The sequence below is a fragment of the Pleurodeles waltl genome, chromosome 5, assembly GCF_031143425.1.
Source record: "Pleurodeles waltl isolate 20211129_DDA chromosome 5, aPleWal1.hap1.20221129, whole genome shotgun sequence".
NCBI classification, from domain to species: domain Eukaryota; kingdom Metazoa; phylum Chordata; class Amphibia; order Caudata; family Salamandridae; genus Pleurodeles; species Pleurodeles waltl.
In genome coordinates this window covers 1,376,817,883-1,376,962,061 of record NC_090444.1, presented here as the reverse complement: position 1 = coordinate 1,376,962,061, position 144,179 = coordinate 1,376,817,883, and the positions used below count along the sequence as shown (strand labels likewise).

Below are 144,179 nucleotides of genomic sequence, written 5' to 3'. Positions count from 1 at the left end.
TGGTTTGCCCATTGATTGTAGTTGTAACGGTGTTGCTGCTAATGATTGTAATTTAGTACGGCCTGTAGAGGTTTAACCTTTTGAAGTGGAAAGCTTGCTGCGTGTTGGTTGTGGAAGTTTCTCAGCATTTAGATTTTAGCGCATGGTAACTAGCGGGCGGCGCGGCGTGGCGGGGACGCAGGACACACAGATTCAGGACTGTTAGTGCTATTTGTGGTAGAGAGGTCTGGGTAGGGGTACACTGTTTGCATGGCGTACACCCCACTTAGAGTGCTCGGTATGTGCCCCAAGACTCGGTCCGTTACAGTGGAATTAACAGATTAAATTAAGCAAAACTGTTGTTAAATAGCTTTTTGTCTATTGTTTTTTGTGTACTGTCTGTGATGCAGAGCCTCCAGTCTTTTGAGTGCACTGCGACTCGGTAAGTGTCGCCGATAAAGCGTCAAAGGAGGGTGCAGAGTTGCTCTTTTTTGTATAGTTTGTTACTTGAGGGGCATGTTCCACTATCGTTATTCTGCCTGGGAACTGCGATTAGTGTATTCTCCGTTCCTGTATCCTGTGCGTTCTGCGTAGTTGCTGTTTACCACTTTATGTTTATTTCACCTTAATCCCCTTTTCTTTCCTTTTTATTTCCTGCTTTCAATCTTCCTTTTTTCTTTTTTTTTCACTTTCTTTTCCTTTACCACTCACTTGCCCCTGTATCCCTCGTTCTACTTGCGTTTTTTTTTTTTTAGGCTGCTCTTTTATCCAGTGCCCGGATTGGGCACTATCTGCGTTGTAAGGGGCTGCCGCCCCGATGTATACACAGCCTCAGCCCAAAAGCGGGCCGAGGCTCAATGGGGCAGGGAATCCCGCCCGAGTGCACCACCAGGCCGGCCAAGCCCCCAGCGGGAGCCGCCCCTGTGTCAGCGGATTCCCGGAGCAGGGGGTTATTACTGCCTTATCTGCTCCGGGGTCGACGTCTTCTTCACGGCGGCCGGGTCGTCCGATGGGCCCCCGGGGAGCGTGACTCCGTCTAGGCCCCAGCGGCAGATGGAACCGCCGCGATCCAGCGGTAAGGGCAGCAGGCCACACCCTTCCTCGTGGGGCTTGCCCTCGCCCGGCGTTGCAGCCCCTCCAGGAGTGTCGTCCTCCGAGCCGATGCGGGCTATATGCGTGCCCCACACAGAGCGTTCGGCGCCCCGCACCTGGAGTGGTGTGGGCGCCCGGAAAAGGATAAATTGCTGGAGGTTATGCGGCCAACTCCAATGCCATGTTGGCCACCAACTCCCCCGTCACCTTACCTTCTACCACCCATAGTTGTGAAGGGAAGAGGAGGGTGGACTTGAGGTTCCCGAGGCAGAGGTGTTGTTGGGTTGAAGAATTCTCCCACCGTTATTCACTGTCTGGTCAAGTAAGTCTTGTTAACTGCCATTTTCAGCACATGACAATCTATGCGTTGTTTGGCCCTGAAGATTTCTGTGTAGGCTACCCTGACTATATTGTTTTCTTCTGCACCTCAAGCAGGACCACAGGAGCACTTAGAGCAGCTGAAGATACAGGGAGATAAAGGGACCATCAATGCAAGTACGTTCCAAGTTTGCAAGTCCTATATATACAATACCTTGGATATCAGTCTAAGCCTCAACATAGGAGCAAAAGTATAGGAGGTGCTTGAATGGAGGTTCCTAGCACTCTGATCCATGTAAGAACTGTCTTTGGCCTCACCAGGTACTATTGAAACTTTGTTATAGTTGCCCATTTCACAACACTGACCGCTAAGAAACTGTCCTGAAAAATGAACTGGACTATGGAGTGTCACAAAGCATTTGATGATCTGAAGGCTGCAATGCGCAATGGATCTTGCTGAAGCCTGCTGACTAATGTCATTCAACCTTTAAGAGTAGCAGGCTATTCCATCAAGAATAGAACTGTTGTCTTATTGAAACAAAATGCTCTGCCATAGTGAATATTCTCCAAAGATTTAGGCCCGAGCTTTTTGAGGGACACTTTTGTGATGAAGATGAAACATAAATCCCTCAATTGGCTGATGGCTATTGTAGGAAGGTAGATTAATATTTGGGGTGGACAGTCGTCTACCTCAAAGAATAATAACCCTAACTTGTACGAGTAAAGCCCAAAGTCACTAAATTAACCTGAGCTCAACCTCCTGGTAGCTATGGCACAGAGAAGACAGGCTTAACTTAGGACAATGTGTAAAGTATTTATGAGGTACCAGGACAGTTATAAAGTCAAGACACAAAACAATAACAATCCCAAACCAGATTAGTAACATACAGTACAATGTATTAAAAACAATGGCACCAAAGTGACAAAATAATAAAACAAAAGGAACCCAGAGATATGTTTTTATTAATTTGTAAGAAAAATAGCTCCAAAAAGCACTAAGTGCCAATGATAGTCTATGGAAACAGTAAACTGGGTCATAGGAGCAACTTTGCGCTAACCAGGAACAAGGGTAGGATACTCTAAGTGGGCTATTCTCAGTCAAAGAGTTTACTTTCTGATTTAAGGCCTAATTTAGAGTTTGGCAGAGGGGTTACTCTTTCATAAATGTGGCAGACATCCTGTCTGCAGTATTACAAGTTCCATAGGCTATAATGGAATTGTAACACTGCAAACTGATTTTTTTTTATGGAGCACCAAATCCTCCACCAGGGAAAGCCTGAACCTGTAACCAAGGAAGGTGCATCGAAATCAGATATCTTTGCTGCAAGGTTCCCTTGACTGCTCCAAAGGTTTTTAAAGTCTAAAACGTTTCTATCAGAGTTTCTGGAGCAGCTCCTCTAGGCCACTTCTAAGGCTCCTGCGACCTCAGAGAAAGCACTTACATCAGCCGATGCCACCAGTAAGGGCTAGCCTAGGTGCAGCTGGTAATGATCAATGGGACACTTCATAAAACAAGCATTTGCAATACAGTTGTGATAGAAGATTATTGAAGAACCAGAAGAGACTGCAAGACACCAACGATGGATTCCTGGGCCTGAAGACCTGTGGAAGAAGGGGACTAAGTCCAAGAAGCACTGAAGAGTCCAGGGAGAACAGGAGCCCCTGCTAACCCAGATGAAGGTGCAATAGAATAACCACCGGTGAGAAGACAAAGTCAGCAAAGTTCACAGTTAGCAGAAAATGGTGCTGCCCGGGACCAGGAGGGACCTGGTGGCATCTACCTAGGAGGGGTAGACAGAGGGGGCTCTCAGCAACTCAGAGAGCCCTCAGAAGACCAGGCAGCGTGCACAGGACTCCCACAGCACGGAGACAAAGAAGGTGCAAATGGAGGTCCATGCAGCATGACACAAAGGGATCCCACACTCCCGGAGAACCAGTAAGGAAGCTGTACGTTGCAGGATGGAGTGCTGGGGGCCTAAGATGTGCTGTGTACAATGAACTTCATGGAAGGTCGCACAAAAGCTTTGGCAATTCCAAGTCACACGGTGCACAGGGGTACTGTCTTGTGTGGGAAGGCAAGCTCTTACATCCACCAAAGTTGGACAGCTGGACCTTGGGTCTGTCGGGGTCACTTTAGTACACCACCCGTGTTGCTGGATCCATGCTCGTCATCTGGAGAGGGGACCCACGGTTGTCACTGTAGAGAGGTGCCTGCTGGAGCAAGGAAGTGACTCCATCACTCCACAGGAGATTCCTTCGATTCCTTCAGTTCTTCTGGTGCAGGCTGAAGACAGGCAGCCCTTGGAGGATGCACAAGAAGCCCCCTGTGTCCTGCCTGCCCCGCCAGAGTGACCCCCGGTCCCTCTATTGTTTTCAATGACAAACCCGAAACTCACTTTGCACACTGCACCCGGCCACCCCTGTGCTGCTGAGGGTGTGTTTTGTGTGCCTGTGTGTATCCCCCCCAGTGCTCTACAAAACGCCCCTGGTCTACTCTCAGAGGACGCAGGTACTTACCTGCTAACAGACTGGAACCGGAGCACCCTTGTTCTCCAAGTTTTTAAAAGTTAAGGTTTAAGTTCTAGAAGTAGTTTTTACTTTCTTAAAAAGTAATCCCAACTTTTAGAGTCATAATCAGTCAAACAGCTGAGATGGTGTTGGAACTCAACCTCACCCCTTACTTGCATCTAGGGATGTCAGAGTTAAGGTATCACTGTAAGATAAAAAAGATAAAAACTGGGTCCAACCTTACCAAGGCAAAGCTCCAGGAGCTCTTGGCAGAGTTCACAAGGGACCACCCCTCTGATATGGAGGATCCTCCTTCAGATGGGGAAATTAGTGAACAGGAGGATGAACTCCCCCCTCCTGTCCTAATTAGGGAGAACAGGGCTCCTATAACCCTATCTCCACAAATCATAGTCAGAGAGCCTGGCTCTTCCACAGGGGAGTCCAGTGCCTCTGTAAGCATTGGGGGCAGCCTCAATGAAGGACATCCTTTTTGCAAGGATGGCCAAGTGATTGGCTTTGGAGAAGCAGCTCCTAGCCATAGAAAGGGAAAGAAAATAAATGGGTTTAACTCTCATAAATGGTGGCAGCAACTAAAATAGGGTCAGAGAGAATACTGACATCCTGTAAATCCCCAAAGGGATTGTAACCAAACATGAAGAAGGTGATGACATCACCAAGTGCTTCACAGCTTTTGAGAGGGCTTGTGCAACCAGAAAAGTAAGCAGATCTCACTGGGGAGCTCTCCTTTGGGAAATGTTCACTAGAAAGTGTAGGGATAGACTCCTCACACTCTCTGGTAAAGATGCAGAATCTTATGACCTCATGAAGGCTACCCTGATTGAGGGCTTTGGATTCTCAAATGAGGAGTATAGAATTAGGTTCAGGGGGGCTCACAAAACCTCGAGCCAGACCTAGGTAGATTTTGTAGACTACTCAGTGAAAACACTGGATAGTTGGGTAACTGGAAATGAAGTGCATGCCTATACCGGGCTTTATAATTTGTTTATGAAGGACCACATTTTAAGTAACTGCTTCAATAAAAAGTTGCATCAATATCTGGTAGACCAAGGTCCAATTTCCCCTCAAGAATTGGGAAAGAAGGCAGACCACTGGGTCAAGACTAGGGTAACCAAAACATCCACTGGGGTGACCAAAAGAAACGGGTTACAAACCCTCCCCAGGAGAAAGTAGGTGACACTAGAATTAAAGAAAAAGAGTCCTCTGTAGGCCCCCAAAAACCTGTCCAGGTGGGTGGGCCCAAGACACAACCAAAAACAAAGGTGGGTACCAGGGAACTGGGATGCCACTAAGGCATGGTGCCACAAATGTAGACAGACAGGGTACCACACAAAGGACACTACTTGTCACATAAAACAAACCCCCTAGCAACATCCCAGGGGTGGCCAGTGTAGCCATTGGGATGACTCCTCAAATGAGGAGGTCCTCATAGCCTTCAACTGGAGAAAGGGCCCAACAGGTGAGTTGGAGATTCCAGAGTTGGAAACACTTTCACCACCTACTGGTGAATGGAATCCCAGTCACTGCCTTGAGAGACACTGGTGCCAGTCACACTATTGTGTATGACAGGCTGGTGCTCTCAAACCAGAACATCCCAGGTGCGACTGCCAGAGTAAGAGTTAGCCCAGACAAGGTCACTTATAGGCCTGTGGCTTTAGTACCCCCTAGAAGTGGGTGAGACTTTTAGCTGGAGAAGGGTCGTAGTCAGTACAGACCTCCCCCTTGATTTACTCCTTGAAAATGACTACACAGGGGTTAGTTAGAGCCCAAGAGCGGAACTGGTCCAGTGCCATCCTCTCACAAGGATTCTGGAGGTGCTGCCCCTGCAGTAACTGCAAGTAGGCCCCAGAAGAAAAAGAAAAGAAAACAGCGCAGGAAGGGTGGACAACCTTTAGCCAAAGTTCCAGCAAGCCAAGGAGATTCTGCTCCAGTAGGGGAGAACTCCAAAAGTGTCACTGGTAAAGTCCAACCTGACCCACAAGAAGTCCTGGCTAGTCAGGCAACTGTTAAGCATGAGTGGGTGGCTCCTCAGCTAACAGAAGAAAAAGTGGAAGAAGGGTGTTTACTACAAGATGTGGTAACCGCCCACTCTACCACAGCAGACAGGCACCCTGAACCCACAGAAGCCTGTAACGTAGCCCCTTCCCTTGTTGGTGAAGAGCTAAAGGTGTGGTTCTGGGCACTGGCAGCTGTCAGTGGCCTCTGCTGAGTGTTAGTCTTTTTGCTGCACTGTCGTTGGCATGGTGGTCTGACCCCATGCCAAATAACAAGTTGGGTCCCCTGACCCTATTGGTCATTGTGGGGTTACTCCAGCTATGGGTAACGTCTTTGGGTATGCAGGGGTGACCCTGGCTAAGATAAGATCAGCAGAGGTGGATACCTCTAACCCCAAAATAGAGAGAATGTAAGTGAAGACATTAAAAAATAGACAAGAAGCAATTCTAACTAGGTCATATCACTGTGGAGTAGGTAAGTTCCCCAGAGGGAATGCCCTGAACAGGAGGATGCAAGGCAGAGTAGGCCCTGAAACAAACCAGCCTGTTTTCCCTACTCTTCCTCGCCAGTTATACTACGGGGCTTGCTGACAGATAGGTCTGTGCAAGGATCCTCCCCAGGATTGTTATCTTGCTCCTCTGAGCCTTCCTGGTTGGAGTCATCCTCTTCCTCTTCCCCTGTCTGATTTGGACAAGTGCTGCGTCCCTGGTCATCTAGAGGGAGAAGATTTAAGAGGACCGCCTTATTGGGGTTCTTCCCTATCCCTAAACTTCTTTCAGTACAGAGACCCCTCAAACTTTTAAAGTTAAGATTTTCAAAAGTAGTCTTGACAACTCTAGAGGTAGCTTCTACAGAAGACATTTAAAGAAAAAAATGTTTAGGAAAGTGAGTAAAATGTTAGTAGAATAACAGAGCTAACTTTTTAGAGAAAAGAAGAAAACTTCTCAGAACTTTGTAAAAACATTGTTTCTAGGTATGTATTATATATGCTCTAAGTATTGGAGAAAGCTTTTCTTGTGAAAAGCACAGGTAACAAAGTGGTAAAGCAATTGCAAGTACTTATCCCACCGCTGCACCACCAATGTAGGAGGCTGGCCTGGTTTGTAGTGGGTACCTTGGGTACTTACACATTATACCAGGTCCAGTTATCCTTTATTAGTGAAATGTAGTAGTGTTCTAGCAGCTTAGGCTGATAGAGGTAGCTATAGCAGAGCAGCTTAGGCTGAACTAGGAGACGTGCAAAGCTCATGCAATACCACTTACAGTTACATAGCACTTATACACAAGTAAAGACAATACTCAGTGTTACCAAAAATAAAGGTATTTATTTGGGTGACACAGTACCAAAAATATGTTAGAGACATTACTCCTTCTGGAAGTAAGTATTATACACAATATACACTCTAGACACCAAAATTAGACAAGTAAATGGTCATAGAACAGTGCAAACAATAGGAAATCCTATAGAATGCAATGGGAAAAAATAGGTCTGGGGCAACACAAACCAAATACTAAGAAATTGGAATGTGAATCACAAATTCCCCCCTAGACAAGTGTAGTGTGTGCAGAATCGCTGGAAGAGTGAAAATATAGTAAAGGTAAGTAAATTACCCCACCCCAGAGCCCAGAAAAGCAGGAGTAAAGTACTGCAAGTTTCCTTAGGACACACTACACCTTGTGATTGGGATTTTGCAGCAGTCAACCAAGTCTGCAAAGAACAACTGCTGTATTCCTGGACCTGAAGACCTGCAAAGGAAGGGGACCAAGTCCAGAAGTCAAAAAAGTTCCAGGAAGGACAGGGACCCCTGCCAACCAAGAAGAGGGTGCAAAAGAAGAGTCCCCAGTTAGTCGAAGACTGCAGGAATGCACCCTAGCAAGATGCCAGTGGGTTCCTGTGTGATGCAAAAGATGTCCCACGGCGTGAAGATAGTTGCAGATTAAATTTCGTGTTGGAAGTCGCCAACAAGCCTTGGCTACGACAAAAGTGCATTTTGTGTCAAAATGGTGCTGGATGGACCCAGGAGGGACCAGGGGGCCTCAACTCTGTGTGAGGAGGAAGAGGGGGCTCTCAGCACTTTAGAGAGCCCTTAGGATGCCAGTCAGCACTCCCAGGAGTCGCAGGATCCAGGGACAAAGGAGGTGCAAAATACAGTTGATGCAGCACAACAAACGAGGGTCCCAAGCCGCCGGAGAACAACTCAGCGAGTTTAGTGTTGCAGGATGGAGTGCTGGGGACCTGGGCCAGGCTGTGCATGAAGGAATTTTGCAAAGAGTGCACAGAGGCCTCAGGAGGTGAAAAAGACACAGTACACAGGGGTACTGTCGCTCTCAGGGAAGGCAAGGTCTTACTCCCCTCCACATTGCGTCAGGATAGTCTATGTCGATGATGTCCACCCTCTGTGTCCTTAGGAGCACGCTCGTCTCTGTGAGAGGAGTCCCAGGGTACCGGTCGACGTCTTGGAAGGTGCCTGCTTGGAGCAGGGGAGTGACTCCGTCACTCCATAGGAGATTTCTTTGGTCCTTCTGGTGCAGGATGAAGACAGGGAGCCCCCAGAGCGTGCACACCATGGAAACTGTTGCAGTTGCTGACTAGGAGCTGAAGTTGCTGAAAAAAAAGTGTCTCTTGTAGACACTTTGTTACAGTTACAGCGTTTCTTGGAGGAGGCTGCGGTTGTTCCAAGGTCAGAAGAGTCTGAAGTTGTTGGAGAGGATTCCTGAAGGAAACTTGCAAGCAGAATCTGAAAAGAACCCACAGGAGAGACCCTAAATAGCCCTGAGAGGGGGAACGGCTAAGGACCTATCAGGAGGGATCTCTGATGTCACTGGCTGGAACTGGCCACTCAGAGGCCTCCAGAGTGCCCCCACACCTTGCAAAGCAAGATGGCTGAAGTCTGGGACACACTGGAGGAGCTCTGGGCACCACCCCTAGGGTGGTGATGGACAGGGGAGTTGCCACTCCCCTTTCCTTTGTCCAGTTTCACGCCAGAGCAGGGGAGAAGGGGTCCCTGAACCGGTGTAGACTGGCTTATGCAAGGAGGGCACCATCTGTGTCCTTCAAAGCATTTCCAGAGGCTGGGGGAGGCTACCCCTCCCCAGCCTGTAACACATATTTCCAAAGGGAGAGGGTGTAACACCCTGCTCTCCAAGGAAATGCTTTGTTCTGCCTTCCCGGGACTGGGCTGGCCACACCCCAGGAGGGCAGAACCCTGTCTGTGAGGTGGCAACAGCTGTAGCTGCAGTGCAAGCCTCAGAGAGCTAGTTTGGCAGTACTGGGGGTCCATGGTGGAGCCCACAGGGTGCATGGAATTGGCTCCCCAGTACCACATTTGGAATGACGGGACAGTTCCATGTCCTTAGACATGTTACATGGCCATATACAGAGTTACCATTATGAAGCTACATATAGGTATTGACCTATATGTAGTGCACGCGTGTAAATGCGTCTCCACACTCACAAAGCCCGGGGAAATGGCCCTGAACTATGTGGGGGCACCATTGCTAGTGCAATGGTGCCCTCACACTTAGTAACTTTGCACCTTACCATCAGCAAGTGAAGGCTAGACAGGTAGGTGACTTATAAGTTACTTAAGTGCAGTGAAAATGGCTGTGAAATAACGTGCGTTATTTCACGCAGGATGCAATGGCAGTCCTGTGTAAGGGTTTGTCTGAGCTCCCTATTGGTGGCAAAAGATATGCTGCAGCCCTTATGGATCTCCTGGAACCCCAATGCCCTGGATACCTTGGTACCATATACTAGGGACTTATAAGGGGGGTCCAGTATGCCAATATAAATTGGTAAATGGTCACTGGCCTACAGTGACAAATTTACAAGCAGAGAGAGCATAACACTGAGGTTCTGGTTAGCAGTGCCTCAGTGACACAGTTAGGCACTACACAGGCATACACATTAGGCCATAAATTATGAGTACTGGGGTCCTGAACAGCAGGGTCCCAGTGAGACAGGCAAAACCATACAGACATACAGGAAAAAATGGGGGTAACATGGCAAGGAAGATGGTACTTTCCTACGGGGTCCCTTGGAGGGAGTTTAGGCTGATGTGCCACAGGATAAGCGTGTCCTCATACCCACTGTGAAACCAGCATTGCGCAGCTGAGAAGATCGCTGGCTGAGAAAGGCGGCGGCCCATTCTGTTGAACACCATACCGCCTCTATAGATGCAGGCATCCTGAGCTGAAGCAGGTAGGAAAGGCCCCTGAGATGGGCAGAGGTGGAGGAAGGGGCCGCTCATTCCCCAAGGCCGAGAAGACCCATACGTATGGGACCGCTGCATTTGCACCAGGACTCATCCTACCATCCTACAAGTGGAAGGAAGGGAGGTGTGGTTCACACATGCTTTCTGGAGCAGTGGCAAACAGGGGACAGGGTTTGGACACTGTGGGGATAGACATCCCCCTGTGCACCTAGATACATGCTCTGCATTCTGAGTTGGCGACAGAACCACCCCTTTCCCCCCGCATACTCAGAAACACCAGGCTGACCTGAACCATACCTAATGATATTGTGGTCCTGCCCATTCATAAGCATGCAAAATATGCTCAACTATTTGATGGATGTTCATCTACTCTACTCTTGATGTGGGACTGCTCATGCCCTCTTCAGCTGATAAACTCGGTACTTCATCAACATGAGGGGTTAAGATGGGTCCTAACACTACCACAGAGGTGACCTCAATTGCTCGTACATTGTTCCAGGCCATGTCGGACACATGGCAAAGGGTGTCCTCTTCCGCTCGAACTGCCACTAACCCTTGATACATATATCTGTTGGAGGGCACAGGAGTGCAGTTGGGGCCCCTGCAACCAGGAGCCTACACTGCTAATACTGAACAGGTTCTCCACTTTTATCTTCTAGGCCTTGTAACCTGTGAGGGAGAAGCCTGACTGATCAGAGGAGTGCACACCCTACTTGGGTCGACAAGGGGCCGGGGCTGTCTATCTTGGGGGGCGCATGAACACTGAAACCCACAGCTCAGAGGGCATGGCAATGCAGGACACAGGAGCGGCGAAGACTCCAACAACTGCCAAGCTAGACAAAATCCTAGCCGCTATGTAGACATTAGGCAAGACATGGGAGGCAGAGTGGACTCCGTAGTGGTAGAACTTTGCCTGCTGCGGGATAATCAAAAGAAGTTGGTGTCGTGTGTGAAGCAAGCTGAGGACAGGCTTGAGCAAATGCAGCCTACAGAACTGAAGATTGTGGGAACATTCAAGAACCTTACAGCAAGAGTCCACAAATTAGAGAACAGGGCAGAGAACTCGGAGGGACAATCCCACTGCATAAATATCAGCATTGTGGGCTTCCCAGAGGGTGTAGAGGGGTTCGAACTGGTAACGTTCTTTGAAAACTGGCTGGCACAGTTGGTGTCATGTACCGGGCTCTTGCCTCATTTCCTGGTGGAGAGGGCCACAGAGTACCAGCGGGCAGACCCCACTGGGCATGCTACAGAGATCAGTGGTGGAAAGAATAATGAACTACAGAGACAAAGAAGCCATCCTGAAGGCAGCTCGTACCAGGGCCTCTCTAGCTCATGACAACACACATAGCTTTATATTCCCTGATTGCACTTTGGCTGGTCAGTGCCATAGAGCGTTGTTTTTGGGCGTGAAGAAGAAGTTTTGATCAGCTGGCCTTACCTACTCCTTGTTGTTTCTGGCCAAGCTGAAGGTCATGGTGAACCATGCAAACTACTTCACTGAAACCGCAGGTGCTTAGGGCTGGGTGGAGCAATGCCAGTACGAATCAGCAGAACCAACTACACCTAAGCACGGCAGAGGTCACATGAGGCACACAGAAGTTGGAGGCACTGAAGTTGTGTAAGAAGTGACGCAGGAGTGGCAGGAGCCTCTACCCCCACTCAGGCATGTAAAGAACAGATGCGAGCATTGTCTGCAGCCATCAACATGTGGGTGGAAAGCTAGTCCCTTACTGGTTGGGACCTTGATGAGGTGCTGTCTGAAGTGGGGTCAAGCACTTTGGAGAGGAGTACTGCCTCTGGTGCAGATGGTCACCCTGCAGATGGCAGATGAGATCTATTGAGCAGGATCACTATACTATGACTGGAGGATAGGCATGGGGGGGCGACCTGGATGACTTTACACCACATTGCAGTGTTACACTTCAGAAAACAAGGGTCGTGCCCATTATTCTCTTCCCTTCTTTTTTTTTGGATCTCCTGAGCTCTGCCTCAGCACATACTGACTGTAGCATGTTGGCCTCCCCCCACCCATCGTTCTCCAGGTGTATTGTTCTGTGTAGCGCAATATGGTCTGGAAACACCCCACCTGTGAGAGTTTGTATCATTTGTTTTGACAGTTAAAAGTTACTCTGCTGCTCTGGTAAGGGGAGTTGAGTGTTATGTTTTTAGTATTCCTTGAGCCATGCAGTCTGCCACTGTCAGCACAGAGCACTGCCCACCACCTGCGCTGGCACGCCCCAACAATGTGCCCCTATACTTTCTTTGCCGTCTCCCCTCTTCCTTTAGTTAGCTGTAAGAATGGCTCGATTGTGTTTTTTAACATAGAATGTCTGGGGTATGGACACAGCGCATAGGTAACATGCAATACAGCAGTACATTAAGAGGAGGGAGGCCCAGATGGCATTCCTACAAGAAACTCACACACTTCCAGTGTTGGGGCAGTGCTACAGCACTACGTATTTGGGGTTTGCTCGTGGTGCCCTTGAATGGGTAAGGCCCTCAGCACCCTTCAAGGCCACAGTAACAGTGACAGACACTGAAGGACGATATGTCTTTGTGGAGGGCTACCTAGATGGCAATCCCCTGTTGTTGGGGAGCGCTAATGCTCTGAATGTAGGGTAACAGGCATTTCCGGCCCACCCTTCCACAGCATTACAAAGATGGGCACATATAAACATGGATCTCTGAGGGGAATTTCAACTGTGTACTGAACCCGCAGATGGACCACTTACTAGCTCCTCTACCAACTTATTTGTCCCATTGGCTTATGCATTGCTCCCTGGTGGATAGTTGGCACAAGTTACACCCGGATGTCTGGGAGTATTCCTGTTACTCTTTGGCCTGATTCCAGGGAAGTTTGAAAACCAAATCCAGTTATCAACTGCCTTGCTGACCAGATACCTTGCTGATGAAGATTCCCTGAATGCTGTATCCCTTGGAGAGGTATCTTTCTTCCTGCCATTTGCCATTGCCCCTTGGAATGCCCTCTTAGGTTAGAAACTCCATTATTCTGACACTTTTATTTTATTTTGTTTTTAGTTAATGACCTGTTGCCGAGTTATTCTTTTTCCAAATTATTGTTTGTCCTTTTTCTATTTTGCCTGCATGTGTTCCTCCCAACACATGTATTTCCCTAATTTGGTTAGCTGTGAGGTTGACCTGTGCCCAACCAAAGATTACTGACTATGGCCCTCATTACAACCTTGGCGGTCAGACTAGGCCGACCGCCAAGGTTGTAATGCAAGTTGGCTGCCCATGCGGCCAGATACCCGCCGGCTGCATTTGGGCATCCCCACTGGACCGGCAGGTGGAAAAAGTGTTTCTGCCCGCCGGCCCAGCAGGGATGTCGGCCGTAACATTGCAGCCGGCTCCAAATGGAGCCGGCGGCAATGTGGAGGTTCGGCAGGTGCAGCAGCACCTGTCGTGCTTTTCACTGTCTGCCAGGCCCCGCGACTCCCCTTGCCGCCATCCTTACCATGGCTTTGACCGCCAGGGTTGTAATGAGGGCCTATATGTTTGTGCAACGTGAGCACCATGTAATTTCCATGCCCCAGATATTCCTTTTGATGTTATAGATCATTCTTCTTGAATGCGTAGTTTTGTTAATGCTAATTCGTCTGAATCTATTTCATTGTCTTGAGCAACCCTTGGTGATTATGTATCTTTATAATTTGGTTTTAGGCATTGTCTACTTGACTTTGAGCTTGTGTTCATAATAAATCTTTTAACTATAGTCCTGATTGTAGTTTTCCTTGGCCACATTTGTCATTGTGTCTAAATTATTGGAGTGGTGTTGAAGTAATTGTTGATGGGTCACCACACATCTTTCTGGGTCCAAAGGTCTGTCGACTGTGAGAAGAGACTTTTTTGTATGGTTTGTGTAGGAGGCTGGCCTGGTTTGTAGTGGGTACCTATGGTACTTACATCTTATACCAGGTCCAGCTATCCCTTATTAGTGAAATGTAGGCAGTGTCTAGAAGCAGGCTTTCTAGAGGTAGCTGTAGCTGAGAAGCCAAGGCTTATCTAGGAGACATGCAAAGCTCATGCAATACCACTGTAGTCACACAGTACTCACACACATGAAAGAAAATACTCAGTGTTACAAAAATAAAAGTACTTTAGTTTAGTGAGGCAAATGCTAAAAATACCATAGAGACTCTACTCCCTTGGGAGGTAAGTAATACACCAATGACATACACTAGTATGCAGAAATAGCAATAAAAACAGTTAGAAAACAGTACAATTAGTGAAACTGACAACAGTTAGAAAAGGGCCTGGGGGAACACAAACCATGTATTAAGAAAGTGGAATGCAAATGTCAGTTTCCAACCTAGGCAAGTGTAGTGTGTAGAGGGACACTAAACACCAAAGGTAAGTAATAGAACCCACCCCAGAGCCCAGGAAAGTAGAAGTAAACCAAGAAAGAAGATAATGCAAGAACCAAAAGAGACAGCAAGACACCAACAGTGTATTGACAAGAGGCCGGGGAGAACAGGAGCCCCAGCTAAACCGGATGAAGGCGCAAAAGAAGAGACACCGGTGAAGAACAACAGTCAGTACTGCACCCAAAAAGATAGATGCGGGTTCCTGGTTGGTGCAGATAATGCCCCACGCCGGATGGAAGATTGCAGTCTGGTTTTCGTCGCTAGATTCCACCAACAAGCGTTGGCACACGCAAAGTTCGAGGTTAGAGGAAAATGGCGCTACCCAAGTCCAGGAAGGACCTGGTGGACTCTACCCAAGAGGGAGAGTCAGGGAGGCTCTCAGCAACTCAGAGAGCCCACAAAAGACCAAGCAGCATGCACAGGAGTCCCACAGCACAGGGACAAAGGAGGTACAAAAGGAGGCCCACGTAGCGCTACAACAAAGGCTCCCATGCAGCCGGAGGACCACTCAGGAAGGTGTGCATCGCAGGACAGAGTGCTGGGGGCAGGAGCTGCATGGTGCATGAAGAACCTTGTGGAAGGATGCTAACAAGCCTTGGCAACTGCAAACCATGCGGTGCACAGGGTACTGTCTTGCGTGGGAGGCAAGCTCTTACCTCCACCAAAGTTGGACAGTAGGACGTCAGGACCACTTCAGTCCACCACCTGTGATGCAGGATCCACACAACTAGCCAGGAGAGGGGACCCATGCAGCTGGTCGCCGTTGCAAAGAGGTGCCTGCTGAACCAGGGGAGTGACTACTTCACTCCAAGGGAGATTCCTTCATTCTTCTGGTGAAGGCTGAAGACAGGCTGTCCTCTGAGGATGCACAACCGGGAAACAGTTGCAGTTGCTGGCAAGAGCTGAAGATACAATGTTGCAGAAGTGGTCTTTGCTTCTTTGTTGCAGTTTGCAGAGTTCCTGTAGGGTCCAGATGCAGTTTCTTCATGAGAAGGTGAAGTAAAGGATGCAGAGGATTCCTGCTGGAGTCTTGCAAACCGAAGCTGAAGAACCACCCAAGAGAGAGAGCCTAAATAGCCTTGAAGGGTGGATTGCTCAGCTAAACATGTAAGCACCTATCAGGGGAGGGCTCTGACATCACCTGCTGGCACTGGCCACTCAGATGCTCCCAGAGTTCCCTGGCCAACTTGGAATCAAAGATGGCAAAATCCAGGGACCCTCTGGAGGAGCTCTGAGTAGCACCCCTGAGGTGGAAATGGACAGGGGAGTGGTCACTCCCCTTTCCTTTGCCCAGTTTTGTTCTGGAGCAGGGACTGGGGGTCCCTGAACCGGTGTAGACTGGATTATGCAAGGAGGGCACCAGATGTGCCCTTTAAAGCATTTCCAGTGGCTTGGGGAGGCTACCCCTCTCAAGACCATAACACCTATTTACAAAGGGAGAGGTGTAATCCCCCTCTCCCAGAGGAAATCCTTTGTTCTGCCTTCCTGCGATTGAGCTACTCAAGCAACAGGAGGGCAGAAACTTGTCTGAGAGGTGGCAGTAGCTGGAGCTGCCTGGAAAACCTCAGAAGGCTGTAATGGCAGTACTGGGGGTCCTCTAAGGAGACCCAGAGTGCATGGAATCATACAACTAATGCTTGCAAAAGCCTTGGGGTATGATTATTATTATGTAGCTGGACACAGGTAGTGACCTATGTCCAATACACACGTAAAATAGTGTCCCCACCCTCACGAAGCCCGGGAAAATGTCCTGGAGGTCGTGGGGGGCACTTCTGCTAGTGCAGTGGTGCCCTCACACACAGGTACTCTGCACTATGCCCTCAGGACTGGAGGGCCTGCTATAGGGGTGACCTATAAGTGACCAGGTGCAGTGTAAATTCCTTTCACGCAGGCTGCAATGGCACCGGAACCGGGAGTCACCCGAGACTCTCCAGCTGGCACGGGTTGCCTTTGCAAAGCCAGGTTGTGCAGCATACAGCAGGCCACGATGATCTGGCACACCTTCTTTGGTGAGTAGTATAGAGAACCACCTGTCATATGGAGACACCGGAACCTGGCCTTCAGGAGGCCGAAGGTTCTTTCTATAATCCTCCTAGTTCGCCCATGTGCCTCATTGTAGCGTTCCTCTGCCCTTGTCCTGGGATTTCACACTGGGGTCAGTAGCCATGACAGGTTGGGGTACCCAGAGTCACCTGCAAATGTCGAGGGACAACTGTTAGACACACACTAACCCTTAAGGACAACCCCAGACCCACACAATCATTCACACGGTATAGGGTCCTTGTCCTCGCCTATTAGACACACACAGTGCCTCTGGAGTTGCCCCATCACATAAGGGATGCTGCTATTCCTCAAAATGTAAGCGTCATGCACTGAGCATGGAAACTTGGCATTCACATGGGAGATGTACTGGTCGGCCAAACACACCATCTGCACATTCATTGAATGGTAGCTCTTCTGGTTTCTGTACACCTGTTCACTCCTGCGGGGGGTACCAATGCCACATATGTCCCATCAATGGCACCTATGATGTTGGGGATATGTCCCAGGGCATAGAAGTCACCTTTCACTGTGGGCAAACCCTCCACCTGAGGGAAAACGATGTAGCTGCGCATGTGTTTCAGCAGGGCAGACAACACTCTGGACAACATGTTAGAGAACATAGGCTGGGACATCCCTGATGAAAAGACCCACCTGCCCGGAAATGGAGTACTGACAGGACCTGCACTAGAGGGGGGATTCCTGTGGGATGGCGGATAGCTGACATCAGGTCTGTCTCCAACTGGGCACACAGTTCCTGGATTGTGGCACAATCAAGTCTGTAAGTGATAGTGATGTGTCTGTCTTCCATTGTCGACAGGTCCACCAGCGGTCTGTACACTGGAGGATGCCCCCATATGCTCACCTGCCCCAGCGGACGTGCCCTATGGACGAGAACAACGAGCACAGAGTCAGCCAACACTGAGTTATTAAAAAAATATTTATTGCACACATTTGTCAATCTGCAATGTGCCTGTCACTGTGTGTATGCAAGGCCTAGATAGGTGTGACGCATTTAAAATTAATGCCTTGTGGCCCCTTGAAACGGCGGCCGCCTGACCTGTAATGTGGGACAAGGGGATATGAGGTAACTGCGCTGGCGTCGTACACCGTCGCGGTAGGCGGTCGAAGACCGCGGGTCAATCCTGCATTGGTTAACATTGGACCCTATGGGTCCCAGGAGCCAATGATGATGTACGCCGGCGGTGACGGTACGCACGGCCGCGGACATGACCGCCATTTTCTGTCTGTTCACTCACTTGACTCCTGACCTTCGACGGGAGAGGACCTACACTGCAAGTGCTGCTGTGACCTGTCTGGAAGCGACGATGGCTCATGTGTCTGGGGAAAGAGCCCCTGCCTTCACTTCGGAGGAGTTAGAGAAGTTAGTGGATGGGGTCCTCCCCCAGTACACATATGTAGGAAAGTACCATCTTGCCTGGCATGTTACCCCCATATTTCACTGTATATATGTTGTTTTAGTTTATGTGTCACTGGGACCCTGCCGGGCAGGGCCCCAGTGCTCATAAGTATGTGTTCCCTGTGTGATGACTAACTGTCTCACTGAGGCTCTGCTAACCAGAACCTCAGTGGTTATGCTCTCTCTGCTTTCAAAATTGTCACTAACAGGCTAGTGACCAATTTCACCAATTCACATTAGCATACTGGTACACCCATATAATTCCCTAGCATATATTGCAGCATTTCTTTTACCACCCATAGGGAGATCTGACTATTCTTACACAGGCCTGCCAGTGCAGCCTGACTGAAATAACGACCATGTTATTTCACAGCCATTTACCACTGCACTTAAGTAACTTATGAGTCACCTATATGTCTAACCTTCACCTGGTGAAGGTTGGGTGCAAAGTTACTTAGTGTGTGGGCATCCTGGCACTAGCCAAGGTGCCACCACATTGTTCAGGGCAAATTCCCCGGACCTTGTGAGTGCGGGGACACCTTTACACGCGTGCACTATACATAGGTCACTACCTATGTATAGCGTCACAATGGTAACTCCGAACATGGCCATGTAACATGTCTAAGATCATGGAATTGTTATCCCCCGGGTTTCTAGCACAGAACCCGGGTACTGCCAAACTGCCTTCCCGGGGTCTCCATTGCAGCTGCTGCTGCTGCTGCCAACCCCTCAGACAGGTTTCTGCCCTCCTGGGGTCCAGGCAGCCCTGGCCCAGAAAGGCAGAACAAAGGATTTCCTCTGAGAGAGGGTGTAACAACCTCTCCCTTTGGAAATAGGTGTGAAGGCTGGGGAGGAGTAGCCTCCCCCGGCCTCTGGAAATGCTTTGATGGGCACAGATGCTGCCCATCTCTGCATAAGCCAGTATACACCGGTTTAGGGATCCCCCAGTCCTGCTCTGGCATGAAACTGGACAAGGGAAAGGGGAGGTGCCCAGAGCTCCTCCAGTGTGCCCCAGACCTCTGCCATCTTGGAAACAGAGGTGTTGCTGGCACACTGGACTGCTCTGAGTGGCCAGTGCCAGTAGGTGATGTCCGAGACTCCTTCTGATAGGCCCTTACCTTTCTTACTAGCTTATCCTCCTTCCTAGGTAGCCAAACCTCCTTTTCTGGCTATTTAGTGTCTTTGCTTTGGGGAATTCTTCAGATACCGAATGCAAAAGCTCACCAGAGTTCCTCTGCATCTCCCTCTTCACCTTCTGCCAAAGGATCGAGCGCTGACTGCTCAGGACGCCTGCAAAACCGCAACAAAGTAGCAAAGACGACTACTGCAACCTTGTATCGCTTCATCCTGCCGGCTTTCTCGACAGTTTCCTGGTGGTGCATGCTCTCGGGGTAGCATGCCTCCTTTCTGCACCAGGAGCTCTGAAGAAATCTCCCGTGGGTCGACTGAATCTTCCCCCTGCAACCGCAGGCAACAAAAGATTGCATCACCGGTCCTCTGGGTCCCCTCTCAGCACAACGAGCATGGTCCCTGGAACTCAGCAACTCTGTCCAAGTGACTTCAACAGTCCAGTGACTCTTCAGTCCAAGTTTGGTGGAGGTAAGTCCTTGCCCCCCACGCTAGACTGCATTGCTGGGTCCCGCGTGATTTGCAGCTGCTCCGGCTCCTGTGCACTCTTCCAGGATTTCCTTCGTGCACAGCCAAGCCTGGGTCCCCGACACTCTAACCTGCAGTGCACAACCTTCTGAGTTGTCCTCCGGCGTCGTGGTACTCCCTTTTCTGACTTCGGGTGGACTCTGGTTCACTCCTCTTCTAAGTGCCTGATCCGGTACTTCTGCGGCTGCTGCCTGATTCTGTGAGGGCTCCCTGACTTGCTGGGCGCCCCCTCTGTCTCCTCATCCAAGTGGCGACATCCTGGTCCCTCCTGGGCCACAGCAGCATCCAAAAACCCTAACCGCGACCCTTGCAGCTAGCAAGGCTTGTTTGTGGTCTTTCTGCGAAGGGAACACCTCTGCAAGCTTCTTCATGACGTGGGACATCCATCCTCCAAAGGGGAAGTTCCTAGTCCTCTTTGTTCTTGCAAAACACCAAGCTTCTTCCATCCGGTGGCAGCTTCCTTGCACCCTCAGCTGGCATTTCCTGGGCTCCTGCCCACTCTCGACACTGTTGCGACTCTTGGACTTGGTCCCCTTGTCTTACAGGTACTCAGGTCCGGAAATCTACTGTTGTTGCATTAATGGTGTTGGTTTTCCTTGCAGAATCCCCATATCACGACTTCTGTGCTCTCTACGGGTTGTAGGTGCACTTTACACCTACCTTACAGGGTCTTGGGGTGGGCTATTTTTCCTACCCTCACTGTTTTCTTACAGTCCCAGCGACCCTCTACAGGCTCACATAGGTTTGGGGTCCATTCGTGGTTCGCATTCCACTTTTGGAGTATATGGTTTTTGTTGCCCCTATACCTATGTGCTTCTATTGCAATCTATTGTAACTTTACACTGCTTGCATTACTTCCTTTTGCTATTACTGCATAATTTTGGTATTGTGTACATATATCTTGTGTATATTTGGCATCCTCATACTGAGGGTACTCACTGAGATACTTTTGGCATATTGTCATAAAAATAAAGTACCTTTATTTTTAGTATATCTGTGTATTGTGTTTTCTTATGATATTGTGCATATGACACCAGTGGTATAGTAGGAGCTATACATGTCTCCTAGTTCAGCCTAAGCTGCTTTGCCATAGCTACCTTCTATCAGCCTAAGCTGCTAGAAACACCTCTTCTACACTAATAAGGGATAACTGGACCTGGCACAAGGTGTAAGTACCTCTGGTACCCACTACAAGCCAGGCCAGCCTCCTACAACATACTCTACGGTCCTCCAGACAAACAGGTGAGTACACTGTGAGCATGCTGTATGGGCAATGCCAGTTTGGAGTGGTGTGATGGAAGATACGGAGGGTGAGGCCTGCAGGAGCGGACGGTGAGTGCATCAGGGCAAGGGTGGGAATGTGGGTCAATGACTGTGACAGTCCGGAAGGTTAAAGATTATCCTTTTCCCCTGTATTATTCCTCTAGATCAGCACCCACCAGAAGAAGGATATTTGGCGTGCCATCACCAAGGACGTCCGGACCCTGGGGGTCCACCACAGATGGAGCACCCACTGCTGGAAAAGATGGGAGGACTTTCGCCGCTGGAGCAAGAAGACGGCGGAGGCCCAGCTGGGGATGGCCTCCCAACCATGACCCCCCTGATGTTCCGGATCCTGGCGGTGGCCTATCCGGAGTTGGATGGGCGCTTGAGGGCATCAAAGCAGCCACAAGGGGGTGAGTACAGTCACATCTATCTGACACTGCGCGCATTATGAGGTGTCTGGGTGGGGGAGGTGGGCTGTGGGTTCCCCTAGGCCAGGGCGAGTTTTGTAGGCAAGGTCCCTTGGTGAGGCAGGCTATGTGGCACCCCAAACCCACCAGTGGTAAGAGCCAACTACACCTAGTCAGACTCCTGTGACTTCCATGTGTGCAGCAATCGGGCATAGGCCTTGTACCCCATGTCCCTGGGATTAATTAGGGAACTCTAAGTGCATGGCGTAGTGCAGCGGGCTGCTGTGTCTGTAGTGTCCGCCAACAGTAGCGGTATTGCATGCACTGAACATGTTTTTCTTCTGTCTCCCCCACCCCCTTTTTGTGGTCTCCCTGTTCTTGTTTGCATTAGCATCATCAGGCAGGGGAGCAGTGCCACCGGAGCAGGAGAGAGCCACCCTCCCCCACCAGCACCGCTCTCCCAGCAGCCCCTCAGCGTGTGTCCCGTGGCCGCTCACCCAGGAGGGTGGGCATCTCCTTTGCCCCAGGCACCTCAGGCCCTGCCCCAGTCAGCCCTGCTGCCCTCAGTGAGGACGCTATTGACCTCCTGAGATCCCTCACTGTTGGGCAGTCTACCATTCTGAATGCCATGCAGGGTGTTGAGAGGCATTTGCAACAAACAAATGCATACCTGGAGGGCATTCATTCGGGACAGGCAGCCCAACAGAGAGCATTTCAGGCTCTGGCCTCCTCTCTGATGGCAGCCATTGTCCCTGTTTCCACCCTCCCCCCTCCAACTTCCTCCACCCAATCCCATTCTCCTCAACCACAACCTATCCCAAGCACACAGGTAGACGAGCATGCACCTAGGGCAACACACAAGAGTGGACATGGCAAACACAAGCACCACACTTCATCACACAGGCACTCACACAAACACCATCCAGATGCAGACATACCAACATCCACTGCCCCCACTGTGGCCCCCTCCTCCTCATTGTCCACCTCCCTCCCAGTAGCGTCTCTACTCACACCTACATGCAATACATCCTCATCCATTACCACCATCACCAGCACACCTATCAGTACACACCTCTCACTGCCAGTCACCACCCCGTCACTACCAGCAGCAGAACCACCACTGAATGGCCGTTCCCGCCGGCAGACAGTGTGTAGTCCTGCGTCCATGGGCCATTGTGTGGCCTGGCCCATGCAAATCCTGTGGATATGACACCCAGCTGAGAGACTGTGACCTTGCACTCCCCAAGATCTGCATTACTGGGCACGTCGCCCCCTCCAAAGCCATTGGAGAAGCCATCCACTCACCCCATCCTACACAGGATGAAGCTTACTGGGCAAGATGCCCCCTCCAGAACCAGTGGAGAAGCCATTCACTCACCCCATCCTCCCCAGGATGAAGCTCACTGGGCACGATGACCCCTCCGGAGCCAGTGGAGAAGTCATCCACTTGAGAGACTGTGGTCTTGCACTCCCCAGGACAGAGCAATGGGCATGTTGCTCCCTCCAGGTCCAGTGGCGTTGTACCATCTTCCAGCTGATGTGCCCCTGTCCCCCGTCCCCCTAAGGTGCCTGCCTATTTCCAACCTGATGCCCCTGCAGTGTTCTCTCCATGTTGTTGAAGGAGTGAGGTGGGCCCTTGGACTTTGTGATGTGGCCCTGTGGCCCACGAACATTGAGGACTGGCCAGTGTCCCTTGATTTATAAATATGTACATACTTTTTTATTTGGATGCATGTATTCCTACAATATTTATCTTATTACACTCACTTTAATCTATTGGTGTTGTCCTTGCATTATTCCTGAAGGGTACGGCTTCAATTTGTTATGTTACTGCATCTGATTGTGTGTATGGGGGTGGGGGTGTTGCGTGTGTGTGTCACTCTCTTTTTCTTCCCCCCCTCCCCTGTGTGCTAGGCAGCTGTGCTCACTGTGGTCGTCTTCGCCATCGTTGGTGTTCGTAGTGGAGAAGCACGTAGAAGAGCATGGGGAAGACATGCAACTCAGGCTCCATGGCGGCGTGATTCTTCCCTGAGTCTCCACAGGTGAGTTGTTTCCCTTGTATTCAGCGTTTCCACCAGGCTTTTGATGTTGTTGGTACTGCCCCGGAGAAGATGGCGGATTGGCTAGTATTAATACAGTGGGCGGAACATCGTCTTCCGCCTGGCTCTATGCTCGCCATGGTGCCTATTGTTTCTGCCCTGGTGGTTGGTGTGTTAAAGTGGCTGTCTGTCTGAGCTGTTTCCACCATAGTCATAATTTTGTGGTAATTAACGCTGGTCTGTTGGCGGTATTAACGCCACTTTATCACCGACCACCAGGGTTGTGATGAGGGCCTTAATTCAAAGAAAACAGTGAAAATGCTGTTCTTACACCAAGCACCTGGTTAGCGTAAAAAATAAAGCTGCACGGGCGAGCATGCATTGGAAAAGTGTAGCGATGCGTTGATTCCTTACTCGCAAGTGAGGCCGTGCGTTGTTTCCTTCTCCGGTCGGTTCGCCGATGTGTCGTTTTTCTCCCGCAAGAGAACAATGTGTCGATTTCCAGATGGGGCACTTCAGATCCGCGCAGAGTTGGGTTGACTTGGACCCCCAGGGCCAATGAATGGAAAATCTGGTCGCACGGTATCACAAAACCACGCTGTGTGGGGTTTACGTCGTTATCATTCTCCGTTAGTGGGTGTTGGGAATTATTTCTCCAGCCGTGCTGCTTCGATCTTCCAGCTGCTAGGCAGGTGGAGTGTTGATTTCAGCCGCGAAGCCGGTGGCGCATCATATATCAGCCACATCACAGAAGGTGCATCGAAAATGTCACTGCTCGGCGATCTGTGTGTGGATTTTCAGTTCTTGTCTGCCAACTTCACCTTTCAAGGGCCCAGGAACTGGATAGGGCACCACTTGGCAGGGCAGGAGTCTCAGCAAAGAGTCCAGGTGCTGACAGGGGAAGAGTTTGAGAGCCCTGAGACTTCAACAACAGGAGGCAAGCTCAGTTCAAGCCCTTGGAGATTCTTCTCAAGCAGGAATGCACAACAAAGTCCAGTCTTTGTCCCCTTTCACGGGCAGAAGCAGCAACTGCAGGATTGCCCAACAAAGCACAGTCACAGGCAGGGGCGGCACTTCTCCTCATCTCTTCAGCTCTTCTCCTTGGCAGAGGTTCCTCTTGACTCCAGAAGTGATATGATTTTCAGGGGTTTTAGGTCCTCTTCTTATACTCCTTTCTGCCTTTGAAGTAGGCAATCTTCAAAGGAATGTCTCTCTTGTTTGTAAGATCCTGCCTTGCCCAGGCCAGGCCCCAGACACACACCAGATGGTTGGAGATGGCATTGTGTGAGGGCAGGCACAGCCTTTTCAGGTGTAAGTGACCACTCCCCCCCTCAGACCAGATGGCCCATCAGGATATGCAAGCTACACCACAGCTCCCTTTGTATCACTGTCTAGAGGAGAGGTGCAAACAGCCCAACTGTCTAAAAGTGGCATTTTCAAACACACAATCTAAAAACAAACTTTCCTAAAAGATGTATTTTTAGATTGGGAGTTCAGAGACCCTAAACTCCACATTTCTATCTGCTCCCAGAGGGAATCTGCACCTTAATAATATGTAAAGACAGCCCCCAGGTTAACGCATGAGAGAGACAGGCCTTGCAACAGTAAAAAACAAATTTGGCACTATTTCACTGTCAAGACATGTAAAACACATAAGTGCATGTCCCACCTTTAACATACACTGCACCCTGCCAAAGCGGCTACCTAGGACCTACATTAAGGGGTGGCTTACATGTACAAAAAGGGAAGATTTGAGCCTGGCAAGTGTGTACACTTGGCAGTTCGAATTGTCAGTTTAAAAGTGCACATACATACACTGTAGTGGCAGGTCTGAACCATGTTTACAGGGCTACAAATGTGGCTGGCATAACCAGTGCTGCAGGCCCACTAGAAGCATTTGATTTACAGGCCCTGAGCACGGCTAGTGCACTGCACTAGGGACTTACTAGTAAATCAAATATGGCAATCATGGATAAACCAATCAATAATACAATTTACATAGGAGCACTTTAGCACTGGATAGCAGTGGTAAAGTGCCCAGATAACAAAAACAGAGTCCAGCACACATCAACAACCTGGGAAACAGAGGCAAGAAGTTAGGGGAGACCACGCCAAGGGTGGCAAGTATAACATGTGTCCCCCCTAGCTGAAAGTGGGAAGCAACTACCCAACCTCATGGGAGTTCTCATCACTAAGGCGGAAGAATCTGGACAGACCATCAGCATTGGCATGCTCTGTGACCGGCCAGTGTTCCACCGTAAAGTCCATCCCCTGTAGGGAAATGGACCACCACAACAGTTTTGGATTCTCACCCCTAATCTGCATTAACCATATGAGGGGCCTGTGGTCGGTCTGAACCCAGAAGAGAGTCTCAAACAAGTAGGGACTTAGGGCCAGATGTAGCAAAGGGTTTTACCCATTCTGTGTCTATGGGAAAATGTGTTAGTACATATGGCCCTTAGCTTCTTCAGCGCCCACACCACAGCAAAATCTTCACGCTATATTGCACTCCACCTACTTTTCCTTGGAAGTATCCTCTTGCTAATGAACGCTATAGGTTGATCTAGGCCCTCTTCATTAACCTGTGAGAATACTGCTCCTATACAAAGCTCTGAGGCATCTGTTTGCACAACAAACTCCTTGGAGTAGTCCGGTGCCTTCAGCACAGGTGCTGTGCACATGGCAGCTTTCAGGGCATCAAAAGCGGTCTGGCAAGCCTCTGTCCAGATCACATTCTTTGGTTGCTTCTTGGAAGTCAACTCATTCAAGGGGACAACAATGGTACCATATCCCTTGGCAAACCTCCTGTAGTTCCAGTGAGGCCTAAAAAGGCCCTCACCTCAGTCTGGGTCTTGAGAGGCTCCCAAGCCAGAATGCTATCAATGTTTGGCTGTAGGGGTGCCACCTGTCCACTCCCTACCTGGTATCCCAAATATACCACTGAGCCCTGCCCTATTTGGCACTTGCTTGCCTTAATAGTGAGGCCTGCCTTTTGCAGAGCCTTCAACACTCTGCAGAAGTGCTGCAAGTGTTCCTCCCAAGTGGAACTGAACACTACAATGTTATCTAGGTATGCTGTGCAGAAGTCATCCAGCCCAGTCAACACCTGGTTGACCAACCTCTGGAATGCAGCAGTGGCATTTTTTATCCCAAATGGCTTCACTTTAAACTGGAAGTGTCCATCTGGGGTAGTAAAGGTTGATCTCTCCTTGGCCCCCTCAGTTAGGGCAATCTGCCAATACCACAACGTCAAATCAAACGTGCTGAGGTATTTGGCAGCTCCCAACTGATCTATGAGCTCATCAGCTCAGTGGATGGTGTGTGCATCAGTTTTAGTGACTGCATTGAGACCCCGGTAGTCCACACAGAACCGGAGTTCTGGGGTGGCAGCAGGAACAGCAGCCTTTGGGACCAAGACCACAGGTCTGGCCCAAGGACTGCTAGAAAACTCAATCACCCCTAGGGATAACATCTTAGACACCTCATCTTCCATGCTAGCCCTGACCTTAACAGTCACCCTGTAAACCTTCTGTTTAATGGGTGGACTGTCCCCAGTGTCCACATTATGTGTGCACAAGTGTGTGACCACTGGGATCAAGAAGAACAGGGAGCGAACTGACCCAATACCTAGCAACAGTTCCTTTGTTGTTCTGAGGTCAGGCGGGGGAGAGGTTCACTCCCTCCACAGACCCATCCTTCTCTCCAGCAGACAGGACATCAAGAAGAGGCTCACTCTCTTCCTCTACCCCATCATCTGTTGCTAGGAGCATGGACAATTCAGTCCGCTCAAAGTGTGGTTTGAGACGGTTCACATGCAAGACCCATAAGGGGGGTTCCTGGGAGTCCACAAGTTCACCAGGTAGGTGACTTCACTCTTGCGCTCCACCACCTCAAATGGTCCAGTCCACATGTCCTGGAGCGCCCTGGGCTCGACTGGCATCATTACCCACACTTTTTGCCCAGGCTAAAACTCAACCAAAGTGGCATTCTGGTCATACCACCATTTCATGTCTGCCTGGCTCGCTAACAGGTTATCTTGTGCAAGAGCTCTGAAGCGGACAGTCTGGTTTCTGAAGGCCAGAATCAAACTAAATACATCCTGGGGAGTTTTACTGGGGGCTTTCTCTAAGCCCTCCTTCACCAGACGACTCAAAGGTCCCCTAAGAGGGTGGCATTACTGTAACTTAAAATGACAAAATCTAAGCCCTTTTTGAGGCACCTCCCTGTAGTCGAACAGAAGGCATGGCAAGAGGACGTAGCACTCTCCTGTCCATCACCACCCCAGGGGTGGTGCCCAGAGCTCCTCCAGTGTGTCCCAGACCTCTGCCATCTTGAATACAGAGGTGTGAGGGCACAATGGAGGTCTCTGAGTGGCCAGTGCCAGCAGGTGATGTCAGAGAGCCCTCCTTTTAGGTGCTTACCTGGTTAGGTGCCCAATCCTCCTCTGAGGGCTATTTAGGGTCTCTCCTGTGGGTTTCTCATCAGATAACGAACACAAGAGCTCACCAGAGTTCCTCTGCATCTCTCTCTTCAACTTCTGCCAAGGATCGACCACTGACTGCTCCAGGATGCCTGCAAAACCGCAACAAAGTAGCAAGACAACTACCAGCAACATTGTAGCGCCTAATCCTGCGGCTTTCTTGACTGTTTCCTGGTGGTGCATGCTCTGAGGGCTGTCTGCCTTCACCCTGCACTGGAAGCCAAGAAGAAATCTCCCGTGGGTCGACGGAATCTTCCCCGTGCTAACGCAGGCACCAAACTTCTGCATCACCGGTCCTCTGGGTCCCCTCTCATCCTGACGAGCGTGGTCCCTGGAACACAGGAGCTGGGCCCAAGTGTCTCCCACAGTCCAGTGGTCCTTCTGTCCAAATTTGGTGGAGGTAAGTCCTTGCCTCCCCACGCCAGAAAGTAATCCTGTGTACTGCATGATCTGCAGTTGCTCTGGCTTCTGTGCACTTTTCCAAGGATTCCTTTGTGCACAGCCTAGCCTGGGTCCCCAGCACTCCGTCCTGTATTGCGCAACTCGCTGAGTTGGATTCCAACGTCGTGGGACCCTCCTTTGTGGCTCTGAGTTGACCGCTGTCCTCAGATCTTCTAAGTGCCTGTTCCGGTACTTCTGCGGGTGCTGCCTGCTTCTGCGGGGGCTCTCTGAGTTGCTGAGCGCCTCCTCTGTCTCCTCCTCCAAGGGGTGACATCCTGGTCCTTCCTGGGCCCCAGTAGCACCCAAAATCCTCAACCGCGACTCTTGCAGCTAGCAAGGCTTGTTTGCGGTATTTCTGCGTGGAAACACTACTGCATCCTCCAGCACGCCGTGGGACATCTTCTGACCAAAGGAGAAGTTCCTGGCACCTTCCGTTGTTGTAGAATCTTCGGCTTCTTCCACCCGGAGGCAGCCCTTTTGCACCTTCATCCGGGGTTTAGTGGGCTCCTGCCCCACCCTGGAGACTTGCGTGACTCTTGGACTTGGTCCCCTTCCTTTACAGGTCCTCAGGGCCAGGAATCCATCTTCAGTGCTTTGGTAGCAGTTGTGGTTCTTGCAGAATCCCCTATCTCGACTATACTGTCTTTCTGGGGTAGTAGAGTAACTTTACTCCTACGTTTCAGGGTCTTGGGGTGGGGTATTTTGGACACCCTTACTGTTTTGTTACAGTCCCAGCGACCCTCTACAACCTATCATAGGCCTGGGGTCCATTTGTGATTTGCATTCCACTTTTGGAGTATATGGTTTGTGTTGCCCCAGGCCTATTTTTACCTATTGCATCGTATTGTGATTCTACATTGTTTGCACTACTTGTCTTACTGTTACTTACCTGATTTTGGTTTGTGTACATATAATTTGTGTATATTACTTACCTCCTAAGTGAGGGTATCCTCTGAGATACTTTTGGCATATTGTCACTAAAATAAAGTTCCTTTATTTTTAGTAACTCTGCATATTGTGTTTTCTTGTGATATAGTGCTCTATGTTATAAGTGGTATAGTAGGAGCTTTGCATGTCTCCTAGTTCAGCCTAAGCTGCTCAGCTATAGCTACCTCTATCAGCCTAAGCTGCTAGAAACACCTCTATTCTACTAATAAGGGATAACTGGACCTGGCACAAGGTGTAAGTACCACAAGGTACCCACTATAAGCCAGGCCAGTCTCCTACATTGGCGGTGCAGCGGTGGGATAAGTACTTGTAACTGCTTTACCACTTTGTCATTTGGTGCTTTTCATAAGAAAAACATATACCAAATATTTCAAAATATGTACAGTGAACCAAAACAGTTTACTTTTCTGCTCTAAAAAACTTTCTACTAAGTTTCTGAAAAGTTCTGAAAACTTTTAAAAGTTTTCTAAAAGTTTGAAAACGATTTTTCTCTGTACTTTCAAAAGTTGTAAAACTTTTTTTCTCTCTCTGTCTTAAGCCTTTTCTACCATGTCTTCAGTACAGCCCACTACCAAGATTGTTCAAGCAACTTATGAGAGTTTAAACTACAAATGTTTGAGGGGTCTCTGCCTGGAAAAAGGTTTAGCATTGGTGAAAATCCAACAAAAGAGTTTCTCTTCAACCTGCTCTTAGAAAGTGACCAGAACCACTCTGGCCCATCTCAGGAGAAAGAGGTAGGAGGGAAAGCTGCCCAGTCAGACTCGGAGGAGTTCCCTGAAGATGGTGGGGATGGTTCTTACAAAGACCTGATATCTAGCAGGCCACCTAGTGACACTGGTAGTGGGAGGGTGTGAGAAAGTAGCCTCTTTCTAGCCTTGTTACCCCCACTTTTGGCCTGTTTGTGAGTGTATGTCAGGGTGTTTTCACTGTCTCACTGGGACCCTGCTAGCCAGGGCCCAGTGCTCATAGTGAAAACCATATGTTTTCAGTATGTTTGTTATGTGTCACTGGGACCCTGCTAGTCAGGACCCCAGTGCTCATAAGTTTGTGGCCTATATGTATGTGTTCCCTGTGTGATGCCTAACTGTCTCACTGAGGCTCTGCTAACCAGAACCTCAGTGGTTATGCTCTCTCATTTCTTTCAAATTGTCACTAACAGGCTAGTGACCAATTTTACCAATTCACATTGGCTTACTGGAACACCCTTATAATTCCCTAGTATATGGTACTGAGGTACCCAGGGTATTGGGATTCCAGGAGATCCCTATGGGCTGCAGCATTTCTTTTGCCACCCATAGGGAGCTCTGACAATTCGTACACAGGCCTGCCACTGCAGCCTGAGTGAAATGACGTCCACGTTATTTCACAGCCATTTACCACTGCACTTAAGTAACTTATAAGTCACCTATATGTCTAACCTTTACCTGGTAAAGGTTAGGTGCAAAGTTACTTAGTGTGAGGGCACCCTGGCACTAGCCAAGGTGCCCCCACATTGTTCAGGGCAAATTCCCCGGACTTTGTGAGTGCTGGGACACCATTACACGCGTGCACTACACATAGGTCACTACCTATGTGTAGCTTCACAATGGTAACTCCGAATATGGCCATGTAACATGTCTATGATCATGGAATTGCCCCCTCTATGCCATCCTGGTATAGTTGGCACAATCCCATGATCCCAGTGGTCTGTAGCACAGACCCTGGTACTGCCCAACTGCCTTTTCAGGGGTTTCACTGCAGCTGCTGCTGCTGCCAACCCCTCAGACAGGTTTCTGCCCTCCTGGGGTCCAGCCAGGCCTGGCCCAGGATGGCAGAACAAAGGACTTCCTCTGAGAGAGGGTGTTACACCCTCTCCCTTTGGAAAATGGTGTGAAGGCAAGGGAGGAGTAGCTTCCCTCAGCCTCTGGAAATGCTTTCATGGGCACAGATGGTGCCCTTTTCTGCATAAGCCAGTCTACACCGGTTCAGGGACCCCTTAGCCCTGCTCTGGCGCGAAACTGGACAAAGGAAAGGGAAGTGACCACTCCCCTGACCTGCACCTCCCCTGGGAGGTGTCCAGAGCTCCTCCAGTGTGCTCCAGACCTCTGCCATCTTGGAAACAGAGGTGCTGCTGGCACACTGGACTGCTCTGAGTGGCCAGTGCCACCAGGTGACGTCAGAGACTCCTTCTGATAGGCTCCTTCAGGTGTTGCTAGCCTATCCTCTCTCCTAAGTAGCCAAACCCTCTTTTCTGGCTATTTAGGGTCTCTGTCTCTGGGGATTCCTTAGATAACGAATGCAAGAGCTCATCAGAGTTCCTCTGCATCTCTCTCTTCACCTTCTGCCAAGGAATCGACTGCTGACCGCGCTGGAAGCCTGCAAAACTGCAACAAAGTAGCAAAGACGACTACTGCAACTCTGTAACGCTGATCCTGCCGCCTTCTCAACTGTTTTCCTGGTGGTGCATGCTGTGGGGGTAGTCTGCCTCCTCTCTGCACTAGAAGCTCCGAAGAAATCTACAGTGGGTCGACGGAATCTTCCCCCGCCACCGCAGGCACCAAAGAACTGCATCACCGGTCCCCTGGGTCTCCTCTCATCATGACGAGCAAGGTCCATTGAATCCAGCAACTGTGTCCAAATGACTCCCACAGTCCAGTGACTCTTCAGTCCAAGTTTGATGGAGGTAAGTCCTTGCCTCCCCACGCCAGACTGCATTTCTGGGAACCGCAACTTTTGCAGCTACTCCGGCCTCTGTGCACTTCCGGCGGAAATCCTTTGTGCACAGCCAAGCCTGGGTCCACGGCACTCTAACCTGCATTGCACGACTTTCTAAGTTGGTCTCCGGCGACGTGGGACTCCTTTGTGCAACTTCGGGTGAGCACTGTTTCACTCTTCTTCGTAGTGCCTGTTCCGGCACTTCTGCGGGTGCTGCCTGCTTCTGAGAGGGCTCCTTGTCTTGCTCGACACCCCCTCTGTCCACAGACGCAATTGGCGACATCCTGGTCCCTCCTGGGCCACAGCAGCATCCAAAAACCCCAACCGCACGATTTGCAGCTAGCAAGGCTTGTTGGCGGTCTTTCGGCGGGAAAACACTTCTGCACGACTCTCCACGGCGTGTGGGATCCATCCTCCAAAGGGGAAGTCTGTAGCCCTTGTCGTTCCTGCAGAATCCTCAGCTTCTACTGTTCAGTAGCAGCTTCTTTGCACCCACAGCTGGCATTTCCTGGGCATCTGCCCATCTCCGACTTGCTTGTGACTTTTGGACTTGGTCCCCTTGTTCCACAGGTACCCTCGACTGGAAATCCATCGTTGTTGCATTGCTGGTTTGTGTCTTTCCTGCAGAATTCCCCTATCACGACTTCTTTGTCCTTTGGGGAACTTTAGTGCACTTTGCACTCACTTTTCAGGGTCTTGGGGTGGGCTAATTGTCTAACCCTCACTATTTTCTAATAGTCCCAGCGACCCTCTACAAGGTCACATAGGTTTGGGGTCCATTCGTGGTTCCCATTCCACTTTTGGAGTATATGGTTTGTGTTGCCCCTATCCCTATGTGTCCCCATTGCATCCTATTGTAACTATACATTGTTTGCACTGTTTTCTAAGACTATACTGCATATTTTTGGTACTGTGTACATATATCTTGTGTATATTAGCTATCCTCATACTGAGGGTACACTCTGAGATACTTTGGCATATTGTCATAAAAATAAAGTACCTTTATTTTTAGTATATCTGTGTATTGTGTTTTCTTATGATATTGTGCAAGTGACACTAGTGGTACTGTAGGAGCTTCACTCGTCTCCTAGTTCAGCCTAAGCTGCTCTGCTAAGCTACCATTATCTATCAGCCTATGCTGCTAGACACCCTATACACTAATAAGGGATAACTGGGCCTGGTGCAAGGTGCAAGTACCCCTTGGTACTCACTACAAGCCAGTCCAGCCTCCTACATTGGTTTTGCAGCGGTGGGATAAGTGCTTTGAGACTACTTACCACTCTTGTCATTGTACTTTTCATAAGAGAAAAATATACAAAACAAGTTCAGTGTGTGTACACATAGCTAAAAAGTTTTGCATTTCCTCTTTTCACTCTTTTCTAAGTGCTGAAAAGTACTTCTAAACTTGCTAAAAAGTTTTTAAAGTTTTTTTTCTGTCTTTCTAAAAGTTCTGAAAAACGTTTTCTTCACTTTTTCTATCACTTAAACTCTTTCTACAATGTCTGGCACAGGCCAAAATGTTGATCTGTCCAAACTTGCATACGACCACCTTAGCTGGAAAGGAGCAAGGAGTCTCTGTATAGAAAGAGGTTTGAGTGTAGGGAAGAATCCTTCCTTGGAATTGTTACTTAACATGCTTAGAGAACAGGATAAGGCCAAAAGGGCCCCATCTGTTAAAAAAGTAGCTAATGGTTCCCAATCTGATCCAGGGACTCCCCTAGGAAAAGATTCAGGAAAGAAACTTCCTAGCCTGCCCATTACTAGCCAGTCTAGCATAGTTGGTACTGATGTGTAGTCACACCATACGGATGGTGGTGTTTCACATCATAGCAAGAGTATTCCTTCTCACCACAGTAGAAGTGAGGTTTCTGTTAACCAAGTTGTTAGGGTGCTTTCTGTAAGAGATAGGTCTCCTTCTGTCCATTCTCACCATACTTCTGTTTCAAGACATGTCCCTCCCACCCACCCTGATGACAGATTGTTAGAAAGGGAGCTCAATAGATTGAGAGTGGAACAAACCAGACTGAAGCTCAAGAAGCAACAGCTGGATTTGGATAGACAGACCTTAGAAGTAGAGAAGGAAAGACAGAAGTTGGGTTTAGAAACCCATGGTGGCAGCAGCAGTATTCCCCATAGTCATCCTGCAAAAGAGCATGATTCCAGGAATCTGCACAAGATAGTTCCCCCTTATAAGGAGGGGGATGACATTAACAAGTGGTTTGCTGCACTTGAGAGGGCCTGTGCTGTACAGGATGTCCCTCAAAGGCAGTGGGCTGCTATCCTATGGCTATCATTTAGAAGAAAAAATAGGGATAGGCTCCTTACTGTGAAAGAAAATTAAGCCAATGATTACAAAGTTCTTAAGAATGCACTCCTGGATGGTTATGGCTTAACCACTGAACAGTACAGGATAAAGTTCAGAGAGACCAAAAAGGAGTCTTCACAAGACTGGGTTGATTTCATTGACCATTCAGTGAAGGCCTTGGAGGGGTGGTTACATGGCAGTAAAGTTACTGATTATGACAGCCTGTATAACTTGATCCTGAGAGAGCATATACTTAATAATTGTGTGTCTGATTTGTTGCACCAGTACTTGGTGGACTCTGATCTGACCTCTCCCCAAGAATTGGGAAAGAAGGCAGACAATTGGGTCAGAACAAGGGTGAACAGAAAAGTTCATACAGGGGGTGACAAAGAGAACAATAAGAAGAAAGATGGTGAAAAATCTCAAGATAAGCATGGGGACAAGGGTAAAACCAAAGATCCCACTTCAAATCTTAAACACTCTTCAGGGGGTGGGGATAAAACAAATTCTTCCTCTTCTTCTCAACCCACACAATTTAAAAAGCCTTGGTGCTTTGTGTGTAAAAATAGAGGCCATAGGCCAGGGGATAAGTCCTGTCCAGGTAAACCCCCTGAGCCTACCACCACTAATACATCAAGCTCTAGTGCCCCTAGCAGTAGTGGTACTAGTGGTGGGACTGCTGGCAACAGTCAAGTTAAGGGTGTAGTTGGGTTCACTTATGGGTCCATAGTAGAAACTGAGGTAGTCAGTCCCAAGACAGTTTCTGTCACACCTAGTGGCATTGGCCTTGCCACACTGGCTGCTTGTCCCCTTACAATGGATAAGTACAGGCAGACAGTTTCAATAAATGGTGTTGAGGCCTTGGCCTACAGGGACACAGGTGCCAGTATCACTTTGGTGACTGAAAACCTAGTGCATCCTGAACAACACATCATTGGACAACAGTATAAGATTATTGATGTCCATAACTCCACTAAGTTTCTTCCCTTAGCTATAATTCAGTTTAGTTGGGGTGGAGTTACTGGCCCTAAGCAGGTGGTAGTATCACCTAGCTTACCTGTAGATTGTCTCTTAGGTAATGACCTAGAGGCCTCAGGTTGGGCTGATGTAGAGTGTTATGCCCATGCAGCCATGCTGGGCATCCCTGAGGAATTGTTCCCTCTCATTTCTACTGAAATGAAAAAGCAAAGGAGAGAAGGCCTGAAAACTCAGGATCCCTCTCCATCAACAGGTAAAAAGGGTATCACAGTATCCCCTAACCACCCTACCATTCAGGATACCATTCCTGTGGTGGGAGAAACCTCTCCTGGGGTGGCACCTGTTCCAAGGGAATCATCAGCTGGCAAAGCTGGACTCCCTGAGGTAGAAGTACCTCTCTGTTGGATAACTAACATTGGTGAGAAAAAGAGCACCATTTTAGTTAACATGGAGCATCCCTCCAACCCTCCCAGAGAAACTTTAGTGCAGAAACCCTGCACTGCCTCACAACACTTAGGACAGCATCCCTGCCCTGCTCCAACTCAAGAGAAACAACATCCCTGTTCTCTCTTCCAGCCATATGGACAAAGTTTTTGCCCAGCTATGGCTTTTCTGAGACAGCATCCCTGTCTGGCATTTCCATCACTACAAATAGGTTCAGTAGACAATTCCCACTGCTCTAAACTAAAACTTACTGATAGAAACTCTGAAAATACATCTTCACATTGTTGCTTAGCTAAAAAACTTCAAACAGGGTGGTTTACATCCCCACAGGGAAGTAACCATATAGTGGATGATAAAGGGAGTAACCAGTCTATTGCAGAGCTACTCTCTACTTATCACCACTTAGACAATAAAGTCTCAACTGGCCAAGGTTAGCCTTATTGTCCTTCGTTTGGGGGGGGTTGTGTGAGAAAGTAGCCTCTTTCTAGCCTTGTTACCCCCACTTTTGGCCTGTTTGTGAGTGTATGTCAGGGTGTTTTCACTGTCTCACTGGGACCCTGCTAGCCAGGGCCCAGTGCTCATAGTGAAAACCATATGTTTTCAGTATGTTTGTTATGTGTCACTGGGACCCTGCTAGTCAGGACCCCAGTGCTCATAAGTTTGTGGCCTATATGTATGTGTTCCCTGTGTGATGCCTAACTGTCTCACTGAGGCTCTGCTAACCAGAACCTCAGTGGTTATGCTCTCTCATTTCTTTCAAATTGTCACTAACAGGCTAGTGACCAATTTTACCAATTCACATTGGCTTACTGGAACACCCTTATAATTCCCTAGTATATGGTACTGAGGTACCCAGGGTATTGGGGTTCCAGGAGATCCCTATGGGCTGCAGCATTTCTTTTACCACCCATAGGGAGCTCAGACAATTCTTACACAGGCCTGCCACTGCAGCCTGAGTGAAATAACGTCCACGTTATTTCACAGCCATTTACCACTGCACTTAAGTAACTTATAAGTCACCTATATGTCTAACCTTTACCTGGTAAAGGTTAGGTGCAAAGTTACTTAGTGTGAGGGCACCCTGGCACTAGCCAAGGTGCCCCCACATTGTTCAGGGCAAATTCCCCGGACTTTGTGAGTGCGGGGACACCATTACACGCGTGCACTACACATAGGTCACTACCTATGTGTAGCTTCACAATGGTAACTCCGAATATGGCCATGTAACATGTCTATGATCATGGAATTGCCCCCTCTATGCCATCCTGGCATAGTTGGCACAATCCCATGATCCCAGTGGTCTGTAGCACAGACCCTGGTACTGCCCAACTGCCTTTTCAGGGGTTTCACTGCAGCTGCTGCTGCTGCCAACCCCTCAGACAGGTTTCTGCCCTCCTGGGGTCCAGCCAGGCCTGGCCCAGGATGGCAGAACAAAGGACTTCCTCTGAGAGAGGGTGTTACACCCTCTCCCTTTGGAAAATGGTGTGAAGGCAGGGGAGGAGTAGCTTCCCCCAGCCTCTGGAAATGCTTTCATGGGCACAGATGGTGCCCATTTCTGCATAAGCCAGTCTTCACCGGTTCAGGGACCACTTAGCCCTGCTCTGGCGCGAAACTGGACAAAGGAAAGGGGAGTGACCACTCCCCTGACCTGCACCTCCCCTGGGAGGTGTCCAGAGCTCCTCCAGTGTGCTCCAGACCTCTGCCATCTTGGAAACAGAGGTGCTGCTGGCACACTGGACTGCTCTGAGTGGCCAGTGCCACCAGGTGACGTCAGAGACTCCTTCTGATAGGCTCCTTCAGGTGTTGCTAGCCTATCCTCTCTCCTAAGTAGCCAACCCCTCTTTTCTGGCTATTTAGGGTCTCTGTCTCTGGGGATTCCTTAGATAACGAATGCAAGAGCTCATCAGAGTTCCTCTGCATCTCTCTCTTCACCTTCTGCCAAGGAATTGACTGCTGACCGCGCTGGAAGCCTGCAAAACTGCAACAAAGTAGCAAAGACGACTACTGCAACTCTGTAACGCTGATCCTGCCGCCTTCTCGACTGTTTTCCTGGTGGTGCATGCTGTGGGGGTAGTCTGCCTCCTCTCTGCACTAGAAGCTCCGAAGAAATCTCCCGTGGCTCGACGGAATCTTCCCCCTGCTACCGCAGGCACCAAAGAACTGCATCACCGGTCCCCTGGGTCTCCTCTCAGCACGACGAGCGAGGTCCCTTGAATCCAGCAACTGTGTCCAAGTGACTCCCACAGTCCAGTGACTCTTCAGTCCAAGTTTGGTGGAGGTAAGTCCTTGCCTCCCCACGCCAGACTGCATTGCTGGGAACCGCGACTTTTGCAGCTACTCCGGCCTCTGTGCACTTCCGGCGGAAATCCTTTGTGCACAGCCAAGCCTGGGTCCACGGCACTCTAACCTGCATTGCACGACTTTCTAAGTTGGTCTCCGGCGACGTGGGACTCCTTTGTGCAACTTCGGGTGAGCACCGTTTCACTCTTCTTCGTAGTGCCTGTTCCGGCACTTCTGCGGGTGCTGCCTGCTTCTGAGAGGGCTCCTTGTCTTGCTCGACGCCCCCTCTGTCCCCAGACGCAATTGGCGACATCCTGGTCCCTCCTGGGCCACAGCAGCACCCAAAAACCCCAACCGCACGATTTGCAGCTAGCAAGGCTTGTTGGCGGTCTTTCGGCGGGAAAACACTTCTGCACGACTCTCCACGGCGTGGGAGATCCATCCTCCAAAGGGGAAGTCTCTAGCCCTTGTCGTTCCTGCAGAATCCTCAGCTTCTACTGTTCAGTAGCAGCTTCTTTGCACCCACAGCTGGCATTTCCTGGGCATCTGCCCATCTCCGACTTGCTTGTGACTTTTGGACTTGGTCCCCTTGTTCCACAGGTACCCTCGACTGGAAATCCATTGTTGTTGCATTGCTGGTTTGTGTCTTTCCTGCAGAATTCCCCTATCACAACTTCTTTGTCCTTTGGGGAACTTTAGTGCACTTTGCACTCACTTTTCAGGGTCTTGGGGTGGGCTAATTTTCTAACCCTCACTATTTTCTAATAGTCCCAGCGACCCTCTACAAGGTCACATAGGTTTGGGGTCCATTCGTGGTTCGCATTCCACTTTTGGAGTATATGGTTTGTGTTGCCCCTATCCCTATGTGTCCCCATTGCATCCTATTGTAACTATACATTGTTTGCACTGTTTTCTAAGACTATACTGCATATTTTTGGTATTGTGTACATATATCTTGTGTATATTAGCTATCCTCATACTGAGGGTACACTCTGAGATACTTTGGCATATTGTCATAAAAATAAAGTACCTTTATTTTTAGTATATCTGTGTATTGTGTTTTCTTATGATATTGTGCAAGTGACACTAGTGGTACTGTACGAGCTTCACTCGTCTCCTAGTTCAGCCTAAGCTGCTCTGCTAAGCTACCATTATCTATCAGCCTATGCTGCTAGACACCCTATACACTAATAAGGGATAACTGGGCCTGGTGCAAGGTGCAAGTACCCCTTGGTACTCACTACAAGCCAGTCCAGCCTCCTACAGAGGGGGTCTCACATTAGTAGGACATCTTTTACTCCTAAAGGGCAGGTTACTAGGATCCAGCCAGTTAGGGACAGGTCTCTCTCTCTGCCAATTCCCAAATGTCCGCTGTATCCAAACATTCCCAAGCCTCCCACCCTGAGGATAACTTAATGGAAAGGGAACTCAGAAAGCTGAGGTTGGAAGAGACCAGACTGAAGCTTTAACAGCAGCAGCTGGCCTTAGGGAAAGACAGAGAATGGGGTTAGGTCCCCATGGTGGCAGCAGCAGTGTTTCAGATAGTAATCCTGATAGAGAGCAAGATTCCAAAAACCTGCTTAAGATAGTCCCGCCTTACAAGGAGGGGGATGACATTAGTAAGTGGTTTGCTGCGCTTGAGAGGGCCTGTATGGTACAGTTGACCCCCCAAAGGCAGTGGGCTGCTATCTTGTGGCTATCTTTCACTAGAAAGGGTAGGGATAGGCTCCTTACTGTCAGAGAAAGTGGTGCCAATAATTACAATGTTTTGAAGGATGCACTCTTGGATGGATTTGGCTTAACCACTGAACAATACAGGATTAAGTTCAGAGACACCAGAAAAGAGTCCTCTCAAGACTGGACAGATTTTGATGACTGTTCAGAGAAGCCCTTGGAGTGTTGGTTACATGGCAGTAAAGTATCTGACTATGAAAGCCTGTATAATCTGATCCTGAGAGAGCATATTCTTAACAATTGTGTGCCTGATTTGTTGCACCAGTACTTGGTAGACTCAGATCTGACCCTCCCCAAGAATTGGGAAAGAAGGCAGACAAATGGGTCAGAACAAGAGTGAACAGAAATGTTCATACAGGAGGTGACAAGGATGGCAAGAAGAAAGATGGTGAGAAATCTCAGGATAAGCATGGGGATAAATGTAAAACTAAAGATCATTCTTCAAATCCTAAACACTCTTCAGGGGGGTGGGGATAAATCATCTTCTTCTTTACAACCCACACATTAAAAAGCCTTGATGCTCTGTGTGTAACAATAAAGGCCATAGGCCAGGGGATAAGTCCTGCCCAGGTAAACCCCCTGAGCCTACCACCACTAATACATCAAACTCTAGTGCCCCTAGCAGTAGTGGTAAAGTGCTCGGATTGCTGGCAACAGTCAAAATAAGGGTGTAGTTGGGTTCACTTATGGGTCCATCATAGAAACTGGGGTAGTCAGTCCCAAGACAGTTTCTGTCACACCTAGTGGCATTGGCCTTGCCACACTGGCTGCGTGTCCCCTTACAATGGATAAGTACAGGCAGGCAGTTTCCATAAATGGTGTTGAGGCTCAGGCCTACAGGGACACAGGTGCCAGTATCACTTTGGTGACTGAAAACCTAGTGTCTCCTGCACAACACATCATTGGACAACAGTACAAGATTATTGATGTCCATAACTCCACTAAGTTCCTTCCCTTAGCTATAATTCAGTTTAGTTGGGGTGGAGTTACTGGCCTTAAGCAGGTAGTAATATCACCTAGCTTACCTGTAGACTGTCTCTTAGGTAATGACCTAGAGGCCTCAGGTTGGGCTGTGGTAGAGTTTAATACCCATGCAACCATGCTGGGTATCCCTGAGGAATTGTGTCCTCTCATTTCAGCTGAAATGAAAAAGCAAAGGAGAGAAAAAGGCCTGAAAACTCAGGATCCTTCTCCGACAACAGGTAAAAAGGGCATCAAAGTATCCCCTACCCACCCTGCCATTCAGGATACCATTCCTGTGGTGGGGGAAACCTCTCCTGGGGTGGCACCTGTACCAAGGGAACCATCAGCTAGCACTGATCTCCCCAAGGCAGAAGTACCTCTCTGTGGGATAACTAATATTGGTGAGAACAAGTGCACCACTTTAGTTAACATGGAGCATCCCTCCAACCCTCCAGGAGAAACTTTAGTGCAGCAACCCTGCACTGCCTCACAACACTTAGGACAGCAGCCCTGCCCTAGTGTGGAGCTCATAGGACAGCATCCCTGCCCTGCTCCAACTCAAGAGAAACAGCAACCATGTTCTCTTACAGCCATATGGACAACGTTTTTGCCCAGCTATGGCTTTACTGAGACAGCATCCCTGTCTGGCATTCTCATCATTTGATATAGGTCCAGTGGACAATTCCCACTGCTCTAAACTAAAACATACTAATAGGAACTCCGAGAATATAACTTCACATTGTTGGCTGGCTAAAAAACTTCAAACAGGGTGGTTTACATCCCCACAGGGAAGTAACCATACAGTGGATGATAAAGGGAGTAACCAATCTATTGCAGAGCTACTCTCCAATTATCACGCTTAGACAATAAAGACTCAACTGGCCAAGGTTAGCCTTATTGTCCTTCATTTGGGGGGGTTGTGTAGGAAGGTAGCCTCTTTCTAGCCTTGTCACCCCCACTTTTGGCATGTTTGTGAGTATATGTCAGGGTGTTTTTCCTGTCTCACTGGGATTCTGCTTGCCAGGGCCCAGTGCTCATAGTGAAAACCCTATTTTGTCTGTGTGTTTGATATGTGTCACTGCTAGCTGGGACCCCAGTGCTCATAAGTTTGGGGCCAATATGTGTTCCCTGTGTGGTGCCTAACTGTATCACTGAGGCTCTGCTAACCAGAACCTCAGTGTTTATGCTCTCTCTGCTTTTAAAATTGTCACTGCAGGCAAGTGACTAATTTTACCAATTCTCATTGGCACACTGGAACACTCTTATAATTCCCTGGTATATGGTACCTAGGTACCCACGGTATTGGGGTTCCAGGAGACCCCTATGGCTGCAGCATTTCTTTGGCCTCCCATAGGGAGCTCAGACAATTCTTACACAGGACTGCCACTGCAGCCTGAGTGAAATAACGTTCACGTGACTTTGTGAATGCGGAGACACCATTACACGTGTGCACTACATATAGGTCACTACCTATATGTAGCGTCACAATGGTAACTCCGAACATGGCCATGTAACATGTCTAGGATCATGGAATTGTCACCCCAATACCATTCTGGTATTGGGGGGGACAATTCCATGCATCCCCGGGTCTCTAGCACAGAACCCGGGTACTGCCAAACTGCCTTTCCGGGGTCTCCACTGCAGCTGCTGCCAACCCCTCAGACAGGTTTCTGCCCCCCTGGGGCCTGGGAAGCCTGGTCCCAGGAAGGCAGAACAAAGGATTTCCTCTGACAGAGGGTGTTACACCCTCTCCCTTTAGAAATAGGTGTGAAGGGCTGGGGAGGAGTAGCCTTCCCCAGCCTCTGGAAATGCTTTGATGGACACAGATGGTGCCCATCTCTGCATAAGCCAGTCTACACCGGTTCAGGGATCCCCCAGCCCTGCTCTGGCGCGAAACTGGACAGAGGAAAGGGGAGTGACCACTCCCCTGTCCCCTGACCAGCACCTCCCAGGGGAGTTGCCCCGTGCTCCTCCAGTGTGTCCCAGACCTCTGCCATCTTGGATTCAGAGGTGTTGGGGCACAGTGGACAGCTCTGAGTGGCCAGTGCCAGCGGGTGACGTCAGAGACCCCCACTGATAGGTACTTACCTTTCTCAGTAGCCAATCCTCCTTTTGGGGCTATTTAGGGTCTCACCTCTGGGCCATTCCTCAGATAACGAATGCAAGAGCCCACCAGAGTTCCTCTGCACTTCCCTCTTCAACCTCTGCCAAGGATCGACTGCTGACTGCTCCAGGACGCCTGCAACACCGCAACAAAGTAGCAAGACGACTACCAGCAACATTGTAGCACCTCATCCTGCCGGCTTTCTCAATGGTTTCCTGGTGGTGCATGCTCTGAGGTCTGTCTGCCTTCACCCTGCACTGGAAGCCAAGAAGAAATCTCCTGTGGGTCGACGGAATCTTCCCGCTGCTAACGCAGGCACCAAACTTCTGCATCACTCTGGGTCCCCTCTCATCCTAACAAGCGTGATCCCTGGAACACAGGAGCTGGGTCCAAGTGTCCCCTAAAGTCCAGTGGCCCTTCTGTCCAAATTTGGCTCCCCACGCCAGACAGTAATCCAGTGTACTGCATGATCTGCAGCTGCTCCGGGCTTCTGTGCATTTTTCCAAGGATTCCTTTGTGCACAGCCTAACCTGGGTCCCCAGCACTCCGTCCTGCTGTGCCCAACTCGCTGAGTTGGACTCTGACGTCGTGGGACCCTCCTTTGTGACTCTGAGTCGACCGCTGTCCTCAGATCTTCTAAGTGCCTGTTCCGGTACTTCTGCGGGTGCTGCCTGCTTCTGCGGGGGCTCTCTGAGTTGCTGAGTGCCCCCTCTGTCTCCTCATCCAAGCGGCGACATCCTGATCCTTCCTGGGCCCCAGCATCACCCAAAATCCTCAACCGCGACTCTTGCAGCTAGCAAGGCTTGTTTGCAGTATTTCTGTGTGGAAACACTTCTGCATCCTCCACCACGCCGTGGGACATCTTCTGACCAAAGGAGAAGTTCCTGGCACCTTCCGCTGTTGCAGAATCTTCGGCTTCTTCCACCCGGAGGCAGCCCTTTTGCACCTTCATCTGGGGTTTAGTGGGCTCCTGCCCCCCCATACACTTGCGTGACTCTTGGACTTGGTCCCCTTCCTTTACTGGTCCTCAGGTCCAGGAATCCGTCTTCAGTGCTTTGGTAGCAGTTGTGGTTCTTGCAGAATCCCCTATCTCGGCTATACTGTCTATCTGGGGTAGTAGGGTAACTTTACTCCTACTTTTCAGGGTCTTGGGGTGGGGTATTTCGGACAACCTTACTGTTTTCTTACAGTCCCAGTGACCCTCTACAACCTATCATAGGCCTGGGGTCCATTCGTGATTCGCATTCCACTTTTGGAGTATATGGTCTGTGTTGCCCCTAGGCCTATTTCTACCTATTGCATCGTAATGTGATTCTACATTGTTTGCACTACTTTTCTTACTGTTACTTACCTGATTTTGGTTTGCGTACATATAATTTGTGTATATTACTTAACTCCTAAGTGAGGGTATCCTCTGAGATACTTTTGGCATACTGTCACTAAAATAAAGTTCCTTTATTTGTAGTAATTCTGAGTATTGTGTTTTCTTGTGATATAGTGGTATATGATATAAGTGGTATAGTAGGAGCTTTGCATGTCTCCTAGTTCAACCTAAGCTGTTCAGCTATAGCTACCTCTAACAGCCTAAGCTGCTAGAAACACCTCTATTCTACTAATAAGGGATAACTGGACCTGGCACAAGGTGCAAGTACCACAAGGTACCCACTATAAGCCAGGCGAGCCTCCTACAAACGGGCCAGGGGCGTCGGGTGCAGAGTAGTTTGGACTCACGCTTCTGGAGTGAGGTGGGAGTCCCTTTAAAGATGGTTTATTTTCCTTCTTGTTGGACAGGTCTGCTGTCCACTTGAGTTTCTTGGTCCTCTGTGGTGCAGACAGTCCCCTGGAGGCTTTTCAGGGGTCGCTGGTCCTTCAGAATGCTTTGCTTCTTCTTTTGCAGCTTTCTGAAGCAGGAGAAAGGCCAGTAGGGCTGGGGAAGAGTCAGTTGTTGTCTCCTTTTCTTCTCTGCTGGGTTTTCAGCTCAACATCCTCCTTTTTTCTTGAGCTCGTCAGTAATCTGAAGAGCTGGGTTCAGGGTCACCCCTAAATACAAAATTTAGGGGTGTGTTAGAGTCAGGGGGCAGTAGCCAATGGCTCTGTCCCTGACCGTGGCTACACCCTCTTTGTGCGCACTCCCTCTGGGGAGGGGGGCACATCCGTATCCCTATTGGTCCTACTCCTCCAAAGCAAGATGGAGGATTTCTCAAGGAGGGGGTCACTTCAGCTCTGGACACCTTAGCGGTGGTCCTGACTGAGGGGGTGACTCTTCCTTGTTTTTCTCATCATCCCTCTGGACTTGCTGCCAAAAGTGGGGGCTTGCAAAGGAGGCGGGCATCTCCACTAGCTGGATTGCCCTGGGGTGCTGTAACACCAGGCTTGAGCCTTTGAGGCTCACTGCCAGGTGTTAGAGTTCCTGCAGGGGGAGGTGTGAAGCACCTCCACCCAGGACAGGCTTTGTTTCTGACCACAGAGAGCACAAAGGCACTTACCCCATGTGGTCAGAAACTCATCTGGAAGTGGCAGGCTTGCAGAGACCGGTCAGTCCTACACTACCAGGCTGTCTGGCATACAGGGGGCATCTCTAAGATGCCCTCCGTGTGCATTTTGCAATAAATCTCACACTGGCATCAGTGGGGGTTTATTGTGCTGAGAAGTTTGATACCAAACTTCCCAGTATTCAGTGTAGCCATTATGGTGCTGTGGAGTTCGTAACAATGAATTCCCAGACCATATCCTCAGCATGGCTACCCTGCACTTACAATGTCTAAGAATTGACTTGGACACTGTAGGGGCATAGTGCTCGTGCAGCTATGCCCTCATTTGTGGAATAGTGCACCATGCCTTAGGGCTGTAAGGCCTGCTAGAGGGGTGACTTACCAATGCCACAGGCAGTGGTTAGTGGGCATGGCACTCTGAGGAGAGTGCCATATCGACTTTGTCTTTTCTCCCCACTAGAACACGCAAGCTGCAAGGCAGTCTGCACGTACTGAGTGTGGGGTCCATTAGAGTGGCATAATAAATGCTGCAGCTCTTAGGGACCTTCCCTGGCCACAGGTACTAGGGGTATCAGAAAACCACGCAGCATGGGGTTTGTGTCATTATCAGTCTCCGTTAGCGGGTGATGTGTGTTGTTTCTCCAAGCGTGCTGCGGCGATGTTCTAGCCGCGAGGCAGGTGGAGCGTTGATTTCAGCCGCGTCACAGAAGTTGCGTCGGAAATTTCCCCGCACAACGGTGTGTGCGTGGATTTTCAGTTCTTGTCTGCCAACTTCACCTTTCAAGGACCCAGCAACTGGATAGGGCACCACTTGGCAGGGCAGGAGTCTCAGCAGAGAGTCCAGGTGCTGACAGGGGAAGTCTTTGATGGCCCGGAGACTTCAACAACTGGAGGCAAGCTCAGTTCAGGCCCTTGGAGCTTCTTCTCAAGCAGGAATGCACAACAAAGTCCAGTCTTTGTCGCCTTTCACAGGCAGAAGCAGCAACTGCAGGATAGCCTAACAAAGCACAGGCAGGAGCAGTACTTCTCTCCAGCTCTTCTCCTTGGCAGAGGTTCCTCTTGATTCAAGAAGTGACCTGATTTTCAGGGTGTTTGGGTCCTCTTCTTATACTCCTTTCTTCCTTTGAAGTAAGCAAACTTCAAAGGAAAGTCGCTCTTGTTTGTAAGATTCTGCCTTGCCCAGACCAGGCCTCAGACACACACCAGGGGGTTGGAGACTGCATTGTGTGAGGGCAGGAACAGCCCTTTCAGGTGTAAGTGACCACTCCTCCCCTCCCATCCGCACATTTGGCCCATCAGGATATGCAGGCTACACCCCAGCTCTCTTTGTGTCACTGTCTAGAGGGGAGGTGCAAACAACCCAACTGTCAAACTGACCCAGACAGGGAGTCCACAAACAAGAAGAGTCACAGAATGGTTTATGCAAGAAAATGCCTACTTTCTAAAAGTGGCATTTTCAAACACACAATCTAAAAACAAATTTTACTAAAAGATGTATTTTTAAATTGTGAGTTCAGAGACACTAAACTCCAAATTTCTATCTGCTCCCAAAGGGAAACTGCACTTTAAAGTTATTTAAAGGCAGCCCCCATGTTAACCTATGAGAGCGATAGGCCTTCCAACAGTGAAAAACGAATTTGGCAGTATTTCTCTGTCAGGACATGTGAAACACATAAGTACATGTCCCATCTTTAACACACACCGTATCCTGCCCATGGGGCTACCTAGAGCCTACCTTACGGATGCCTTACACGTATACAAAAGGGAATGTTTAGGCCTGGCAAGTGAGTACACTTGCCAAGTCCAATTGGCGTTTTTAAACTGCACACACAGACACTGCAGTGGCAGGTCTGAGCCACGTTTACAAGGCTACTAATGTGGGTGGCACAGCCAGCGCTGCAGGCCCACTAGTAGCATTTGATTTACAGGCTCTGTGCACTGTTCTAGGGACTTACTAATAAATCAAATATGCCAACCATGGATAAACCAATCAACAATACAATTTACATAGGAGTACTTGCACTTTAGCACTGGATAGCAGTGGTAAAGTGCCCAGAGTAACAAAAACAGCAAAAACAAGAGTCCGGCACACATCAACAATCTGGGAAACAGAGGCAAAAGGTTAGGGGAGACCATGCCAAGGATGCCAAGCCTTAAAAATTATAAAAAAATCTGAAGTATTTTTATAAATGTGGTCTTGAGTTATTCATTGAGAGTGTGTGGATGCATGATTGATACTTTGAGTACAACAAATGCTTAGCACATCTCCTGGATTAGCCTAACTGGTCGACCAGCTACCTCAAAAATTGGAGCATAGATGATCTGATTTCTGCCTCTGTAAACCAACGTGTGGTTTGCCTGGACCACTTGCACATTGTCTACATTTAAGGCACACGCCTATAAGCAATTCCAAGACATTATTCACTTAGGTTGTGGATAGTCCATATATAAAGCAATGTTCATTCATCAGATGACACTTAAGCTCCAGATCCAAACTCCAATTGGCTCGATTCGGTCTATCACAAATTGAAACTCTAGTTCGTCAGTGTAGTTCAGTCAATTTTAATTGGTTTCAAATCAGCCTAAGATAAGCCAACATGTGTTTCGTCCTGGGAAATATCCCACCGACTTTGTCAGGGCTGGTAATCTATGAAATCCCAATAGAGTATATGTGTTTAGTCTCTTCTGATTCTGAGTCATTCAACTCTTCAAAAGTCTAAAGTAACTTAGTTTCAGCACTCCCCGAGGGATGTACATCTCCATGTGCTGCGAGTACGCTGCCATAATATCTATTCAATTGTTGCGCAATACACAAAGGGCCAGCCACCTACATCGACCTCATTGTGCATTTGATTCCTGAGAAGGATACAAAATGCGTCCTCAAGTGAAAGCACTCTCGTTCATTATAACGTGTAATAACTACACAACATATTAAATACAAGTTCCAAAATGAGTATCCAATGAATTCTTCTTTATTGCTTCTTAACAAACAGCTACAGCCAATCCAACACGTGTTTCATCAGGGTTATGTTTCCCCATTGACTTCCTCAGGGCTTCTTACGGCTGTCAATCATATATGCAATAGTAACTATTCTTAAAGCAATTATACATGTCTCAAGTACCAAAATTAAAACCCTTTTCCACAAAATATATAATACACCTACTACATTATATACTCATTTATATTAAATTGTAACTCGGGGAAATCCCCATAAACTATACATAATCCATGCTAGTGTCTATGAGTATCTCATCATTTCCATCACCTCAGTGCCAAATTCCCATTAAATTTATTACAAACATGCACACACAAGTGAAGTCCCTTGTTCTTCCAGATCCAAAATAATCAAGTACTTTGAAGCACCTAACCGATCCACAAGCTCACCCGCACTTGGAACTGGACGGACATCGATTTTGGTTACTCCATAGAGGGCTGAGCAGTCCACACAGAACTGCACGGCAGTAGACCCTTGCTTTGGCACTAAAACCACAGGACTAGAGCAAGGACTACGAGATCTCTCAATGACCCCTAGGTCCAACATTTTGACATCTTCTGCCTTAATGCATCCCTGAACCTGTTCAGACATTCAGTACATCCTGCCTTTTACTGGCAGACCATCGCCTGTGCCTATGCCATGCACACAGACAGGTGTCAACCCTCACTGTAGTGAGTGAGAAAAGGTTGTCGAACTGCCCCAACACCTCTTTATATTCCCTAGTCAGAAATTTTCGTCCCTGGAAATCCGACCCTAGAAAAGATGCCCAGCAGAGCTCTTGCTACCACCTGTGCAGTCATGCTCCTCAGAGGTACAGTTTCTGGATACCTGGTGGCATTGTCCATCACAACCAAGACATACTTATTGCCCGACTGTGGGGGTGGGGGTAGGGGTGGTTGAATGGACCAATTTGTTTTATTCCCACTCACTCAAGTGGAACACCTACAACTGGTAGAGTTACTAACAGTGAATTGGTCCTCACTCCTGTTTTACCATTAATCTAGAAGCAGGACAGGTTCTACAGAGCCTCTCTGTTTCTCTGTGCATTTGTGGTGGGCAAAAAGAAAAGAGGGTCCATTATACACTGTTTTTTCTAATCCCTAAGTATCCTGCTAAGGGCACTTCATGGGCCAGAGACAACAGGGAATTCCTGTGCATTAATGAAACCACTATCCTCTTGCGAGTCCCCAGCTCAGGATTAAATGGCTCACTATAAAGTAGGCCATCCTCCCAGCCAAAATAGTGTTTTGTGACCACTCCTTTAATGACGTGTTACTGGGCTTCCTTCCAAAGTCCCACAAGCATATGGCACTCCTTCTTGCAGAAATCTTCCCAGGTAGGACCTTCAGCAGCTAGCAAACCCTGTAGCTCTGAAAAAGAACCCAGAATCCAGACTGATCCATTTCAGGAGCCTTATCCTCCCTTCCCTCTGGAACAGAAGCCTTAATCTCCACAGCCATTGCTTTCCCCCAAACTACCTTGTGCTGGTCTCTGCCAATCAAAGAATGATCCCTATCTCATCCTGAGTCTGATGTGCAGTCTGTTCTCTGGTCAACAAAGCTGTCAATGGCCAAGCCGTAAAGGCTTCTGACACCAAGTCAGGAGCGATCAAATCATTGCTCAAGACATCCAACGCATTGCTTTTCCCTTACTCCAACATCAGTCATAGCCGCCTTGCGAATGAGCTCATTCTCAACACTGGCAAGTGGATACTCCATGCCTTTTTGACTGGCTACCAAACCTGTATCCTTGGTCCCAGGCAGTATCTCTCAGGCTTAAGTTAATTCCTAAGTGCAGAAGGCTTCAGAATCCATCAGCGAGTGTAATGTCACGTTCTCATGTACAGGATGATGTTTCTTTTCTTTAAGCACAATGTTCCACTGAGAGTGAATCTTTCCAGACTTCACCTATTGGTACCACTGTGATTTCTCGTGAGAACTTGTCATAGTATAATATGTAGCAAAATTTGTACTAACTACTTAGTTGTTTGAAGGGCACCAGGGATAGCAACAGTTATGTCAAACTGTGTGGCAGTGCTGAATACTATGATTTCAGAAACTGTTTTGATTTTTCTTTAACCTGATTGGCTCAAATCTTGTGACTCAAATTTTATTGAATGTTATGACTCAAATTGTATTTCATGTTATAAAATAAACTACTTCATGTGGATGTTAGGCTTATCCTCCCTTGACTTTTATGGAGCAGCACTGTGTTGGTCTCACCTCTGATTTATAACTTTACTTCTTTAAAGCTGACCAAGTTTCCCTTATTTATTTTCTGCATCTGAATCTGAGCTCCATGCTATTTGATTTAAATGACTAATTGGCTGACTTCTATCCACTTATTTTACCTTCTGTAATGATTTAAACCTTTACTAAACCAGGACTGTTTCATTATAATAGTTGTTTCCTTTTCACTGGTGTGGCTTTAGAGTTTTCATTGTAATTTTGTTGACCAGATCCAGTTGAGGAGCAACAAAACCTTTGGGAGATTAAAACTGCTTCTGGTGAGGGTGACCAGATTCTGAGAAGCAAAAACCAGGACAGGTCAGATATAAAAGCAGGACTGAAGTTTTTAGTCTTACTTCTATATCTGTCCTGTCCTGTTTTTAGATTTTGACTGCACAGCACCAGCACTGTGCTTGTGAGAGATATTGTATTCAATATAAATCTTAAACGGGGCTCGCATCTCGCCCCCTTGCTTTTCATTGGTTTGTGTGCCACTTACTTTTCCTCTGTTTCTATTGGCTGTAGCATACTGTTTCCTCTTGTTCCTCGTGCTGTTCCTCAGGTGCTTCGGTGGAGCCTAGGCATTCTGGTTGGCTAAAGCAGGGCTCCAAAAAGAACAAGAACAAAAAGAACAAGTGATGGACGGAATGCTGAATAATGTTGCTAAAGTTGCCCTAAGTGGGAAGGGTATGCCCAGACGTGGGTCCCTTGCTCACTGTGCCACTGGATTCAAGCTAGCCTGGCTGATGAAGAGAAACCCTGAAACTGGCCCCAGGATGCTTGTTTCTGGTCCAGGGAGGACCTGGTTTGGCAGTCGGGCTGGATTGTTCTCATGAAGAACAGGGTCAAGACTGATTTGCATATGGCTGGGTCCAATCTGGGGTGGCATGGTGAGCAAAAGAACGATGGATTAAACCCAGATCTGTGACTGGAGGTGAGTGTTTTCATTGTTCAGCACTCCGTCCATCATCCTTTTATGTTGCTAAAGCAGGGCTCCAGCCAGGCAGAACCCACTACTCCCTTCAAGGGTGGGTGATGACACTTACTGGGACCCTTGGGTAGCTTGGAACAGAGCAGTAAGGATTATCACAGAGGCAGTGTGTAAAGCAAAGACACAGCACTTTCCCACCATAACCACGCTGCGCGGCACAAAGGAGACTTCACACTCTGAGTATGTATAAAAAGGTTGTATTCAACACACACAATGTCAACACTGTAGGGTAATAATATAACTCAGGGCCTAGGCCCCAATTAGCAATGGAAGTCACAAAATGAAGCCCAGCTGTGTTAACCAATCCGCCTGTATGTACACATGAGGAAAACTGTACACTCCCTCCCAGCCCCACATAAGGCGCAAAACATTGTCAGCACAAGACCCACTCTAGAATTCCCCACAATCAACGCAACACATAAATTCAGTGTGCACCCCGCTTCCCAACATTAGCAGCAAAAAGTGCATACAAGGTTTACAACACTTTCATGTAACACTGCGGCCGAAACCTCATTAGTAAGACGTAATGCCAACTGTATGAACTTCCCAGAAAGATAAATGTGACCAGCAGCACCATGGTACTGCCTTTGCATTCACCCACACTCACTCCCACACATCCACTCTGCACTGCTATGCAGTGCCACGGCGATCAGCTGGCGTGTGCACACACTCATACGCACTCACTCCTGGCACCCTTATGCGGTGCCCTGATACCCGGATAGTGGATTCCACTGTGATTGAAAGCACCCTGGGTCACCAAACGGCCCTTTACCCACCAACCAGCCTCAGCTATCCCACCACTCCATGAACCAAAGATTGCAAAAACCTTTCCCTGGTTACTGGGCCACTTGCAGTTAAGTCACCAGTCTCAGAGTTCCGGAGTCAAGGTGGGGGAAAGGAAAGACAATAGTTGAGCCAGGAAGTTCAATGTTACCAAATAGCTATCAATTTCAGCAACTCTACGTAGAGGCGTCAGTGGGGCTTGTTGACATGTCACCCTTGACACATCCAGTTGCACACAAGAAGTTATTAGGCCTGCACCTCCTGTCCCAGGAGATGCTGCGTCTGGGGCACAAAGACTCATGTGACCCCAGACGGTTACGACTCCATGTGAAAAGTGCTCAGTGTTGTACCTCCACAAAAAGGAGGCACCACGCCTGGGGTCCGCTGGATGAGTCGCCCTGACTGCATGATCATTCACCAGCCAATTCCCAAAATGGTACCTCCTTTGAAAGAGGCACTCGCCTGGTATGCCTGAACGGCACCAGACCCTCACGGACTATCCCAAAAAAATGTAAATCCTGCAGTCGCACCAGACTCCCTGGTCACACACTTTGATGCCAGTTCAGTCGTGCCATACAAGGCCAAGTACAACACAACTCAGATTGCACCTCCCACCACCACGGGTGGCAATGAATGAACAGGGCACGACACACAATGAGTATGCAGCTGAGGTTCACACGAGAGAAATGTGACACACTCAACAATAGCGGGCCCCCACAGGGTCCTGCATTGGGTGACACTGTTCACACCAACAAGATGTTTCGGCGTGCAGTGGTCCCCTCGATGAAGGATCACTCACCTGAAGTGCGGGCAGTCCTTGGCAAGCTCCACACCAGGCAATTTTGGTCTCCAGACACAATACTTAGGCCATACCAACACCACTGCTGCCAGGTGAAGTCCAGCATACGATGTAGACGCAGCAGATGGAACCGCTCTCCAGATATTACCAGTCGTAGATGTAACTCCCTCTCAAGAGGTCTTTGATGTCCTTGAGACGTCCTCGTAGAACAGGGGGAAAGCCATCCTGCTCTTGAAGAGATACCCATAAGAAAGCCACACAGCAGCAGGCAAACAGCCCCAGGCCAGTCTGTAAGCAGGAATCCGCAGATCCCCTCCTCGGACAGCTTTCCACCTGGGCACAACAGATTCCTCCAGCAGTGCGAGCACATAGTCCAGCAGCACTGATCCCGCGTTGCTGTTAAGGTTACTCTACCTTGCTTTCGTTGAGTATCCCTAGTTATACTAGATGGTTCCTTGGAGGGTGGATCAAAGAGTTCCCCTTTGAACCACAGATGTCTCCCCTAAATTTCCTCCCTGTCTGACCTGTGGCTCTAGAATGCAGATCTTTATCTTTAGCGGGCCATGCTTTGGCTCCGAGAGACCAAGTGCCAAAAACCCTTCCCCCAATATCTATCCAGGACCCAAATGGCAGAGACCTGGCATTCTGGATGCCTGAGTTTTATAGCAGTCACCTGGGGAATGCACAGATGTTCTCTTCCCAAATGACCTGTGGAATGAAGCCAGATTTATAAGACACCAGAACCACTTCGGAACCTAGAAATGGCCACTTACCCGAAGTGACATTTCTAGGGCATCAATGACAAAACCACCTTTACCATCAGTAGGGATTTGTCATTCAGCTGCAATCCACTGTTGCAGTCAGAATTAATAAGACTCATTCTTTCATGTTATCTTATGGGTAAAGGAGCACTCATAGGTGTAGGAAAGTACCCTCTTTTTGGCATGTTACCCCCAATTTCTGCCTGATGTCAGTGTGTTTGACTGTGTTCACTGGGATCCTGCTAACCAGGAGCCCAATGATTATGCTCCCTCTCCTCTAAATGTTGTCACTGTATACTGGTAACCCAGTATTTCACACAACATTGGCATACTGGTCCCCCCTTATAATTCCTGAGTATATGGTACCAAGGTACCCAGGGAACTGGGGATCCCTATGGGGTGCAGCATTTCTTTTGACACCCATAGGGAGCTGATGCAAAGCCTTCTATAGGAATGCCATTGCAGCCTATGTGAAATGGTGCATGCACCCTTTCACTACCATTTACACTGCACCGGGTCACTTATAAGTCACCCCAATTACAGGGTTTCCAGCACTGAAGGCAGGGTGCAGAGTGCCTGTGTGTGAGGGCACTCCTGCACTAGCAGAGGTCCCCCCACAACCTTCAGCACCATTTTCCCAGACTTCGTGAGTGTGAGGATGCCATTTTACGCGTGCACTAGACATAGATCACTACCTATGTACAGCTTCACAATGGTAACTGCAAATATGGCCATGTTTGGTATCAAACATGTTGAAATCATACCCCAAGGTTTTTGCAAGCATTTATTGTATGATTCCATGCACTCTGGGGGCTCCTTAGAGAACCCCCAGTACTGCCATTACAGCCTTCTGAGGTTTTCCAGGCAGCCCCAACTGCTGCCATCTCACAGACAAGTTTCTGCCCTCCTGTTGCTCAAGCAGCTTGAGACCAGGAAGGCAGAACAATGGATTTCCTTTGGGAGAGGGGTGTTACACCCTCTCCCTTTCGAAAGAGGTGTTACAGGCTTGGGAGGAGTAGCCTCCCAGAGCCTCTGGAAATCCTCTGAAGGGCACAGATGGTGCCCTCCTTGCATGATCCAGTCTACACCACTTCAGGAACCCCCAATCCCTGTTCTGACATGAAAATGGACAAAGGAAAGTGTAGTGACCACTCACCTGTCCATCAACACCCCAGGGGTGGTGCTCAGAGCTCCTCCAGAGGGTCCCTGGGTTTTGCCATCCTTTATTCCATGTTGGCAGAGCACTGTAGGAGCATCTGAGTGGCCAGTGCCAGCAGGTAACGTCAGAGCCCTCCCCTGATAAGTGCTTATCGGTTTAGCTGGCCAATCCCCCTTTCAGGGCTACTTAGGATCTCTCTCTTGGGTGGTTCTTCAGCTTCGGATTGCAAGACTCCAGCAGGAATCCTCTGCATCCTTTACTTCACCTACTTACCGAAGAAACTGTATCTGGACCCTCCAGGAACTCCACAAACTGCAACAAAGAAGCAAAGACAACTTCTGTAACATTGTATCTTCAGCTCCTGCCAGCAACTGCAACTGTTTCCAGGTTGTGCATCTTCCGAGGACTGCCTGTCTTCAGCCTGCACAAGAAGAAAGAAGGAATCGCCCTTGAAGTGAAGGAGTCACTTCCCTGCTTCAGCAGGCACCCCTCTGCAGCGACGACCGGTGGCGTGGGTCCCCTCTCCTGAAGAAGTGCGTGGATCCAGCAACACAGGTGGAGGACTGAAGTGGTCCCGATGGTCATGACGTCAACTGTCCAACTTTGGTGGAGGTATGAGCTTGCCTCCCCATGCAAAACAGTACCCCCGTGCACTGCGTGTTTTGCGGCTGCCACGGCTTGTTGGCATCCTTCCACTAAGTTTTTCATGCACCATGCAGCTCTGGCCCCCAGCACTCCTTCCTGCGACGCACAGCTTTCTGAGTGGTTCTCCGGCGGCGTGGGATCCCTTTATGTAGTGCTGAGTGGGCGTCCTTTTGCACCTTCTTTGTCCCTGTGCTATGGGACTCCTGTGCTCACTGCCTGGTCTTCTGTGGGCTCTCTCAGTTGCTGAGATCCCCCTCTGTCTCCCACTCCTGGGTAGAGTCCACCAGGTCCCTCCTGGTCCCAGGCAGCGCCATTTTCCGATGACCGCGTGCTTTGCGTGTGCCAAGGCTTGTTGGCAGATCCCAGCAACGCAAACCAGACTGCATTCATCTATCCAGCGTGGGACATCTTCTGCACCAACCAGGAACCCGCATCTGTCTTCTTGGGAGCAATACTAACTGTTGTTCCTCACCGGTGGTTCCTCTTTTGCACCTTCATCAGGGTTAGCAGGGGCTCCTGTTCTCTCAGAACTCTTCAGTGCTTCTTGGACTTGGTCCCCTTCTTCCACAGGTCTTCAGGTCCAGGAATCCATTGTTGGTGTCTTGCAGTCTCCTCTGGTTCTTGCATAATCTTCTTTCTTGTGTTCTTGTGTTTTCTAGGAAAGTTACTATGATTTACTCCTGCTTTCCTGGGCTCTGGGGTGGGTTCTATTACTTACCTTTGGTGTTTTCTAATACTCCCAGTGCCTCTCTACACACACTTGCCTTGGGAAACAGACATTTGCATTCCACTTTCTTAGTATATGGTTTCTGTTCCCCCAGGCCCATTTCTAACTATTGTTATTTTCACTATTTGCACAGTTTTCTAACTGTTTTATAGCTATTTCTGCATACTAGTGAATACAATTTGTGTCTTACTTACCTCCTAAGGAAGTATAGTCTCTATGGTATTTTTGGCATTTGTGTCACCAAAATAAAGTACCTTTATTTTTGTAACACTGGGGATTTTCTTTCATGTGTGAGCACTGTGTGACTAACAGTGGAAATGCATACGCTTTGCATGTCTCCTAGTTAGGCCTTGGCTGCTCATCCACACTACTCCTAGAGAGCCTGGCTTCTAGACACTGCCTACATTTCACTGATAAGGGATAATTGAATCCGGTATAAGGTGTAAGTACCTTAGGTACCCACTGCAAACCACGCCAGCCTCCTACAATAGGTAGTGCGAACACACGAGTGTTCAGCACTCCCTGTGCACATATGTCCTGGTGCACAATCATGCCCGCCATATAGGAAAGCCACCCAGGAGCAGTATGCACACCTGGGCGATTGATAAGAGTCACTATTCACACATGCCAACACCTGTGTGCAAGTATGCACACACTGGCAAGTTGTGCCAGTCTCATTTAAGCGTATGTCACCCTCGTGCAAATAGGCACCTCTAGGCCAGCTATACCAAGCTCCCCATGAATGTGAACTCACACGGGCATGGCGAGGCCCCCTGGGCCTGGCTCATCCCATGATGCAGCGCCCCTTGATAAGGCTGCCCATATCCACAAGCAGTGCAAGGCGGTAACATACATGAAATCCCCCATCGTGTAAGTGTGCACCCACTGGGCTCATATGCCAAGCTCAGTACCTGTGAAGGCCCCATGAGCTCTACGCACACCCTGGGCCTGCCATGGAGGGACCCATACACGTTGGTCAGCGCCACCTCCCCTACAGGGGAGGACATGCACGTACACTTCCCCCCACGTATACAGGGCAACAGTGCCCATGGACCGATCCACCCTCATGGACACGTAGGACCCCCCTCTTTAGGTAGGGGACACCTACATTGGGGTGCTCCCCTTCTGGGACAGGGTGCACTTTTGTATCCACGCCCTGCCCTCCACATACCACTATTTAGACCCTCCATGAACACAGTTTGCAAGAAAGCATTGCCTGTCTCAGTAAAGAAGTCATAACACTCTAACGGACTTTCAATAACATATATTGCATAACTGCTCACCAAACTACAACTTACAATACAATACAGCTTATTATTAATCACATCGGCGAATCCTAATGTATTAACCAATCTTGTTTATGTAGCCTTGTAAGTGTGCATATATATATATATATATATAGAGAGAGAGAGAGAGAGAGAGAGAGAGAGAGAGAGAGAGAGAGTGAGAGAGAGAGAAAGAAAGAGAGGGGGAGACAGCTACTTTTACATAACTTTAGCAAGTGCAGCACGTCTACCCTCCGCCCCACTCTGTCTCTCTGGTGAGAGCAGGCAGCGACCATCTCCCACGCAGCCTGGCATAAACAGATATATTAATTAAATATATATTAATTAAATAATTCTAGACTGCAGAACTGCCTTGAAGGGACAGCATAACTTTCACTGCTGCAAATAACTCGCCATCATTACACATTACGTTTCCTGCACGTCCAGCAGCGCTTACACCTTGAGCTTCATTATGCTGACGAACTAATGACTAGAGGCTTCGGGAACGACGCGTGCAGCCTGGTACATTCTAGCTGGGTCCAACCAAGAAAGAACATTTCGGGGCAGTCCCTTACGTCAAATGCGACACGAGTCGACTAAACCTCAGCTAGAATCAAAAAAAGGTAGTGGGTGAATTTCTTTAAGATGGCCGCCTATAAAGACATAAAACAATGAAGCGCATGCGGTGACGTCCGGCAGTCTAATTGGTGTTTTAATTCCGGCATTGGTTACCATGGCTTTAGTTCCACGGCGCCCTGTTTGAGGATATGGTAATGACTCCAGTACAGCTATTGCCGGTTTCTAGGGTGTTTGCTGCTCTCTGTCCCAGGGAATCAAACGAGACAGAGACCGAGGTTGACCTCCCCAGACCCCGAGGCATGGAAGAGCAGGAAAATCGTTCTGGCGTAACCCCGCGAAGTGCAGCTCCCCGCGAGGTGCATGTGAGTGGTGTGGCTGAACTTTCGGCCGCCCCGGATCGCGCACGAGTGTCCGTTTGTCTCAGTAGCTGTAAAGAGACAGCAAACGACGCCAAGAGCAGCGTCAACCGCCGCCTGGAGTACATATTGCAGAGCATGCGACAACACGGCGTGCAGGTAAACCGCTGCGCGTCCTTTCCAGAAACCTGCAGTACTTTCCCCAGCTCTTAGCCCTCTGAGTGAGGGCACTCCATTTTCAGGGACGGGTTACCCCACACAAACCCCAAGGCTGCTGAGTTTACTTTTCAGCACTACTGTATGTGACATTTAAATGTTCGCAGCATGCTTGCTTGTAACCGTGGCGTTACAATATTAATTCTATATCAGGACCGGAGGCGAGGATTATGCATATCTTTCTTCACTTTTTATTAATCAGCAAGTTCAAAGTTAAACACAAAATGAACAGAAAACTACAAGTTCCATGAAGCCGCCGCCATGGTAACCAGTATCCAATGAGGTTCCACCTTTCACGCTGGTATAAATAGCCTCAGCTGCGACACACTTCCTCTTTCTTCACTGCTCAGATAAGTGCCTTTCCTGCCTCCGGCTAACATTGCTTTGTTTGTTTAGCGCGTTGTTGCCTTTTGTTTCTTCTGTGTAAGCAACCAGTGTTGCTCAGGCGGTGTGCTCGTAGCGGAACGCGTTTCCGCTCGAGCGTTTACTTTACATTCTCTCTGTTGTAGCAACTAGGGTTGCTAGGCGGGTGTCCTCGACTCGGAACACGCGTTCCGCTCGAGTGCTTCGCCTTCTGTTATTTTTGCACTGTTGTAGCAACGGGTGTTGCTACGAAGGTGGACTCCGCTCGAGTGCGCTTCTTTTCTTTTGAGTTTCAGTGTTTCTTGACGCGTCGCACCCATCTGAGGGCGCGCGTCTTATTTATTTCACTCAGACGCCCAGTATTTTGTTTAATGCGCAGTTAATCGTGTGAGTGTTTTGAGTAACTACACGCTCGTGTGTTTGGCTATATTTTTCCTCATTTCTTTAACACTTTGTGTTTTAACTGTTTCCTACCCTGTGACACCGTTTGGTTGATTATACCCCTACGGGGAAGAATTTTGTGCTTTATTTTCTTGTTTCTGGACAGAGGGGGTAGGGAATTACCCTTTATATATTTATAGGGTGGTATTCTCTGTCACATTATTTTTTGTTTGAACCTCAGCATGCAGTCCTCTCAGGAGCATGAGCCTTTTGCCAACAAGTCCCCGGGTGAGGGTCCCTCTCACCGTACCATTCCCCCTGGGGTAGACGCCTTATTCTCACAAGCAATTTCGCACGCTTTGGCCCCTCTTAGAGAGACTGTGGCTAAACTCACAGAACAGGTGTCCAAGGGTACGGGCATGTTTGGCGTGACGGGAACGGAGGGTGATACTTCTACCCTTTCGGCTCCCAAGAACAGGCGCAAGCGCGACGCGGGGCACCTGGAAGATAGCGATTTTTTATCACACTCCAAGAGTGCGCACGCGCATACGCGTTTACCCTCCCGGGAGGGTCGATTGCCCGGAGTAATGGGTGACATGCTTCACCATCTATGGAACCCTGATTCTGGTTCACCTAAAGGCATCCTGGGTGGTTCAGACGACGATTCATCATCTTTGGATGATGATTCAGGTCGCCCTTGGCGTCCTAATGCTACCCTGCCGGATCAGTCTGATCCTGGGGATTCGGACTCAGATATGTTTGAACCGGAGGGTATCTACCATCCACGTTCCTCTGAGTGGCGGCCGGATCTCAAGGTTGCGGAGTATGTCGCCAGTAAAATTAGGCAACCTTTGGACAAGGAAGTGCGTGCTCGTTTACGGGCCGAATGCCCTCGCCCATCGTTATCTGATAAGGTCGCTTTTACTCTAGATATTGACCCAAAAATGTGTACCTTTTTTGCAAAATACATTAAAGATCCCAAGAAAGGGATAGACCGCTCCTGGAGGGCATGCCAGGACAAGCTTCTGGATGTGTTGGGACCCCTCACACAGATCATTCAACTGGCAGAACGCGCCAAACATTCAAACAGTCCCCTGCAAACAGACATTGTTGCAGGATGGGCCCAGAGAGCTGTCTGTCTTCTGGGCAATGCGAACTGTGCCATTTCTGCGGAAAGGCGCAGATCTTTATTGATTAAAATCGATCCCAAATTGGGTGAACTTTCAAACTCGGAGGCAGGGGCTATTGCCCAAGGCAATTTATTTGGTGACCCTTTTGTTAAGGAGCTGGGTAAATTCGTTGCTACTTTTTCGGCTCTGGATAAAGCCCAGTCTTCCATTAAAAAGATTTTTCCCAGTAAGGTTTTTGGCGGGGCCGAACGAGGCAGCGGTCGCTCTTCCGGCCGTCCTAACCAACAAGGCCCCGGTTCCTACCGAAACAACGGGTGGCGTGATGGCCGACAGGGAACGTTCTTCCCCAACAGAGGAAGGGGAAAAGGCAGAGTTTCCAGATCCGCACGTGGAGCAGCCAATGCCCCAGGAGGTCCCTCTGGTAAGGCTTATCCCTTTTTCCCCTCTAAATTTCGGAGGGAGATTGCGGAGTTTCAAGGTCAACTGGAGACGTATTACTTCAGACGCTTGGGTTTTACAGACGGTCTCGGGGTTTCAGATAGAATTCTGGGGCACCCCTATTCAGGAGAAACTGCCACCACCGATAGTGTTTTCTGCAGCAGACTGCGAACTCATAGATTTAGAGGTTCGGGATCTTCTGGACAAGGGCGCCATAGCCCTCTCTTCCCGGCACCCCAGGGGTTTTATAAGCAATATCTTCTTAGTCGAAAAAAAGGACAAGGGGTTTCGGCCTGTCATCAATCTTCGAGCATTCAACGAATGGGTTGTTTACAGGCATTTCAAGATGGAAGGTATTCATTTGCTCAGAGACCTCCTTTTACAAGGGGACTGGATGGTGCGCCTAGATCTCAAGGACGCTTACCTCACCGTCCCAATTTTTTCCCCTCACCGCAGATTCCTACAATTCATCTGGAACGATCAGGTATTCGAATTCACCACTCTCCCGTTCGGTCTCTCGTCAGGCCCGGGGTGCTTTACCAAACTCCTCAAACCAGTGGTGGAAACACTAAGGTTGCAGGGAATACGGCTCATCATTTACCTGGACGACATCCTCTTATTGGATCAATCCAGATCTCAACTTTTGTCCAATCTGAACACAACTATTGCTCTTTTCCAGGATCTGGGGTTTGTAATCAATCAACAAAAATCGGAGCTCTCTCCGACCCAATCGTTAGTCTTCCTGGGTTTTCTCATAGATTCTCGTTCGGCATCCCTCAGTCTTCCGTCCACAAAGATATCCAAAATAAAGAAGGAACTGAGGAAAGTCCTTCAGCGAGACAGGATTTCCCTTCGCCAATTAGCCAGAGTCGTCGGCCTGCTGTCTTCCTCAATCCAGGCCATTTTTCCAGGCCCCCTACACTACAGAGCCCTTCAACGCCTGAAGGCTTTCCACCTTCGCCGGGGGGTAACTTATTCCGAGCTCATCTCCCTCTCTCAGGAAGCGAGAATGGAATTATTTTGGTGGCTGGACCACATGGAAGCATGGAATGGCAGAGCCATTTTTGGAGCAGCCCCGGATCTGGTGATAGAGTCCGATGCCAGTCGCCAAGGATGGGGGGCTCGATGCGGGGACATTTCGTTTGGGGGACGCTGGACTCCACAGGAGCTCACCATGCATATCAATTGTCTGGAACTCCTGGCAGGGTCGTTTGCGATAAAGTCCCTAACGAGAGACAAAGTCTCATGTGTAGTTCTTCTCAGGATGGACAATGTATCGGCTGTCCAGTACATAAACCGTCTAGGAGGGACGCAATCGAGAGCCCTAGCGGAACTAGCAAAGGACTTCTGGCATTTTTGTCTCCAACACCAAGTCTCGGTCACGGCAGAGTATCTTCCGGGGGCCCAGAATGCTTGGGCGGACTGGAACTCCCGATTTCTCACAGACTCCAGCGATTGGCAGTTACACCGATCGGTTTTTCAAGCGATCATGACCCGTTGGGGTCCCTGCACAGTAGACCTCTTTGCGTCCAGGTGGAATGCTCACCTTCCCCAATACTTCAGCTGGCGCCCGGATCCGGGAGCTGCGGCAGTAGATGCGTTTCGCCAACATTGGGGGACTCTTCAAGGTTATGCTTTCCCACCGTTTCTTATGATCCCGCGAGTTGCAGCTCAGGTTCGCAGACAGGAGGCAACAATAGTTCTAATAACCCCCTGGTGGAGGTCTCAGGCTTGGTTTCCGACTCTTCTGGAGCTCTCTTGCGAGTGCCCCCTGCGTCTCCCAGTTTTTTCTGCACTCCTACGGGACCCGTCGGGATCTTATCATCCCCTGGTCCTTCAGGGTCATCTCTCTCTCATAGCTTGGAAGATTTCAGGCATCGTTGGCAAGACAGCCGACTTTCGCAGGAAGCTAGAAACTTCATTGCGCAGGCCTGGGCCCCTGGGACATGCAAACGTTACAGTTCAGCATGGAACAGATGGTCTCGTTGGTGTGTGGACAAACACCGTGATCCCATGGGGGCCAGTATTACAGATATCGCTAATTTCCTTGCAGAATTAGCGGAGTCTGGTCTTGCTTACTGTACGATTAATTCTTTTCGCTCAGCTATATCTGCAGGTCACCCCCCTCTGAACAACCTTCCGGTTGGAGAGCATCCATGGATCTGTAAACTCCTCAAGGGTATCAGACTTTCTAGACCTCCTCAGGCTAGATATACAAATCTCTAGGATGTAAACATAGTCCTTAATCTTTTGTCCTCTTGGCGCGGTAATCAGTATTTATCCCGGAAGGAGTTATCTGCCAAATTGGCCATGCTTTTATGCCTCATTTCATGTAAACGCGTATCAGATATCAGGGCCCTGGATGTATCAGCCCGTGTCTTTACTCCAGAAGGAATCACGTTTACTATTTCTAGGAGAACAAAGAATAATACCAGGTCAGTATCCTATCCATCTTTTCCGGACTCCCCAAAATTATGCGTGGTTAGATGTCTCGAGGTCTATGAGGAAATAACCGCGAATCTTAGACCTCCAGGTGAGAACCAATTATTAATCTCCATAAAAAGGCCGTTTAAGGCGGTTTCTTCTCCTTCCATTGCCAGATGGATTCATTGGATTTTGTCTGAGGCAGGTATTGATATCCAAGTTTTTGGCGCTCATTCTACACGGGGGCCATGGCTTCGAAGGCCATACAGGTTGGGGGTAGATTAGAAGACATCATGCATGCCGCAGATTGGTCTTCGGAATCTACTTTTAAGAAGTTCTACTTTAAACCTATTCATGAGGCAGCCTCACTGGTGGTTGGTAAGCTTTGAACTTGCATAATCCTCGCCTCCGGTCCTGATATAGAATGCGAAATTTCCTAGCTATCGTGAAGGAAAGTTTCAATTCTATTAAGGACACGGAGGCGAGGATTATCCCACCCACATACTACTCTTGAGTCTTCTGCCCACCCGGACTCTTGTATCTTCGTATTGAGGTGGTATATTTGCATGTATACCTTGTTTATTTATTTATTTCCTTGCTCATGTATCTAGTTTTCTTTAAACAATGTTGATAGTCTCAGGCTTGTTTTGTGATTCAGGTTATGACACATATGTATATTCTCTTATTTGGCTGGCATTGTAATGCGACATTACGTTATCAGTTTGGGTCCTAATTTCACCGTATATTTTTTAGGTCCCCAGACTACTCCCAGTTAATTCGAACAAGATTTCCGCAGTGAAGTCGAGGAAGTGTGTCGCAGCTGAGGCTATTTATACCAGCGTGAAAGGTGGAACCTCATTGGATACTGGTTACCATGGCGGCGGCTTCATGGAACTTGTAGTTTTTCTGTTCATTTTGTGTTTAACTTTGAACTTGCTGATTAATAAAAAGTGAAGAAAGATATGCATAATCCTCGCCTCCGTGTCCTTAATAGAATTGAAACTTTCCTTCACGATAGCTAGGAAATTTCGCATTCTATAGTGTGTGTTCTTTAAGGCCTAATTATGGACAGCGGTAGTGTGTGTTTTTTTTTTTTTTTTTTTTTTTTTTCTTATCACTTCCAATCAATGCTTAACAAAAATACATAACCCCTTCGCTGCCAGGCCTTTTCCTCCTCCTGTGCCGAGCCTTTTTTTGGCTATTTGGGGGCAGTTCGCGCTTAGGCCCTCATAACTTTTTGTTCACATAAGCTACCCATGCCAAATTTGCGTCCTTTTGTTCCAACATCCTAGGGATTTTAGAGGTACCCAGACTTTGTGGGTTCCCCTGAAGGAGACCAAGAAATTAGCCAAAATCCAGTGAAAACTTTTTTTTTATTTTTTTTTAAATGAGAAAACAGGGCTGCAGAAGGCAGCTCGTGTTTTTTTCCCTGAAAATGGCACCAACAAAGGGTTTGCGGTGGCAAGCTCACCGTTTTCCCAGCTTTCAGGAACAGGCAGATTTGAATTGGAAAACCTAATTTTTCAATACAATTTTGATATTTTACCGGGACATACCCATTTTTACTATTTTTCGTGCTTTCAGCCTACTCCGAGTTAGTGACCAAAATGGGTGAGAAACCAATGCTGGATCCCAGAAAGCTAAACATTTCTGAAAAGTAGACAAAATTCTGAATTCGGCAAGGGGTCACTTGTGTAGCTCCTACAAGTGTTTCCTACAGAAAATAACAGCTGAAATAAATAAATGTTACAATTGAGGTGAAAAGAACGGCCATTTTTCTCCACCTTTTACTCTGTAACTTTTTCCTGCGATGTCAGATTTTTTAAAGCAATATACCGTTACATCAGCTGGACTCTTCTGGTTGCGGGGATATATTGGGTTTGTAGGTTCATTAAGACCTCTAGGTACCCAGAGCCAATAAATGAGGTGCACCTTGCAATGGGTTTTTATTCTATACCGGGTATATAGCAATTCATTTGCTGAAATGTATAAAAAGTGAAAAATAGCTATCAAGAAAACCTTTGTATTTCCAAAATGGTCACAAGATAAGGTGTTGAGAAGCAGTGGTTATTTGCACATCTCTGAATTCTGGGGTGCCCATACTAGCATGTGAATTACAGGGCATTTCTCAAATAGATGTCTTTTTTTACACACTGCCTTACATTTGGATGGAAAAAATTTAGAGAAAGACAAGGAGCAATAACACTTGTTTTGCTATTCTGTGTTCCCCCAAGTCTCCCGATAAAAATGGTACCTCACTTGTGTGGGTAGGCCTAGCGCCCACGAAAGGAAATGGCCCAAAACACAACGTGGACACATCAAAATGATCAAATACAAAACTACTTGTTTTTTTTAGGTGTGCACCTGTGTTTTTGGTCCTGGGCTCAGCAGCCTTCTAGGGAAACCTACCAAACCCAGACATTTCTGAAAACTAGACACCCGAGGGAGTCCAGTGAGGTGTGACTTGCGTGGATCCCCCCAATGTTTTCTTACCCAGAATCCTCAGCAAACCTCAAATTTAGCTAAAAAATCACATTTTCCCCACATGTCTGTGTGGGATCACCGCACTGGGACACATTTCATACCACCCAATGTTCCCTTCAGTCTCCCAGTAAAAATGATACCTCATTTGTGTAGGTGGGCCAGGTGCTTGTGAATGGAAAGAGCCAAAAACATGTAGATATTGAGGGGGAACAAAGGGGGTCCAAAAGGGCAGTTTGCAAAAAAACATTTTTAGGGCGACAAGTGCAGCAGAATTTTTATCTGTATAGATGAGACAATGCTGGGAGGTAGGAATTTTGTGGATTCCTGCAGATTCCGGAAGGGTCCATCAGAAAAATGTGGGAAAAATGTGTGATTTCCAGCAAAGTTGGAGGTTTGCAGGGGATTGTGGGTACAAAAATGGTGCGGGGTGCATGTGAAACACACCAACCTGGAATCACCCAGATGTTTAGTTTTCAGATGTGTCTAGGTCTTGTGGATTTTTCTACATGGCAGCGTCCCAAAGTCCATAAAGTGCAGCCCTCTCCATTCCAAGTGAGACGATTTTGAGAGTAAGCCAAGTTCTCATGGCCCAAATGTAAAACTAAAACCCAAAATAATCAAATGTCTTCTTGCTTGCTGTGGGATAAGATGTTTTAGAGTGTGGGGGAGAGCTGAAAGACTGTTACCCCCTTCAGTGGATGTGGGGGCGTAACCAGGCCTATGCTGGTTAGTAGCCACTATATATATATATATATATATATATATATATATATATATATATATATATATATATATATAATTTAAATTCCCTGGCATCTAGTAGACTTTCTGACCCATGGGGTGTGGATCAGGGGTAATTGCCCCATCAGCCCACTGGTGGGCAGAACAACTTTGGCCCCATTTATTTGGGGTGGGGGTATGGCCATACCCCCAACCTCCTTATTTTTGGGAAAAAACAAAAAAACTTCCCTGGCCTCTGGTGGGCTTTCTGCACCCCCCTTGGGGGCAGATGGGCCTTCCAAAAATAGGCCCATCTGCCCCCAATGGGGGGCATATATGGCCAACAGTAATGTGCCCCCATGGGGAGCGACCCTTACCCGTGGGGCTGCCCCTTCTAAAGAAAATATACGCATACACACACACACACACACACACACACCAATCTTTGGAGCCTAAGTGGTTTCTGCCCCCAAAATCGTCCGATCAGCCCCCAAGGGGGGCAGAAATGGTCTAAATACAATTTGCCCCCCAGGGGAGCGACCCTTGCCTAATGGGTCACTCCCCATCTCTTTAAAAAAAAAAAAAATTGCCCTGGCTCCTAGAAGTTTCTGACGCCCCTCCTGGGGGCAGATCGGCCTAATAACAATAGGCTGATCTGGCCTAAAATAAATTTATAAATAATAAAGCATGTGACATAACCATTACGTCTTGGGCACCAAAGGGGTTAAAGAGCGTTGAAAGACTGTATGTTTCAGATCGGCCCCGTCTGTCATTGGTGTTCAGGGTTTGCTTTGTCGGGGGATAAGCTGTCTGTCAAAGCCATGGTCTTTCCTGGATGAAGCCGTTCCCCCTTTTGTGCCCCCATTAGGATTTTTTTTTTTTTGGGGGGGACAGGGGAGTGTACGCAGGTCGCAGCAGGTATAACTCTGACAGGCAGTGTGTCCTTTTTCATGGGTTTGCCTTACCTTGCTGACTCAACATATAGAATTAAAGATGGATAACAGTGAATTACGGGGGTGATTTTTCACTGAGGGCTTCAGAGTGACATAACATAGACATTGAGAGTAATGATGTCCCTCTATGTCTCGAGGTGAAAAATAGCTAAGTAATTCACTTTTTACCCTTCTATAATTTTATGTTATGTAAGGCCCCCAAATCAAATGTTCCTGCTATTTACTGCTACCCAGTAGCAGAGAGGTAAAGGGGAGCTGTACATAACATGGCCTCTGTTATGTATCCCTGTCTCAAAGGTTAAAAAAAAATACTTCACCTGCCTTCCTTGATCAACTGCTACTACCTTCCCTGCCTGCTTTCTCCCTTCTGCACTTTCGCTTTCAGTCAAAGCAGATAGGCAGTGTTGCACCGGCAGCCGCTCAGAGAGCACTGGAAGGCCTTGATAAGATCACAACAGTAGGTACCAGTTTTTTTTTTCAACTGTTGGTATGTCATACTAGTGGGTTATGAGACTCAGCAACTGAAATAAACAGTAGGGGCTCTCAATAAGAGTCCTACACAGCAAGACTTTAATTCCTGGTTTATGGCCTTTTGTTTTGCAAATGTTTGGATGTCTTTAACTGCTATAAAGAAGTAGACCTGTTCACATTTGCATGTTTATTTATTTTACTTTGCTGGTTACATTTTGTTAAATTTTTTTTTTAATTAACCCAGCAACACTTGAAATGTTATAGCAGTTGCTAGGCATGGGAATTGCTCATAGAGGCCAACTTCAATTATTTTTCAACATAAGCTCCAGGTACTTCTTGAATGCAGATATTTTTGTATTCATTGTAAAAGAAGTGATTTCAGGTCCTTGCAAAGAAAGATTCAAAGAATTTAATTTATCAAAAATGTCAGCAAGGTATGCTAAAATCACAAGCCGCTGGGGATTAATTACATAGTTGTTCTGCTTTGAAGGGGTCCAAATTCAGAAGAAACTGGTGAACTTGATTCCGTAATTCAAAAATGTGATTCAATACTTTCCCCCGGGATAACCTCGCTGGTGGATCTAAAGATTCTTAAAAACGTATCTGTCCTACATTGCTGAAGTTTAATTTACACCACAATAAGGTGTGTGTATGCTTTGCCCGCTGAATACCAAGCGGGCTGTGGTGGGTGCAAGGACAGCCCTGGACATCCAGCCCAAGAGGGCTCAGGTAGAAATAGCACAGTGGGCAGTGTTTTACTCACATCTCATTTTAGGCACAAAAAAGCCTGAGGCATGACCAGTATTTTGGTGCCTCTCTGAGCTTTGTGGTACTGCATCAGGATATAGCAAGCAACCAAAAAAAACAAAAAACAGACCTGCACCTAAAATAAGACAAACCCTAGTAATAACAGTATCTTGCTAATTATGTATACCAAATCTGCTCTGAATAATTAGAATCTAAAATGATTCAATTCTTAAAATATGCGAATGAATGAAACATTACTAAGGTCTAGTCACCTTCTGAGTGTCTCAGTCACTCCTGTACTTCCCTTCACACCACTTTCCTCAGTAGTGTGTCACCCTTTTAGACATTTTTGCCCCTTTCATACCCACACCTTTCTAACATCCTCCATCTGCATACCTCAGCTATCATCTTTCTTCACTTAAGCACCCTCTCTTTGGTCTCTCCTGCCTGCACTTCCATGCCGCTTCTTGACCTCAAGCACTCTCTTGTAAGCACTAAATCTTCTTTAACTTACACCTTGTTATTTTTTGTCAATATTTCAACAGCTGTGTATTGTCTTAAATGACTTACACATGGAATCTCAATTATATTTGGCACACATGACTAATGCAAAAGTGTGCTCTGCAGTGAGGCCAAGAATTGGATGAGCATACATTCGGAATACGTTTATGACACTGACAGGTACTGTGATAAACTTGCACTTCCCAGAGTGTCAACTCCAGAGCTCTCATCTTGGGTCCATTATAAACACCATACACAGCTGCAACTCATAAGACACCTAGAGGCGACTCAGTTCATAGTATGTAACTAATACGTTACATGAGAAAAATTAAAAAGAAACATCCTATAAAAATCAAGCATTCACCCTGAGGAATTGTGGCCTGCAATCTCAAGAAAGGTCAATAAATTAGAAGGCAGCACAGATACTCAATCACCAACCACATCAGAAATGTTTAATGGAAAACCTTTAGTGAAAAGTGCCACAAGGCCAGTGCCTGGATCCACATGGCTAAAATTTAGTGACGTAGCGGACAGTGGTGTGGGGTGGAGAGTCTTACGGTAAAGGGTTGTGGTGTAGAGTGGAGTGGCATAGGGTGTCAACGTTGAGCCATGTAGAGTGGAGTGGCTTAGTGGTATGTTGGGGAAATGCAGCAATATGTATCATTCATTTTACCGGTAGCAAACGGGCCAATTCTGCGTGACCAATAAAATGCGATTTTAATTTCCGATTTGCTAACATGTTACTGAATCGCAATTTGGAATTGCAAAAACATATTGAGTTGATATTAGGAAGGGGCATGTTCAGGACATCCCTTTCTAATACCGAATCGCAGCAGTATGCAAGAATGTTTTGACTGAAATGCGGTCCCGAAGCAGTTGCGTTTTACCACCTAGTTCAAGTAGGTGGTAACCCATTCACAAATGGGAAGGGTACCTCCTTAAAATATTAAAAGAAACTTTCCATCTTTCTTTTTTTAAATGCCTCTTTCTTTTTTTTTTTTTTTTTTTTTTTTAAAGGAAAAACAGGCTGCATTAAAAAATAAATAGCTTTATTTAAAACCAGTGACTGACATGGTGGTCTGCTGATCCCAGCATGTCACCCACCATCCGTGTGATTTTTGCATTTCCTAATTGGGTCGCAAGCTGCAATCTACCTCATTAATATGATGAGGTAGGGCGATTTGCGACACGTTAGGAAACGCTTAATGTAACTCATGGAGTTTAGCGGTTACCTAATTGTGATTCACCGAGGATCGCAATTAGGTAATTGCTATTTGGAATAATGATACTTCTGGCTCATGGTGTCCACAAGATTTACAGCCTCAGTGGGGTTGTCTCTATGCATGAGGATTAACCATGGGGGAAAGAGATTCACCTTTTCATCAACTGATTGGAGCACTTAACATCGCAACCATACCTTTGTCAGTATATAGAAAGTGTTGACAAAGGGGACTACCAGGTGTAGGATTCACATGTCATCCGTGCTTAGTTGTGGGGGAAGCAGAAACTCAGGATTCGGAATGTAACACAGTGATCAGGGTTGATTTTACTATCAATAATATTTCTACCCAAACAAATCCTATTTACAAAATCAGAATAATCAAAGACAGGCAAAAAAACATAACTTTCTAATCTGTACCATGCAGTTTGCATGCAGCTGTTTGATGGCAGTTCAAAGCTCACTGTGCTGGGTTCTGAATGAACTGCACAGTAACAAAAGGAGCTCTGTTACAAAAGCAGTATCCCACTGTAGGAAAATGCCACTGTTGGTATGGTTACCCCCCAACTTTTTGCCAGCTTTGAAAGTGTGCTGGGACCCTGCTAATGAGTACCCGGCACCAGTGTTCTTTCCCTAAAACTGTACCTTTGTCTCCACAATTGGCACAACCCTGGCACCCAGATAAGTCCCTTGTAAAAGGTAACCCTGGTACCAAGGGCCTTGTGGCCAGGGAAGGTCTCTAAGGGCTGCAGGTTGTATTATGCCACCCTGAGGACCCCTCTCAGCACATGCACACTGCCTCACAGCTTGTGTGTGCTGGTGGGGAGAAAAAGACTAAGTCAACATGGCACTCCCCTCAGAGTGCCATGCCCACAACCCACTGCCTGTGGCATGGGTAAGTCATCCCGCTAGCAGGCCTTACAGCCCTAAGGGAGGGGGCACACTACCACAGGTGAGGGCATAATTGCATGAGCACTATGCCCCTACAGTGTCTAAGCCAATTCTTAGACATTGTAAGTGCAGGGTAGCCATATAGAGTATATGGTCTGGTAGTTTGTCAGACACAAACTCCACAGTTCCATAATGGCTACACTGAATACTGGGAAGTTTGGTATCAAACCTCTCAACACAATAAATCCACACTGATGCCAGTGTGGTATTTATTGAGAAATGCACACAAAGGGCATCTTAGAGATGCCCCCTGCATGCCAGCCCAACTGCTAGTGCTAGGCTGACCGGTCTCTGCCAGCCTGCCACTTCCAGACCAGTTTCTGGCCACATGGGGTGAGTGCCTTTGTGCAGGAACAAAGCCTGCCCTAGGTGGAGGTGCTTCACACCTCCCCCTGCAGGAATGTAACACCTGGCGATGAGCCTCGAAGGCTCAAGCCTGGTGTTACAGCGCCCCAGGGCACTCCAGCTAGTGGAGATGCCCACCCCCGTCACAGCACAGCCCCCACTTTTGGCGGCAAGTCAAGAGGAGATAATGAGAAAAACAAGGAGTCACCACCCCCTCAGCCATGTCCACCCCTTAAGGTGACCAGAGCTGAAGTGACCCCCACCTAGAAAATCCTCCATGTTGTCTTGGAGGATTTAACCCAATAGGAATAGGGATGTGCCCCCCCTCCCCAAAGGGAGGAGGCACAAGGAGGGTGTACTGCCTTCCTGCTCTAACACACCCCTAAATTTAGTATTTAAGGGTGACCCTGAACCCAAGAAATCAGATTCTTGATGACCTACAAAGAAGGACTGCCTAGCTGAAAAACCCCGCATAGAAGAAGGAAGACGTCAACTGCTTTGGCCCCAGCCCTACCAGCCTGTCGGCAACTTCAAAGAATCTGCACCAGCGATGCATCCTGCGGGCCCAGGGACCTCTGCTGACTCAGAGGACTGCCCTGCAACTACAAAGGACCAAGAAACTCCCGTGGACAGCAGACCTGTCCAACCAGGCAAGAAGAAACTATCTTCAAAGGGACTCTCACCTCACTTCAGAAGCGTGAGTTGCCTCCACTCTGTACCCAATGCCCCTGGCCCGTGTCCAGAGGAATCAACGACCCAGAGAGGATCCCCAGGCGACTCTGACGCTGTGTCCACCCTGGGCTAACCACTCTGCACCCCCACGACGATTCCTGCAGAAGGAATCCCGAGGACCCCCCGACCGCGACTGCCCAGGACGAAGAAACCCGACGCCTGGAAGAAGCACTGCACCCACAGCCCCCTGGCCTGTAAAGAACCGACCACTGGCACAACAGTGACCAACAGGCAGCCCTCATCCTTGCCCAGTCGATGGCTGGCCCGAAAAGCCCCCTGTGCCCTGCCTGCAACATCTGAGTGATCCCTGGGTCCCTCTATTGAAATCTTTTAATAACCCGACGCCCTGTTTGCCCACTGCACCCGGCTGTCCCTGTGCCGCTGAGGGTGTGTTTTGTGTGCCTACTCCCCCCGTCCCCCCCCCCACCAGTGCTATACTAAACCCCCCCTGGTCTGCTCCCCGAGGACGCAGGTACTTACCTGCCAGCAGACTAGAACCAGAGCACCCCCGTGTCCACAGGTGCCCATGTTATTTGGGCTCCTCTTTGACCTCTGCAACTGAGCAGCCCTGTGTTGCTGGTGCTGGGTGTTTGGGGTTGACTTGAACCCCCAACGGTAGGCTACCTATGCCCCGGAGACTGAACTTGTAAGTGCTTTACTTACCACATTAACCTAACTGTACTTACCTCCCCCAGGAACTGTTGAATTTTGCAGTGTCCACTTTTAAAATAGCTTATTGCCATTTTATGCCAAACTGTGTACATTACTGTTTTGATTCAAAGTGCTATCTATACCTGAGCGAAGTACCTTACATTTAATGTACTTACCTGCAATTTGAATCTTGTGGTTCTAAAATAAGTTAAGAAAATAATATTTTTCTATATAAAAACCTATTGGCCTGGAGTTAAGTCATTGAGTGTGTGTTCTCATTTATTGACTGTGTGTACAACAAATGCTTAACACTACCCACTGATAAGCCTAACTGCTGACCACACTACCGCAAATGGAGCATTAGTATTATCTATTATTGCCTATATCAAGCCTCTTGGGAAACCCCTGGACTCTGTGCACACTATCTCTTACTTTTAGATAGTATATACTGAGCCAGCTTCCTACACCCACTGAGGTATGCACATAAAATACTGCTCTGTGACCTGCATATACACGTTCTTTGCAGCATGAGTCAAAACTGCCACTAGACAAAACCCCATCTCTTTCCAGCAGGTACCTTAATCGCAACATATTGGCACCTTTATTGTTGCCTGAAAGCGACTGGATATATGAGGAACTGTGCAGTGCTTTCAAAACTTCTGCACTGCTACAAAAGCTCCCCCTAACAAAAGCACCTACCCCAAAGTTCCAGTATTGATGCCAGTCTTGTTCCGAAGTCAATGACGATTCAATGGATCTTTATAATGATAATTAATAGTTTGTTGTGGTTCTGTGATTCATTTCTGTTTGTCCTAATTTATTTTGTTGGCTCTTTCCTGACCTTGAAGTGAAACAATATTAAAGAGGCATTCCCTCAATTTAATGCCCGAGTGAGGTGTTTCTCCTGCATCATCAGATCAGTGAAAAGTAAATAGCCTTGATTCCTTGTTTCACAGGCAGTATAAATTTTTCTTCCGCTGTTCCTTCCCTTTTCCCTGGGTCTTGTGTCTTTCAGCCCCTGGGAGACCAGTGATTGCTATAGATTAGACAAGCTAACAAGCGCGTGATAAGGAACTCCTGTGTTTAACGCCACAAGGACATACACATATTTAGTATATACCAGCGTGTCACGTTGCTTAAAGAACTTTACATTTTGCGTGTGCCATGAGCCAATGTGGATAAATACTACAAAAGCTGTTAAGGCTTACTTGCAATAAATGTCAGTGTTTTGTCCTGTGAATGTCATTGGCAGAGGCCAGGAGGCAAAGGGCAGGACCCACAAGGTGAAAGGCAGCAAGCAGGATCCAAACAGCAAACAGGAGGTCTTATGATTTGTGAAACGTCATAGCTCATGGTGCAGGCTCATGATTGGCTGCTCTGCTGGTATCCTCCAATCAGAGAGCTCCATTACAAATAGCTGTGGAAAGGAAACAAACGTACTTTCGACGTCGGAAAGTATACAACGGATGGTAAAGCATTCAGATGAAGTGCGTGCACCCCAGGAACGATGACCCCCCACCACGTGGTGTGCGCCCCACAGTTTGAAGAACTGTGCTCTAAGGCATTTACGTTCACCTCTGATGGTACACTGGTATCAGCACCCTCAATCTCTTGGTAAAATTATCAAATATATTTCCTGTTTGGTCATATGGACCTTTGTTAGTTGATCTGAAGCTCTGAAAGGGAGTAAATATCAAAATTACATTCCAAATTTGTGAAGCCAATGTGACTCCACATTATAGACCAAACCCAATGATTTAGGTTAAATGAGTTTATTTTAGAATATGAATCCACCCAGTATTTATGCAGAGTAATAAAAAATCATTAGGTACAGCATTATAGTTTGAACATTGAAATGTGGCAGTAGGTTAATTGGTAATAAAATTAGATGCACACTAGTACCTGTCACAACACAAATAAAGCAAATTGTCACAATAAGGTGTCCCATAAAGAAACGTCCCTTTTCTAATCTAAACATAGGTTGAGAAGAGGATTAACTAATGAGAATTTCTATTTGGGGAACATAGAAGGTGTCAGCATATAATTTAATTTCTTTAGAAGTTTAGGGAAATATGTGTTCAGCCTGAAGCTTCACGCTCAAGGAAGAGCCCAGCCAAAGACTGTTCCATCTAGGAGCTAAGGGAAAGTCTGCCTAACTAATTATGGAAATGACAATTAAATATTATAGCTTCAAATACGTCCATATCGCTTTCTCACCCCGAGAACCAACCTAACAGCTGAACGTGAGGGGAACCAACATACCCCCTAAATTCCCATCTCATCGGAACTGGGACTGCAGCAGCCAGCCTTGAACACCCACCGTCCTGGTACGTGATAAACCGAAAGCCTCCTTTAGCAATTATTTCTCCATCTTCATTGCCAGCTTCCTCACAGCAGACCTCCCAAGTAGTAATCTAATTGAAACAATAAGACTTTCTCTAACGAGAAGCATGATAACATACCTGCAGAAGGAAAGCTTAAAACACTGGCAAATTAAAGAAAGCATTTTCAGTAGAGGCCTTATGTCGAGCCTTTCAAAATTAATGTGACTTAGATTATAAAGTAAACACAAAGTTGGAATAATCATTATTAAATGTGAGTGTGCATAACATACTTACAACAGTTGCTTAATACACACACACACACACACACACACATCACTTTAATGTTTGCAGTGGATATACTCTTGCTTCTCTTAAACATAACACACATAAATGAAGTTAAACCACATGTATGTTATTGTTCTATAGGAGTCTGTAAATGTATATTCATGGCATAGAAAGTGTGGAGCCTAAATTATGCAGCTCCAATCCCCCTCCAATGTCTAGCCATCAAAATATCACATGAATTTTATCTCATGACACCAGCTAAAAACCTTGTTTTTTATTTTTAGCATCTCATGTCTTTGTTTTCCAGGTGTTTTCATCTCATCATAGGACATACACTGGCTTTCTTCCTATTCCACATCCCGTTTTTTCCTTTTCCCCCCTCCCTTGCAAGCTGTTCCTCTCTTTGATTTGAAACACGTATATCCCTTCAGAATGGCAAACAAGCAGATCACACAAATGGTGATTGCTGTAAGCTCTCAGTATGAAACCTAGAATCCCACTATGCAAGATCCCAAACCATTTGCCTACTGTGGCAAATCCATTTCCAATTGCTTCTCAAGCACCTGTAGCTTCTAACTCTGCCAAATGCTTCTTCAATACAGTAATGTTCTTAATGATCCTCTTTATGTCCTCACTCTAATCTAGTATATAGGTACAACACTGTTGAAACTTCAGCATCTTGCACACTCCTCTCTCCTTCACAAAAAGGATGTCTAATGCAAGATGGTTTTGTAGAACCATAGACCTGGTAGCTATCATGTCAGTGTTGATTGCCAGTGTCGTAGTTTGGACTCTTGCTCTGAGCAAGACTGCTGGTCTCAGGATGACAGTACTTTTGTTTGTAGGTGACTAAGTCTCTTCCTACAACTAGTTGTAACTGTTGTCCAAACCTTACCGGCTTACTAGCAGTACCTCACCAGAAACACAATAGTAACAGGTGATTTGTAGCAGTCGCTTACGCATGGACTCAAAGTAAGATCTCTCAGGGTTGTCGTGGTTAAACGGAAATTACCCTTTTCTCACAGATTTATTATGTCTCATACAAACAAAGGAAATAACACAGATGCATTGAAGTTATAATAGTTTTTATTCAACATAACTGCAATTTGTGATAAGTTGCATGAACTGCAATGATTAGGATAATGAATATACCAAGCAACAGTATTGTGAAGAAGAGAGTCATTGTTATAAAGACCCCGACCAGTGTGCAATATATAAAAGAAATATATGTATATGTATAAGATGGAATATGCCCTAATGCCCTAAGGAGAATAGGTCTAACCTCCTACCTAACAGGAGAGCTGGGTTCGTTAAACCTAATCTGCCAAAGCCGTGTCTATGAGAGGAGCCCCCAACCCTCGTTACCTTGGAATGAGGTCTCTATCTCAGACTCCGCAGGGACACGAAGACTGGGTCAGCGTCAAGATGATTGCAGCATCTGTATCAGCGATGGTGGCGATGCCCTCTGGTCGGGATACCTCTGATTATCTGTCTAAAGTGTGTTGTAGTTATACAGATCTACAAGGTCCCCTGACATAAGTGTTATTCATAACAATAGATAACAGGCATGCTTGGGACGGCAATTAATATCAACAATCCCTCGAAAGTATAGAGAGGGAAAATCCCTAAGTGTGAATACCTACTGTATGTTTGTCTTTCGTGCTTGATCTTGGCGCAGTGACACTGATAATAGAACCCATAACAAGTGGCCTAACTATAAACAAGGCCGCCATCTTAAAGGACATAAATAATTAAATGGACTAAGACAGAGCAAGCTAAGTAGGTTAAAAGTCACTGGGTGACGGGGGCACGAGTTTACAAGCCTACGGCTAAGCTAACTCCTGTTATCCCGTTAAAACAAACTAGGATTCACTACACCCTCCCCATTGCCGTAACAGGTATGGTGAAGGTAAAGCAACCCAAACGCTAAAAAAGCTGCTACTGAACTAAAAGCCAAAAAACGAAAACGAAAACTCAAGCTAAAAAATTTACTTAATGACAAAATAATTGCTGTGTGTTAAAATTTGTTTAAAAAAAACATACAGAGATGTTAATATCAACCATGACAAGTATAGCAAACTTTTAGTGTAATCGCTTATTTTAGAACCGGGTACTGGTAAGCAAATTCATCAAATCATGTGTTATATACAGGATCTTGAAGAATGTCATCGAAGTCACCATTCAAGGATCTTAAAAACGAGTCAACATCGTCTGAAGTGAAATCGAGAGCTGGACGGACAAACAGATCCACAGAGCAGTAGTGAGCCACATTAATCGGTGTATCAACACTCGCTGCAGCGTCCTCATCCATGTTAGATCTTATAACAGAAGGCTCATAGGTGGCCTCGCGGAGCAACCTCAGTCTCAATGGGCATGACCGTGTATGAACCCTCATCGGGGACATCAGCAGTTCGTGGTCCACAGGAGATGTCGGTGCAACAGATGAGGGGTGAAACCCCGAAACCGGTCCCAGGATGCTTGTTTCCGGTCCAGTGAGGACCTGGCTTGGCAGTTCGGTCTGGACTGTTCCCATGAGGAACAGGGTCAAGACTGATTTGCATATGGCTGGGTCCAAACTGGGGTGGCATGGTGAGCAAAAGAACGATGGATTAAACCCAGATCTATGACTGGGGGTGAGTGTTTGACAATGTTCAGCATTCCGTCCATCACTTGTTGTTTTTGCTTTGTCGCCCTAAGTGGGAAGGGTATGCCCAGACGTGGGTCCCGTGCTTCCCATGCCACTGGATTCAAGCTAGCCTGGCTGATGAGGGGTGAAACCCCAAAACCGGTCCCAGGATGCTTGTTTCCGGTCCAGTGAGGACCTGGCTTGGCAGTTCGGTCTGGACTGTTCCCATGAGGAACAGGGTCAAGACTGATTTGCATATGGCTGGGTCCAAACTGGGGTGGCATGGTGAGCAAAAGAACGATGGATTAAACCCAGATCTATGACTGGGGGTGAGTGTTTGACAATGTTCAGCATTCCGTCCATCACTTGTTGTTTTTGCTTTGTCGCCCTAAGTGGGAAGGGTATGCCCAGACGTGGGTCCCGTGCTTCCCATGCCACTGGATTCAAGCTAGCCTGGCTGATGAGGGGTGAAACCCCGAAACCGGTCCCAGGATGCTTGTTTCCGGTCCAGTGAGGACCTGGCTTGGCAGTTCGGTCTGGACTGTTCCCATGAGGAACAGGGTCAAGACTGATTTGCATATGGCTGGGTCCAAACTGGGGTGGCATGGTGAGCAAAAGAACGATGGATTAAACCCAGATCTATGACTGGGGGTGAGTGTTTGACAATGTTAAGCATTCCGTCCATCACTTGTTGTTGGTGCAACAGCAAGTCAGACCATAGGCAGATGGTCAAAGAGACACCATATGCAGCGGAACACCGGTTGTACACACCAGAGTAGAGGCCGGAATTACAATGACCAGTCAAACTCCAGTTCCACCAGCAAAGGTATACCGAAGATCCGAACCATGCGTTCACGGCACAGTGGGGTTGACTAGAGCAGCTCCATTGCTCTGTGTCACTGGAAAAAAACAACCACTGCGAATCAGAAAAAATAGCAGTAGCAGTCCGCCAATTAAAGCCAAAATAATTGGAAAGCCACCAAACACACTGGAAAAGAGATAATGGATGGCTGATGGGATGACTCCGAAGACAGTCTGGAAGATGGACACGAAACCAGACCCGACAGCCTTAAAGAAATGAACAATCCCAGTTGTGCTTGAAGCATTGAATATTCTGGATACCAACTCTCTAAAGTGTTTGGGGAAATCGGTATTTAAAAGGGATTGTATCTCGGCTGATGATCTCGCAATCTGGAGAGCATATGTCTCTTGCGGATGTCAAGGCGACCTGTTTCTGAAACAATAGCGCCTTTAGTCTACTCAACTTGTCATAGTTCACATTAATAGTATCAATGTGGGGCCACATTTCAGATACTTGTATCTCTCGTGTGGGGGGAAACAAAACATGGCCACAACACGTAACGACCTTCGTGACTGAGATTGCGTAGGCAATTCCAGGTCACAAGCCGCAACAGCTGTCATCGCTCAGTAGAACATAACTCCCATTAGAAAGTACATGAAACACTGAACGAATCAAGGGGACGGGAGTACCCTTCAGAAAACAGGCCAAATTCGCGACCCCCGCATTACAAAGACCGTGAAGAGACACCTGTTTGCATATCGTGGAATGACGAACAGCAGTCTCACATTCACTTCCGCTAAGAAAGATCTCCTGTTCACCGTTCAAACATCGATACTCAAAGGGCAACTCCCACTCTTCCTTAATAAAGCTATCTCCTAGCCGTTCATATCGTCCCACTGCAAGATGTTTCAGGCAGCTCGAGAAATGAAAGGTCGAAAAACGGTAAATTAATAATGTAGTGTAAGAGCCAGATAGTTGAAGGACTCTCTGCTACCGTGAAGGGATACTTATCTAACTTCTCTACTTGAAGCAAGGTGAAACTAGCCTCCCTTTTAGCCATTGTCTCCTGTTCCCTGGAAAAATTAAAAGCAGCAATTAGTTCACTCCCATTAATGTATTTCCATGGAATGTGACCACTTCTCAGTGTCTGTAATGCCCAACCCAGCTGCATGATGGAACGTAGCTGTGTTTGCCCATGATATAACCGGGACAGTCTGAGTGATATCAATAGCAGACAACACTATATTTGACATTCAATAAATCCTGTTGGACAGTGTGTTCATGCCATTGTCGACAACAGCCAATGTTTTTTCCAAATTCTCCTTATCAAGTTGCCTTAAACGTGCAGCAGCCTCAATTTGAGAAAGTTTCCAAATTTCATTATACATAGCATATAAAAACCGTTTCGAGCGTTGTTTCCTAGGACCTAATAGGAAATCCTGTAAGTCTATACTATCAGAGAGAGTGTTCAGGTGTTTAACCGCTGTTAAAGTGTTTGTCTGCACCCATTGCTGGCACAGCTTACCCACACTGTATGTTGTAATTCTACCAGTATGTTGGCCTGATAGAAAGCGAGGGTCTGGCCTATGAATGGAAAAAAACCCTGAAGAGTTCAAAAAACACCCTTGACACTCATCAGTGTCGGTGGGCCATACCAACCATCGGCCGAGATGGGAAAGTGAAGAATTATAAGCACCAGCCTTAACCATTGCATCTAGCCTGTCCTCTGAAATATTAAGAAAGTGTTGCCAATCTCTAAATTTTGTCGGAGTAGGGATACTGGGCGTGTTCAGATCTTTAATTTTTGCTAACCCCAGACATGATGTCTGCTCAACAGTGTCATTTAAAAAAATCATTTGCACAGGAATCAAGCAAGCTTGAAACAAAGCCTCCCTTCCCTGTATTTGCCAATCTTGTGTTCCCCATACACTCTTCAGATCGATAGTGTTCTTCCAAAATTCGTAACCCTCAATCGAGAGCCGGGAAACAAAAGGATCTGAATAAATCAGTTTTGTATCTGTTAGCAAAAGTTTTTTAAATTGCGCTGTAGGTAATTTTAAATAATATGATTCAGCTTTCTTTGTATCATGCCCAGAAAAGTATGTGAATTTGTCACTATAATACTTTGGACTCCCCACCTGTGGTGTTGAACAGTGTTCCCATTGTGTGTAGTTAAAGAGAGGCCTATATCTAGTTGCACGGTGCAGGTAGTGATGTCCCCAATTGTTATAGCAGAACATTTCCCCATAATTCATTGTATAATCATATACATCATCACTTCCAAAAGTGGTGTAGTCCTTCATTTCAGTTAGCATTGAATCACCTGTTTGGACATCCCAATCATCAGAGACAACATTAGGTGTAATAACATGAGACATTGAAATTTTGAACACATATGGTATTTGAATTATCTCTGTAGGCCCATATATATCGAACGGAACTTTGTCGCATACAATCCCATCAGGAATCAGAATAGCTGTAATATTGACAGGGGACAAATCACGTCGGACCTTATGTGATGAATGATGTGGTGTTAAAATTTCATCAACCGGCTCCACAGAGGAGCGATCAGCGATATAGTGACCATTAATTAGTCAAAGGAAAACAGTCACAAAACCAATCCATAAAAATAATGCAATGAATGTCAAACAGAACCAGAGATAGTTCCATGGATATATCAAATAGTTTTCCTTAAGCCATCAATAGAATTTGCTACTTCTCGAAAGTTTGTCAGTCTCAGTTGAGGATGAATCCGAAGAAAAATCATCAATGTCTACAAAATAGCCAGAGGAAGTCTCTGCAAACACAGGACCCGTCGAATTCTCATCCACTGCTCGTGGAAGTTCTTGATAGACAACGTTAATAGCCGTGGAAGTGTTCGTGTAAAACGCAGCCAAATCCTGAAGCGGGGTGGGCTCAGAAGTTGTTACTGGAACCAACAAAAGTTCATTTTCCACCCTCCCCATGGTCGAGGAAGTGTCTGGAACAGCAGCTGACATAGTTTCATAGTCAGTAGTAGTGATATTCATCCTACTATGTAGATGGATGTCCTGTTGGGTAGTGAGAGGGGATCGGGAACTACCCAAGGGACCTCCTGGTCTACTGTGAAGAATCGGCCATATGGTGTATTTTGATGTCATCAATGGAGATGAATCTGTTTGATTTGGAACCAGACAATGGTGGAAGGATGACAGTCCTGGTGCCTTTTATCCCCAAGACCGGTACAGGTGCTCTGTATGATGGACCAAATTCTTTTTTCACAGCGATCTTCTCATGAACCAGATCCCCAACGTTAGGAATCCAGCCAGTCGAAGTTTTCGCCAATTCCCTTATTCCCAGGGTGGCAGCACTTGTAGATGATTTATCATCACGGAATTGTTGAAGCTCCTGTAAAACAGCAGGACGTTCTTTTATGTCAAATGGTGTTTCTGCTGCCACCATACCAGGGGTATCAAGATCGGGAACATACATAGGTGTCCCAAAGAGAACCTCATATGGAGACTTCCCCCCAAGGACCGTCTTGGCAGATTATTCAGTGCTCTCTGGACCCCATATAGGTGATGTAGCCAACTGCGGCCTGAACCTAATACTCGAGCTGTTAAGGACTGCTTTAGATCACGATTCCTCCTCTCCACGACCGAATTTCCCTCGGGATGGTATGGTGAGGAGTAATGGTGTTCAACACCCATCGTTCTCATGGTGTCCCTGAAAGCTTTAGAGGCAAATGCAGGGCCCTGGTCCGAATGGAATGCTGCAACCGCATATGTACCGATAAAGATCAGCAAATCTTTTATAACAGTCCGGGCGTCACCCGACCGCTGTGGCCATACCCACAGGAATCTAGAACAGGAATCTACAGCCACTAAAATGTATTTATATGCACCATCAGGCTGCAAGGGACCACAATGGTCCAGGTACACACAATGGAGTGGCTTGTTTGACACTAAGAGAGATGTCTGCGGAGGGCGTTTGATATTTGAGCCCTTAATCTGCTGACAAATGTCACAGCAAAGGACATACTGTTTAGTCCGTCTGCATAGACCAGGCCACCAGTACCGTTGTTGTAGAATGGTGATAGTGATAGTGGCCTGTATACCAGCATGTGCAGAAGCGACACCCTCATGCACTGATCATCACCCTGTGCACTGATATGATAAGTATAGTTTGTAGGGTAACTTTTCGGAAGGGTCTTGCCTGCAACCAAAGCTTTAACGGCAATCCGTATTCCATTATCCAACCTCGTCCGAGAACGAGTCACTGCAGCCACAGAAGCCGTAGCTACTGATGCTTTGGCTGCTTCATCAGCCAAAGTATTGCCAGCAACATGTATTCCTACACGTTGGTGCCCTAATGTATGAACTACATGGACACATGGAAGCTTATCTTTAAGATCAGCCACTCTTCCCCACAACATTTTGTGTTTAATGGTGTTCCCTTTAGAATCTCTAAACCCGTTCAGTTTCTAATGATTGAGATATTCATTGTATGACTGGACGCAGTAATATGAATCACAGACAATCAAAGTCTGTGTTCCTGGCTCAGAATGTTCGAGCGCTAGAAGAAGAGCTTTAAGCTCGGCCAACTGGGCTGTGCAGTCCCCTAAGGTCTGAGTGTAGGTATTGTGAGGATGGAAAACTCAGTTTTCCATTACCCCGCACACGGCTGCGCAAGCTGCCGAGTATTGATGTTTAGTACCCACAGCCAGTTGTGCCGATCCGTCAGTATAAATGATGGTATTCTAACTCTCTATTGGCAATATATGTAGAGGAGCGGGGTACTCCTGTTCATACTGGAGAAATTCTTGTGTCTGAAGTCTTGGGTCAAACACATAATCAACATCAGTGGTGGTCAGAGACGTTGCCCATTGAATCCAGCGTGGATGTAATGCCTTAGCGTTTGGAACGCTCGCTTTAGTGACAGCCTCTAAGGCCGGCACCGGGGAGACAACAATGATGCGTTTCCCCTGGGCAAGTGGCCTCTCCTTTATGACGGCCATCTGAACTGCTGTCAGAATTTTTTCAGTAGGAGCAAAACGTTTCTCAGCATTGGAGTACAAATGTGATTTGTATGCTATCGCCACTGTGTCAACCTCATTAAAGGTGACATAGGTAAATCTAAGGGCACCAGCTATTATTCTGATGACCAAATTTGTTTTATTGTCACGTGTATATAGGTGTCTAGCTTCTATCATGTCCCGTTGTATGTCTCTAAGGATGTGTGTGTGTTCAATCGTCCATCGCCTGCTAGAAAAATTGGGCTGAATTAAGTCATAAAGAGGCTTGATGCGTTCAGCATAATCTGGAATGTATGTTCTGCCAAAATTAAAGAAACCCAGTAATGACTGTAATTTCTTAAGCATGTTTGGAGGCTGTAACTGAGCACACTTTTCTAGGAAGTGCGGGGCCAGGCTCGTCCCCTCATTTGATAGCTCATATCCCAGGAATAATACACTAAGAAAGGCTATCTTGCTTTTCTTAAAATTAAATTTATAGCCGAAGGCTGCAAATCCCAAAATTATCCGATCGACCCTTGCAAGATGAATGTCGAGGGTGTCGTCAGTGACCTAGATATCATCCACATAGGATAATGCATCGGAATCAAGCTCGTGCAAAATTGATGTTACACGGGCCGAAAGCAGTCCTGGGCTGTTTTTATAGCCTTGGGGTAAACGACGAAAGCGTTTGAGAGCCAAAGGAAAATGCACTTAGGTCCCTACTTTCATGTGCTAAATTCTGGCAGAAAAACCCATTAGATATATCCAATGTAGTTTTATATTTTTTACGCACTATATTATTGATCAGCGCTGTGCTGTGTGAATTTTGTATAGCATATGTGCGTGTATGACTATTCAAGTGTCTATAATCAACCACTATTCTATATGAATGATCATGTTTTGCAACGGCAAATAACGGATTATTCATTGCCGATGTACAGGGCTCAATTACTCCCTGGTATTCAAGTTGTGACAGTATCTCTGTCACTGGAGCTTTCGCTTCATGTTTAACAGGGTATTGTGGCTGCGGGTGTGGTGTAGACCTAACGGGAATAACATGACCAGGAGAGTCCTTGTCCCAACCCACATGATTACGGTATAATGCAGGTGCCTGCGCTAAAGCCCATTCAGCAGCATAGACTTTTTTGTCTGCCTCCGGAACAAGATCGGAGAAAGAAGGCAAAATGACATCTTCCCCATGTGGGAGCTTGCGGACATGTTCAGGTGGCCAGTCTCTCTCGGCCAACAGGATATCCCTAGTAAGTTCATCCCAAAATATTACACTAATAATGCGTTCCACGTCTCCCTCTATCTGAATTGTTAAATCATAAACCCGATCGGGTGGGAGAACGCGGCCATCTGCTTTCTCAACTGCGATGTAATCACTAGTTGCTGTCTCATCCAGATGATCTTTCAGACTCTGGCGACATATCGTGACCTCTGCCACGCTGTCCAACAGAGTCACTGCCCACCTCTTGTTCCTCAACAGTGTTCTCAATACTACTGGCATTTTTAACGGTCAGTGCTGCCACTTTCTTCTTTTTAAATTGTGGCTTTTGCTGAGGAGTCTTTTCTTCTTTTTTAATGATAGACGGTGGCGAGTCTTTCTTTTCTTTCACGTATTCCGGACGTCGATCTTGACGGCCCCCTCTCTCGCTACGTTTATCCGGTGCGTCCTGAAAGGAACGAGAAGGACGTGAATTAGTATATCTGTCTGGAGTTCTAATGTTATCCCTATTCCTGAGATTATACCTCCTTTCGGAGTACTCCGGATGTGGAGAATCAGCTCTTTTCTTTCTCCTGTCTTTGAAATCTTTTTGTTTGTCCTAGCGCTTTTTAGAGCCCTCTTGTGCTTGCTTTGTACCTTCCTTATGGGCGGTACTTGGTATGTCCAATTTTTTAGGTTTAGCTCCCAAACCATCCCGTCCTATACTAGTATAGGTATCGGAGATTATTTTCGGTAGCTGTCTCTTTTGTTCCATATTTGGAATTTCCCGGTGACGCTGGCGTATTGCCAGTGCCACCGCTTCCCCTTTAATATTACTTAGTATTAACGAGGAGATGGCGTCAAAATTACGCATCAATTTCATCCCCAGATCCAGGGCCGGTGCAGCCCCATGCTCATTTTGTATTTGTTTTAACACTTCCGGTAAACTGGCAAGTGTAGGGGTACCATGTGTGGTAGTATAAACGGCAGCGAAGACTGTACCGCAAGTGGCACATTCATCCACCGAGGGAACCATCCCGAACGGCAAGCACATAGTGAGCAATCTATGTTTCTCCTGTGGCCCCGTATGGGGGAACACAGCTTCCAGCTGATTTGTTTTCTGAGCAATCCAGACCGGTATTTTTTTCCGTTCCGTGGACACTTTACCCATAGTAGTATGCACTGTTTGTGGATTAATCCCATTAGCCAATTGATATCCACCAGGTACTGGTGGTGCTGGACGCGCTGGTGTAGTGTTCAATGCTCGCATTACGAACTGAACCAATCGTCTATATAATGCCACTAATTCATTATATTATATTCTTAAATCTGCAATCGGCATAGTCTGTATGCCTGGGTGAGGTGTATATGTGGCAAACATGGGCCATGTAGGCCCTTCATTACTTAATGGACCTAGCCTCACCCGTCGTAGTACATGTGGTAGGGCGCCTTCAAACCAGTTCTGATGCTCTTGATATGTGAGCGATATTTCATGATACTGGTATGTTTCGTATCTTACGGGTACGTCCGCAATGTCATAAGTGTGAAATGTGTGCGTTCGTTGGTCAGCCTCAGGAAAGGCAACCCAACAGTAAAACATTTCTGTTTGGTATGCTTCAGTCGCTTCTATTATCAGAGTAACATCCCCGCCCTCTTCTGTAAGGCCATGCACTAATAAATGTTGTGCAAGTGCATGTCTAGCATTTGCAGGAATGTCTATGGTATTAGCCATAGTTGTTTAGAGAAACGGAACACCAAAATAGGGGAAGTTTTTCCTTTTGTGAGTTCGAGCTCGAACAACCTACAGCCTAATTAGGTGTTACCTGTTTGGCTGTGGAGGATTCTCCCAAAGACCACGGACGTCTCCGTATAATGGTACTGTGGGTACCTGTTGTCTGTGAGACAGTGATAGTCAGGGTATCCGTAAATTAGTGCCTAAACACCATCGTTGGTGGCGCCATGTCGTAGTTTGGACTCTTGCTCTGAGCAAGACTGCTGGTCTCAGGATGACAGTACTTTCGTTTGTAAGTGACTAAGTCTCTTCCTACAACTAGTTGTAACTGTTGTCCAAACCTTACCGGCTTAGTAGCAGTACCACACCAGAAATACAATAGTAACAGGTGATTTGTAGCAGTCGCTTATGCATGGACTCAAAGTAAGATCTCTCAGGGTTGTAGTGGTTAAACGGAAATTACCCTTTTCTCACAGATTTATTATGTCTTGTACAAACAAAGGCAATAACACAGATGTAGTGACGTTATAATAGATTTTATTCAACATAACTGCTATTTGTGATACGTTGCATGAACTGCAATGATTAGGATAATGAATATACCAAGCAACAGTATTGTGATGAAGAGAGTCATTGTTATAAAGACCCCCACCATTGTGCAATATATAAAAGAAATATATGTATATGTATAAGATGGAATATGCCCTAAGGAGAATAGGTCTAACCTCCTACCTAACCGGAGAGCTGGGTTCGTTAAACCTAATCTGCCAAAGCCGTGTCCATGAGAGGAGCCCCCAACTCTCGTTACCTTGGAATGAGGTCTCTATCTCAGACTCCGCAGGGACACGAAGACTGGGTCAGCGTCAGGATGACTGCAGCATCGGTATCAGCGATGGTGGCGATGCCCTCTGGTCGGAATCCCTCTGATTATCTGTCTAAAGTGTGTTGTATTTATACAGATCTACAAGGTCCCCTGACTTAAAGTGTTATTCATAACAATAGATAACAGGCATGCTTGGGACGGCAATTAATATCAACAATCCCTCGCAAGTATAGAGAGGGAAAATCCCTAAGTGTGAATACCTACTGTATGTTTGTCTTTCGTGCTTGATCTTTGCGCCTTGGCGCAGTGACACTGATAATAAAACCCATAACAAGTGGCCTAACTATAAACAAGGCCGCCATCTTAAAGGAAATAAATAATTAAATGGACTAAGACAGAGCAAGCTAAGTAGGTTAAAAGTCACTGGGTGACAGGGGCACAAGTTTACAAGCCTACGGCTAAGCTAACTCCTGTTATCCCGTTAAAACAAACTAGGATTCACTACACCAGCAATGATCCAGCTGTGCTAGTAACTAATTTATCTGCTATGGTGGATAACTATCTAATCTTGAGATCAGTCAGAACCACTCCAACAAAAGGGATCATGGTACCAAATATATCCCCTACACTTTCAGAAGCACTAGTACTATGTTTTGGTCTACTACATGAACTGCATACCGGGTCATTAAAATGTTCCATATGATAAAGTGTTAGTAAAGCTATAGCTAGTGCCATACCAATCCTTGGGCATTGTAAAGTAGTCATGCTCTTCGTGTACGTAATAGACCTCAGGAATAACAGGATCCTTCCCTCACAAAATTTGATCTAAATTCCCTCCCAGTTCAAAAATATGGTCAGAATCACTCCTTTCCACCACTTGAGTATGGACTACAGATTTTACCTTGTGTACACACAGCTTGATTTTATGTTTACAAACTAAGTTAAAAGTGGGTAGAACCCCTGACACTTTAATTCTTCTTTAGCCCATTTATTTTTGTACTTTTGATCTTGACCTGTTCATCTTGCATCCATCACCCTTCTATCTTCTACCTCATATGCATATATCTTTTCAATGTCAGTCAGGAAAGAAGTCAAATTGTGCCTGTGAGCGTAAGCAGTATCTAACTTTGCAATAGCCTTGAAAAAAAATCCATACTTCACAAAACAGAAGAGTGAACCACACCGGTCTTGATACCATAGTCTCCCATGTATTGTACCGGAAACCCGCAACCACTAATAGCTACCAGCAGTATATATAATCTCCACTGGAGTGACATAGTGGATAGTGTCATCATTTGGTGTTGCTGGGTACTCGCTTCTCCAGGTAAATGATACCTCCATTAGGAGGGAGAGTGTCTGGAAAGAGATACTGTTGAGATCTGTGCAAAAAGAGTAAAAATAGGATAGGGATAGGGCTAACACTTTGAAAAAAGAAAAAAAAAAAAAAAAAAGTGATGTTGTTCGGACATATTACCAAGAACTTATTCAATTCCCCTTTTCTTTCCCCTCCCCCAGCATAATGGTTTTTGTTAAGATTGCTATGAATATGGTAAAAATTATTTCTGATTTGCATGTTTGTGGACATCAACTAGTCACCTTACAGCAGTTAAATAGACTTTAGAAGTCTTTCCGGCACTACTTCTCAAAACGAGAGCAGTGTCATCCTATGTGTTGCATGACAAACCAACCACAAGCTCTAGTGACAGTTACATCTCAGAGCTGATTCCTAAACAAGAGTAAAGGGACAAGACTGGTTCTTGAGGAACACACACAAACCTTCCTGATGGAGCTCCTGTGCTATTAATGTTGTATGCTCACTGGAGTATTAATGGGGTATCCATGGGTAACATTTACGTTGTTACCGTCCCTTAACCTCAAGTACATACATTGAGGAGTAATTCAGGATGTTTTGATTTGTAGGAAGTAGGTCTCACTATAGAAATGCTGCAATACCACTGTGTACTTATTTAGAGATTCTCGCATCTAGTCAATCTTCAAACCATGTTTGTTCATCAAAAAAGAGTGGCATCTATATTTTATGTTGCTGTTTTATTTTAGGAAGAAAACCTAACGGTAACCAAAACCTTTAGAAGAAGAGAAAATGCATACAATATGGAAGTAGAGGTATGTGAAAAATATTTGTAAATGTCAAATTGAATGTGCCGTTTAGTTTCTCTGTATAACTGCTTTTTAGGTTGTGCCACAAAGTTACTTGAGTCACATTTGCCTTCTTTGCCTTATGGTTCTATATAGGTCCATGCCAACTGTTATTTTAGAGAGGGCTTTGGCACCTCAGATGATTTTTTGTAAACAAAGGCTGTTATGTTGGAAGGTGAGGTCACAAAGGAAGTGTTTTTGCACACCAACGATTTCATGCCCCCCATTCATTTTGCTCTGTAGCTGATGTACTAATCTGTCACAGCACAAAATGACTGTTTGCCATATTTATGATGTAAAAGTATTTTTGCGAATGGCCATGAAGATCTCTGTCTCTGCATTTGCATTCACTGTTTGGCCGTATTTTTAATTCTGCTTTGAAAAATAAATGGTATTCAGTAAATACCATTGGCGGGGAATATGCAGAGTTCACCTACACTGCTGTCAGCTGCTCCAAATGCCACCTTCTGCCATTTACAAGATGAGCAGTGTGCCTTTTCAATATTTCATATACAGCTTTTATTCATTGAAATCTGTGATTTTTGCAAATCTGAGGATATGCAACCTTAAAAATGCTTTTGACGTCAGGCCCAAAGTTATTAAATAGTTTGAGAAAACACTGAAGAGGAAAATGGTGTAAAGAAATAACAGTAAACTATTACAATGAATTTCATGATCCCTAAGCCATGGTGTAAATGTATACATATATAATGTATGAAAATTGATTAATAGTTGGGGAAGATGTGAGTCCCAGTTAACAAGTGCAAAATCTTGTTATGTCCAACACAAGTGTTCAACTAATCATTGGTATTTATGGCATTCAGCAGGCTGTCTTAAACAGTACCAAAGCAATTAAAAAGTAAGAATACATGCAATAAAAATCCTCCAACCAATTTCTGAAAATAGAGAACATTTTAATAAAGGCATTCCAAAATTACTAAAATCCAATAAAGCGAACTGAAGCTATGTTTAAAAAAAAAAAAAAAAGTTTTTAGGTCAAAAAGCTCCAAGAAAAAAAGTCACTTTTCATGGTTGACCAAGGATGTAGGTGCAATCATGGATAACTACCACAGATCGGATGTCAGATACACGAAATGGTTCGTTCTGGGCAAAGATTTTACCTCCTGACTTAGTCTTTTTTATGTAAGACAAAATCTTCTAAATATCTCGTAAAGTCCTCTCAAAGTAGCATAGCTACTGGACTAAGTCCAGTTGAAGCTGTTTTGGTGGGAAAAGCTTAGAGCAGGAAATTCCAGTTTTACGTCTACCAAAGTCCTTTCATTAAGCTGATGCTTTTCACATCTCTGCATTTCTACCTTTGAGATCGGGCTGTTCTTTTGGAGCTGAAATCCTCCAACAGGGCAATCCTGGATTCTTTATTCGGAATGTGTCCTTTCCAAGTTGGACACCTTTGCTGCAAGGTCCCGCTGACGCCCACAACTTCTCAGACTTTCTAGAGCTTTTCCTCTTGTTCTGTTCTAAGGTTACCAGAAGGTTCTGCCGTCAGGCTCCAGTTCAGATCCATTTGTTACTGGTCAGCTGGTCACCCCAGGAAATGGGCTTCTTGCAGTTTGCTGTGTCTCCGTAGCCACACAGGAGGAGTGACAGTCAACCCTTGGAGTTCAGTTCTCAGACAGATCATCCGTTAGGAGCTATAGCCAAATGGCACTATTGGATGTGGTGAGAATGATCTTCGCTAAAAGCTTACTGGTTCATTTACAAGAATAGGTAGCTTATAAGGAAGCTCTCAGGCTTTAGAGATAACCATTTTACCTTAGATAACGTCTCAATAATTGAAGCTATAACAGAAAAGTATGGGAAAACAAGAGGTCAGGTTATATATGTGTCTTTTATTGACTTCTCCACTGCTTTTGATTGAGTCAACAGACATTTTCAGTGGAGGAAGCTTTCTATCCTGACAATCCATTAATCTCTGCTTCATTTATTGTTGGCTCTGCACACCTCCACCTGATGCCAGATTATTTTAGGTGGAACCAAGGACTGTTTGCATAAATTTCAACAAAAAACGAGCTCCTACAAGGTTGCCCTTTAGCCCCTTTATTATTTCCCCTGCATGTATCTGGCTTACCACTGGTTCTTTCCTCTAACAGGGGAGACTCCCCCAAGGTTGGGGAGGAAGAAATACCTTGTGTGCTCTATGCGGACCATTAGAAAAGGGATTTCTGGTTGACTAAGGTAGGCACTTCAGCCAGGCAGGGACCACCACTCTAGTCGGGGCAAGGGAGCTACACACCCAAAATTATCCCTGTTCACCCCCCTGGTAGCTTGGTACAATTTGTCAGGTTTATCCCAGAGGCAATATGTAAAGCGTTTGCACAGCACGTGACCCAATAAATACCCCACAAAGAATACTACACAACAAGTTTTATAAAAATAAACTGTATTCCACAAAACATCTTTAGACCAACCATGACATGCATCAGTAATAACCTGCTACACAAGCAGTTGTCAGAATATTACACTGGTTACTAGAACTCTGCCAAATCAAGCAGTGGTCAGGTAAACACATAGGTTACTAGTATTCTACAACGCAAACAATAGTCAGGATATCCTTTTTCACCAAAAGCACATGGGATAACAACCACATTATTATGAATTGAAAAATATCCTCATCCTTTACATATGTCACAAAACCTTCCCTCCCAATGTGTATACTGTAGAGTGTGGAAGCCTCTTAATTACAACACAGAAAAAGGACATAGCAAGCTACTCCAGGTCATGGCCATAAAGTGACCCATAACTATGATGGTGTAAGACATATTAGGGAAATGTAGAACGTTCAGGACCCCTATCAGCACCTTCCTCTTGAAGGTTACAGCATGCCTGCGCTCCTTTTACAAGCTGTGTGGTACTTTTGGGTCTCCATAGAGGGGCACAAGAGCTCCTGTACCTGTGTTTACGGTAAACCAAGTGGCTGGGTAGACATGGGACCTCTGAGGTTCTTGCCCATCCTGCCAGCCGTAATATGCCGGCCAAAAACAACACTGTCTCGGGGACCGATCTTCCTGAAAGTCCACAACTCTCGCGGGCACGGGGTTAGCCTTCCTGGGTTCTCTGGTGGGCGGTGTCTCTCCCACCGGCTCCATTGCTCCTCGCACCCCGCAACTCTGCTGGCTGAGCCTCCTGGGTCGGAGGCACGAAGCTGAGCCCTCCTGCGCGGCCGGCAGAGATCTTTGATCTCCTCTGCGTCCCAGGAGAGTGGGCGTCTCTGTGTGTTGGGGCTGTAAGAGCACCGAAGCAGGTCCTGCTTGTGCCCCGGGGGCACCACAGGGAGCACGCTCATCCATGTTAATCCATCAGCTCCTCAGGACCTCTCCCACATCGGAGAGAGGAGGGGGGCCCACATCGGGTGACACAGGCACTTGCGACCAAGCAGGTGGTCATTCGAAATAAAGCACTCCTCATGTGCTGATTCCAAGGATGAAGTAGTGCTGCACAGAAGAAACACAACTCTTCCCTCATGCTGATGTAGGAACACACAAAGCTCTCTCCCTGCTCTGAAGCAGGGAAACACTGAAGCGCTCCTTATTCATTGAAATAATAAAACCGGGGGAGAAGAGGGACACACCGCCAAGCCCCTAGAGATCACTGGGGAAGGTCCAAGGGAAAGTAAAGCAAGCCCTGGGCCAGCACATCAGGGTCTTTGGGGCAAAGCAACAGCCGTCCTTGTGACCCAGCAGACCACAGGTCAGTGCCACAGCAGATCAGTTCTGATGGCGGTTCCTCATAGCAACATAAGTTTCCACTGGCAGGTCCATGCAGTGTCTAAAAATGTGAGGGACAACCCCCTGTACTTATACTTATTCTGCACAGCTTCCACAAAGGTGGAGAGAGGGATTCCAACCAGTTCTAATCAGTTCCAGGATAGTCCCCTTCTCCAACACTGGCTCCATACATCAGTAGAGTGTACACTAGCCCTTTGTTTGAGGCCAGGGCACAGTTTTACAGATGCATATGTGCCTTGCCTCTACCTCTCCCAGCCCAGGAAGACCATTCAGTATGCTGATGTACTTCTGTTACACATCCACCCTCCCTGTGTGCTGGCTGGCTGAAAAGTATGTATAAAGCCCAGCTGTCGCTGTACCCCAGACGTGGATTGGAGTCAAGCTACAAAAGCACCAGAGTTATAAGCACAGAGAACTGCCCACTTTCTAAAAGTGACATTTCTATAATGGTAATAAAAAAAAAAAATAAAAAAAAAACGACACCAGTAAGGAACATTTCTCGCTACCATTCCAACCATACCAAACATGCATACGCCACCCTTCATAGATCAGACAATACCACTTAACAATATGAAAGGGCATTTCCAATTCAATCCCCTGAGACAGCCCTCACAACAGTGAGAAACCAAATAGGCTGTTTGCTACTACTAGGACAGGCCTCTCAACAAGGCACATGTCCTTCATCTTACCTACACCTCATCCTGCCCATGGGCTAGCTAGAGCCTAATTTAGGGGTGAGATATATAGGTAGTAAAAGGGGAGTTCCAGGCCTGGCAAGTAAATTTAGATTCCAGGTCCATGTGGGAGTAAACTGCGGATGTAGGCACTGCAGTGGCAGGCCTGAGACAGGCTTGAAATGCTACTTCTGTGGTTGGCGCAAGCTGCTCTGCAGGCCCACTAGTAGCATTTAATATACAGGCCCTGGATATGAAGGATATCGCTGTACTAGGGACTTGCAGGTAAATTTAAAAGTCAGTCGGGTGTAAGCCGATCATAACATGTTTAGAAGAGAGAACACATGCACTTTAGCACTGATCAGAAGTGACAAAGTGCCCAGAGTCCTAGAGCCAACAAAAAGAGTTCCTAAAAATAGTAGGAGGAAGGCAGAAAGATGGGGATGACCCTTCAAAAAGGGCCAGGTCCAACTCAACGCTAAAAGTATACTAGACCTGACCCTTGATGGTGTTTTAAAGGCAAGCAGCAATTAAACCTGTTTCCTTGGGACCAAAAAAAACTAGAGGAGGTGAAGTCATATGTGTATATATAAGAAAAATGATTAGCTCTAACTTATATTTGAAAGCAACCACATAGCCTACTTGTTCCCCAGATCCATGGGACTGGGAATATTCTAGAATGCTCACGGCCGTATAGATTTGTTTTTTTTCTTTTTACTTCAACTATTAAGTTTGGAATTAGATATGGCCCTCTGCCTATCAAATCTTAAGTGCTCAACATTGCACTGTTCATGCAGTTCTAAGAGAATGCCGCTGTATCTGAGATGGAACATAGCTCAGGCTAGTAAAACATAAAAACATTGTAATCATTTGTTTTAAAATTAGATTGCAGATGTTACCATTAAGAAGCATCACAGGAGCTTGGGCGAGAATTAGTAAAAACAAGCAAATTTAGAACTTATTGTTTTTGTAGTGGCTATTTTTTCAAAATAGCATTTTATCTGTATTTGAAGCATGTGCACTTTTGTATAATCCAGATAATGAGATGACCTGTTTTAAAATATTTAAATTTTTTAGTAGTTTCTTAAAGCTTTATTGATCTTGGATCGATTTTTAATTTTTTAATTTTTATTTTATTTTATTTATTGTCTCCCCTCTTGCTTATGGGAAGCTCAATTAGCTATGTAACATCCCTATATTTGTGATTTTATTTTTTCCCTCAACTTATGGGCTCATGTAAGGAGAAAGGGAAATGGTTTGGCTATGTGTAAGGAAATGCCTTCCTTGGCATGGTTACCCCCTGACGTTTTGCCTTTTGTTGATGCCAGTTATGAATGAAAGTGTGCTGGGACCCTGCTAACTAGGCCCCAGCACCAGTGTTCTTTACCTAAACTGTACCTTTGTCCCCACAGTTGGCACAGCCCTGGCACACAGATAAGTCCCTTGTAAATGGTACCCCTGGTGCTAAGGGCCCTGTTGCCAGGGAAGGTCTCTAAGGGCTGCAGCATGTCTTATGCCACCCTGGGGACCCCTCACTCAGCACATGCACACTGCCGCACAGCTTCTGTGTGCTGGTGGGGAGAAAATGGCTAAGTCGACATGGCACTCCCCTCAGGGTGCCATGCCCACCTCTCATTGCCTGTGGCATAGGTAAGGCACCCCTCTAGCAGGCCTTACAGCCCTAAGGCAGGGTGCACTATAGCACAGGTAACGGCATAAGTGCATGAGCACTATGCCCCTACAGTGTCTAAGCAAAACCTTAGGGTAGCTATAAAGAGTATATGGTCTGGGAGTTTGTCAAATACAACTCCACAGTTCCATAATGGCTACACTGAAATTTGGGAAGTTGGGTATCAAACTTTTCAGCACAATAAATGCACCCTAATGCCAGTGTGGGATTTATTGTAAAATACACCCAGAGGGCATCTTAGAGATGCCCCCTGAATACCAGTCTGACTCCTAGTGCTAGGCTGACCAGTTTCTGCCAGCCTGCCACAACCAGACGAGGTTCTGGCCACAAGGGGTGAGTGCCTTTGTCACTCTGTTGCCAGGAACAAAGCCTGTACTGGGTGGAGGTGCTTCTCACCTCCCCCTGCAGGAACTGTAACACCTAGCGGTGAGCCTCAAAGGCTCATGCCTTTTGTTACAGCACCCCAGGGCATCCCAGCTAGAGGAGATGCCCGCCCCTTCGGTCACTGCCCCCACTTTTGGCGGCAAGGCTGAAGGAGATAATGAGAAAAACAAGGAGTCGTCACTCACCAGTCAGGGCAGCCCCTATGGTGCCCTGAACTGAGGTGACCCCTGCCTTTAGAAATCCTCCATCTTGAGTCTGAAGGATTCCCCCAATATTAATAGGGATGTGCCCGCTCCCCTCAGGGAGGAGGCACACAGAGGGTGTAGCCACCCTCCAGGACAGTAGCCATTGGCTACTGCCCTCCCAGACCTAAACACACCCCTAAATGTAGAACTGCTGACCTGGAAGCCCCGCAGAGACGACGGAGACACCTACGCATCCGACAGGGACCAGCGACCTCTGAGGACTCAGAGGACTGCCCTGAACCTGAAAGGCCAAGAAACTCCTGAAAACAGCGGCACTGTGTAAAAACTGCAACAACTTAGCAAATTTAAAGCCTCTTTTAAAGAAGTCTCTCTTCCCGCCAGAAGCGAGAGACTTCACACTCTGCACCTGACTCCCCCGGCTCGAGCTCCAGAGAACCAACACCGCAGAGAGGACTCCCAGGTGACTACAAGGACGTGAGTATCCTGAGTCGAGCCCCCTCCCCCCCTGAACCCCACAGCACCGCCTGCAGAGAGGATCCAGAGGCTACCCCTGACCGCGACTGCCTGGTAACCAGGAACCCGATGCCTGGACCAAGCACTGCACCCGCAGCCCCCCCAGACCGAGAGGAACCACCTTCGATGTGCAGGAGTGACCAGCAGGCGGTCCTCATGCTAGCCCAGTCGGTGGCTGGCTCAAGAAGCCCCACTGTGCCCTGCCTGCATCGCCTAAGTGACCCCGTGTCCCTCCATTGTTTTCAATAGTAACCCCGACGCCTACTTTGCCTACTGCACCCGGCCGCCCCTGTGCTGCCTCTGTGCCGCTGAGGGTGTGTTTTGTGGGCTTGTGTGTGTCCCCCTCCAGGGCTCTACAAACCCCCACCCCCCCCCGGTCTGCTCCCCGAGGACGCAGGTACTTACCTGTTAGCAGACTGGCCCCGGAGCACCCCTGTTCTTCATGGGCACCTATGGGTTTTGGGCCCTCCATTGACCTCTGCACCTGACCGGCCCAGTCTTGCTGTGGCTTTGGGGTTGTCTTGAACCCCCAAAGGTGGGCTGCCTATGCCCAGGAGACTGACTGTATAAGTGCTTAACTTACCTCCCCCAGGAATTGTTGATTTTTGCACTGTGTCCACTTTCAAAATAGCTTATTGCCATTTTAACCTAAACTGTGTGTACGACTATTTTAAATCAAAGTTCTATACCTACTTGTGTGAAGTACCTTGCATTTTATGTACTTAACTCAAATCTTGAATCTTGTGGTTCTTAAATAAATTAAGAAAATATATTTTACTACATAAAACCTATTAGCTTGGAGTTAAGTCTTTGAGTGTGTCTTCTCATTTATTGCCTTTGTCACTCTGTTGCCCGAAACAAAGCCTGTACTGGGTGGAGGTGCTTCTCACCTCCCCCTCCAGGAACTGTAACACCTGGCGGTGAGCCTCAAAGGCTCATGCCTTTTGTTACAGCACCCCAGGGCATCCCAGCTAGAGGAGATGCCCGCCCCTCCGGCCACTGCCCCTACTTTTGGCGGCAAGGCTGGAGGAGATTATGAAAAAAACATGGAGGAGTCACCCACCAGTCAGAACAGACCCTAAGGTGCCCTAAGCTGAGGTGACCCCTGCCTTTAGAAATCCTCCATCTTGAGTTTGGAGGATTCCCCCAATAGGAATAGGGATGTGCCCCCCTCCCCTCAGGGAGGAAGCACAAAGAGGATGTAGCCACCCTCCAGGATTGTAGCCATTGGCTATTGCCCCTCAGACCTAAACACACCCCTAAATTCAGTATTTAGGGGCGACCCTGAACCCAGGAAATCAGATTCCTGCAACCTAAAGAAAGAAGGACGGCTGACCTGAAAGCCCCGCGTAGACGACAGACACCAACTGACTTGGCCCCAGCCCTACCGGCCTGTCTCCAGACTCAAAGAACCTGCACAGTGACGCATCTGACAGGGACCAGCGAACTCTGAGGACTCAGAGGACTGCCCTGAACCCGAAGGACCAAGAAACTCCAGAGAACAGCAGCACTATTCAAAAACTGCAACAACGTTGCAACTTTAAAGCAACTTTCAAAGAACTCTCTCTTCCCGCTGGTAGCGTGAGACTTCACACTCTGCACCCGACGCCCCCGGCTCGAGCTCCAGAGAACCAACACCGCAGAGAGGACTCCCAGGTGATTACGACGATGTGGGTGCCCTGAGTTGATTTTTCCCTCACCCCACCCCCAACCTCCCCCACAGCGATGCCTGCAGAGGAGATCCACAGGCTCCCCGTCACTGCGACTGCCTGGTTGCAAGGAACCAGACGCCTGGACCAAGCACTGCACCCACAGCCCCCAGGACCGAGAGGAACCAACTTCTAGTGCAGGAGTCACCAGCAAGCAGCCCTCATCCTAGTGTGGGTGGCTGGCCCGGGAATCCCCCGTGCCCTGCCTCCATCGCCTAAGTGACCCCCGGGTCCCTCCATTGCTTTCAATAGCAAGCCCGACGCCTACTTTGCCTACTGCATCCGGCCACCCCTGCGCCACTGAAGGTGTGTTTTGTGGGCTTGTGTGTTCCATCCCCCTCTTCCCCCCCTCCCCCCCCCCACACCTCAGGGCTTTACAAACCCCCCCCTCTGGTCTGCTCCCCGAGGACGCAGGTACTTGCCTGCTAGCAGACTGGAACCGGAGTGTCCCTGTTCTTCATAGGCGCCTATGGGTCTTGGGGCCTTCTTTGACCTCTGCACCTGACTGGCCCTGTGTTGCTGGTGCTGTGGCTTTGGGGTTGTCTTGAACCCCTAACGGTGGGCTGCCTATGCCCAGGAGACTGACTGCATAGGTGCTTTACTTACCTGAGAAACTTAACCAAACTTACCTCCCCCAGGAACTGTGATTTGTGCACTGTCCACTTTTAAAATAGCTTATTGCCATTTTAACCTAAACTGTTTGTACTACTGTTTTAAATCAAAGTTCTAACTTACCTGTGTGAAGTACCTTGCATTTTATGTACTTACCTCAAATCTTGAATCTTGTGCTTCTAAAATAAATTAAGAAAATATATTTTTCTATATAAAACCTATTAGCCTGAAGTTAAGTCTTTGAGTGTGTGTTCCTCATTTATTGCCTGTGTGTACCACAAATGCTTAACACTACCCTCTGATATACTACTCGACCACACTAGCACAATATATTGCCACTATCAACCTCTAAGGGGAACCCTTGGACCCTGTGCACACTGTCTCTCACTTTGAGATAGTATATACAGAGTCGACCTCGTACACTATGTTATCAACTGGAGATTAAAAAAAAAAAAAAAGTTATAATTTTAATGAAGATTCCAAATGTATTGGGGAGGGGTGTAGTATGTTTTAACAAAGTGTCGTCCCAAAAAATGGAATAAAAGCAATAAGGTAGTGTTTCTTAGTGTTATGGAGGTGAATACAACTGCTGTCTCTTTGGCCAAAAGCAGGACGAGTTCCCTTCACATTTGAATGAACCGTTAGAAAAAAATTATATTCAGGAACATAACAACTCCAGGCACTGGCGTTTCACTACAAGTTTCTTAACTTCCTTAAAAGCAATATTTATCTCTGATGTCCAGTTACATTGTACACCTTTCTTAAGCAACGACTTTAGACGTTGCACAGCCAACGCATACCCTGGAGCCTAATGAGCCTTTGTCAACAGGTTCTGGTGCTCTTAGTATAGCTTCCAGATTACAGTACTGAGGTTTTATGCCCTTTGCTGAAATAGCATTCTTATTAAAGTATTCATCCTTCTGAACATAATAATTAACGCTTATCTCATTTGAAAATCATTCATAATGTTCGAAACCTGTTCAAGCCTAAAAATGCTCGTTTCTTTAGTTAAAATTAATATGTTGTCTTGAAAAGCCTGAACATTTGTCAAGCTTCCCAAATAATATGCCAGTTTTCCTTAAAACACTGTCCAAACTAAAGTGGAGAAATACCTAGCTTCTCCAGTATTTGCTATCAGTGCTTGTATTTTTTTCAAGGGGTGGACTCAATCAAGATGTTTTCATTTAAAGAGCACAAATAAACTCAAACCTAAGTCACCAGAACATTTTCTTGTCAAAACAGGAGAAACGCACCCTGATGAATCTGTTGGTTGAATTACACCTTCTGAGCATAGTGTGTCAAGTAGTGTTTTCAAATACTTATGGACGTTAAGGGGAATAGGCCTGACTTAATGTACCACCGGATTTGTACCTGGTTTGATTTTAATACTATGTTCAAATCCATTCACTATCCCAATCTCGTATTTGAATACATTTTAAAATTTAGACTTTACACAGTACCCTGTCATCAGAATACACAAATGTCACACTCGCACAGAAGGCAATAGAGAGAGGCACCAGAACGTTGAAGGGTGGCTGCAGGTTTTCTCTTGGATCCAAAAACCCGACACCACGCAGCTAACAGCCTTCAGCTCACAATGATACCCTCTAGTCTTCGCTTGCAGTGTATGTTAGAAAGCTAAAAAGTTTTCTCTGCAGTTTTTGGGGGAAATAACCTTCTCTGTCAGCACGCTCAGATCTCAGTAAAACAGTTATCCTTTCCGCGTAAGTGGGTCATAACATCTTCGTGCATTACGTTTTCTTAGCTCTAAAATAATTCCTCTTTCAGAATTCAGATTACACCACTCCTGGTACCAAAATGTAGCCCGGGGTCTTAAATGATCAAAACCACAGTATCAAACTAAGTAAGTCCAGAGGAAAGTTTATTCCAAGATAGACACTCACGAGTGGATGGATACCTCTGGTCAGTTGGGGAAGCAGCAGTCTGCCAAAATTCTGCCAAATTCAAAGCTCTGGAACTCCAGCAAAATTCCAATAAAGAGAGAAACATTTTAAAGTTACAATCAAGGTAAAACCTGTTAACAGCAGGTAGTAAGCTAAATACAACATGTCTACCATCCACTATGCAGATGAGATTGTAGAATGCGCTGTACATTTAACCTTTATGTCCATAGCACATTAGTGTGGCGTTTGGCACTAGTAGAGAAGGGAATATAGTGTGGTTATCTTTTGCCTTACAGTCTGAAACTCTCTGTTGGGCAGAAGCAAGCCAAGAAGCCACCATAACTTTCTTTACGGAATTAGGGGTGCACAAAGGAAAATGAAAAAGGAAGTTAAAGGTCACTGCTAGTTTCAGAAGGTCATTTGGGAGACAGAATAAGGTGGTCATTGTGGTACTTTTTGAGTGTGTATTATTTTGTTTTGATAATTCGTTTATGATATACATACTGCATTTCATCATGTCCTTCGTTTCTGTGGCCATCATAAAGCTTTTTTCTGTTAGAGATAAACAATCCAATATGCAAGAAAATCTAAATATGCCCATGTTTTTAAGTGGCCCTTAACAGTGACCTTTGATTCATTTTTAAATGTTTCCCCTTTTGGCGCACAAAGAGAACTAGGGTGCAGCGAAGTATATTTGTTGTTAAAAATCACACAAAATGGTCTAGTGGGAGAACCAGAATTAGAACCCTGGTCAGACAACTGCCATCAGCTCAGCCCAGTTCTCGGATGCCTGCTCGTCTCTAGAACGTATAGGTAATCCCTGTACAAAGTTTTGACACTGTCCCTGGAACTGCAGAAACCAGATATTACTGCCTGTTTACTGAAATGCAAGGGACCTACTTTTTAGGCTCTTACAATCATAAGGAACCGAGTACAAGAGTCGAGGATAACTCTTGAAGAGTGATGTGGCTTAGAATGTGTAATTCTGGATGCAAAAGTGTTGCTCATGATAAGGAGATTGTCCAAACTAAGTTATTAATATTTGAAAAGATGTTCAACATTTTGGTAGCAAGGAAATATGCTTATTTGTTAAGTTTTAAGGTATCACATCATTGTTACATTGAGGCCTGTGTGTAGTTACGCTTGGATGACATTAAGTACATAGCGGAGCATTTGTTATTTATCATTACACCAAGTGGAATTTAAACCTCGAACGGTAACAATTCCCCAGATAACTCGCAATTTCACTGGATCGTATCTAGTTTATCTGTGTATTATTTAAGTTTAATGCATTCTTACAGTAGAATATTGTGCATCTCAGTCAAATGGTCGCTTTACAGTAACGTATGTTTCTTTTATGTAGCTTTTATTCACCCATACACTCCTCCCCATCTGTGTGCAGGCCTTAGCATGCAAGGCTAGAATTGAGAAAACCCAATTTCATGAGACTGACATCCTTGTACTAATTATGTTTGCCCTCATTACGGTTGATCATCCAATATGGCTGTTTGGAAATAGAATTGTGTCCCTTTTATTACTAGTTGTTTGTCTTTGCGGCACTGTGATTGCATTCAGCTCAGCCTTAGCCCATTTTTCTCACATCACAGAACCATTTGTAAGCGTTTGAGGCCTGATTTGATTTCCGTTTTTCTTTTTTGATAGTTAACAATACCGGAAGAATAAAATTATATTTGTCTCATGCCCTTTAATTCATGCATGTGTCCCAACACACATAGTATAGAATTAGATTCCAGTCTCTTACCCGTCACTTCTGTTATGAGTATAAATATTTCAAACTAGAATTGCCAGAGCACACTGCCTGAACAAATGAAAGAAGTCCTCATGTATATTAAGACAAATAGAGCACACATCAGTTGTTCCGGGGTACATTTGGGCCCACGACTCGGGGATAAATAGGTCTGGTGTAAATAATTAAACCAGGTGAACGTGACTAGTGGATTTCTTGTCATCCTTTTAGTACAGTCTAGTGTGTTAGACCACTTTGTGTTTCTAAGTATCCTGCCAATTTGTTTTCTTTTCCTTTAACTCTTAGCATGGAGTTTTCCACATAAAATGCTGGTGGCAGTACATTTTGTAATATGATCACTGCTTGCTTCTGCAGTCTTTAGGTAAGTATTATTGTCAGCACTTCCAAGTTAGATAATTCTTCTTCCTTAGCACAGGTTACTCTTACTATTGCATTATGACATGAATTGGCCTACTCCTAGAACATACTCCTTTCTTATTGTGTGAAATGTACGCTGTGCCCATTCAGCATATATTCATCTACTGGCTTGATCCTAGTATCACTACTTAGCTAAATTTTGATAGATCTCAGAGAGGAATCTTTGGGGTATATATTGTTGTTGGGTCAAACGATCTTGGATATCGTCACCAGGCATATCTCACTAGCCTAGGAAATACTTTCATTTCTGCTCCTTCTGGGTCCACTTCACTGCCCATCATCTCATTGGCCACAGTAGTGTGGACGCTAGATCTCAATGTTTGGGGCCCCAAGACCTCCCCATTGATCAATCGCATGGGTGTCCGTTTGGCTCCTTCTCCTCAACGTTGTGATAAACGCTTATTTATTTAACTGAGAAGCGACTTTTGATGATCATGGCTATCTCCATGAAGTGGTACAGAAGTCTGGGGAGAACTATAATTTTCTGTCCTTCCTCTCTCTAGGTTAACTGTCATTATTCAAGTGTTCTCATAGTAGATTTACACACCTAGATATTTAAAGGTTTGTGCAGAGTGCTCCAAGTATGGTCACTCTAAGGGCGACTCCCAAGTGGGTACAGCCCCCCACTAGTGGGCAGTGTAGGAGGCTGGCCTGGTTTGTAGTGGGTACCTAAGGTACTTGCACCTTAAACCAGGTCCAGTTATCCCTTATTAGTGAACTGTAGGCAGTGTCTAGCAGCTTAGGCTGTCTAGGGGTAGCAGTAGCAGAGCAGCCAAGGCGAAACTAGGAGACATGCAAAGCTCTTGCAATGCCACTATAGTCACACAGTACTTATACACAATAAAAGGCAATACTAAGGGTTACCAAAACATAAAGGTACTTTATTTTAGTGACACAAGGCCAAAGATATCTTAGAGGCAATATTCCTTCTGGAGGTAAGTATTATACACAATATATACACCAGTAACCAAAATCAGGTAAGTAAACAGTCATAGAATACTGCAAACAGTAGAAAATACAATAGAACGCAATAGGCCTAGGGGCAACACAAACCATATACTAAAATAATGGAAGGCTAATGTCAAATTCCCCCCAACGCAAGTGTAGTGTGTAGAGGGGCGCTGGGAGTGTATGAGAACACCAAAGGTTAGTAAAATACCCCAACCTAGAGCCCAGGAAGCAGGAGTTAAGTACAGCAAGTTTCCTCAGAACACACTAAAAGTTGTGATGAAGAATTATGCATGAAACAAGTAAGACTGCAAGCAACCAACAATGGATTCCTGGACCTGAAGACCTGTGGAGAGAGGATACCAAGTCCAGAAGTCAAAGAAGAGTCCAGGAAGAACAGGAGCCTCTGCCCACCTGGAAGAAGGTGCCAAAGTGGATTCTCCGGTTGGAAGAAAAGTGTAGAAATGCATCAAAGAAGATAGCTGCGGGTTCCAGCTTGGTGCAAGAGATGTGCCACGTCGAGTTGTTAAATGCAGGCTGTTTGCTTCACTGTATTCCGCCAACACGCCTTGGTTCACACAAGTACACTTTTTGTGTCAAAGAGGAGCTGCCTGGACCCAGGAGGGACCTGTGGGTCTCAACTCGGACTGAGGAGACAGAGGGGGCTCTCAGCACTTCAGAGAGCCCTCAGAAGACCAGGCAGCATCCACAGGAGTCCCAAAACACTGGGACAAAGGAGTTGCAAAGTGCGGTCGTCGCAGCACTACACAGGAGGATCCCACGCTGCCGGAGAACAACTTGAAGAGCTGTGCGTCGCAGGATGGAGTGCTGGGGACCTGGGCTACGCTGTGCACAAAGAACTTTTGGAAGAAGTGCACAGAAGCCCAAGGAGCTGCATAAAACACAGTGCACAGGGGTACTGTTGCAGCACGGGGAGGCAAGCTCTTACCTCCACCAAATTTGGACAGCTGGACCTTTGGACAGTCTGGGTCACTTTGGTCCCCCACCTATGTTCCAGGGATCATGCTTGTCGACAGGAGAGTCCCAGAGTACCGGTTGTCATCGCAGAGAGGTGCTTGCTGAAGCAGGGAAGTGACTTTGTCACTCCATGGGAGATTCCTTCAGTTCTTCTGGTGCAGGGTGAAGACTGGCAGTCCTCGGAGCGTGCACACCATGGAAACTGTTGCAATTGCTTGCTGGAGCTGAAGTTGCAGGTCACGGGAGTCTTCCTGGATACTTTGTTGCAGTTATAGCGGTTCCTGGAGCAGTCTGCGGTTGAGCAACAGTCAGAAGCTGAAGCAGAGGATGCTGAGGAGTCCCGGAGGAATCTTGCAAACCAAATCCGGGGAAACACCCAGAGGAGAGACCCTAAATAGCCCTGAGAGGGGGATTGGCTACCTACCCAGGTAGGCACCTATCAGGAGGGGTCTCTGATGTCACCTGCAGACACTGGCCACTCAGAGTTCTCCAGAAGGTCCCCACACCTTGGAATCCAAGATAGCTAACGCCAGGGACACTCTGGAAGAGCTCTGGGCACCACCCCTGGAGTGGTGATGGACAAGGGAGTGGTCACTCCCCTTTCCTTTGTCCAGTTTCGCGCCAGAGCTGGGACTAGGGGCCCCTGAACGGTGTAGACTGGATTATGCAAGGAGGGCACTGTTTGTGCCCTTCAAAGCATTTTCAGAGGCTCTGGCATGATACCCCTCCCATGCCTGTAACACCTATTTCCAATGGGAGAAGGTGTAACACCCCCTCTCCTAAAGGAAATGCATTGTTCTGCCTTCCTGGGATTGAGCTGCTCAATCCCCAGGAGGGCAGAAACCTGTCTGTGAGGTGGCAGCAGCTGGGAAACCTCAGAGAGCTGGTTTGGCAGTACTGGGGGTCCATGCTGGAGCCCCCAGGGTGCATGAAATTGCCCCCCAACACCAGCATCAGATTGGGGGTTCAATTCCACAATCTTGGAAATCTCACATGGCCATATTCGGAGTTACCATTGTGAAGCTACATATATGTGTTCACATATATGTAGTGCACACATATAATGGTGTCCCTGCACTCACGAAGTCTGGGGAATTGCTCTGGACAATGTGGGGCACCTTTGCTAGTGCAAGGGTGCCCTCACAGTTAGTAACTTGAACCTAGCCTTCAGTAATTGAAGGTTTGACATATAGGTGACTTGTAAGTTACCTGGTGCAGTAAAAAATGGCTGTGAACTAGTGTGTGCGCTATTTCACTCAGTCTGCAGTGGCAGTCCTGAAGAAAGGTTTGTCTGAGCTCTTTATGGGTGGCAAAAGAAATGCTGCAGCCCATAAGGATCTCCTGGAACCCCAGTGCCCTGGGTACCTAGGTACCATATGATAGGGACATATAAGGGGGGTCCAGTGTGCCAATCAGAATTGGAATATAGTCACTGAACCGTAGTGACACATTTGGTAAGTAGAGAGAGCATAAGCACTGAAGTTCTGGTTAGCAGAACTCCAGTGACACAGTCGAGCATACTGACAACACATATAGGCCATAAACTATGAGCAATGGGGTCCTGGATAGCAGTGAGACAGTAAAGACACACTGACAAACAGGCCAAAAATTAGGGGTAACCATGCTAGAAAGAGGCTACTTTCTCACAGGCAGACACCTGGGTTGGCTAGTGTAGCGCTCGGGAAGCAGATAGTCCCAAATAGTTCTGGGGAACAGACAGAGGTAACCCTAGTGTCCCTGGGGGATGCAGATATGGTGCCAAAAGCCCACATGACTTCTAATACTTCCAAGTATAGGCAGTGGATCGCCATTAATGGGCAACAGGTGGAGGCTCTGCGTAACACAGGAGCCAACATGACAACTGTCAAGTGTCTGCTGGTATCAGCAGAGCAGGTCCTACTAAACACATTCCACCATGTCATAGTCACTGACAATCGTGAGAGCCATCTACTGGTTCTATTTCTGAGTGGGGGTGTCAGGGTCTCGGGTACTCAAAAAGTAGCTGTGAACCCTGCTATGCCTGAAAGGGAATGACCTGAAGCACACTACCTGGAGGGAGGTAGCGCTTAGGTCTCACTTGGGGATGATTGCCTGAGTGGGTCTGTATGACCACCCAGTCCATGGCTGCCCTGCAGTGGAGTCAAGGGCGTCTGGACTCTGGAAGAATGCCCCAGATAGCTGCCAAGGAGAGGGGCAAGAGGCATGGGAAACAGGTCCCTGAAGTTCTCGCAGGGGGGTTTGATTGGGTCCCTGAGGAGGAGGAGGCGGCCTCTTAACCAACCCAGGTGGACATTGCTACCCTAGGAGACTGTTTTCAACTCTGTCATTAGTGAAAGTAAAACAATCTCTGGAATGCACTTCTTAGTTTAAAGAAGACATTTATTATTAGTTCACCACGAGGTTCCTGAGAGAAGAGATTAGTAGGTTGGAGGCACACGATTAAAAATAGTTACAGCAATGAAAGAAGGCTATATCAAAGTGATTCTCAATTGCAATGTACACAGCAAATATATGTGATTATATTATAGCATAACTTCAAAGAATAAAAGTCAAAATTCATCACCGTAGTAGGGCCCACCACATGCTTCATCCTTCTCATGCCAGCAAGAACGACGACTCCTGTTCAACTGCGAGAAAGAGATTTTCCACCCCCACGGGACACGTCAGGCAGCTGGCGCCCGCTCCTGACTGAAGTCTCGGAATGCCACGCTACTGAACAGTCATCATATCTTTGAATAGAGAACTTTCTAGAAAGCCCTCCCCCTTACAGGAGAATTATAAAAAAAAAAATGCTGACTACTGTAAGTCAGAGTTGGAAGAAATAAGCGTCAAAAGTTGGCCAGGCTTTCAAAGCTGTCTCTCCCAAGGCTGACTAAAGAACACAAAATATGCGTTCCCTTATCATGCTAGGGTTCGGTGAGAACAAAATACAAAAAAACACAGCTTGGTTTACCATGTGGAAAAACACAGCTCATCTACAATGTCTCAACTGCAATGTCTAACGCCACGATAAAGCCAATAGGCAGCTAAACTGAATACAGAATGTAATGTGCTACTGGTGAACATTGAACAACTAATATGCACAGTGGTGAAACACAAAGTCAGTGGTCAAACATAATTATTTTCAAAACAGTGACCTACCTGAGCTTGCTGGCAGGCAAGTTGAGGGTGGGCCCACCAGAGAGGAATTCTGCAAAGCACAAAAAGTTTCCCACACTTGAGTGCTTGAGGCGACAGGCATCAGCCCATGTAACAGGTGAAGTCTCTGGGGATCACCTGATCTACTGAGAGAATGATCTCCTATATAGCGAGCATAAGGCTCTGGGTACTGGGGCATCATGTGTGCTGGTGGTGGACCCCAGTGTTACCAGTCCTTCCTACCGGGTCTGGCTCACAGCATTCCTCTAGCAGGACATTTAGGGCAAGACAAGACCTTTGCCAGGCTTGTCGCCCACTTCTATTGGCCCGAATAAAGACAGCCACCGATATATTCTGCAGGTCCTGTTCCACCTTCCAGGCCAGTGGGAAGTCAGGGAAGAAGCTGAAGGTTTACCTGATTCCACTTCTGGTTGTTGGCACCCCCTTTGAAAGGGTGGGCATCAATGTCATTGGTCCATTGGACCCAAGACAGTCCTAGGCAACAGGTTCATCCTGGTCTTGGTGGACCATGCCACGTGCTACCCAGAGGCAATCCCTCTGAGAACGGTGACCAGAAATTGATGGGTATCTTTACCCGTGTGGGGTTGACGTCCATGTGGGATGCATGTGATGTAACTTAGAAGTTCACTGTCACCTATCTCCCTCCATCCAGTGGTCTAGTTGAAAGATTAAAAAAGACCTTGAAGGGCACAATTGCAGGCTTACCTGAGGTCATGAGGTGTAAGTGGGACGTCAGCTTGCCATGCCTTCTGTTTGCCTACAGAGAGGTGTCACAGAAAGGAGTAGAGTTCAGGCCCTTTGAATTCCTCTATGCCTATGCTGTTACGGAACCTCTAAGAATTGTCAAGGAGGGGTGGGAGAAAGCTTCCAGGAAACCCCCTCAGGATGTGGTTAGCTACATCTTGGCCCTATGAAACCATTGCACCTTTTCCGGAAAAAAGCCAAGAGCAACCTCGAGGCCAGTCAAGAGATAATGAAACGCTAGTATAACCAGAAGGCCGCGCTGGTTGAGTTTCAACCTGGCGACAAAATATGGGTCATGGAGCCAGTAAAGCCCAGGGTTCTGCAGGACCGCTAAACTGGTTCATATGAGATCAAGGAGCGTAAGGGGGAAGCCATTTACTTAGTGGACCTTCAGACCCTTAGGAACTCCCTAAGGGTGCTCCATATCAACAGATTGAAGCCTGACTTTGAGAGGTCCGAAGTAAGCATGCTTCTTGTGACAGATGAGGGTGTGGAGGAGGAGAGTGAGCCAGTAGGTTAGTGGACGGTGTCAACCTCACACCCACCCTGACACCAGAGCAGCAGGATGACTGTTACCAGTTGCTGGGACAGCTTGCCTTACTGTTCTTCCTCACACCTGTGCGACCATGATACTGACACAGGAGACAGTCCCCCTGTAAAGAACAACATTTACAGGTTGTCAGGTAGGGTGAGAGCCAGTATCAAGGAGGAAGTCTCCAAGATGCTAGCATTGGGGGTGATTGAAAGCTCTACCATTCCCTGGTCCAGCCCTGTGGTGTTGGTACCAAAGGCTGCCCCACTGGGCACCAAACCTGAACTTCGGTTCTGTGTGGACTATAGAGGGCTCAGTTCTGTCACCGAGACTAACACTTACCCCATTCCCGGAGCTGATTGACATGGTAGGTGCTGCCAAATTCCTCAGTACTTTTGATTTAACATCAGGGTACTGGCACCTCCAAGAGGTGCTTCAAGCCCTGCAACAGGCAGGCCTGATGATCACGACAGCATGTGCCAGATTGGGCAGGGTTACATGGTGTATTTGGGACACCTGGTAGGTGGTGGCAAGGTGCAGCCCTGCCAGGCCAAGATTGAAACCATCATAGCCTGGCAACCACCTAAAACAGAAACAGAAGTGAGAGTCTTCCTAGGCCACAGTGTCTATTACAGGAGATATGTTGAGGACTGTCACCATTATTGCCTCCTTAACTGAGCTGACTTCTAAGAAGCAGTCCAGGTTGATGAACTGGACAGAAGCCTTTCACAAAGCCTTTGATTCCCTCAAGGAAGCCATGTGCACAGCACCTGTGCACAGAATTTATTGTGCAGACGGAAGCTTCAGAGCATGGCATAAGCGCAGTCTTAACAAATTAAATGAGGAGGGCCTAGACCAACCAGTAGCCTTCATTAGCAGGAGGTTACTTCCACAGGAACAGAGGTGGAGTGCCATGAAAAGTTTAGCATTTGCTGTGGTCTGGGCACTGAAGAAGCAGAAACCATAGCTGTTTGGGACTCCAGGCCTTGAAAATGTTACTTGCTCACTCACTATGGCCACACTCACTATAGCGAGTCATATTTTATGAGGTTAAGCTATTTTTAGGACATCTTCGCCCTTCCTGGCCAGTTGAGTTTACAAAGAACAGGTCTTCAGTAAGAAAGTGCAGGAGCAATAAAGATGACTTTAAATCTTGTGATCTTGTCACAATAACTCTGTGTTCAGAGACCGAGGTCACAAGTCACTTTCTTACAATTAGTTTTCCTTCTGGCTGCAGAGTTACAGGATTTTGTAAGGTGAACTCACTGATGTACAAAGAGTTACTTAAATGTTGTGAGTGCAAACATTTCAAAATATATTTCAGTAGTTGTGGAAGCCTATTTTTGTACTTCTGTGTGATGAAAAAAATATTTTAAAAGGATGCAAAAAAATCACAACACTTTGCTTGGTGATTTCGAAATAAATATGTTTTCTGAAACCTAATTTACGCACATTATTATTAACACACTATATAGTATTATCAGCAAAAAGATGCAAGTTAGTGGAATGGTTTTAGGACTTTTTTATTTTATTTTCTGTTTGTAAAGGATAGTGTGCTGCCACATCATGCTTTAGTAATATATTTATTAAGTGTGAGTGTTTAAACAAACTGAGAAACACTCCTGCCCTGGTGGAAATGTAATTTAGTAATCTAAGGGGCAAATCATGGATCATATGTCCCCTATATGTGGTCTTGATTCTTATTATAAATGGAGCAAACATTTAGCCTCTCATTATGAGTTTGCTGGATGAAAAAGGCTGCCTGCCAAACTCTTGCATTCGGATTACCGCCAGTGCGGCCCCTTTCCCCTGGCTTCTATTAAGAGTTTTCCTCTGGGTCAGCAGGCAGAAACAGTTTCTGCCTGCTGGCCCAGAAGGAAACAGCCCACAACATTATGAGCCAGCTGCAATGTTGCGGTGCGTAGGGTGCCTGATGTGGCTGGCTATGGGGGCCCATGCATTGCCCATGCCAAGTGAAGGGGGCCCGTCTCCGCCAGCCTTCACATGTCGGTGCTACTGCCATGTGAAAGCTGGCGGAGAGGTGACTCGCAGTCTCCAGGGCAGCGCTGCTTGCAGCGCTCCCCTGGCAGTCTGATCGTCTCTCAACTGCCACGGTCGTAATGTGGCTGCCGGACCGCTACATTGACGGCAGTCCGACTGCCACCATGCCCCTGGCGGCCTGAGGACCTCTGAAGTCGTAATGAACGCCTTAGTCTATTTAAAATAACAAAAGAGGATTTTTTGTGCAGCAGAAATGATAAGCTCACATATTTTAAGGTGCACTTATGTGTGCAAATGAGAAAAAGGTGACTTTGTAGACTAAAATATTTGCCTAGGATCACACAATTTGAGACCCCATTTGCGGGTCAAGTACATTATAGTTAGATCGCGTAGATTATTCAAGTTAATTGACCTGCAAGTCTAGTAACATTTTTATAATTTTTAGATGCCTGGAATCGCTTGTTGGTTCAGACAGACCACAGACCCCTCAGATGGCTCATGCAAATGAGGGGTGAAAATCCAAAACTTTTGAGGTGGTCCATCTCACTACAGGGAATGGACTTTACAGTGGAGCATCGCCTGGGGACTGACCATGCCCATGCTGATAATCTCTCCAGATTCTTCTGCCTTAGTGAAGTGAGGGGTTGGATAGCTCTCCCCACTTTCAGCTGCGGGGGCGAGGGGGAACAAGTGTTAGACCTGAAAGCTTTAGGGTGGTCTTCCCCCAACTTTTTGCCTGCCTCCCTCCATTTTTCTGCTCTTTTTGTGCTTGTTTTAGGACTCTGCACACTTTATCGCTGCTGACTAGTGCTAAAGTGCTTGCGCTCTCTCTCCCCTCCACATTGTCACAGAGGCCCACACCCAATCAGCATATTTAATTTACCTGTAAGTCCCTAGTAATGTGCACTAGATGTGCCCAAGGCCAGTCACTTAAATCCTACTAATGTGCCTGCAGCACTGATTGTGCCACCCACATAAGTAGCCCCTTAACCATGTCTCAGGTCCGCCATTGCTAGGTCTGTGTCTGCACTTTCACTGCCACTTCGAATTGGCATTTAAAACTACTTGCCAAGCCTTAATTACCCTTCTATTACTTGAAAGTCATCCCTAAAGTAGGCTGTAGGTAGCCCATAGGCCAGGGTACTATAAGTAAAAGACAGGACAGTTACTTATATGATTTCTATGTCCTGGTAGTGGAAAAACTCCCAAAGTAATTTTAACTACTGTGAAGCCCACTCCTCTTATAGACTAGCATTAGAGATCCCTTTATATGCATTTAAGTGATAATTTCTGATCTCAGGGAAATGGACTTGTTATATCTGGCATGGATGGAGTGGTAGTAGGAAGTCCTACTTACTAGTGAAGTTGGATTTTATATTACTATATCAGAAATGCCACTTAGAAAGTAGGCATTTCCTTGCACTTACTGTCATCTGTGCCTTACAGCCTGTCTCCAATCCACATCTGGTCTGTGCTGGTTGACAGCTCCCCTTGTGCCTTCCACCAAGACAGCCATAAACACAGTACACTCAGTCACATCTGCATACTAAATATGTCTCCCCAGGCAGGAAGGGCGGAGGGGCTCTCTCTTACACTTCAAAGGCTGGTAACCTGCCCTCAAACAAAGGACTGATACCCCTCTACCCCCCACCGGGATCCTGGCAAACAGGGCTGGAGCACTTGTGCACTTCAAAACAACTCTTTGAGGTTTCCCCCACTTCAAAGGCATTTATGGGTGTGTATCTATGACCATCGAGACTGTTCTCGACCTACACCTGGACTCTGTCAGAAGGACTCATCTGGACTGTTTTGTTAAGGACTGCTCAACTGCTTGTTGCTCTGCTGCCCCCTGACTCTGCTGAAAGGACTCTGCCTGCCACAAAGGTGCACTCCAAGGACTTGGATTGAGTTTGCCTCCTGTTCTAAAGTCTCGAGGCCACAAAGATTTCACTAAAGAAAAGAAAATCCCTGTGCGTCAGAAGATTGACTCAACACTTGCAGAAAGCAACGCAGTGCATGCCTCCCGGCTCACAAGTCACTGCGTCACATACCGGATTGATGCAGCACCTGCCCCTTCTCACCAGCCCGTCAGGGATTTTCAAAGCATCGTCCCTGGGCATCAAAATATCACCACATCTTCAGTGGTGAAGCAAAGCTGCCCCCCTCTAAATTGACGCATCCCCTTGAGGTGTGGAAAGAAACAACGCATTTTCTGTGCCGTGCCAGAAAACCTGACGCAGCACCTTTATTTTTCAACGCTTCTCTTCGGAACCAAGGCTGCACTCCTGTAAATCAACGCATCCACTTGTAGCGTGAAAAGAAACGATGCAAAGTCTATGCACTCCAGAAAATCTGCTGCAGTGCCTTATTTTTCAACGCATCTCCTCTGCGATCCCCGTGCGTCTTTATTTTTTACGCATCTCAGGTACTGAGAGTTCTATTGATACAAGCACTGATTCTTGACGATTGAGACTCAAACCTTTAAAAAGTGATATCTTTGTGCAGATTAGATTTGTCATTTTGGTCTTATTTTATTCAGATTAATATTATTTATTTTACTAAACTGGTGCGGAGTACTTTTTGTGGTGTTTTCACTGTGTTACTGTATGAATAATTGCACCAATACTTAATACGTTCCCTTCTAAGTTATGTCTGCCTGCTCTGCGCCAAGCTACCAGAAGTTGGGCACAAGATAGTTTAGTTTGTGTTGAGCCTTACCCTGACTAGGATTGTGGTCTCTACTTGGACAGGGTGCATACCTCTACCAACTATTTCTAAGAGGAAGGGTCTAAGAATCTCTAAAATCACACAAATTGAAAACAAGAAGTACCTGCCCCTGGGCAACAGTATTCTTTATAAATCCTGTTATTGACAACACTTAGCAGAGTTTTGTGTTTTTTTTTTTTTCTCTGTCTTTCAAAGTTTGGAGGTGTACAACATGATTATTACATTGTACTAGAAAGGTTGATACATGGTATAGACTCTGGCATACCACTATGGCTATGAAACTAGAGAATGAATTTATCATATAGCAGTATGCATTTGAAGTCTTTGCTGGGCGTGCAGTGATTTGTGTACATATTTTGTGGACGGATATTTAGTCAGTAAAATACTGTAAAGGAGTTCTCAAACGTTTTTGTGTGACTAAGAGTACGTTTTAGAAAGTGTCTGTATGTCCATGCAGATTTTGACACAGCAGACCACTGTTCATCTAAATCAGTGCCTGTTTTTGGGCGCTTCAAGAAGGAGGGTTCTATAGGTCTGCTTTTCGTCTCTGCATGTGGATAAGCAGTTATTCAGTAGTCCAATGTTTCGATGAAATGTAAGACGGTTTTGGTTTTTGTAATTTGTTTGTATCATATTGATGCTAAAGATGTCAATAGAATATGTTTCCTATTACTTTTTTCCTACACTGGTTCCTTTCTTCTCTGTGGTGATATCAGCCATTTGTAATAATCAGATTCTCATTAAAGGTGAATTTCCTGTGAGGTTTCTCCTCTCAACTTCAAGTCTCTCCAGGCCATTTACACCTGGCCTGTCTTTACTGCTGCAGGCAGCACCACAGTCTAGCCCCATCCAGCCACTGCAATAAGACGTGAGCAGGCAGTACACAAGTATGTCCCTACCTTTTCCTCCCTCCTTTACCTCACACCATCCCTTTTTCTAGGGGTGGAGTCTAGGTGTTGAGGGTGGATTTGTGCCCTCTGCAGGTAGAAAATGTATGCAGCTGTCTTGCCAGAACTGTGTAAAGACAAATGGAAAAGGGCCCAGTACATCTAGGTTCATGTGTTTCTTTCCCATTCTAGGAATAAAACATGTAATTGGTGTAATGTGTTGCAAGGATACTAGCTGATATCGGAGATCTAGCCTGTCAGTATCCCTGAACCAAATTCCAACAATCCTACAGTAATAGCCGAAGAGGGAGAGGTGGCAGGCCTTTTTATGTGCTGGCATTCCTGTGCATTTGTAATTTCTGTTATCACCTATATCTTTGTGTTATGGAGGGTTCACTAGTGGGGGTTTCTAGCTAGTATTGTGGTATGTTTTGCTACGGGGAATTTTAAGATGAAAATGTCAGGACTATTCTTGGCATGGTAAAACATAGGTTTTTAATGTTGCGGCAAAGTAACTATCCCCACAGAGCTAGACAGCTGGTCTCAATTTGCTGCTTCACAGGCAGCCGCTTGTATAGCATACCGACAATTACCAAAGGTTTATCAGTAGGTTTAGTAGATATATACTTGTTGCAAAATCACATCACCAATGAGCCTTTAAACCGTTAATCTATTTCTTACACATTCTTTATTCCAATTCTAACTCGGTGTGAGTGAGCATGTGGGTACGTACGTGCCCCTAGTCGTTCTGCCCCAAAGACCTCATCAGTGTTTGTATACCCTAGGCTAATTTAATCTCCTGCTCCCATTATTCAATCACACTTGTAATTTACAGAGACCACAGAATACATGTCTGTGTGCTTTAAGACTATAAATTCCTTCAGGCTCGCAAACATGGGGTTTCCTTCAACTATGATTCTGGTGATTTTGCATTCTTTTTTTCAAGTGAACTGTTCACCTCTTTGGTATCAACACAAAGCTTATGACTACACTGCTCTTTCACCACATAATATTTTATATTGTTTTCTACTAGTGGCTGTAGCACAATTTCTTTACATTCCATTTCCTCTCCAGCAGTTTGAAATAATTTGAATTTGCATTTTAATGCTTATGCTGGGGGGTTATGTACTTTGTGCTTGGATTTCAAAATAGTCTATTTCCTTTAAGGTCTGGCGTTAGCCAGAACCCTTTGATATGACTGTAAATACATGTATAAAATGCTTACCTATAACGACTCGCAGCCAGCCTTCTTTATGCATTGGCCTGCTGTTGTTCAGAATTTTCTTCCTCCCATTACAGCATATAGCATGGGGACAATGGGTCAGCCCACTTAAACCCTTGACTAACTTTACTGTGCGTTATGGCATTCTGCCCTTTCACAAAAGGCATATCTCATGCAGGGTCCTTTCCTTCAGTTCCAAGGTCTACTATGGCAAAGGTTGCTTTTTGAGACACAAAAAAAACATTTTTTTAGCCATTTTTAGGTCAATCCTAGACAGTGCGTGTTCTGTCTGGATGATCTGTTGTATGTTCTTTGTGGACATCAGCTCCTCCCAGCTGTTTACATTTGTCTAATCACTTGTCTTTTAAACTTTTTTGCTTGCCAGTGTATAGTTTACCTTCCTAGTCCTATCATTTTGCAACTTGTTCACCCCCCTGGAATATCACCCCAGGACTTGTCGGCTTCTGCTTGTTTTTTTTTTTTTTACTGGAACTTTTTATTTTTTTTTAATTCTGAACAGCTATTCACACATGGTAACGTGGCTACATGTGTGTTTGTTACGTTGTAATGTGACGAGTGCATTTGCCACTCAGCTGCAGCGGCCCCCTCACTGTTCTCTCAATCCCCAAGTTCAAATTTTAGTATAGGTGCTGCCAAGGTGAGCACAAACCTGAAGGGTTTTCAGCCGTGAGTTCGTCTATGGCTAAAGTTTCTTATTTTGTCCTCAATGTCTAGTGAATTATTCACACTTTAACTTTGCAAAAACATTCCCTTTCATTCAATTGAAAACACGGATCATCAGGGATTTGCAAATATTGTTGATGGTTTCACAACAGGACACTTTTTTTTAAAATTGTAAGCAAACTCGTACTGTTTTTAATGCACTTTGACCACTGCAATCAAGTCAGAAAATATAATAACCGTTCTGGTGTGTGACAATGTTAAAATTAAGTTGGGGCGATAAACTGTGTTTTTAATATACAAAATAGCCTTCGGGAGCAGTCATCCTCTGCTGGGAGTTAGGGGAGGAGCTGAGCTTTGGCTCTGTGCTTGCCAGTGCCTCCTCTCCAACAGTCCCGTCAGTTCTACTGCATCCATGGTGGTGATGAAGCACAGGGCCTCTTGGCTGCTCCAGGAACTGGAGTGCGCCTCGTGAGTTACATCTATGCGCATGATGTACCCGTTGGATATAGTGAGGGTAGGGTTTGATTGAGAGGGTATAAGTGAGGGGAAACCCTCTGAAGGTTATTTGTGCCCTCATACAGGCTACCAACAAAGTACAAATAACCCACCTTCATTAATGGTTCCAAAATGTCGGAATCTCCTAATTTGATAAAAACAGCTCGTCAAGCCAAGCTCCTTAGTATGCATTCATTTCTGTGTGTTTCAGATCAATTAATTTACAGTTATGATCCCATTTATTTCGATATTATTATTATTATATATATGTATATAGCACAAATAGTCCTATGCAACCTGGGAAAGGCCAAAAAATAAAACGGGAAATTCACATTCACACAGACAGTCATATTGTTTAAAAACAATAAGGACAACACAAGTAAGGCATTCTGTAACAAATTCAAATTCCCCCTCCCCCCACCAAGAAGAAAGAAACAAGTCAATCAAATTGATCCCCGTATGCTTTCTACAATGCCACTTGGTTGAAGTCCTCAATGTCCAGAGAGTAGATATTTGAGAATTCATCTACTCATGGTTTGATGCATTTGCTACATGATCATTGATTGCTTGCTGATAAGGGTTAATGTTCAAGAGCTGCATGTCACAAAAATTTCATTAGAGGGGGTGGAGTCCAATAGAACGTCCTTGTCCTTAGTGATGGTGCCTATACAATAACAGTTCCTGGATCCAGAGTTAACATGCTGTTTAAAGGGCATTTCTTGCATTATTTTCATTTAGAAACACACCGGGAGGCAGTCCCTCTCACAACCCCTAGCAAGATGCACTATGTAAGAACACATTTTCCCATAGACCCAGAATGGGTAAAACCCTTTGCTACATCTGGCCCTTAATGAACTGCCCCGCCAAGTTACAGTCACGGGTAACTCCGACCGTGATCGTACGAGATAAGTACTTTATAATGTGGTTCTGTAGCAAATTGATTATGCGCCAAGGTTCTCCTGCAAGGGAAACACATTTCTTTTTGTGCACTGTAACAAATGCATATTATGTAGCAATCCAGAGAATGTATTTTAACACTATATGTCAGTGTGCTTGTTGGAAAATCTAAAGTCTGAACGTCCCCCACCCCCCAATCTTACTGACCAAGATACGCCCCTGTGAGGGGTGTTTTTCAAGTCTTCTTTATTGATTGCAGTTGGTCTTGTTCTGTTCCCGGAGTCATTTAGTTCTACATTAATTTATTCATACATATTCCAGCCAAATCCATTTGCTCTTGTGCAACTGACCTCGGCACATGTGCCAGAAATATTCTTAATTGGCTAATCTTATTGAAATATTAAAATGAGGATTTCTTTTTCTTTTTTAAGGCTTCCAGGTGACTCCACATAATCAGTGTCGCCACATTCCAGTCTGCAGTCTTCCCTTTCATAAAAAAAAAAAAAAATGCTCTCTGTGCTGTTAAGCCATATTTGGTGTCATGGAAATGAACCAAGACTGCAACCCCCAGAATGCATCTAATGATTGACAAAAACCCAGGACTGGCAAGTGATGTTCTGATAGCCTTATTTCTAATGCACAATAAAGCATTTACGGCCTACTCGCTGATACATACTAGTATTTTTTATAGTACTTAACACAATGTGGTTTAAAGTGTTTACAATGTTTTACACAGGACTGTGTGCTATGGCCCTAACCATTTGAGCACAGCAGTATTGATTCAGCACTGCTGTTAGTAGAACTGTTTCAAGGAACTAGTCTTTGTAAAGATTTGAGTCATACCGCTGTCAGGATTATTAGTTTACTCACTGTTTAGTCCTACTGGCATTTCTAGATGCTGATTGTTATATAACACTGTGTTGTGTGCATAATCGCTTATCTACATACTCATACCAAATGCACTGAACCAGGTCATCATTCAAGGAAAGCTAGATCCTCCTATCTCATCTCCCCCTTTCCCCTTATAACTATACCACATGCTCACAGGTGGCCCTCAACAGTTTGAACAAGGACAATACCAAAGCTGAGATTTTACAGCAACTGGTGGGTGTGCATTCAAAACCTCTTTGAAAAGGTGCCACCTGTGACCATAGTTACTTAGGTTGTGGCTGGACTTCGCCAGATAGCAATTACCTACTATTTACCGGCTACTTCTCTATATGGAAAACTAAAGACTTTCATGATGTTTACGTGGACTGTCACCTAAGTGAGAGTGTTATCAAAACTCCCACATTCACTCACTCATCCACCTATACATTCCCCTCATGGGTTTAGTACCAGCTCCAGAGATCTGTCGGTAACCTGCATGCCACTCATGCCTTTACTGTACATGTTGTGAGACCGATGAAAGCTTGTGTTAGTGTTCCTGCTGGATCTATTCTGCTGAGAATGAAAGGTGCACTTGCTGCTTTCTGTGAGCGCGGTTGTTGCTTTGCTAGTGCCACCCTATGTCAATTCTGTGAGGAAGGAAAACTTGCAGTGCTAGTGCCTGATTTGTATGTTTCTTGTGATTAGGAAAACTTACAGTGCCGCTGTCCTAAAGATATTTGCCCTCTGAAGGAAGCTTGCACTATTTTCTGCCCAAGATGTACCTGTTCTATAAAGGAGCTCTGTTGCCAGGGCTGAATGAAGGTGTCTTCACTGCTTATGAAGAAAAAAAGGATATAATTAATGCGCTTGCATAGCATGGCCCATGAACAGTGACTTTTCCACGATATTTGATGTGATATGCCTAAAGACCTGGGAAGTTATTGTCCAACAAAAAGAAAACATTCAAGCTTCAAAACATATTGACAAAAAAAATCTTGGCGCCAGACATGGCTGTAGCTGCTCCCCTCAGTGACCCAGGAGATCACGGTGCCGCAGGATGCCTTGATATGCTTTGTGCACTGGGAATTGGTGTTGCAGGGCTATGGATATTTTGGAAAAGGGTGAGAGACCCATTCTCCCCCAGCACTATTGGTGGTTCCACTTTTGGAAGTTTGCAACCCCTCATGTATTACGTGACTCTTGCAGTAGATATTGTAGCACCCAGGACAATGTGTGCATGCCTAAATACTTGCAAGGTCCCAAAGGCGAGACCTATTGGATTTGCCAAAGCTTTTTTATTTTTATAATGGTTAGGGTCCAGCTTCTCTTTCCCCCCCCCCCTCAAAAAAATAATAATAAAGTGTTTGACATGAAAAACTAAATAAGCATTGGCAAAGACAAAAGGCTGGCAGCTGACATCAGACCGGATGCCTTTGCCAGTGCTTTTTTTTGGTCCCCTCTCCCCACACCTTGTCTCGGTAAATACCATAATATACTCAGTAGGTTTTGAATTTTGACACCTTGATTATATTATTTATGTTTAACTATTAGGCTTTCCTGTGTCCTAAAATTTCAAACCCACCGAGCTCCACTACTTCTTTTCATGTATTACTGCTTTCTTAAGGTTTACCAACTACATTGTAGGAATCTGTTTAGAACCAATGCAGCATTTCTCTTCGAAAAATCTCAAGGGGTCCAAATATTGCTGAGGGAGAAGAGGGTATAACTCTTTTCTTGTTTCTGTACAAACTGGACTTAACGGTTGCTTGCTTGAAGAAAGTAAAAAACATGGCACATTTGCCAAGGCCAGACCTGTTAGCTGTGGCAGTACCTGGTATATTCATGAGCATGCACAACCTTTTCACATTTCCTACTGTTTGGATTTAAATAGCATGATTTCTGTTTCAGGATTACTATTCTAGAGCCCAATACTGCTTAAGCTACAACCTAAAATAGCTTAAACTATTTCTGTCTTACAGATCTGCGTTATATTTGAGGACTTTGAAAAAATGCAGACGATTTCTAACCTACTTGTTGAAAAACTGGATATTTCTGTAACCATCTCCCCTCCACACTTTTATCACTCGCCGGAATCTGTGGAAGCTCTTCGGTAAGCTTTCGAACTAAGGTCACTTTTTCACTTGAATGATCCTGGTAAAGCAACAAGGCTGACCAGGTGACTTTTTGAGCCGTTTTGCAAAAGCCTATGTCCTCAATTAAAATATTTGTGTGCTTTATGAAATGTCTCGATTTGCATTGTCGTGAAACTTCATGCTGCCACTGTTTTATACCTTTTTGATCTCACTTTCGTTCCTAAAGAATGTTAATATAGTATATATTTCGGTTTCTAGACGGAGAGTTTGCCTTGCTGCAGTTGGAAATGCACGGCGCAAAGCTCAGGAAGTATGCCGTTTGGTTGGACAGACACTAGGAAAGCCTCTGTTGATCAGGGAAGATGAGATGAAAGAATGGGAATGTCAAGCAGACCACCAGCACGATGGATTGTCCATTCAACAGAAAATTAAAAACACAACAATATCTGCCGCATCCAAAATTTTTGCAACTTTCGAAATAAAAGGAAAAGAAAAGCATAAAAAAATGTTTAACTGAGTTAATGGAATAGCCATGTGTATGTTTTCGATGACTGTTTAGCACATCACAATAGTTTGATCTTCATGACCAGACTATGCAAGTATTAATTAGCAATAAAACCATGTCTGTCCCCTTAGAGCGATATACTCACTGACTCACTTGCCAATTCGTGCAAAACGTTAAAAAGTTGAACCTGTTGCTGTTAGTATAAAAGAAATGCTCTTTTTCCTTTCCCATTTTTCCAGAGTTTGGGCTCGTTCTCCTGCCTTTCCCTGTGTCTATGTGGAAATTCCCTTCAGCCAGTGCCCAAAATTAATCCTGGGACAGAAGTATTTATGTGGAGAATGGCAGAATGGTGTATGGTGCCAGAAGCTCATTCAAAAGCTCTGGTTTAAAGCCATGGAACTTGATTTCTAATACTGAAATGCCACGCTCATCTTTCAACCAAAAAAAAAAAAAAAAGCATCACCTTTTTATAAATTGGGTATATTATTTCTCCTCTTTCTGTGTCCCAGTGGAGACTTTTGGCATGTTGTTCTGGACATGTTTTTGTGCATCCGGTCTTGTGTGGAGAGGGAAATTCGTTTGTGACATGGTGCTGGCTCGCTGGATGACACCGGACTATTAGTTTCATCATCTTCAAGGATCAAGATGATGAACCATGAATTGCGCAATTTCTTTAGACTGCTGTCAGGCTGGAAGGTTAGGAGGTGGTGGGCATGATAGTCTGCATATATCATGGTGCTCAACTGTAGAAATGAGTAAGTATCAAGCTAACATACGTCCGAGGACATCAATGCTATTTTGTTATGTAAAACGCTGGACCATTACCTATGAAAACATGCTCAGACAAACAAACACAACAGATTACTTTTGTTAAGTAAAAAGGGCATGGTTCTGCAAAGTCGGTCTTGGAGAGCCAGGTCCGTGCCAGATTTTTAGCATATGCACATTTAGAAAAATGTAGATTTCTGAAACATCTTTTTTCTAAATGTGGATATGCCAAAAATCTGGCATGGACCTGGCTCTACGGGACCGACTTTGCAGAACCCTTAAATAGGGGAAGGTTAATAAAATCATGGCACAATTACCTTCTATGCAACTCTTGCAGACGTTCGATTGTTTGCTACTAGACCACACATTGAGGTTGTGAAAGTTAATCATGTTTCTGCTCCTCGTTCAAGCTTTACAACCCATCCCCTTTCGGCTACAGCTTGGCTTCAGATCTGTACAATAGAGAAGAACCTACAGCTAGCCCTGCATCTTCTTGGATGATATTACAACTTCTGTCCTGCTGGCAGAAAAGGAGGTACTTTCCTCCATTGGAGTTCATAGGCAATTATGGGGCCAATAGGCTGAGCTGGTGTAGAAAACCATGTGTTGAAGGGGTGTTTAAGACACACGTAAGCAACACAATTCCTATATCCAATTTTGAACAGCTAGTGCCATTACAAAACCACTAACTCCTATCTTAAACCAGAGGGGATCATACCGTCAATCGATAGAACAGATTAGAGTAATTTTCTAAAACTTAAAGTATACAACAAGCGAGCAGGGTTCCAAATTCATTAGAATCACTGGAAAGTTTAAAGGAACAGTTCACTAGTTCTGATGTGAGGATACAATAGAACAGTGTTTCCCAAACTTCTAGAACAATGAGACAATTTTTAGAACAGCCTTTTGTAGCCCACCTTACTTTTAATGGACATGTTGATTGCAATTTTTTAATGTGATTATTTAAATTCTGTTTTTTAAACACTACTATAAAATATCCTTATCAAAAATCCATTCCGGGCATACACCAGGACTTTTGCAACCCTCCAAAATTTGGCTCACAGCCTATTGTTTGGAAACGCTGTGCTAGAATCTATCAGATGTATTCCATTAAAACTAGCACATATAGTGATTAATGTTCAGCTACAGATCAGACAGAAACATGACTGTAGCAACAAGGAACAGACTGCTTGAAGTAGAGGGAACTGTCCAAGCAAAGGGTATGATTGCTCAGTCAGCTATCCCTTCTATATTGAATTTCGTTCTGAACCCATAATAATTTGGGCCTAATATCACAATTTCAAATGGAAAAACAAAACTTTACAAGGCAAATGGGAATGCTTTTGCTACACTTTGCTGTAAAAAAAAAAAAAAAAAAAAAAAAAAACTAACAAGCCTAGGCCCATACTTTCAGAAAGTGTTAGTAAATGTTAAACCAACACACAAAAAGAAAAATACATATTAGATGTTTGAAAGTTAAAAGGCAAACCAGGAACTGCACTTTTGTTGAAGCAAAGTACTGAAACTCGTTAACCTATTAGTTATGAGAAGAATGATTGTCCATTTTCATCTACTGATACTCCATAATATGTTGATTATCTGGGAAACCATTCTGCTACTCATTCAGCTTGAATAGTGAAGACTAAAATTCTCTCGAGATCTACAAGGGGAAGAATGTGTCGGACACCCAGATAGAGTTGGATTTACACATTAAATCATAAAAAGGGCTTGTCTTCGCAAATGGGGTTTTATCATATTAAAGACATACCATCTGTTTTACCCTGTTGTAGTGATCTACCTGTTTCATATTCAAGCAGACCTTAGAAAGGTGCCAACCTTACAAATACAAATAACAATGTTTTGTTGACAGCAAATAAAACTTGTTAAAACTATTTGGCTTCCCATTTTGATCACACTACACATTTCAATATAAACTTCCGTTCAGGAGCTTGGATGGAAGGAGGACCGGGCACAGTCTGTAAAATAAAAAATCTACCTCTCTCCTTTGTACAAAACAAAATGATATGTTGATGTCTTAAATCGAGGAAAAACATCGAGATTATTAAAAGACAGAAGGATATGAGACAGTTGGCTTAAAAGACATGGAAACTTGTAAGGCTCAGGGATATAATCTGCAGGAGAAAACTAAAATTACCAACACATTAAATATTTGGCTGTATGCCATATTTAAACCTGAGGCCTGCCTGTTAGGAGTAACGCAAGTAGACGAAGCATGAAGATATTCTGCCTCCGTCAATATCCCTTCAGTAACAGCAAGAGGGATTTAAACGGCTTTATATATCTCCTTCCTTTACGTCTGCACCTGTTTAGTGGTGGAGAATGGGTTCTATCTGAGCATAAGGGTGTTATTGCTGCCTGTGCAACTGGCCTAGTGGATTATGCTCTCATGAGTTGATGTTGCTTCCCCTCGTCTCTATTTTTAGCCCTTGTTTTTGCCTGCAACCTAGTTATGTGAATATTAACGTGTGACAAAGCAACGCCTCTTAACCATCTTGAGAAAATATTATCCTTTAATTAACTGTTTACAGTGGTGTTAAATTGATGCAAGAAATATAATGTAAACTATCAAAACATTACTCTGCGGTCTAATGTGGAAAAGGTGGATGGTCGTCCATCCAAATTAGGCAGTGCATTAATAAGAAGCGTTACTTACGTCTATGACGTAGCGATACTGGAAGCTATTCCAGCATTACTGCACAGATTGCTAAAGTAGCTGACGGAGAACACATTGATTATAAACTTAACGAAAATCAAATTAATGCCTCCCAGCGTACTACACCAATTTTATTGGTTCATGAATACTCCATTAATAGAACAGGCTGAAGAATAGAAATATCTAGGAATGTGCACGAATAATAGGCTGCCTTGGTATCCACACTTCAAATACTTGAAAATCAGATTCATGAGAGCAGCTCTGAAGATTAATATTCTCTATGATGACAGGTGGAAGGTCGGACATTCGCAGCTTTCAAAATCAAGGTGCATGTGATTTAGTTTTATGGAGATTTGCTTTTTTCCCCAAACTTAGTGGGACACCTTTTACTCAGCTTGCTTGAAGGCTACTTTGCCTGCAGCAGGCTGCATCTCAGGCTCTAATGTGCCTTCAGTTTGCGTTGACGTCTGTCTCATATATGAAAGGTCAACAGCTTTAGATTTCTTTATTGAAGTTTTGATAAGCAGATAAGGTGTGATTGAAGGCTGCGATTGGCAGAAAAAACATCCTTGTTTTGGAAGCAGATCTTCGTGCCATGGCTTACAACTCTTTTTCAGTTAATCACAGAAATGCCTACAGCTAGAATCTAGCAACTGATGATTATCAGTAAACGTTAGTTAATAGTGAACATCAATACCCTTCAGTTAACAGATCTTATAAAATTCAAGCATAGTAATATATCTGTTTTGCAGACATAAAGACAATGAAAAAAATCTGAATTATATATTGTATTTATGTATGCTCTAGCTATAAGGCAAAAGTACCTAGATTCAAATTTAACAGTAACATTACAAAATCTGAATTGATAAAGTTCAGCCTTTTCATTGTAACAGTTAGAAGAAACTTGGATTCAAGCACTTAACCGGATAAACACATACTTTATGGCGTATGTGTACTTATAGAAGTGTATGTAAAGTATATATGTGTGTGTTGTGTAGCTAAAGGTCAATTGATTTCCATGGTGCATTCAGCTGTCGGAGCCAGCAGTAGGAGGTAGACCAATCCCCCTCAAAATGTGATACATCAATTGTAGGAACTCCACTACACACCAATCTTCTTATATTGCACAGTTTTTATTCCTTTCCAAGATACAGCAACGTGTTCCCAAAGACTTTTGGTCATGGTTAGTGAGACCTTTTCAGTGTCTATTAAATACAGAGCATGTCCTGCCTGTAATGAGGCATTCTGGGCCATGTAGTCATTAAAATAAACAATATGTGAAATATGGAGGCATTGATTTAAATCAAATAATGTTGTTACTCATGAGATATAATAAACTGATATTCATACTCATTTGTATATTAATCAAAACGTAATGGTAATTCAACAGTGTATTATATTGCACGTAAGTATATCATGGTATGCGTATACCTATGCATCAAAAGTTCATAGTGACATAGTCATGTGCACGCACAATTTTGGCTGAGTGCCAATTATGGACATACAAAAGCTTATCTCTTTAGCTTTCTCCAATATACACACTTATGGCTGAGTGCCAATATAAAACCCAGTGTGATAGCCCTTATGATAATTCTGCCACGGGCTGCTGTATAATTACCATATGTTATAGTATATAAATTTGCAAATGGTAATAGGTATGTGTGCAGTTAGAATCAACTCTATATAAGTGGTTCTGTGTCCAGTTGCAATGTTGAAATGTGTAGTATCCAAGATTCCAAAGCATCTTATGTTAACACACTATAGAGGTGGCAATAGCACTACCATTATAGATGTACATAGAGTTCTTCATCTGCATTGAGGCCCTTTGGAGTTTTACTTCATAGCCTTCTGATGTATCTGCTCTTGAATCTGCAAAATTGTAACGTCCTGTCCCCTCCTCTTTCACTTTGGGGTATCTGTGCTATGCTATAGTATCGCATTGACCTCCAACCCTCACTACGTGTGGGAGTATAATGTTTAGCAATTGCATAGCTCCCATTGTTGTGTTCCACTGCACATATGTGTTCTAATGTCTTTTTCCTAAAGCGACATGTTGTAGTCCCAGCATATGAGACTACATATGCACTTGATGACATAGACCAAATAAGTAGTATTACAAGTGGTTCTGTGTTCTATTGGTATTTGTTTCCCCTTCTGCTCATTTACATATTTCATTTTCTTCCCAATTCTACACGCCTTACAGCTGTGACACTTCACAAACCCTTTATTCTGTGTCTCTAACCAGTTCTCAGATCGTTTATCCACAAAATTACTTATTACCAATTTGTCTTCCTTTATGTAACGTGAGGTCTGGGTCCCACAACCCTGGATATGTCCCTGTCACTCAGTAGAATGTGCCAGTGTCTTTGAAATATTCACTTTACATCATTGCTTTCTTTGCTTTAAGTGGTAAATCCTCACTGTTTCAGAGTTGTCTGGAATGATCAGTGGGATTACAGTGCATGTTTTATTCATGGCTTTTTTTGCTTCTTGTTCCATGAAAGTTGATGGGTAGCCTCTTCTGTAAAATCTATTTTTTACCTCCATGAATTGGGTTTCCAAGTAATTTGCCAAAGAACAGTTCCTGTTTGTGCTAATAAATTCTCCATATGGAATGCTCTTAGTCAGTGCCCTAGGATGGAAACTTGATCCATGGAACACACTGTTTGTGGCTGTAGGTTTTCTGTACATTGTTTCTAATTTATTATGTACAAAAATTTGAAGGTCCAAAAAATCTATTTGCTAGTTGTCACGGTTTTATGTAAACTTCAGACCACACTAATTTGTAATAATTTCCTGAAAGTACTCCACAAGTTTTTGTTTTGTGCCATTCCAGACTACAAATAAATCGTCATTGTGTCTCAACCAAATTACGATTCTCAACAGATGATCTTCACGCTTTTCTTGCCATGCAGTCTCCCTCTCCCACCAGCCCATAGTCAAATTTGTGTACCTGGGGGAGAAGGAAAATCCCATTGGTGTTCCGCACATCTGTTGATACACCTCAGGGTTGAAGAGAAAGATATTGTTAAACAGACATATCTCTATTATTTTCAATAACCTTTCCGAATGTCTTGTCTTCAGATTTCTTTGTTTAAAAAAGTTTACTGCATTCAAACCAATATCATGTTTAATGGAATGTAGAGTGACACCACATCGATAGTGACCAACAGAAACTCATGTTGCCATTCAATATCCGACACAATTCTCAAAAAGTCACCTGAATCCTTGATATATAATAATGTTTTAATCATTGGTAAAATATAGTAATAACTTACTTAGAAATGTTCTCAAAACTGAACCGCAGCCATAAATAACAGGTCTGCCAGGAGTTTTGTGTAGAGTTTTCTGAATCTTAGGTAGAAAATATATAATTGATACAGTATACATGACAGTCAGAAATTGAAACTCAAAATCATTCAGAAGTTGTTCCTCATGCCAACCTTTTAATCTCATATTGAGATTATTGGTTATGATCTTAATTGGATTGTACTTCAGTTTTTTTGTAGTTGTTAGTGTTCCTCTGTTGTCTACAGGCTTCATCCATGTATTCCATTTTATTGGATGACTACGTTCCCAGTGTTGTCCGCTGGTGACTCGTTGGATAGGAGGGCATTTAAAGCTGTTCTCTCTGATCATGTGAGGTTCTCCTTCATATTGCCATTGCCTTTATTTTTTATTTTATCCAGATCTGTTGCGACTGCCTCATAAAAGATGTCTGCTTTGTTCCCAGTGGCTAGTATCGGACAGGATTTTGACTTAGGCTTGAGGGAACTATATTCATGATCATTAGTCTCAAACCCAAAGTGTTTCATTATCTTAGTCTCCGTGAGATCCCCGTCATCCAAGTCATGCTTTAGATCAAACATTGTGTTGATATCTCTTTTCTGTCTCACAGAGAGTTCCCATTCATCACTTTCCTTTGATTTCGTCCCACTCGTTGTTTTGGATTCCAAATTCGCAAAATACTTGGTAAGTTTCACGTTTTGCTTATGAATTTATAAGTGTCAGTTTTGGTTTGCACAATATCATAATGTTGTTGAGGACAGAAAAATAAACCTTTATTCAGCACAGTTAGTTCATCATTTGTAAGTTGATGGTTGGACAAATTAACCACCAAGTTGCCTGTATCCATCTGTTCTCTCTCTTCTGTCTGTTTTGAAGGGGATATGCTTTTTTTTCCCCCATGTCTTCTTCTACATCTTTTGTAAGCTTTTTGATATTTCATGTTTGGCCTCTGCCTACGTTGCGTCCTTGGCTCTTGACTTTTGATGTTTGCTGATCTAGATATATTAATTACATTTCCTCCGACAGCGTTGTTTTAGTAATTCCTTCTGTGACCCCTTCTCCCTCACTGAGGTCAGTATAAGACTCACTTACGACTTCTGGAGCTGTGGGAAGCTTAATTTTAGAATCTGTTGTACATAGTTTTTTCCAACGCACCAAAACGGCAGTCAAAAGTTTATACCATGCCGTTCAAATAATCTCGTTCATCCCTTATGTATTTTCTCTGTTTCCTGGCCTCTATCTCAGATTCATGTTTTTCCAATCTGGATTCCATCTTTTTCCTCAGTTTGTCACACTCATTATTTTGCACATGTGCAGCTATTTTTCCTCTTTCTTGAACAGATTTAATTAATTCCTCCACACTGTTTAGCATATTTTATCAGAATCAACATCATATTTCTAGAACATGCCATATTAGTGTCCTCCAACCCAGATTGTTGGTGCTCCAATTGCCATGGTGTTATCCAGTCTAGTTTACGTATGTGCTGCTTGTACATGAATTAACCCTAGGATTGACTGTTTCTATGTTTACAATACCTCAATTGCCTGACCGAGGGGCCCAGCACTCTCACATCCATCAGGGTCTCCTTCTAAAGCAGTGCTGTGCTACACAGACCCCGGTAATTTCAAGTGTACTGTTATCTTGCCTGTACTTCAAATGATTTGTGTACTTGTAGTACTGCTTTTGTGATCTATGTCATCAAGTGCATATGTGGTCTTCGATATGTTTGGAGTACAACATGTGCCCTTAGAATATTAGAACACATACTTGCAGTGGAACACAAAGATGGGAGCTATGCAATTGCTAAACATTATACTCTCACACATAGCAAGGATTGTAGGGCATTGCAATACTGTAGCATAGCACATATACCCCAAAGTATATTGGAACCTTACAACTTTGCAGATTGGAGAGTAGATACAGTATAAGGCTACGCACTGAAACTTCAGAGTTCGTCCATGCTGAGGAAGAACTCTATGTACATCTATAATGGTATTGCTATTGCCACATCTATAGAGTGTTAACATAAGATGCTTTGGAGTCTTGGATATTATATATACCAACATTGCAATTGGACAGAGAACCACTTAAATAAGGTTGATGCTAACTGAACACATACTGACTGCCATTTGCAAATATATATATCATAACGTATGGTAATTATACAGCAGCCTGTGCAGAATTATCATAAGGTGTGTTACATTTGGTTATATATTTGCACTCCGCCATAAGTGTGTATATATAGGATGAAGCTACAGAGATATGATTTATATGTCCATAATTGGCACTCAGCCAAAATTGTGTTTGCAAGTGGCTGTCACTATGACCTTTTGAGGCATAGGTATACGCATATCAGGATATAATTACCTGCAAAAGGATACATTGTTGAATTACCATTACGTTTTGACAAATATCCAAATGAGTACGATTATCAGTTTATTATATTTCATGAGTAACAACAACATTTGATTTAAATCAATGCCTCCATATGTTACATATTGTTTATTTTAATGACTGCACGTCCTACAATGCACCATTATTGGCAGGACAGGCTCTGTATTAGACAATGAAAAGGGACGCACTAACTGTGAACAAGACTCTTTGAAGTTGAAACACATTCCTATTTGATGGAAAGGAATAAAGACTGCAATATAAGAAGGTTGGTGTGAAGCGTTTTTTCTACAATTAGTGTATTTTTTTTGTATAAATATATATACATATATATATATATATATATATATATAAAATGGGAAATTTATAATGTTTAACATGGGTTTTTGAGTTCTATCTACTGTTCTTCCACTGTTTAGTAAGGTTCTTGCAATTGTACACTGTGGGTGGAGAGTCCTGACTGTATGAATATTTTCTCCTATTTTTTGAAAGATTTATAATTTATATTTTTATCTTTTGTAATTGGCAAAATATTGTATGTGACATGGTCTACCTCAGAATAATAAAAAAAACTACTACATATGCTTGGACTATGAATTGAATAATACTTGAACAACCTCTGTAGATTCAGAATAGACACCCGCCCTTTGGCTGCTTTTAACTGTCTTAAGTTGGTGAAGGTTTATATTATTCAGTCGTTTGTTATGGTGCAGTTCCATTTTTAGGTATTTAGCGATACTACTTTGCAACAGTTTCAGACGTATTCATGTACACAAGAAAAACACAAATTTGCAACATTTTAGGTGAATGTGCTCTTTGTTTTTTATGGCTGTACGCCGTGCGCTATCTGTGGATGCAGAAAAACATAACGTACATTCAGGTACCCATAAACAGGTAGGCAAAACAAAGCAGCACACACACTGCCATACTTACAGTCTAATAACATGAAGCATCACAAATACATACCCAGAGCTGGAAGCCTTAGACAGTGAACTACCTCCAAAACATACTGGGCAAAAGCCATTAGCCATAGCATAGAATAATTTGACATCCTTACAACAGACATAATCCACAGTATGTAATGGTGTGAGTCTGAGGGGACAAGTCATGGTGTATGTGGCAGAATATATTTACACTTGACAGTGTGTGGTGTGGCAGTTGGTAAGATGTATTTGAGGCAGGAAATTGTTGAGAGTGAATTGAGTTATGAAATACTTGCTAAGTCGGTTGTGTTAGTAGGTAGATAACGATGTGGGAGTGTTGAAGTAGATAAGTGATGTGAATGGCTGGGTTGTATGCGTTTCTGTGGGAGAATTGATTATGCTGTTGTGAGTGGGGAGTTATGTTTGTGTGAGGGGTTGATGTTGCAAGTTGTGGGTGCAAGGGGCATGCATCCCAGTTGAAGATAGTGTCAGTTTTATGACAAATGGACATTAATCAACTAAGAACTTGTTTTAAGGGTCATTTTCAAAATCTGTTGAACTATCTGGTTCTAGAAAATAACAGAGTGCTGTAATGTAACTAAGCGGGACTAATACTGGGAAATGTCAAGAGACTGTATTTTATTAACTGATGGGTCAAAGCAGATAGTTGGGTCTGAATTAGGAGAAGCTTCAGGAAGGAATAATGCTGTGGTACTCTAAGGGGTGGTTGTAGGGGCTTTTTACTTTCTGAGTTGTAGGAAGTTTTGTGCAAATTAGATACAAAGTAGAATGTGTGGATCTTCTTTTTGCACTTCTTGGTTTTGAGCTTATCATAGTTTTGTAGGCCTCATTTAAGCTGGTAGACAGGTACTTGCTGCTTTTAAAGGAATGCAGCAGATTTTGGAGATGAAACAGGCCTGGAGTGTTAGCCAGCGTATTTCTTTTTGTGTTTGTATTATGTAGTCCTTATTTAGGAGGTGAAGGCACTAGAGAAGTAGGAATATCCTTCCCAAATGAAAGAGAACAAGGGCTTGGACTTTTACTGTTGCAGAAAAGTTTGCTTTTGTATTGTGTTATACAGAGGGGTACACTTGTATATACTTTCTATTTTCTTGCCTGACACGTCTGAATAGGCTATGTTTTTGAGTATAGTCATGGCCTTACAGCTCTCTGGACATTAACATGGCTGTTGGGCTTCCTTATTCTCACAGTGAGTTAATTCCAGTGTTTTCCCATATGTACAGGGAATTGGGTTTCGGCCATGTTTGACTTTCTGGCAGAAGGTTGATTAGAAATTATGACAGTTTATGGCATATGTTTCCTGGTGAGCAATACACATAACATTGAATGAGATTTGCCTTGTTCCAATAAATCTTGTAGAGCTTAAGGGGTGCGGGTGAAGTGGTTTGGTATGCATTGGTATATATATTATCTGATGGCCATGTTCTGGATTTGCTGAAACCTATGGAGTAAGTACAGAGGGGCCCGATGGCACAGTCTATTAGAATAATATTTGTGCAACAGGAACAAGATGGTTGAGGCCTGCACCACTGAGAGTACCCCCAGAAGTGAAACGATGCACTGTAGTGTTTGCATGGCATAAAATGTGCTTGATTTAAATGTGGAAGAGGAACAGATTGGGGCCCAGGAGCCCTCCCAGGTCCCTTACTTTCATCAAATGATTTTGGGGAAGTCTAAGCTCCTAAGACCACAGGGTTGACTGATGATTCATGTCCAGGTTCCACATGGGAGGGTCATGGTAGAGGAGCTGAGCTGTTTTTTTTGTTCTGGTCATCTAGGGGAAAGAAATTGCTTTATTAAAGATACGTTTAATGTTGTGTAGATGTTGAAGCCTGCAGTTGGTGAGGATGTTAGGGTTCAGGATTGGATGTTGTTTTTTTTTTTTTATTAGGTGTAGGATCTGTCTTTTTTGGGCATTAGCAATATTAGTGCAGAATAGGTGGGGGTTTTGAAGACCTTTTCAGTAATGAAGGAATGATGCAAATTTCATATGAGAAAAATGGATGACTAAGACCTGAAATTGAATGTGAAGGTTTCTGTGCAAGTTTGGCTTTTTTCCACACATTGAATAGCTTATCAAAGGCTACCTGAGTTTTTAAACAGCTTAGTCATTTCATCCATGCCACAATCCATGCTCTCCTGGTTGTCCATGTTCATGAGGTTTCGAAACGTTCGATAGGATATTCTTGACTTCCTGTATCATAAGTACTTACATGACTGTTCTTCTAAAACCGTTAATTCTAACCAATCTATCTTCTCATATTTGAAACTCCTAAGAGTTTAAAACTTTCACCCATGTAAAAAACCTCGGATTTTGTTCCTTGATACTAACTACTGACAAAAACAAGTGAGGTTATCATTGACAATAGTGTTTGTCGCAGTCTCTTACCTTTGAGGAATGCGACGGCCTTGCAGAGACACTGGAAACAAATCCCTGCTTCTGATCTTACCTACCAGTTTAGTTAATTACTACACAACTAAAGGACTGATTAAAAAAAAAAAAAAAGAAGGGGGGAGATAGACCTTTGTTTGGTGCTGTTGTCCACTGCCAAAATGTCGACCTAAGATGATATAAAAATACAAAAAATGGTTTTGAGTTTATATCTCCTTAATATTGTATCCCATTCCCTACCTGAATCCACGCTATTCCACTTTTTCTCTGAATATCTGCGAGGCATCTGGATGGGACTTGCAACATGAGGAGTTGTATCCTGAAATGTGGAATTTTAGCATAGGTTCACCTGAGAGAAGAGTGGACGATCTAGCATAAACAAAACAAGTGTTATAAAAGCAGAACACTATACATCACTTGATTAAAAAACAAAAAAAACAAAAAAATTGCATAAAGGCAATACTGCACTTTAGGAAGCTGGCTATCTCTATATAGTGTATGTAGGAAAGTATCCTCTTTTTGCCATGGTTACCCCCATTTTCTGTCTGATGTCAGTGTGTTTGACTGTGTTGACTGGGATCCTGCTAACCAGGAACCCAGTGATTATGCTGTCTCTCTCAAAAGTCTGTAGTTTACCCAAAATTGGCGTACTGGTGCCCTCTTATAAGTCCCTAGTATTTGGAACCTAAGTACCCAGGGCATGGAGGTTCCAGGGGATCACTATGGGCTGCAGCATATATTTTGCCACCCATAGGGGGCCCATGCAAAGGCTTCTGCAGGACTTCCATTGCAGCCTGCATGAAAAGGTGCAAGCTCCCTTTCACTGCCATTTTCACTGCACCAGATCACTTATAAGTCACCCCTATGGCAGGCCGTCCAGCCAGTTCAAAGTACCTGTGTGTGAGGGCACCCCTGCACTAGCAGAGTTACCTTCATGAACTCCAGGCTCATTTTCCTGGACGTCCTGCGTGCGGGGACGCCATTTTACACGTGTACTGGACATAGGTCACTACTTATGTCCAGCTACATAATGGTAACTCCGAACATAGGCATGTTTGGTATCAAATATGTTGGAATCATACACCAAGGCTTTTGCAAGCATTGGTTGTATGATTCCATGCACTCTGGGGGCTCCTTAGAGGACCCCCAGTACTGCCATTTCAGCCTTCTGAAAGTTTCCAGGTAGCCTCAGCTGCTGCCACCTCCCAGACAGGTTTCTGCCCTCCTGTTGCTTGAAAAGCCTGAGCCTTGGAAGGCAGAACAAAGGATTTCTTTGGGAGAGTGGTGTTACACCCTCTCTCTTTGGAAATAGGTGTTACAGGCTTGGGAGGAGTAACCTCCCAAGGCCACTGGAAATGCTTTGAAGGGCACATTTGGTCCCCTCCTTGCATAAACCAGTCTGCACCAGTTCAGAGACCCCCCCCATTCCCTGCTCTGGCATGAAACTGGACAAAGGAAAGGGGAGTGATCACCCCTGTCCATCACCACTCAAGGGATGGTGCTCAGAGCTCCTCCAGAGGGCCCCTGGGTTTTGCCATCTTGGATTCAAGGTTGGCAGGGAACTCTGTGAGCATCCGAGTGGCCAGGGCCAGCAGGTGACATCAGAGCCCTTCCCTGATAGGTGCATACCTGGTGAGGTGACCAATCCCCCTTTCAGGGCTATTTAGGGTCCATCCTTTGAGTGGTTCCTCATATTAGGATTGCAAGACTCCAGCAGGAGTCCTCTGCATTCTCCACTTAGACTTCAATGAAGAAACTGCATCTGGACCCTCCAGGAACCTACATGCTGCAACAAAGAAGCAAGACATTTCCTGCAACATTGTATCTCTGACTCCTGCCAGCAACTGCAACAGTTTCCTGGTCGGTCAACCTCTGAGGACAGCCCGTCTTCAGCCTACATCAGAAGGAAGAAGGAATCTCCCTTGGGGTGAAGGAGTCACTCCCCTGCTTCTGCGGGCACCAACTGTGACCGGCTGCGTGGATCCCCTCTCCTGCTGAGCTGTGGGGATCCTGCATCACGGGTGGTGGACTGAAGTGGTCCTATCGTTATTTGTTCCAGCTGTCCCACTTTGGTGGAGGTAAGACCTTGCCTTCACATGCAAGACAGTACCCCTGTGTCTTTTGCAGCTGCCACTGCTTTATTGGCATCCTTCCTCCAAGTCCTTTGTGCATCTTGTAGCTCTGGCCCCCAGCACTCTATTGTGCAACGCACAGCTTCCCGAGTGGTTCTCCGGTGGCTTGGGAGCCTTTGTCGTACTGCTGCATCAGCCTCTTCTGCAACTTTCTTGTCCCCGTCGTGTGGGACTCCTGTTTGCCCTTCCTGGTGTCCTCTGGGCTCTGTGTTGATGAGGCCCTCCTCTGAGTCCCCACTTCTGGGTAGTGTCCACCGGGTCCTTCCTGGTCTCCGGCAGTACAATTTTCCAGTAACCATAAGATATGCGTATGCCAAGGTTTGTTGGCGGACCCCGAGGATGCAAACCTGACTGCAGTCCTCCATCCGGCGTGGGACATCACTTGCACCTCCAGGAACCCGACTTCGTCTTCTTGGGTGCAGTACTGAATTTTCTTCTCCACCGGTAGTTCTCCTTTTGCACCTTCATCTGGGTTAGCAGAGGGTCCTGCTCTTCCTTGACTCTTCTGTGCTTCTTGGACTTGGTCCCCTTCCTTCACAGGTTTTCTTGCCCAGGAATCCACTGTTGGTGTCTTGCGGTCTCTTCTGGGTTTTTCATAATTATTCTTGTTTCTGTGTGTGATCTGGAAAACTTACTGGGATTTACTCCTGTTTTCCTGGTTGCTGGGGTGGGTTGTGGTACTTACCTTTGGGCTTTTCTAGTACTCCCAGCTCCCCTCTACACACTACACTTGCCTAGGCGGGGGCCGACTTTCGCATTACACTTTCCTGGTATATGGTGTGCGCTCCCTCTAGGCCCATTTCTAACTATTGTCATTTTCACTAATTGCACTGTTTTCTAACTGTATTTATGCCTAGTCCTGCATACTAGTGATATAATGTATGTATTACTTGCCTAAGGGAGTATAGTCTCTATGGTATTTGTGTCACCAAAATAAAGTGCCTTTATTTTTGTAACACTGAGAATTTTCTTTCATGTGTGTGAGTTCATGTCTCCTAGATACACCTTGGATGCTCAGCTATAGATACCTCTAGAGAGCCTGGCTTCTAGACACTGCCTACACTGCACTACACTAATAAGTAATAACTGGACCTGGTAAAAGGCGTAAGTACCATAGGTACCCACCAGCCATCAGGCCAGCCACCTACACTGTACTAAAATGAAGTACACTGTGGAGAGAGCCTAGTGGATCCCAATTGGTATCACAGAGGCACAAGTAGATGTGACTAATGCTGTGGCTAAGCTAATGCTTGTGGTAGTGTGGGCGAGCAGTTATGCTTATCAGTGGTTAGTGCTAAGCATTTGTTGTACTCACAGAGGCAATAAATGAGACACACACTCAAAGAATAAATCTAAGACCAATTTAGAAAAATAACACCTATTTTTATATGAGTTTCAAATCCAAGAACTTCGTAATTAGGTAAGTAGACCTTTAGGCATAAATACTTTGCAGTTTCAGAAATAGAATTTTCAGAGTTATCACAATGTTATCCTATGGAGGAAAACCATGTTCAGAAAACACAGGGTTAACAACAGCTCACAAAGCCAATCTTGGGGAGCAAAGGTAAAATCCTGGACACTGATCAGAACCACACCAACAGGTCACACAGTGCAGCCGGGTGCAGGGGTGCTGTAATGCATTGGGTGCCCACTGGTTCTCTATGGGAGTTGGACCTCATGGCAGAGAAGCTGCAGGATCTGGCTTGGAAGCCATCCAGGGACAACTAGCATGTATGTAGTAGACTTGGGATGCTCAGAGATGTAGGTGCATCTTTGGTCCTCTTCTCCTGTACCAGGGGCGACAGATGCAGGGGTGTCCTAGGCGTCTGGTTTTCGTGTCCAGGAGCATTCACTGTTAAGAGGTCCTATGTGTTTAGGCTGCAGGTGTCATCGGGAAGTCCGGCACTGGTGGACCCACAGTGGACTTGAGCTCTTAGGAGTCTGGGGACATTGTTGGCAGTGATGACCCACCTCAGCTGCGGTTCTGGGTGCAGTGGTTGCTGGAGGTGTCGGATTTTCTCTCACCACAAGCCTGTGGGAGAGGGGGCCTGCGTGCATAGACTGCTGGCATCTTGGGAGAGTCCAAGATGGGTGAGACCACACTCGACTCAGTCTCCGGGCAGCTGGGGACCTGTGTTGGCACTGTTGGTTGACTTCACCTCAGGTGGTGGACGTCGGGTACATTGCTGACTTCTGGTGTCGGGTTTCCGGGGTCCAGCAGCTTCAGAGTCTTTTCTTTGGAGTTTCTTGTTGCAGGGCAAATTTGCTGCCCACAGGAGACTTAAGTATTGAAGGCTGGACAATTTGGCTTCTTGCGCAGGTTCCTTTGAGGTCATTACGCAGTCTGGCATCGTCATGGCTTCTTTTCCTCATCTGTGGGTGCAGCTCTTCTTTGTCCAGGCCTTTTTAGGTTGTCAAAATCTGAGTGCAAGTGTTCAGGGGTGCCACCTAAATGCTCAAATTAGGGGCCCTAGAAGGGAGTGCCAGGTGGTAGCCAAAGGGAGGACCACCTTTAGGGTGGCCACACCCTTTTTATGACCGCTTCTGCTGGGAAGTGAGCATAACCCTAACCCTAGTGGCCTAATTCCTTCCAAGCGAGATGGAGGAATTTGAAAAGTAGTGTCCACTTCAGCTTGGTCACTTTAGGGTTGGGACTGGCATGAAGTAGGCACTCCTCCTAATTTAACTAATATTCCCGCATGGGCTGCTGCCAAAAGTGGGGTCAGGACAGGGGGTTGGTCATCTCTGCCATTTGGAGAGATATTAGTCACTTTAAAAATGCGGCAAGGCCTTTGAAGATTCCCGCCCTGGAATGTCCATCCTGCCTGGGGGAGGGGGGTCACACCCCTGCCCAGTGCAGGCCTTTGTCTCAGGTCCTTGAGAGCACTGGTTCTCACCTTGAGGGGCCAGAAACACATCTGTGGTGGATGAACTGGTCAGGATCTATCAGTCAACAGACTAGTAGTTGGTAGGTTTTCAGATGGCACCTCTAAGGTGCCCTCTGTGTACATGTTTTAATAAATCCGTCACTGGAGTCATTGAGGATTTATTATTCTGAGATGTTTGATACCAAACATTCCAGGATTCAGAGAAGCCATCATGTAGTTGGGGAACTCGTAATGACCAGTGTCCAGCACATGCATTTAAAATAGCTTCCCTATGTCTCAGATTTGAAAGAGACCTAGCAGGGGCATACCTGCTCATGCATGTATGCCCTCTCATGTGCCTGGATGCACCGTGCCTTAGGGGTGACTTACACCTGGCACATGCAGTGATAGGTGGCCTGGCACACAAGGGTGTATGATCGATCATGTTTTCAGTTTAGCCTGTGCCAACACACGTAGTCTGCAATGGCTGCACTGTGTAAGTTGGTGAGGGGACTTTGGGGGTGGTATAACAGGTGCTGCAGCCCTCAGAGACCTTCCTTGGTACCCCAGGCCCTAGGTACCAGGGGTACCATTTACTAGGGACTTAAAGTGGTAGCTAGCGAGTTTGCCAATTGTGAAAAACAACTGTGCAGTTTTGGGGAAAGAGATCTGGCTCTGGGGACCTGGTTAGCAGAGATCCAGTGCACTGACAGTCAAAGCCTCATCAGAGACCAGGCAAAAAGTGGGGGCTAACAATGTCAAAAACGGTGCTTTCCTACAAACGCAATTTTTGTTGCCCTTTTGAATACCTGGTGAGAGTCTTTTAACTTGTAGCGCACCAATTGCTCAATGTTCCTTTGCATTACTCTTGATGCTTTTGACCTTGACTTTCTGTTCTTTGTAAAACTTGCATTTGGTTTTTCAATTTCTAAGTTATACCCAAAATAATGAATTCAAAGCTATGCAAAGTAGAGCAGCACTAGACAGTGCTCAATATGAAGAGTTCAAGATCTTCAGTGCAAGTAGCACAAAAGAAGTCTAAACAAAGCAATAAACACTGTTATTTTTTCTTGATCAAAGCAAATTCTAAATGCCTTGATGTCTCTTTTTACTGTTGCAGGTATGTGGGAAATGTGGGCCGGGAACAGACCAAGGCAAGGTATGTTGAATTTCCTCAAGCACAATGAATAACTGTTGCTTAACAGCGCTTTCTTTAATCAGCTATTCTCTGCCAGGTGTTGTGTATTTGGGAAGTCTGTCTCTGCAGACGCAAGGCTTCCAGGTTCAGGAATAAAGGCACAATGCTCCGCAGAGTCAGGAATGCAGCCACGAGCAGAGAAACCCAAGACGCAATGCCCCTTGGTTCGTATCCACCCCCTCCCAATTGGGCGGGGGATATGGCTGGACCATGGGCCGTAGTGGAGGCCATTCCCAGGGAGCAGAACCCGGTCTATGCGGAAGTAAGAGGGGGAAGATAAGGCAGGCAAGGAAGTTACTGGTTAGGTAGGGGGACACTGGTCCAGCCCAGAGGTAAATGTAGCTATAGGAATGTGGCTAGAGCATGGAAGTTATTTAACTGCAGGTGCCTGTCACAGGGCCATCTTTTTCCTGGGAATTCTTCAGAGGACAGAGGTGCTGTTACTGCTGCATTGCACATGGTGGGGGGGATGAGGGGTGAGGAGTTGGGGAGGGTTATGGGGAGCAGTGGGGCACAGGAGGGGTGGAAGCCTCTGCAGCATGGCTAGAGTTTTTAGCAATGCATCATTGCCTTTAATGAGATTAAGTACCATCTGGTTCAGTTTCACAGAAGGTGCGAAGTGTAGTGTGGTGCCAGTTTTACTGATGCGATAGGGAAGTCTTGTTTGGTGCTTGCTCTATTCATATGAGGGAGATGGGTCTGGTGTGTAGCTTAATTACTGAATGCTTGTGGCAGTGATGTGTGCGGTTCCTTTATAATATCGTCGCAGATGACATAGGTACAACGCTTGGCATGTTACATTATGGATGTTAGATGGGCAGAGTGCTATTTCTGTTTCATGCTGCGGTGGGGGGGGGGGGGGTCTGGGTTATGCAGCTTTGTTTTGTTATACTCTGATCATTCACCGGAGGCCGTTGCAGATGACTTTGGGCATGGGTTGTTTGTGGCGTACAGTAGTGAAGAGCAGCGTGCAGTGCCGCCTCAATGCACTTAGGCCCCTGTGAGGCATCTGCTATTCATTAGACGGTGCCTGGAGTTAAGGTTCCTGTTGGTCCAATTGCCGTTTGGCTCCTCTTAATTGGCAGTGCTCTGCACCCGTTTGATGACTCCATAATGTCACCGGCCTCACACAAGGGATTACGGTGGTGCTGCTCAGGCGGTTGAAGAGCTATGTAGTGTTGGGGGCCCTAGGCCCTCATGCTACTTAACGGAGGTGACACAGTGGTATGGTTCTGGTAACTGGCCTCGGGCATGTGCGCCCGGCCCCTTATAGTGACAGGGCCACCTGACAGGTGATGCCTGTGTAGGATGGGTGTTGGGGGTGGGGTGGGGGGGGGGGTTGTGTGTGTGTGAGAAGCCGGCCCTCAGCCAAGTGGCTGGTGAAACACTAGAGTCCAGCCAGACTCTACATTCCTCCCAAATTTTATTGAGGAACAAAACAAAGTCCAACCTATTAAAGAAAATACAACAATTAAACACCACCATCAGTCTCTCAGCCTCGAAAAAGGGAGCACCCAGACACCTCCGCACAAGTCCATGATTTAACCAGGTACAGCTGGACATAAACACTGTGTGGATGAAGTCCGGGCTCGGTGGCAGTCAGATGGTTGGTTCAATGTCCACTCGTGCACTGTGGGTCAGTCCTGCGGCATTCGTGGCGATGCTATTGGTATATACAGTTCACATAATTTGAATTGGGTGCATCTGGAGCGTTGGTGGAGTTCGCTGCAGATATACTTCTTGAGCCATCTTGGCTTCATGACGGCCAATCCCTCGAAGACTGATGACATCTCTGATGGTGTGAAGTCCTCCTCTGAAGCCTTGGCACATCCTGACACTTTGTCATGGAGCAGCTTCCAGGCCACCTAATTTGTGGATTCTTCACTCTGGAACTTCCTTGAGGCCCTTGCCCCTGCGTGGGCTGTGCGGGCCAACGTAGGCCTCGCCAAAGAATCACACTGAACTCCCAACAGGGCCACGTCCAAGTCTCGTGCAACCCCAAGGGTGGATGTTTCATGGTCGGTGTGCTTGCCAACGTGGACTAGGTGTAGGTGGGCTCTCGGGGCAATTGTCTCTCACGTTGCCAGGAGGATGTCTAGTTGGTGTTGTATTAATTCACTGAAGACAGTCTTGGTGTGCTGTGACCTGTTGGAGTCTCCATTGCACAGCCTTGCTGTCTCCTCGGCTTCATTGGTAGGGTCAAGTCCCTCTCTCGGTTATGGTTGCTACGGAACTGCTTGTGGTCTACTCTGGGGTTGCTTGTGTGCCACGTCAGGGCATCTGCAAGACCTCAGAGGAGCCACTGCCTAGTCGCTCGTGCAATCACAGGGAGTAGATGGGTCCAAGTCACAGCTCGCTCTTGCCACTGAGAGCAGGATACAGGCAGGGTGAGCAGGTGGTCATTGGCTGACTGGTTCCTCAGAGCATCATAGCAACAGTGTAGGACTCCAATCTGGTTGTTTAACTGCTCCTTTGATGGATACCGTGATGCACATGGCAATGATGGTGCTTGCCATTTGGAGACCTGGATGACGAGTGACTGATGCTAGTGTGAGGGTGACTGGAGGGACTTTGCCATAGCTAGTGCAGTCTGTCTTTTCCTCATGTGCAGATGCTAGCAATAATGCCATCTGCTTCAAACAGCCGGTGGCAGGTATATTGGACTGTCGCAGTGTGCAACGTGGGGCAAGTACGCGGTTCGCGCTGCAGGCGTCTTACATTTGGTACTTCTGCTGAGCTGCCTCCAGTGGCATCGCGGCACCCCGGTGGCTGTCTTGTCTGTGAATGCACTCTTCCCTTGTGGCATGAGTCCTCCATCTCTCTACCCTGTTGATCTTCCGCTCTTGTACTTCTATGGTCGTCATGTGTTGCAGTGTGACCGGTGTTGTCACACAATCTCCTGTCTTCTCTTTCCTTTCTTATGGCGTGGAGTCGCGCCATGCTCGCTTTTCAACTGTGGCATCTGGCCACCTATCTTCCTTTTGTGTGGACC

At 46.0% G+C, this 144,179-nt stretch overlaps 1 protein-coding gene across 1 annotated transcript; it reads left to right on the top strand.

The window, feature by feature from the left end:
- The first annotated feature begins 58,172 nt into the window (after window positions 1-58,172).
- IRAK1BP1 (interleukin 1 receptor associated kinase 1 binding protein 1) lies at window positions 58,173-124,694 on the top strand. The gene is made up of 4 exons (XM_069235641.1): window positions 58,173-58,651; window positions 90,069-90,134; window positions 121,914-122,044; window positions 122,286-124,694. Exons 1-4 carry the CDS (start codon window positions 58,325-58,327, stop codon window positions 122,542-122,544), a joined length of 783 nt encoding a protein of 260 aa, XP_069091742.1. The 5' UTR covers window positions 58,173-58,324; the 3' UTR covers window positions 122,545-124,694.
- Window positions 124,695-144,179: the final 19,485 nt, after the last annotated feature.

Coding starts and splice junctions, on each gene's coding strand:
- IRAK1BP1 (XM_069235641.1), top strand. CDS start 58,325: ATGGTAATGACTCCAGTACAGCTATTGCCGGTTTCTAGGGTGTTTGCT. Junction 58,652..90,068: donor TGCGACAACACGGCGTGCAG/GTAAACCGCTGC, acceptor GTTTTATTTTAG/GAAGAAAACCTAACGGTAAC. Junction 90,135..121,913: donor CATACAATATGGAAGTAGAG/GTATGTGAAAAA, acceptor TCTGTCTTACAG/ATCTGCGTTATATTTGAGGA.